Here is a 134,427-nt window from a genome sequence, read left to right on the forward strand (position 1 = left end):
CCACGAATAATATTGACGCCTTTTGCTTGGAAACTCATTGTGGAGGCTTCCCATTTCACCACCAGCCACGCTACATGCTGTGCCTGCCCCAAGCCACTTGGCCTTTTGCACAGTCCCGTGGCCAACTGTGCAGGCAGATGAGGGGCCCTGAATGCTAACGAAGGGAACAGCTGGCATTTCTGAGGCACCCGGCTCTGGTAACCCGCCTTTGTTGCTAAGGAGTGTTGGAACTGTAGCCAAAAGGCTCTAACAACGGCGGGGGGGCGGGGCGGGGAGTGAGGAGAGGGAGAGAAGAAAGGCGAGGGTTTGTTTTCAGAGCTTCACAGTTCTCTGGCCAGCTCCAAATCTGTACAATTTCTGATCCCAATTAGAATATCAAACCCTGTTATTGTTTCTTTTAATGATCTTGAGAAATTCCTCTGAAGAGTCAGGGAGCACATAGCAAACTCTTTGGACAGTGCCTTCTGTACAGTTGTGCTTCTGCTTGTGTGACCGTGCCACACCGAGAGTCCTGAAAACAGCCTTTGTTCCCGTCCCCAGAAGGTGGTGATGAAGCTGGGAGAAGTGGAAGTGGGACAAAAGCTGCTAGGGTTCTAAACGTGCATGTAGGGGCTCCAATCAACAGAAGGTTTCCAGGTGCCCACTGGGCAGTGAATCTGGGCTCTGTGCTGAGGACGAAGATGGGGAAGCCATTGGTCCTGGCTTGGAGTGATGGCCAGACCTGCTTGGGAGACAGATCACACACCCTAAAGAGAATCCTGTGGGGTTTTGCTCTGACTGTGACTGCAGGGCACTCTTGAACTTGAAGCTGAGCACTGGATTCTAATGCTGGCTCAGTCCCTCACTAGCTGTAAGGCCTCAGGCAGTACTTTTGCCAACCTGAGCCTCAGTTTCTCATCTGTGCAATGGCGTAGTAACGTCAACCTAGTTGGGTTACTGTGAGGAGAAGGTGCAGGTGAGAGAATGAAGAACAGGAATGTGGAGGACATGACCTCTGCCCTCCAGGACCGCACCATCAGTGAGCCAGCTGTTGGCTTGGAAGGTGTCTGTACCTGGAAAAGTCCCTTAGTGATTTGGCCCATTGAATGAGGTACACCAAAACCCTGCATAAGAATAAAGTAGTAAGCCAGTTTCCCCTTATGGAGGACGTCTATGTGCCAGGTGTAGTGCTAGGCAATTTGCAAGCATTATCTCCTTTAATATGAATGACTTTATGGGGGAGGTAGTGAATTGCTCAGGGTCACACATCTGGGAAAGTGTCTGCCCAGCTGGTGCGATCCAACCTCTGTCGTGTTTTAAGTGCTCTTTCCTTCTTTAGAGGCTGAGGCTTTAGACATTTGGGGCAGACACAGTGGATCAATTCTCCCCAGGTCATACCGGAGGTTAACCAGTCCCTGCACACAGACACCCCTTTAGAAAGGTTCTAATAGAGAAAGCTGGTCAAGACTTTGGACACCAAACTTTCTCTGCCCAGTGTTTATTAGAATTCCACAATGACACAGCCACAAGGAATATGCAAAACATCACTGATATGAGAAAAAAGAGAGAGAAAGGTAACAGATTTTCCATAAGCAAACCATGGAGAAGTCCTATCCTAGAGAACATAACAATATTTTGAAGCATAATGACCTCATAGCATTTTCCTGTTTGTGTCCAGCGGTTTTCCTCACAGTCAGACATCATTTAATCTCTACTGTCACATTGTCACCTTGATATCTAAGCTTTTCTCTATGACTTAAGTTGAATTCTTGTTCTTTTAATGTTTACTCAGAGAAAAACTGAGTATTTACTTCTACAGTGTGCAAGTATTGCAAACGAACACACATACACACACACACCTTGGGATGAAGAAGTAGAGAATTCCAGACAGGACATGATCCAAGAGCAATAGTCACTTGGCTCCAGAAGGCAGATGTATCTCAAAATTTGTTTTTGCTGAAGCAATAGCCTTGCTTCCCTATGCCACTCCACACAGACCATGTTCAAGCTTCCCAACGCTCAGCAACAAAGGAAGGGACGTAAGAAAGGTGCATCTCTGCGTGCAAGGAAGGAACTGTCCACACAGCATGGCGTTCAGTGTTTGTAACACTCCTCTGAAAAGGTACGATTACTCCTGACTTACAGATGAAGTAAATGAGGCTCAGGGAGATTAAACAACTTGCCAAGGCTACTACCTGCTAAGCACTAGAGCTGGGATATGCTGGTTTCAATGCCTATTCTTTCTCTAGTCTCTGTTGAAGTGTGGGTGTGGTGGGTGTGGGTGGATCTGGCCATGGCTGCCCCACTTGTAGAAGCATTCGCTCTGCCCACAATACAGGAGGAAGGGTGTGCACAGCCTGTAGTCACAGAGCTGTGAGGGCTCCTTTCATGCTGAATTCCATGTCACTGGGGTCCCTCCAGTGTGTGACTAGTGGATGCTGAGGCTATCATCTATCAGGAGCTATCCCAGATGCTGGACATAAAGAATTGGGAAGGTGAAGTCATCGCCCTCAGGACCTTATGATGTAGTCTGATAACCTTAGTTTCATGTTTAGGGTCTCCTTTCACCCCAACTCCCTCCATTCCACCTCCCCACAGAAATGGAGGGTACACTAGGGCATTCTTAGCATCCTGTGATCAGAGCTTCCAGAAGGCCCTACCCCTCTGGCGATTTATCAACAGGCACAACCCAACAGCTTTTTTACCCTTCACTTCTCTGAGCCTCGGTTTCCTCATCTGTGAAATGAAGCTGTGAAACCTGTCTTATTGAATCGTCAGAGTTGGATGAAACAAAACATGTCAAGTTCCCAGCACACAGCAGTTGCCAGTGCATACTGAATTGTTTGATCCAACATTCTAATTTTCCTCATTTGGTGTTGTGACAACGTGAAAAAGCCATGTTTGTTTGCTTACTTCTCTGACTTAAAAGGCAGCTAGCAGGTCTAAGGGTTCTAGAATGTTAGGGAGGTGGTCAGTCTGCCTCAAGAGGCATTTTTCTAGGCAACTCAAGAATTATTAAAACTAAAGCAGGTCAGACTAGAAGGCCCTCAGAGATCAAATTTTAGTGGATCCAAATTACTTTGTTCTTAGCTTTTGTCCATAAGATTTTATGAGATACTCCATTATATAAAACTGATAAGAGGGGGTGTTCAGAGGCCTTTCTGTTTGCTCTTTCCCTTGACCTAACTCCTTTATCCTGTCTCCCACACAGACTCGAAAATCAGGATCCAGGAAGGTCCTGGGAACACACTGGTCTCTGAAGCGCTGGGGCAGTGTTCCTTCAATGAGCTCATGCTCCCTGTGTGGAGTGATGTGCGTGCAAGTGTGCACTGCATGGGAGGGGCAAGGCTGGGGGATGTTCAGGACACAAGAACTATGGGGAGTTGTGGGAAGTTTTCCTGATTTTCCCGCCAGAGGGAGCAAAGAAGACGTGACCTACTTCCAGAATCCTTTGTCCTAGGAGTCCCTCCTCAAAACTTCTATCGAGTCCTCTGGGAAAATATGCCTGAGACAGTGTAACATCCGCTGGTTTTGTACTACAGAAAATATTGGACTTGTTCAGAAAACCTCCCTTGGAATTCTGCTTCTACTGCTTAGTAAAGATAATACATTGTTAATGCTTTTTATTTTTCTTATAATATGGAAATCCTCCCTAGAATAGTGAGTGGAGGAAGGGTGGACTTACTTATTCAAAAACGATGTATTTAGGTCTACTGTATGGCAGGCATTTTTAGGAGCTGACAACATCTAGCATGTTTTTTTTTACCATATGGAATTGCTAGGTTTGCAAAGAACACAGTTTGATCAGCAATATAGAAAAAAACTATGTAATATTAATAACAAGCTTTATTAGAATAGAAGGGGATTTTAAGTAATTGGGTTCTTGCCACCTTAGCAGAGACAACCTAGTTTTCTCTGATCACTTTGAGCTGCGATAGCCAGAAATCAAGTCCAAGTCCACGCATCTACACTAGCTGCCTGGGCCTCCACCCTGACGGTGCCTGCACCATGATACTCAGCTGGGGACAAACACGAGTCTGAGTGAAAAGGGAGAGCAAGGACACATTTGTTCTCACAAATATATTGTTCTCACAATATAGGCCTGTTGTCACAGCTCCTTTAAGTACTGAAGCGCTGGCTCCAGGAGCATAGTTCCTCCAGAACAGAATCTCCGCAAGGCCTGGTCAATCTTCCGAGGGCTCAGGGACAGGTTGTAAATGAGGTTGTAGTTGTGAATGAGGCGTCTGGCTCGGTCCTTCTCCAGGACCCCTGTGATTGGGTAGGGTAGGGGGAGGTTTTTAAAACAGAACAGAGAAAACAAAAAAGAGAAAAAATGTATTAGCTTGAATGACTTTGGAGTAAACATAAAATTCTAACTTTTGAAACTTTAAGTTTTTAAAAATCAAGTGATACCCTAAAGAGATGACTAAAGTCCTGGACATGCAGTGTAGACATCAGGAGGGAGTCGAGAGTGATTTTGGGGAGGGGAGATGAGGTCCAATAAAATCCATGGACAGATTCTAAAGCAATTTAAACACGTTTGTTGTAGCCACAAAGCTTTTAAGGCCAAGTTTGAAAACAGATGGGGTGCCTGCTAAAAACAATTCCTAATTGTTTGGCTTATTTTTATCTTATTAAGTATTTGAACGATGTTCCTAAACATGCAGGATTTAAGAAGCTAATTTTTACGCATTTCTGCTGTGCATCTACTGTGTCTACTGTGACTCCCTCCAGCTTGCTGTGTGATAACTTCTTGTGGCTCAGAGTCTAAGTCTGTGTAGTAGAGATGGCGGTGCTCATTGTCACAGGATGCGCTCTGGTACCCACAAGTCATCTACACCAACACCAGCGCCAATATGCTTTCTACGTTAGGGTTGGGTACGTTTGATAGCTGCAGAGAGGAGTTTAAGTATAGAACACAGCATCAGCAAAGATCAATAATTCATTCATAAGCCCCTAATTGTGAGCTTATGTATGTCAGAACTGTGCTTGGGCACATGGAGGATTTAGAGAAGTGGTCTGTTTTACCTCAGGAAGCTCCCGGACCAGTTGGGGCAATAAGATATCCAGAAAATTAACTAGAGTGCAACAGCAATAACAATAATGATTGATACTTTTATTTAGAATTTACCATGTTTCAGGTACCCATGCAAGCATTTTACCAATATCAGCTCATTTAATCCTCACAACAGAGTTCGAAACTGAGGAACAGAGGTTGTGAGTCAGTTGCCCAAGGCTGCTCAAGCCCATGCATTAAATCACTACACTAAATTATAGAATGAGGGGAAGAGTTTGTTTAAGGCTCATATTATTTTCTAGATATGTTCCTTGAGTTGGAAGAGCTACCCTACAGCTGTCAATGAAAGGCTTTTAAATATCTTTTATGTGAGTGAAAGATACATGCTCTTCTACTCTCTTGTACTTGTGCAGACTGTAATAATGATTCTAAAATTCTTTCTCAAAGAATCCAGAGGCAGTCCCCTGGTCATTTTGTAGAAAGCCACTAAAAGGTCATTAGAGTTAGGGTTTAGTGGGTACTTGTTATGTCTGTTTAAGCTACCAAGTTCTGGTTGTATTTAAATGTGCAAGGACTGTTGAGCATGATGCCTCTCTCTGAAGTACTCTCTAATGGGTTTTCTTAACAGTGGGGTCCTAATATGATTTATTCCCTTCGGTTATGTTCTGCCCCATCCCATCCCATGCTTCCAATCCCATCCCAACTCATCCCTCCTATCCCTTCCATCCCTCCCATCCCATCCTTACCAGCCAATCCCATCCCATCCCTCCCACCTCATCCCTTCCATCCCTCCCACCTCATCCCTTCCATCCCTCCCACCTCATCCCTTCCATCCCTCCCATTCCAGTTTGCTTACTGTCTACTCTATTCAGGTTTGTTCATTGTCTACCTCTCCTATTAGAATGTTGGTCCTTTCCTCCACAGAAATCTTCCTTTGAGTTGGCCAACTGCATCTTTGCAGTTCTCTGAATTGGGTGACTGCTCTTGATCTGGACTAGGTTGGATCCCTCCAGACATTTCCTCATACTCTGCTTCTGAAAATATAAGTCATGGGCTTTGGAGTAAGTGTTTGACTGGGAAAAGTACTTTAACTTTTTAAGCCTCAGTTTCCTCAACTTTAAAATGGGGATAATTAAATTGTATGAAAACCAATAAAATAATAAGTGTTTAGCACAGTGCCCAGAACTGGTAAGCACTCATCCATGCAGGTATTTTTATAGGATAATTATAACAGTTATATTATCAACATTATTTAACATATATAAGACTGTATTTTAATAATAATAAATTACTAAAATAAATATCATTTATTTTAATTAAAAATTAAAAGTAATGTTAAAAAATACATGTAAGAATCACCACTGGTGTATTTGTGTGGGGGTATTTTCTACTGTCTTCTAAGCTTTACCATTGTAGGAGATTCCTAGTGTCAAACTAAAGTCCATTGACTGAAATTTCTATCTGCCTAATTTACTGCCATTAGGGGATGCCCAGGACAGCTGCATAAAATAACCCTTACAATCCATCGTAGTGTTGGAAAGCCTGTCCTTGTCCCACCAGAACCAAAATGAAAGAAACAACAAAAAGAGCCTCTTCAACATCCACTTCATTTTACAGTTTACAAGGAATTTTCAAATCTTATTTGACCCTTTCTCAAATCCGGGAGGTGTTTTAATGGTAACAGTCCTATTTTATAGATGAGGAAACAGGCTCAGAGAATATAAGTGACTGGCTCTCAGGACTTAGCAATTGGTGAAGTCTAGACCTGAAACTACGTCTTCTGGTAAAAATAAACAAGGAAACAAACCAACAAGGAAAACCTCATGCTCTTCCTGGTATGCTGTGGGAGTCTGAGATAGCGGGAAGTGCAATAATTCAATAGGGTTTGAATTATGGCTCAACTTCCCACTGGCTTTTATTTGATCACTTTGAGTATGGCTTTCTCCTCTGTAAACAAGGACACTAATCCCTTCAGCATGTGGTTGATGTGAGGAGTCAGCGATGCATAATATGGAAAGTCCAGACCCATGCAGAGAACGTCTTTGAGGGCTCTCATTGCATTCTGCCTCTTTGAACTCTAAAATATTTTCCATCTAGCCTTTAGTTCACTGGGAAAATTCCAAACCTACCATTCAGCCAAACACGTATCCCAAGCACTCTTTCTTTAGAAAACATGATCAGTTATTTACAGTCATTCCTTATTCCTTCTCCTCAACGATATTTTCTTGACAACCCCCATTAGAGAATGAGCACAGAGTAGGTTCCCAGAAATGCTAATTTGATGATGAATGGTCTGCCTTCAGCCTGGATAAAGAACACGCTGGCCTGAATATTTCCTTGTACAAAATAAAGAACAGTGATTCATCAGTGAGCACAGTAGGTATCATCCGCTCAGTGTCTACAACAGAGTCATGGTGGTCTGCTAAATACTGTGGTTAGTAAACCAACAAAATGACCTCAGTTAATCCTCTTTCCTCATTAAAGATAGTTGTAGATGTTCCCAGATCTCGCTGACACATTCCTTGGCTGTTGAGGAATTAACAAATTTCATAGAAACAGAGAAAACAGGCATAAATAGCGAAAAGGCCATGAGAAAGGCATTTCAAATCTGCTAGAATCTGCCTCCAAAGCTAACAAAACTCCATTTTTGCTTACAACAGTTCAGAAGTATGAGAGAGGTCCCAGTCTCTGGGGAGTCTCTTAGCAACTAAGTTTATGATCCATCATCCATCATCGCAAGTTAGCATTTGTTTCTTTGAAAGTGTCTTTTCTCTCCACTCAGCTTTTTGTTGTGTTTCATTTCATTTTTGTTTGTAACACCATCATCACCCTCATAGCCCTGGTATTAATACCTAGACTCATGATTATTTCAGTAATCCTTTGATCTCCTTTTTTCTGGTATCTTCCCTAAACGATCCATCTCAGCTTTCATTGTGTTCTCCTCTGGCTGAGCCTTTGGCAGACCCTGGGTAGAGAATTAGGGCCCTATCCCTCAGGATTCACAGAGGGTCTCAACTTCACTGTCCAATCCAACATGAACTCCAGTCCTGTCTTGTTCATTCTCTTCTTCATCACACTCATTTCCATCCTCTAACATTTGCAGAAGATGGTTTCAAACTTGGAATTCCCAACCCAACTATCCAAAGTCCACCTCTTCTCATAGCTCAGCTCCAGCTTTCTCTTCCAGGGAGCCCTCTCCTAAGTAGCCAGCTCACACCAGATGATGAGCTTCTTTTCATCTCTTCTCTCTTTCATTTGGACTCTTTAACTCTCATTTGTATCTTCAATTATAATACTTTACTACATGCTGTTTTTTACAAAAATTTTTCACTGGCATTGAATTATTGCCAGGCTCTGTGTCTTACCTAAAATCTCCCTGGGGTCAGAGACCACATTCGTCCTTTCTGGTTTCCATCCTGGTCCAGCCTCTAGCACAGTGCTGGGCTCATAACAAATGTTTAATAAATGGTTTTCTAATTCAGCTAGATGAATTGTTCATTTAAAATTTTTATTTTCCCCTCTCTTTGGTATAATTATTAGAAGACCATGGGTATTGTAAGGTAGTTATACTTCATGTGGTCTAAAATCAAATTGCTTTGGAAATTGAAAGCAAAATGAAACAACAACAAAAACACACAGAGAGAATGAAAAGACAAGCATTGCTATTGTTATATGATTACTTCTAGAGTGTACTAATGTGTACACTAACTCCTTTTTAAATGATACATACTTGACAAACAACACAGTGTAAGTTTAAGGTATACAATGTGATGATTTGATACATGTATATATTGTAAAACTTCTACCATAATAAGGTTAGTTAACACATCCTTTACCTCACATAATTACCATTTTGTTGTTGTTGTTGTTATGGTGAGAACATTAAAGCTCTACTCTCACAATAACTTTCAAGTACACAATACACTGCTGTACATTAGATCCTTGGAACTTATTCATCTGATAACTGAAAGTTTGTACCCTTTAAACAACATCTCCTCATTTCCCCTGGAAACCACCATTCTACTCTCTGTTTCTACAAGTTCCATGTTTTCAGATCCACGTACGATACACTAACCCTTCATGAACCACAGTGTGTATTAAGTACAACAATTTCCGCCCTTGTGCTTTTGTATCTGCTCCTCTTCTCCATTCTGCGGGTCTCTGACCTGGTTCTGGATTTCATCCTCTCTCACTTGGACATTGCAATAACCTCCTTCCTCCTTTTCCTGCTTTCAATTTCTCCTTCATTCTGCACAGAGGCACCAAGGATCTTTCTGAAGTACAACTTGACCATACCACTCTGCTGCTTAGAAATCTTCAGTACTACTCATTGTCTTTGAATGAAATCTTAATCCCCTGGTCTGGCATCTAAGATCTTCCTAGATCTGGTCCCATCTTTCATCCTTTGACATTCTTCTTAATAGTCCTTACATTTTATCCAAACCAAACTCTTTGTATTGAGCTTCACACACAACACTTTGCTTGGCTAACCTGCACCTTTGCCAGAAAGGGCCCTCTATTTCATTCCTTTGTATACAAACTGCCCTTGATTTCTAATGATCAATCCCACATTACCATAGACTTCCTGATCACTTCATGGGAAGGAATCTCCTTTCTCTGAATGCCTATGTAGCACACTCTAACAGCATTTATCACCTCCCAGCTTGGATTTAGTTATTTATGGACATTTATTTATTTATTTATTTATTGCCTCAAAAAAGTGTTGAATAGAATTATGCAAGATATATGGGATAAAAAGGGAATATAGTCTACTGGTGAGATAGTAACAAGCCCCCAAATAAAAAAATACAATATATCAAATATGATACTGGATATTGAAGAACTCTAAGAGGCCAGATAAAGGTTGGCATAGATCTGTCTGGGGAGTCTCAGAAGAGTAGAGGTTGAGTTCCAACATAAAAGATATTTAGGTATTAATTAGCCAGTTGGACAAGATGGGGAGTCGGCAGAGGGTGGGGTAGGTAGAGGAGAGGCAGACAGCTCAGATGGAGGGCGTAGCCACAGGAGAAATCGCATTTGAGCAAGGCACATTGTTCACTATGATGGGGTAGGATATGCAGAGAGAATAGCAACTGAAGGAAAAGAGACTAGTTAGGCGTACAGGGACCAGATTTTGCCTTGCCAAGAAGTTTGGAGTTCAGCCTTTTAGCAGCCATGCTGAAAATGTCAATCAGGGGAATCGCAAGATTGGACTATGGGTTAGACTCAGGTGGTGGAGTGGAGGAAGGATGGGATACACAAAGAAACTGTAAGCAACCTGGTGGGGGAAACACATCTGAGTCATCTTTGTATTTCCTGATTGTGCTTAGCACAGTGCCAGGCACGTGGTTTACATACAAATTGTATTTGTTAAGAAGTGAAAGAAAATGAGGTGTCTACTTTCCAATTAGAACACAAACAGAAAGTCCATTAGCTTTAAGTGTCACACTTCACCTGCATTACTCAGATCACACAGGTAGAGGGCATTTTCTAGCTTCCTGAATCTGTGAATCCATGTCTCCCGTTCTTCAGACTCGTTCTTCATCACTGGACTCACGGAAGGCTGTGAGACTGGCCTGATCTTCAAAGAGCTCAGGGGATCTTTGGGGGCTGAAGTCTCAGCAGGAGGGTTTTCTGGCTGCAGATCCTCTTCTGGAGTTTTCTACCAAAACAACACAAGCATCTTACTGGCAACATGTTCACCACCTAGATCTTCTCCAGTCTCCTGGCCCAAGATGAAGCCACACAAATAGCAAGATTTTTTGCAAGATTTGGCTTTGTAAAGCTGGGAGGATGAGTTTCAAGTCCTCAGTGCCACAGGACTGTATCTGCCAAGTTTTACTGGACATAAACTACTATGTTGAATGGTTTCTATTTTTTTAAGAGAAGGGTGAAATCATGACTTTAATTAGTTTGCATTTCTGATTTTCACAAAGAAAAGGTTTCTGTAACTGGCTGAGACTTTTCATAATGTTCTACTCTATTTGTACTAGTGGGATCCACAGGGGATGGCCTTCAGGAAATGCTTATAACTTCTTGACGGGACAACCTCTGGATCATGAGCATGAGGTTCTTGAAAAAGAGTGATTAAAAGAATAATGATACTGTCTTAGGCTCGTGGGCTCATTATAATGGACCATAAAGCAACACTAGTTCTGTCTGTCCTGTTCATCTAACTATGGAAGCTGAAGCCTGCAGCGTGGAAGTGATTTACTAAGATGATGCAGTGAATGGCAGACACAAAACTGGGAGGAGGTGTAGAGTTTATGTCTAGATCAGCTGGGTATCCCAACCTCATGTCTAATTCAAATTAGAGATATTTTTAGGATAAATAGACAACCGAGTTCTGGCAGCCATGTAAGGCATTCTATCACCTACCATGTAGAGAGTGGGCATCTATTGTTTGATCTGCACAACCTCACTTTCCAGGAATTATCCCTCCTGCCGATCCATAAGGTTGTTGACAGAACAGCCGTGCCTAAGTGTACAGTGCAGGACTGGGCATCTGGTGCAATTGGACCAATACACCTGTTGTCTAGAAATTTGGGACTATTTGTGAGAGATGAAGACAGAGAGACATACACACAGAGATCATTTTGTGTGAGAGGTAGGAACTTAAGCAGGTTTTCCACACTCTGTACTGGAAATGAGAAAAAGCTGGTCTGTCCAGAAAGAGAGAGAGAGAGACAAAGAGAGAGAGAGGACAGGAAGCTGATAGCAGAGAAAAGAGGAAAGATATAGGAAGTCATGGTGAAGTTCAAGTCCCGGATTTTAGTTCACTGTTACAGGTCACATTCCTATCCTTAGGTAGCATAACATGCTACTCCATCCTTCCAATAAATTAAGTCAGTAGAGTTTGTTCTCTTAATTGCAATCCAAATAATCTTAACTAATTCACCATGGAATTATGCCTCTTTTGAATACCATCTGTGCTTCCCCCAACTTTCAAATACCTGAATTTCTTCAGTTTTGTACCTTTGCCTCAAACTTCTCACATATAAACTGTGAAGATCCTATAGCTCTAAAGAATAGTAACTGTAATCAGAAGCCGTTTTCAGTTTGTTAATAAACATGGATTAAGCTGCTACTGGGAAACACGAAGAATTGTTTTATTTGAAATAATAGAATGCTACATTAAATTGTACCCATATGGATGAACAGCAACCAGTAAATTTTAAGAGATTAATATAAAAGAATTCTATTTTGATAAAATTAATTTTGGGAAAAGCTGAAAGTTTTCATAAAGTAAATAGAGTAGTGATTCTCATTCTTTTTAGAGCTTTGGATCAATTTAGAAATCCGATGAAAGCTTTAGATAATCTACCCAGGCAAACACATATTTACATGCAGGATGATTGCCGCGAGTTCAAAGAGGTCCTTGGATCTGAGACACTGATTTTAATAATTTTATATTTCTTCAGATATATCAACACTCTCTTTGACCACTAAAGGCAGGGAAAGGGGGAATTTGTATGAACCTGAATTAGGCTGAACTAAGTAGGTGAGTAAGAAAGCAAGTAACTAACTAACACATCGTGTACTGTTTTGGTCCCATTGTGTCAGGAAGAAGTCCGCATTTCTTGATTGGCACATAACACCATTCAAGTTCTTGTTCTTGCTTATCTGCTTTCAATCCTACGTATACATCTGTTTCTCCAGCCACACAAAACCAGAAAACACGAGGCTGTTTTGTGCCTTGTACATACCACTCCCTCTGTTGTAAAAGCCCTTCTTGCCACTTATCCTTGGATGATTGGGCTCCTAATCATCCTTCAAGACCCAATTCCTATTTCACTTCTTGCAGGAAGCCTTCCCCAACAGCCAAGGTGAGCGGCGATTCTTTGCGGACACTTTATCCATCTCAGCACTTATTATAGAATGTTGTAATTGTTTATTATAATATCTCTCTCCTCTACCAGAAATCTGGAGACTGGCCTGTGAGATAGTCATTTATGTATCCTCAAGGTCTGGTTAGTGGCTAGCACATAGCTGGTTCTCAAGACGCATTTACTGAATGAATAAGTGAATGAATGAATGATTTTCTCTGGGAAAATAGGAAAGTTGCTTTACGAAACCTCTGCTTCAATTCCTTTTTCTAAAAAGTGGGACAATGAATGCTGCTTATATAGGAATGTGAGCAAAATCAGTTATTGCAGAGACGCTGTAAAATCCTCAAAGAGGAGGCAAAATAAAAGAACAAAGTGTACTTTTTATAATCTTATTCACAACAGACAACACTCAAGGAGAAAAGCATTTGCTGTTGTTTCTTGCATGGCAAGAGGCTTGCCAAAATGGATACTATTTTCTAAAATATTTCAAAGTGTGAAGTGCATGAAGAGGCCTCCCGTCATTTTAAGATGAATTATGTTCTAATTCGGGCATTTAAAAAACAACAACAACAGAAAAACTCAGGCTGCTTTTCAACTCTGTCTGCATCTTTTCCTGGCTAAGTGCTAGGAATATTAAAACAGAATTTAACTGCTTGCCAGATTTTTTTTTTAACTCAAAGAGGCCATTACATTTTAAAATGTGATGTCTGGGAAAAAGGTCACCCTCAGTTTCTGGAAGCTGAATTTAAGATATTAAAATAGGTCTCAGAACCACCCTTTATTTTGACGGCAGTGGGAGGATTGGTCACAGGTTTTGGAAAGACACCAGTGCACATGCTACGATTTCTTGGGGCAGGTGCAACCCCCATTACCAGGTGGTGGCAAGAGGTTTCTGCAGGCATACCAGCTAGGACAGGAACCAGACTACAATTCAGGAGTTTTCTGCCTCCCTTCTCCATCAGAGAAGACTCTGGAAGTCAAAGATAGTCTGACATCAAGGCAGTGGGTGGAAATCACAAACCCAGGATAGAGGACCCCACCCAGCATCAGAGAATAGAAGGCAAAGGATGGGTGAAGCTCTTCCCCAAGCTCCATATACCCAGGTGCATACCATGTGCTCAGTTGTGCCTTGAGACCTCTCAGGAATGTCAGGTTGCACTGGAGTGGCAGAGGTTTCCTTTCCTTTCTCTCCTGGAAAAGAAAGAAAAAGTGGAAGGGTTTAGTGTGGTCTCTTCATTGTAACACATACATCCAGGCACAGAAAATGTTGAGGCTCTGCTGTGTAGCTGGCACTGTGTTAGGCAATGGGGATACACTAGTGGATAAGAACGACCTCGCCCCTGCCCTGTTGGACCTCACAAAGGGGAGGTGGATGCTAAACAATTACTCGAAATGATTCTTTAATCACAAACTACCATAAACACAACAAAAGAAGATGTGAAAATATTTAAACTTGTTTTGGGGTGAGGGTGGGAGTGATGGAGGATCAGAGAAGGCTTCTTGGAGGAAGTGACACAAACTGTGGACCTGAAGGACGAATAGGAACTTCCAGGCAAAGGTGATGGTGGGCGTGCACAAGGAGCAGCGAGTTCCAGATAAGCAGAGACAAGAGCCTGTAGAACTGCCCTGAATCAGGAGGGCTTGTACAGTCTGGGGAGTGGGAAGAGGCCTCTTCCCATCGTCCTACCTCTTAACAGAAAAGCAGGCACTTCTGTGCCCTCTCTCCACACAGGTACGTGCCTGAAAGATCAGGCAAAACCTCCCTCTTCTGCCTTCCCTCTCCTTTCAGTGGTCAGAGGTTCTGTACGGGAAAAGGCCTGAACAGTATCCCTAACCCAGGGATTCTGCTGCCCAGGTCCTACTTGATCAGGCTGCTATCTTCACAAATAGAAGAAATTTCCTTAGGATGCAAGAAAAAGACACAAAGACTTTCTGCTGAAATCCTCTAAGGCTTATCGTGGGCATCATCCATTCAGCACTCAGGACCTTCATCAGGCTCGGCGACTTCATTTTACAAATGCGTGTGACAACCACACAGCACAGATTTCTGTGAGCTTCAGCTTCAATATTCAGCGAATAATTCAAATATGCCATTAACAAATACATATTGTTTATGAGTAGGGTCTCACTGTTTTCAATAAAAATGGTTCAATCAATAAATTTTAAACCAAAGATAGAGGCAGCAGTGAGACTGTGGTAGAGAGTCCTGGCTCCTGTCTCTATAAGCTGCACGACCTTGGGCAACTTACCTGTCCTCTTTGTGTCTCAGTCTCCACTTCTGTAAAATGGAGGTGATGCCACCTATAGGTTATTGGGAGGACTAAATGGACTAGCATATGTGAAGCAAATACCCAGACCACAGCAAGTGCTCAATAAATGTTCACTACTACTGTTATCTATGTAACGACGCTTCTGTAAACAAATTTGCATATCAGAGTAAAAAAGCCTTTTGTTAGACTTTTAACATTGCACCTATGAATCATTATGAAGCTTTTCCCTCAGTTTCTTGATGGAGAAAACAATGTGATTTCCTAATCTTCTCTGAAGCCCCAGCCCCAGCATTAGAGTAAGTACTCAATGCATGCTTGTTGACTGAAGGAATGACCACGTGCCCTAATTTGGAGTACGGAAAATAAAGTCACTGACCATATAGTTCTGTTTCTCCAATTTCTTTTCAGGCCCTTGGAGACGAGAGATTTTTCTCCGCAATTCTCTATCTTCCCATACCTAACCCAGATGCTTTATAGATTAAAACTTAATAGATGCTTAATGACGATCATGATGGCAGCCAGTTAGGGCAGCCCCTCTGAGGCAGATTTGATTTAATCTACTGAAAATTTAAGTTGTCATGGGAACCAATCATCACCCAGTAGCATTGGCCCCTGCTTATTTCACTCAGTATGTGAAGGAAAAGCTTTCTGTTTACTGCAGGCGAAAAAGGCTCAAATTACTCTGAGTCATAGAGTTGGAGAGTTAAGCGGATTCTAGAAACAGTATATAGCATAAAGGCAGGAAGATGAACTTTGGTGTCAGACCTGAATGTTAATCCTGAGCCTTCCCTTTCCAGCTGCAAGCTTTCAGATCCTAATTCTGGCAGTTGTGAAAGGGGAGAAAACCAGCGATTTACTGTAATGTTGTAGAGATAAAACAATTACCTACATAAAATACTTAACACAGGGAAGATGCTCAACACAAGGATTCGTTGGTCGTTGTGTTATTACTATTATATGACCTTCAGCAAATCTAGTTTGCTTAACTACGATGGGCCAGGTATTTTTCTGGGTCCTGTTCACATGCATTATCCCTGTTAGTATGAGATCTAGAGCCTAGACCTTGTCCTGGGCCAGTTTCTCTGCACTTTTAAAAGTTTCTTTCAGAGACAATACATGCTACTCTCCCTGGTCTCCTTTAAGCTTCCCTTTCTCCCTCCTAATATCCACAAGCATAGAAAAAGGTAATGGTTTGCACATGTAAAACTCATCTGACAAATCCGAAGCAGAGCTGATTTTTTTTCTGTCTAACACAGCGGGAAGGATAAATAATAACCATCTGTCTAGTCTGCCAGTTGAAGGTTTGTACTGGAGGAAATGAGCCAAGCTGGCTTCTAGAGATTTCCAGGTGTTGGAAGGGCCAGGTTTTACAAGGCTTCCAGTGGGTCTGATGGTTACACAGCCAGTCCTGCCATCCGTCCCACTAATGACTGGAAATTAGTGGTCTTCAGCACTGGCTGCATATTAGACCCACCTGGGGAGCTTTAAAAATTGCCAATGCTTAGGCGTCACACCAGGCCAATTAAATCAGAACCTCTGGGGGTGAGAGCTGAGCTCAGTGCTTCTAAAGAATTCCCTAGGTAATTCTAAAATGAAGCCAGGGTTGATAATAACTGATTTAAATAAAGGCTTCTAGCCTCACTGGACCCACTGAATGAAGCTTTGTGAGAAGGAAAGTAATATATATAAAATATCTATACATTCCAGACATTTCCCACACATTTTCTTACTAAATCTAAAGAATAACCCTGTGAGGCAGAAAGTATCTCCATTTGACAGATGAGAAAACTGAGGCAATAAGGTTTCAGTTCCCCACTTAAGACAGCAGAGGTGGGGTTAGGTCTGGGATTCCAATTCATTCATTCAACGAACATTTGTTAAGTGTTTACTATATGCTAGGCACTGTTTTAGGCACCACGATACAACAATGAGCAAGAGAATCTACTCATGGAGCATGCATTCCAGTGGTGAGGGCAAACAAAGAGAGACATAAAATAATGTGAAGTAGTGATAAATGCTATAAACACAACCGAAGCCAATTACGAGGATAGAAAGAAATGCAGTTGTATTTTCGATAGGCAATTCAGCAAAGGCCTCTCTGAAGTAACATTTAAATAGAGCCATGAGTGGAGAAACAAGGGAGAAAGTCATGCAAACATCTGGGGAAAGAGCATTCCAGGAAAAAGCTATGGCGAGAGCAAAGGCCTTGAGGGAGAGGTGTTTGGTGCATTCAAGCAACAGCTGAGAAGAGAGCCAAGCTGACGCAGGATGAAAAGGGAAGACCACTGGGTCAGGTGTTCCCGGAGCTAAAGGGCCTCATGGGCCATGCCGTGTGATTTGAGCAGAATTTTTTTTTTTGGCTTCCAGCATTCGTTCCTTCTCTGGTGATTACCCACTTCTAGTGACAGCAACTGTATTTTACTGTGTGGGGACCACTCCTCCCCCATCCCAGTGCTGTGGTTTGGCAGGACTGACCTCCATTTTCAGCTTCAAGCTTGGTCTCTGATTAGTTGAAGACCATCATGGTATCTCAATCACAGTCTCGGTTCAAAGATGGACATAAAACTCAATCTGAGCCTCAGAGGTGAGAGGACATATCTGCTATAGTTTCTTAGCCAGTAAAGTTCTCTCCTTCCTGGAAAGACCTTCCAAAAGAGATCTGTGAAGATGTGATGACATAGCCACCATGGCTATTTTGCTATTGCAGAGGAGTGCCCACCTGGAGCAGTTCGGGGACGACCACGTAGAGCCTGAAGTCGATGCCAACACTAGGTAAAGCAAAGAGCCAGCATGAAAGCAGATCCTTGATTTGACACCTGAATGGTTAGATCAAACCGTGCCTACAGCTCTCGCTGCTGCCAGACTTTGCAGTAACATGAACCGAAATCTCTTCATTGTCTCAACCGAGTTGGCTTTTCTGCCCCTTCATATAAGTAGTTCCAAGTAGGAATTACTATGGGTATTTTTTTCCTTAAGAAAAGAGAGGCCAAAGTCAGCCATTTTTCTGTGATATCTTGAGTTACAGGTCTTCAAGAAATGTTTCAGGGGATCAATGAACCTCTGAGGCTACTCCCATTCCCTCCTAATTTTCCTCCATCAGCAGCCATGCTAGAGCCCTGCTCCCTGCTTCCTGCTTCTTCTTCCTCTCCCTCACTCACAAGCCCCACAGTGAAGAGATTCAAAGTTGGGGCCACACTTCATTTTTGTGAAATGCCCCTTTAGACCTTAGACCATACCATGTTTGATGGGCTCTAAGCTCTTTTGTATTTGTCTTCATGGGAATTCATAGCATTTCTTTAATCTGTGGCTTGAAGTCTTTTACCAATTTTGGAAATTTCTTGGCCATAATTGTTTCAGATATTGCTTCAGCTCCATTCTCTTCCTCCTGTCCTTCTGTGACTTTGGTTAGATGTGTGCTAGGTATTGTCAGCATTTCCTACATATCTCTCATATACTTTTTTTGTATGTTCCATCCTCTTTTCTCATTCATGCTTCAATCGGATATTTTCTACCAAACTATATTCCAGTTCACTAATCCTCTCTCCAGCTCTGCCCAATCTTCCATTAAACCTATCTATTGAGTTTTTAAAATTTAGTTTTTGTATTTTTTAGTTCTATATATTCCATTTGATTCCTTTTATAGATTCAAATTATTTTCTGAAACGTCTCCATCTTGTCATCCATTTTCTTGAACATATTAATTACAGTTATTTGAAAATCCATGTCCTGTTTTGCATCATTCATGGCCATTTCTAATTGAATGTTGGACATTTTGTATAAAAAATTCTAGATACTTTGTATGATATCTTATTCTAAAGAGGGTTTTTCCCTCCCTCTTGCCTGATAGTTCAATTTGAATGCCAAATAATAGCCTTCCAAATAATAACCAAAGAAATGTTCTTTTGTATTTTATCTGGTCTTATAGTTGTTCTTGCCAGGAGGTTTGGTCTGCTGCAAACTAGTCCATTCTAGTCACTAGTTTAAGTCACAGATATTAAGTATTTATGTGCATTAACAAACAAGTTCACAGTATTTTCGTGATTCCAAATGAGATAAAATTTAGAATATAAGGCAGTATATATGAAAATTAGTCATTTTAATCAAGTTATCATAGAATCTTTGAGTGAGAAGGGACCCAGGGATGGGAAAATTCACAGCTCTACACACCCATAATGAGTGGTTTTCTTTAGTTTCTCTCTAATGCACCTTCTTCCCTTTTATTACATTTACCTGTGGGGCTTGAGCACAGGCAAATGACATGGCTCACTCAGTGCCTAAGAGCATGCGACCACCACAGCTCCAGCAATAGGACACACTTGTGAGGAGACCAGAAGTAATCGCTTCCTGTTTTTGGAGTGTGTCAGTATCTGTCCAGCATCAGGAAAGAGCTACTACTACAAGGTTTTTCAACATTGTCAGCGCTAACCATGTGTGAAACTCAGAAGTCAGATAAACAGCCACAGTACACTCCTTCAGTGGTGGCAGCCTTGACCACATGGTGCTCTGTCAGAGATCCAAGTACCAGCCACCTTCGTGGTTGAAGGACTAAGCCTCCAACTGTGTAGTGTTCCCAGAACCAGTTGTGTGGCACCACCTCCAAAATCCTATCTCCAGCTGCTTGGCATGTTCTTGGAGATCCTAGAACTAGGTGTGTAGTAGCACTAGCTTCTCGATTCTGCTAATACTATGCCTTTCTCTATGTTCTCTTAGCCCTAAAGACAGTAGCTGCTTCCCACAGTTACTAATCTCTGGGTTACCTCACTGTCATGGGTTAAATTGTGACCCCCTCCCCCACAGGTACCAATAGTACCCATGAAAGTGACCTTATTTGGAAATAAGGTCTTTTTATATGTAATCAAGTTAAGATGACGTCACTCTGGATTAGGGTGGCCTTAAGTCCAATGAAGGGTGGTGTCTTTATAACCAAAAGGAGAGGGAGATTTAGAAACAGAGACACAAAAGAGACACAGAGGAAAGAAGACCATATGAACAGAGGAAGGGTTTGGAGTTACGGGGACACAAGCCAAAGAATACAGGGGCCACCCAAAGCTGGAAGAAGAAGGAAGGACTTTTTCTAGAGCCTTCAGAGGGAGCATGGCCCTGCTGACCTGACTGATTTCAGACTTCCAGTTGCTAGAACTGTTAGAGAATAAATTCCTATTATTTTAAGCCACCAAGTTTGTGGTAATTTGCTACAGCAGTCTTAAGGAAATGAATACCCTCACTATCAGTCTTCTAATCCTGGTATAACCAACCCCCAATCTCCTGTTGTAAATTCCCTCTGTTTGAAATACCTGGTAAGGTTTCTGTTTTTATGCTGGAATATAAACTGATAAACCACCCCTCTCACACCCCAAACTCTCAGTACCTTGTATTTTGATCCCAAGGGGAATCAGTGAACAGTTGATGAGTGTAGTAAATAGAGAAACGACAACAGCATTAATACCAATGCATATTTTTTCACCTGTCATATTTAAAACTTGCTAATTGCTAAATATTTTGCCCAATTCATCCTTATAATTTCACTTAATAATATGGCTTGGAAATCTTCCTGTATCGGTCCAGCCATGTTATTTTACAGCTGCATAGTTTTATCAGTTGAATATATTGTAATTTAATTAAATGGTCCCCGAAGGATCTTTTTACTGTTTTCATTTTTTAAAACATTTACCAAAAAAAAAAAAGCTGGGCCGGCCCCGTAGCTTAGCGGTTAAGTGCGCGCGCTCCACTGCTGGCAGCCCAGGTTCAGATCCCGGGCGTGCACTGATGCACCGCTTGTCCAGCCATGCTGAGGCCGCGTCTCACATACAGCAACTAGAAGGATTTGAAGCTATGACATACAACTATCTACTGGGGCTTTGGGGGAAAAAATAAAATAAATAAAATTATTAAAAAAAAAAAAGTTGCTGCACTAAACCTGTGAGAACTGTTTTGTGAGATATCAGTAGGATAAGTACATAGCTGTGGGATTCCTCGATCTAAGGGACCGTGTGACTGAAATTCTAATAAATAATACCAACTTCTTCCATAAGTGTGATGCATTCAAATAAAGGGCTATCACCAGAGAATTCTTCATGATATAATAATATTTGGAGAATTATGCCTTTTATGATCCAACTGGCCTAATAGAACAGCCATCAAGGCAATCATCACTCTTGTTTTTATTCACTGATGAGGCATTCACATTTCTGAGAGTAATGAGATGAAACCCAACAAGCAAACCACCAGAGCTAAGCAGCACAGTCAACAATAGCTCTGGGAAATGGGAGGTCTCTCAAGGAACAAAATAACTCAACACACCTGTAGGGAAATCAGACGACAAGTCAGAGGAAGCTCTGCTCAACAACTCGACAAAATTCCGCCATCTGTGCAAGAAAAGGAGACATAAGACTGGTGATCAATACCGTTGCACTGAAAGAATGTGCAATAAAGCTTGAGGTTTATATTGATAGTGATATTGAAGGAGCTTTTTGATACCTGTATCATTCAGCATGCAGTGCAGGAAACAGAAACTACTTTAAGTGTCTCCATTAGAAAGTGCTTTACTATAGGAAGTTAGATGCCCTCAAAATTATTTCAAGGGCCGGTAGAATGGAGGTTGGTGTCTGCTGCTAGGCTCAGGGTCAGGCCTCAGCACATGTAGTCCAGAGACGAGGGAACTGCAGGAAATTCTGGCTGATGTCTCAGTTGCCCCGACCATAAGGTTGGTGACCAGGTGGTACAAAGTACATTTTGGCCACTGGAAAAACTGATGCCGGCCAGGGTTGGGAGTTGCTACTACTGCAGGAAAATAAATAAATACAGAAAATATCCCTGTCCCCCCTCACCACCCCTTCTGCCTTTCAAATCTCATGCAACTGCATCTCACTGATGGAACTGAAATCAATTCCAGAACCTTCGTGTCAAGGGAGTTTTGGAAATGTTCTTTTTAGCCTCCAAAGTATGGAAAGTGCTGCAGCGCAGGAAAGAAGGTAGCAGGGGAGAGAAACGGGTGTTGAGTGCAAATAGACGACATTTAGTGAAGTCCTCAAAAATTGCATTGAGCAATTGTGCATGTGACAATCAGGGAGTCATTTAATGCTTACAAGTACTTTAGGAATGCTTTGGTAGTGAAAGTCATTTATACTTGCTTGCCCAGCATCTAGCCTCCATTTATACATAAATATGTTCTTTTCTGGGGTCACAAACTACAATCAATGTCCCATACCCTTCCCTAGACAATGCTGTGACCATTGTCTAATTAACTCGATGTATCACTTTCTCCATCCATCCTTCCCTCCCTTCCTCCCACTCTCTGTCTCTGTCTCTCATTAATTTTTGGTTCTGGTTCTTCCTGAAGTTTTATTTTTCCCAAATTTTATATGTTACTCTATATCCTTTCAAAATATTTCTTTTGCTTATGTTAAAAAAAGGCAGTTTCTGTTTCTAGCAACCAAACTGCCACGGGTGAGCATTTCTATCTCCTTCTTGCTCATCAAAAGTCAAGCAAGTTGTGAGATATATGTCCTGGGTTTTCCAGAGGAGTTCTAATGTCATGTTATCTTATTGTCTTCAAATAAAAATGATTCATTAGATTTGTAACTAGTTTATTCTGCTTATACCTCATAAAAGTTTTCCACTTTCTAGAGTAAATCATTTTCAAAAGTTTGTTGGTATTCAGAGTCTGCAAGATCATGATTCCCTCTCCAAGTTCTGCAGTATTATTAAAAATTAAGCCTCATATGTTGGGGTTTTCTCTCTATTTAGCATCAAATGAGGAACTGTTCCCGCAGAGCACAACAGACGATGTGCACAGATTCCCCGGGCCCTGCTCACTGCTCAGTCAGCCCTGCAGTGGGGTGAGTGACAACGGACGCCGACGTCTGGTGCCCCTTGCTTGGGACCCCTCAGAGGTGGGGTCTTCTCACCACACCTGTTAGAGATCAGACACTGAACTGGCGCGTATGTCGTAATATGCTCCTCAGCATAGACACCTTCCAGGGACCTCCGTCTCTCTGTTCCCACCCACGCGACTCTGCTTTCAGGGATAAGGCTTCAGCAGGTGCGAACACCACAGCCAGGTTTCCCCTTCCCACCTTCCTCACCCCGGCCTTCTGCTCTGTCATTCCTGGGAGTTGTGCTCTCTGCACGGGTACAGGAAGGCAGTGTGTGGATAAGTGTACGTGTGTGTATCCTGGGGTGGGGAGGGAGGGAAGGAGAAAGGGGAACAGTATTCAGGAGGCCACAGAAGGCAGCACCTGTATCATTTTCTGGTTAGTTAAGATGTGGGGCCTCCAAATCAAGGGGAAGGCTGTGGTGAAGGGACAAAATTTCCTGTCTTCTGCACTTCTTATAGGGAGCAGGGCAACGCTTTGGGCAGGCAACTCATTGATTTTCCCAGATTCCATGTATTTATAGTTTGTGGAGATTCCTTCTAGATTCTGACACTAGAGTGACTATTAGTTTTTGCTACTGATGTGTTTTTTGCCGCTTTATTTGTTCATAGGAATGTTAATCAGAGGTTGTTGAGCAGATGACATTTTATACAAAAAGTCTTACGTATAAAAACAAAACAAAAGCCTAAACACATCAAACACAAAATGTGGACAATTTTATACAAATGCCTTTGTAATCTTGATGAAGTTACTTACAGGGGACATGTTTCTCTAAGCTTCACACAGGCTTGAATCAGGGGTGTGCTGGTATTTATTTCCCAAGCCCATCACCTTTCTCCACCTCCTGAAACGCTTGCTCCAGCTATAAAGAATAGACTGTAGTTCTCCAAACTCATTATGCTTTTGCTTGCTCTTCTGCCTTGGCATATACTGCCCCTTCTGTATCCGCAACAGCCCTCCCATCTCTCATCTGGTTAGTTCCTACAAGTCTCCCAGGCTCAGCTGAGATGCAGCACAGAGCAGTGCTGAAGAGCAGGCTCTGTTCAGACTGCTAAAATCCTGTTACGTCCCAAGATTGGAAGAGTTTAATCACTATAGCCATTGCCTTGAGAATCCTGTAGCCTTCTACACCAGCTGAGAGGGTATAAACGTGTTAGAGGGAGGAGGCAGGTAGGAAGGAGACTACAGAGGAGATCACCAGCCTTTAGGGACTGACGTAGTTTGCTTGGGTAGCCATAACAATATACCATAGACTAGGGGCTTAAACATCAGAAATTTATTTTCTCATAGTTCTGGAGGCTGGAAGTCCAAAATCAAGGTGTCACCAGGTTTGGCTTCTTCTGAGGCTTCTGTCCTTGACTGTAGATGACCACCTTCTCACGGTCCTCACCTGGTCTTCCCTCTGTGTGAGCACATCCCTGGCGTTTCTCTGTGATTCCTGATTTCCTCTTCTTATAAGGGCACCAGTCAGATTGGATTAGGGCCCCACCCAAATGGCCTCATTTTAACTTAATCACCTCTTTAAAGTCCTCATCTCCAAATACAGTCACATTCTGAGGTGCTGGGGGTTAGGGCTTCAGCATATGGATCTTGGGGAGGATACAATTCAGCCCATAACAGGAACAAGGATTCAAAGAAGCCCACCTTCGGGACAATTTACTTAAGGTCTCTGAATCTCAGTTTATTCAACTGTGAAGTGGGCATAAAAAAGCATAACTCCTGGGGCTATTGGGAGTATGAAATGGGACTAGCCATGTGGAGCATCTAACCTGTGCCTGGGACACATCAGGTGTGTGTGCATCAGAGCCTTACACCCCTGAGTCAGGGGGTTGTTTGGTGGTTGTTTAACTCAGCTGCTGGGATGCTCATTCAACTGCACCGTCTTCCTCTGCGTTTACCTTTGTGATCATGCAGCCCGAGTTTTATTCTTCTCAGCTTCCAGTTAACTGTGAGAAGCACAGCATAAACTCTCAAATCAAGACAAAAGCATTCTTTCTTCATTTTATAGACGGAAAATTAAGGTTAGGAGAAATTAGTCACTTGCCCAAGTTCCCAAAGCCAGTGCATTTCAGAGCCCGGATTTCCATCCAGGCCCGCGTGATTCCAGGCTCATGCTGCCTCTCCGTGTGGATGGGGGCTGAAGGGTAGTGGAGGGCTAAACCTACAATGAGGTTACCTGCAGGCCCCGGGCTTCTTTGGATCAAACCTGCCCCTGAACTTAAGAGCCTCCCCACTTTTGTATCTGTATCGCACACCTCTCCTGAGTTCCTCCAATCCAGGACTATGTTCAGCACCAAGCCAAGGGTGGAGCCGGCCGTGGAACTCAGGCAGTTTGCCTAAGGCTCCTGTGCCTAGCCACTAAGCTACAAGGTCCTGACTTTCATAGGACTGGTAGGAGCGTTGGTATAGTGTATCAAGAGCCGAGACCCTGAAGCAGGAGAGCCTGCATTTGACTTAGCCTTATTGATGAATTCATTTATCAATTACACATTGGTTTTAGACTCTCTCTGGTGCCTCAGTTTCCTCATTTGAAAAATAATAGTACCTACCTCATGCATTGCAAGGATTAAAAGAGTTAATATTTATAAAGCACTCAGAACATTGCCTGGAATATAGTAAGCACTATATAAATGTTAGCTATTAATAATAAGAATAACTTTATTAGCAATATTATTATTCTCACTCCATATGAATTCTCACCCCATATGAATTATGGGCTTCTGGAGGAGAAGACTGGAATTAATAAACTCTTAAGAGCCAGGTCTGGTTTCCAAGACCTAACCAATGGGCAGATCCATACCATGTCTCTAATAGCTCGCTGCCTAACAATTTTCCTATTCCCATTAAAAAGTAATTGCTGAATCAGACACCTCATGTTTCCTTTATCTCCTAAAGTCCTCTGGTTGTTCCTGGGATTATCAAACCAGTCCTTTTCAATCTAATTGCATTCTCAGTAATGGGCCAGATGTGTCTGAGAAGTCCTACTTGTGGCTGTGTCAATCACTCCACTCTGTTTACGAAGCCTCCCTAGCAGTTTCTTTATTTATCCCCTACCCCACACAACTTGGCTTGTGCCCATGTTTTAAACTGGGTTTGAAGCATTTAATTTTGCCAATACAATTTTAGAGTATTAGTTTGCCTCCTGTTCTCTCTCTGCCCTTCTTAATTACCATTTATTGCAAAGTCACACAGAAACATTAAATGCTAATTCTGACTCACTTATTCCTGGCCAAGAACAGGGATAATAATTTCCATCCAACACAACCTGAACTCATTTTACACGAGAGTGATTCAGAGTAGAGATTTGAAGTCGTAATCAAGTCTTTGTCAAAATCACCTTACCCTGGCAGTCATTCACCAATGTCTCTGCTAATTGGTAGGCAAATGGCAAAAAAAAAATCTCAATGTTAAAAAAAAGCACAAAAACCCACAACTTTGCAACAGCATTCAAGAAATTGTTTCTCTCATCAGCTCTTGCAACGTGACAGTTTAAGAAGGGAACACACTCATTTTATTTGGTTAAATGGGGTTAATCCCATATCCCCATAATCCCTCCTGATGTTTTATTGATTCCAAAGGACATTTAATCAGGAAGCAGCTCAGCACTAGAATCCTGCTAATTAGCAAGCAGCCACATTCCAAATGGGTTCCCAATTGAATGGCAGATTAATGGACAATATGTACTAAAATAATGATTCGTGCATTCAGTTCCTGAAATGTGTGTCTAAATTGCATCTTTAATCTCTTAAGGATATATATTTGCATACAAAGCCCTTAACAAAATGGATTTAAATCAACAGAAGAAACTTTAGCCAATGACTGTTTAAAGATGAAACAGGTTTATCACTTATAAATGCAGTTCTTAATTGGTTCTCATGGTTTTGATGTCTTTGAACATTCAAAGGTCAAAGACAGGTAAATAATCTGTGTGCTTCTCTGATATGCACATAAAACGGTGGGAAATTGAGAATATTGACATAATTATAAGTAGCCTAACCTCATTTGCTCCCCATTCACTCTCATTCTCATATCTCTGATTCCCGGAATTTCGGTTCTGGATCCCAACTTCCTTTAATCAAGTGTATCACAAGCCAGGTACAGTGTGAGCTTTAATACTTGCATTTTCTCCCTTTATTGGTGCCTTCAGGGATTCCCAATTAGCTTACTGGTTTTCCACTCAACTCTCATCCCACTTTCCTGCTTCTGCTGCCCAACCACCTCTCTCACTCTCACCCAACAACCCCCAGGGTTTTAGGGAAGGGACACTCCCATGTCCAAGCTGGTCTACTGGAAATTCATCCTAGGCTCAACCTCCTAACACCATTTATTTATCAGTTGATGTTCCTCACAACCTTTATGCCTCTTTGCTTTTTTTTATTGCCAGGTGATATGTCATATATTCTAGCTTATTTATTGTTTCTCTTCCCCATTGGAACACAAGCTTCATGAAGGAAGGGGCTTTGTTTTATTCACATCTATATTCCCAATGACTAGACTAGTGCTTGGTATACAGTAGGTACTCAATATGTTTGATGAATGAATAAATGAGTTCATCAAATATTTACTGTGTACCTACCATGTGCCAAGTACTAGACCACAAGATGCTGGGAACATAACGTGAGGGAAACAGTCATGTTCCTTACTAGCATGCAGATCACTGTCTAGACATTAAACTAACAAATCACACAAATAAATACATAATTACAAATAGTGGTAAGTACTAGGAAAGAAAATGCCTAAGTGATAAGAGAGAGTATAGCACAGGAAAACTGATTTTGATGAGGTTGTTAGGGAAGGCCTTCTTCAATTTGACCGTGAGCTAGGGACTAGGTAGAATTTATGTGTCTGCATCCCTGAGAGTATTTTGAGACTCTATTCCTCCTCTAGTTCAGTTAAATTCCATAAATATTTATTAAATACCTACTATGTGCCAGGCACTTCTCTAGACAATTGGGATACATCAGTGAATAAAACAAAGATCCTGCCTGTCCCATGGCACTATAGTTTAGTCTATCAGAGACTGACAGACGACAACAATAAACATCATGCATCAGCAAATCACCTAATGCTTTAGAAGTTGGTAAGTGTACAGAAGAAAGCAACAGGAAAGCAGGTGTGAGGGAAGTAGGGGTTGGGGGCTACAACTTTAAATAGGTTGGTTGGTGTGGGCCTCATTGACAAGGTGACATCCAAGCAAAAACTTGAGGAAGGTGAAGGAGCCAGCATGACGATATCTGGAAAGAGCATTCTAGATGGAAGAAGCACGCCAAGGACAGGCGTTCAAGTGTTTGTGCCTGGAGTGTTCGAGGGAGACAAGAGCACAGTGCGCCTAGAGCAGAAGGAGCAAAGGAAGTTGTAGACGAAGCCCGAGGCGTGATGGGCAGAAGATCACAGAGAACCCTTTGTAGGGACTTCCGGTTTTTTTCCTCTGAGTAAAAGAAGGTGCTCTTGCAGCGTTAGGAACAGGGTGATGACAAGGCCTGTTTTAGGTTTTCACAGATCGCTATAGCCGCTGTACTGAAGATAAACTAGGGACAGGGGAGAAGCAGAGTTCAGTTACGAGGCTATTATAATAATCCAGGAGAAAGACTACGATAACTTGGATGGGGTGGGGTTAAGTAACAACAGAGGTGTGGGAAGTGACTGGATTCTGGACATATTCTGAAGACAGAGTTGATTTACTAAAGGATTACTGGTGGATTGGATTTGAAATGTGAGCAAAACAGAAAAGCTAAGGATTATTGGTATGTTGTGTTTTCATTTTAATTTAGTTCAAAATATTTTCTAATTTCCCTGTGATTTCTTCTTTGACCATAGGTTATTTAGAAATGTACTATATAGTTTCATCATGTTTGGAGATTTATAGGATTTTTTTTTTGTTTTTTTAATGTTTAATTTAATTCTGTTGTCATCAGAGAACACATTTTATATGATTTCATCCTTTTAAATTTACTGAGACTTGTTTTATAGCTCAGAATATAGTTTATCTTTTAAATATTTCATGTACACTTGAATTTGTATTCTGCTGTTGTGTGGAGTGTTCTGTAATTGCCACTTATGTCATTAGCTGATAATATAGCCCAATTCTTCTATATTCTTATTGATTATCTGTCTACTTCTTCTACCAATTACTGACAGAAAGGTGTTGAATTCTCCAACTATAATTGTGAATTTGTCTATTTCTCCTTTCAGTTCTGTTTTTACTTCATGTAACTTGAAGCTATGTTATTAAGGGCATGAACATTTAGATTTGTTATGTCCTCTTGAGGAATTGATTTTCTGGCAATATCCCTTGCTTTGGAAAGTACTTTGTCTGACATCAATGTAACCACTCCAGCTTTGTTTTCATTAGAGTTAGTATAATATACCATTTTCCATCCTTTTACTTTTAGTGTGTCTATATCTTTATATCTTAAATGGGTTCATTGCAGACAGCATTTAGTTGGGTTTTTCTTTTTAAATAAAATCTGAAAATTGCTGCCTTTTAATTGGTGTATTTAGATCATTAATACTTACTGTAATTATTGATATGGTTGAGTTTAAATCTACCATCATGGTATTTACTTTCAGTTTGTCCTATCTATTCCTTGTTTCCTTTTCCCTCTTTTTCTGGTCTTTTCTTAGAATTTTAATGTGCTTATGCTTCCATTTTATCTTCTTTACTAGTATTTGTAACTCATTACATTCTTCCTTCAAACAAAATTACACTACTTAACTTATAGTATAAGAAGTTTATCACAGCACACTTTCATTTCCCCCTCTCAGCCTTGCATGGTCTTGTCAAATACTGTGCTTTATTATGTTATAAACCCCACAGGACATTGTTCTTATTTTTGCTTTAAATAGTCAATTATTTTTTAAAGAGTTTTTTAAAAATAAGGAAAATGTATTTTTTACTCATCCACATATTTGCTACTTTTAATACTTTCAATCCTTTGTGTAGATCCAAAATGATCATTTTCCTTCTGCCTAAGGGCTTCTTTTAATATTTCTTGTAGTGCTGCTCTGATGGCTATGAATTCTCTCATCTCTTGTATGGGTGCAAAAAAGTATTTGTTTCACATTAGTTTTTGAAAGATAGTTGTATTGAATGTAGAATTCTAGATTAATAGTTTTCTTCTTTCAATACCTTAAAGCTGTTATATGGCTGACATTGTTTCTAATGAGAAGTCGATTGTAATTCTTCTTTGTTGCTCTGCATGTAATTTGTCTTTTTCTATTGTGTTTTTCAGGTTTTTCTTTACCACTAGTTTAAGCAATTTGATTGTAATGAGCCACGATATGTTTTACTTCAAATTTCTTATATTTGAGGTTCATTAAGCTTCTTGGGTCCATGTCTTTACAGTTTTCTCCAAATTTGGAAAAAATGTAGCCATTATTTTTTAACTATTCTTTTGTTTCCCCCTTTTTCTCTTTTCCCCTTCTAAGACTCCAATTTCCCATGCATTAGGCTGCTGATGTTGTCACAAAGCAAATGTGATGCTCTGTTAATTTTTCTTTCATTTTTATTTTTTGCACTGAATTTTGTTTTGGATAGTGTCTATTTCTGTGTCTTCAAATTCACTTATTTTTCATTCAACAATGTCTAACATGCTGTTACTCTCATCAAGAGTATTTTTCTTTTAGACATTTTATTTTTAAAATAAACTTTAATTTTAGAATAGTTTTCGATTTACAGAAAAAAATTTAGTGATAGTATAGAGAATTCTCATATACCCCACACCCAATTTACCCTTTTATCAACATCTTACATTACCTTAAAGGTACCTTATGGTACCTTTATTACAAGTAATGAACCAATGTTGATACATTATTACTAACTAAAGTCCAATATCCTTATCCTTATTCCAATATCCTTAGTTTTTTATCCTTTTTCTGTTCCAGATTCCATCCAGGCTACCATGTTACGGTTAGTCTTTATGTCTCCTTAGCTTCTTCTTGGCTTTTTCTCAGAGTTTCTCAGAGCTTCCTTATTTTTAGTAGTCTTCACAATTTTGAGCGGTACTGGTCAGGTATTTTGCAGAATGTGTGTCTATTTTGATTTGTCTAAACTTGTCCTCATTATTAGACAGGGGTCATTGGTTTTGGGGGAAGATACTGTATTTTTCATTTCTAGAAATTTTGTGTCTTTTTTTATATCTTCCATATCTCTCATTATGCTCATGCTTTCCTACACCTTCTTGAACATGTGAAGTGATTTATATTTGCTCTTTTAATGTCCTTATCTTCTACTTCTATCATCTGTGTTGTTTATGAATCTACTTCTATTGATTGTTTTTTCTCCTAATAATAGATCATAGTTTTCCTGCTTCTTTTCATGCATGGTAATTTTTGTATGAATGCCAGAAATTGTGGATTTTACATTTTTGATTGTTGAGATTTTTTTTATTCCTTTAGAAATTTTGGGGCTTTGTTTTTGATTTTGTTTTTGTTTTGTGAGGAGGATTAGCCCTGAGCTAACAAACAGTGCCAATCCTCCCCTTTTCCCTTGAGGAAGATTGGTCCTGGACTAACATCCGTGCCCATCTTCCTCTACTTTCTATGGGACACTGCCACAGCATGACTTAAAGAGTGGTGCGTCAGTGCGCGCCCAGGATACGAACCTGTGGACCTCGGGCCGCTGAAGCGGAGTGCGTGCACTTAACCACTGCACCACCAGGCCAGCCCCCAGGGCTTTGTTTTTGGATGTAGTTAAGTAACTTGGAAACAGTTTGCTCATTTTAAAGCTTTATTAGGGCTTTTAAGATTTGTTTAGTTTGTCCAGGGTAATTTGTCCCCACTACAACACAGTACCCTTCTGAGGACTCTACTCAATGCCACATGTGTTCCTTTCTGAATGGTGGAAATACGAACTATTCCCAACCCTGTGTGAGATCTAAGAGTTTTTCCACCTTTCTTTTCATATTTCTTTCTCTGGCCTTGAGTACTTTCCTCAAATGCATACATTAGCCAATACTCACATGAAGACCTGAGGGCAACTCTTTGGAAATCTCCAGAAAGAACTCTCTGGGACTCTCTCCTCTCTGCTACTCTGTACTGTGCATTCTAGCTTCCTTGGCCTTCCTGAACTCCAGACTCCACCTCTTTGGCTCAAGGAGAACGCTGGGCTCAGTCTGGATTCCCTGCTCTTGTTCAGTAAGCTGAGCTTACCTCATTTATTTTCCTCATCTCAAGAATCACTGTTCTGTGCTGCCTGATATCCAATGTCTGAAAACCATAGCTTTATATATTTTGTCCTATTTTCAGTTGTTTAAGGTGGTATGGTAAATCAGATTCTTGATAGTCTACAATGGCTGGAAGTGGAAGTTTACTGCTGCTGTTTTTCTACGGCCAAGAGGACCCTTTAGTCTTAACACAAGCAAACATGCCTTAACTCTGTCTTTGAGTGATGAAATTGATTGTTTCACATGTAAAATTTCTAGTCTAAAGACAGATCTCTGTGTTTGGTATCTTAATAGGGGAATATGTGAATAAAAAAATCAACTTACTTTATTTCATCCTCGTAACCCAGATCTTGATGGTTAACCAATGTTTCCAGGAGGCTCAAAGTCAGATATAATCCATGTTTCCCACATATAGCTCTGACCTGCAAATAAGAAAGGATTTGAAGTTTTACCATAATGAAATTAAGATTTGAACTTCCCTCCCATAATTAGAACCTATATGATTTTGACAAACAATTAATACATAGGAGTGCATTGTACTATTAGGATATCATTCAGGACAAGAATATCCAACTGAATGCTTATCAACAGAAAATTTTTAGTTGGCTGACACAGAGGTGTAGTTCGTTACTCAGAAGCCACTGAACTTTGAAATGCTGATCTTACATTTTTGTCAGCCATGGAATAGACGGTCAGGAACTAGAAATTATACACACTTCATTACACAGGTAAGTTGCAAAATATTTTTATACAACTACTTTGATTTATAAAACAAGCTTGTTGTATTAGCAGGATTAATATTACTATCTACATTTTATATATGAGGAAACCAAGACTTAGAGAGATTAAATGACTTCCTCAATGTCATATAGTTAATAAATGTTGTAACATAGTCTAGAAACCAGATGCTCAATAAATATTTGTTGGAGGAATGAATGAAGTGTCATTGCAGTTTCCCAAGCACTTAATATTTTCTGAGTCCAGCCAACAAACCAGTTCAGTTCTCACATTGGTGGGTGGATGATATGCAGATTCGAACATGTCAAATTTCTAGGGGAGTGACAGTATGCATTGTGTGTTTAGCATAATGGTTAAACATATAGACTTGGAATGAAACAGGACTTATTTTGAACATCAAATCTGCTGCCTGTGATCTGTGTGGCCTCAGGAAGTTACTTAACCTTTCTATGCCCAATTACTTCATCTTCTAAGTAAGACTAGTATTTTCTACCTCCCAGGATTCCATGAAGATTATGTGAGAAAATAAGCAGTTAGAATAGTGCCTGGCTCTTAGTAGGTATTTGATTAATATTTGTGGAAATAAAGAATAGAAGGAAGAGAGGAGGAGAGGAAGAAGAAGGGAGAGAGGGGAGGGAGAGAAGAGAGAAGAGGAGTGGAAAGGAGAGAAGAGAGAGAGAGAAAGGAGTGAGGAAGGAAGGAAGGAGGAAGAAAGGAAAGATGGAAGGAAAAGGAAGGAAAGAGAGGGCAAAGAAAGAAGAAAAGAAATGTCTAATTTCATGTTTGGACTAAGCAGTAGCTACTATTATTATTTTGAGAGGAAGTTCAGTATAGTGACTGTAGTAAGCATGGCTTTTTATTCTGATGCTTTGACATCTTGGAGAGACTGCCCCTCCCAGGGCTATCAGATTCCTAGAGATAATGAAGAACTGGCTTGAAGGTGTGCCTTTCATATGCAAACCAACGATCTCCTTTATTGGGGTTCTCACTCCTGGGCCACTATTTCCCTGCCCTAATCACCCCATGGCCAAGTACCAGGCAACTAGGGACAGTGCCTATTCCCCAGAGCCCACTGAGATCATTCAAACTAGCCATTCCTAAACCTGCTCACCCTGTCTCCGCACCACAATGAAGCCTCTTGCCCACACCTCCCCTAATCCCCTCTGCCCCCTGATTGACCCTGGTGCTTCCCTACGTGGCCTATAGGGTGTGCCATGCCCCCTCCTCTTGGGAACTGTGAGTAACAAACTCTTTTTTCAGTGGAAATCATCTGATCTGTCGGTCTGACCACATCTAAATAATAATAAAATCCACATTTTACTTTTTTTTGTGTGTGTGTGAGGAGATCAGCCCTGTGCTAACATCCGCCAATCCTCCTCTTTTTTTGCCAAGGAAGACGGCCCTGGGCTAACATCCGTGCCCATCCTCCTCCACTTTATACGGGACGTCGCCACAGCATGGCTTGCCAAAGCAGTGCGTCGGTGCGCGCCCAGGATCCGAACCAGCGAACCCCAGGCCACCGCAGCGGAGCGCGCGCACCCAACCACTTGCGCCACCGGGCCGGCCCCAATAAAATCCACATTTTAAAACAGTGATTAAAAAGCCCATCTTCATTTGTGTTTATGGGAAAAAACAATAAATTGCATATGTTACTTACTAGATATAGAGGAGTAACATCAGGGAAGCTTAAAAGCGGAAAAAAAGATTGATTTGTAACACAAAAAAAATGAGTAACAGTTTGCCAGAGAATAAGGGATTGGGTAAAATTCAATGCAGAAGAAAAGCATGTGTAAATAATGGGTGAGAAAGAGCTTGGTGCTTTTTAGAAACTGCATGTTCTTTGACATTATCCATTCTACCAGAGCTTTATACCCCTTTCCAGGCTGGACAGTAATTATCTGCTCCTTAGAGCTTCTCTACAAGACAGTGGCTCACTGAGGGCTAGAACTGTGTTTCACCCATTCTTCTGTCACCATTGCCTAGCTCAGTGTTGAAAATAAAGACTCAATAATTATTGAATAAATGAATACACGAATGAGCAAGGATGTAAACGAATGAGTTGAAGACACTGAAAAGTGGAGTGTGTATGGGCAGAGGTTAGCAAGAAATAAATTTAGAGAGCCAGAAATTAGTCACGTTATACCATTTTACTCCATAGATAAGAATTGAATTATCCTCATGGTTAGAGTATATTGACGTATTTTTAAACATCAATATACAGAGGTTATTCTAAAAACAGTTCATTTCCTTCTGGCAGCATCGAGTTTTGCTCTGGGCTAAAATGAACAGCAGATTAGAAATAGTATATCGGGGTTCCTAGAAGCAGATTGATTGATAGCTGCTGAGAACTGACTGCTAACAGTATAGAGGAGCAATAGAAACATCTACCAGAAAATCCTGGCAATTTAGTGTTATTCAGGATTATTGATAAAATCTTCTAAAACATGAATATTCATAATTGTGACACTTGTTCAATAAGAAAATGTTTAGTATATGTAGTTTCTTTCGTTTAATAAGGAAATCTTTTAAATAAAATGTAAATAAAATATCTGTGTTATTTAGAAAATAACATGTGAAATATTCATTTCCCCAAAATGCTCCTTGAAAGAGTGGTACACAGACGCTGTCTCAACTTCCTCCCTTCCCATTCAAGTCTCCATTTGCATTTCACTCCATCACTCTTCTTGAGCTGTGTTTTCTGAGTAGCTAGTAACCTCCACGGTTTCAAATTTAATGAATACTTTTCACTTCTAATTATGGATGGTCTCTTTGCAGCATGCGACATGATCACGCCATCCTTCTATAAATCTCGTCTCTTGGCTTTCTTGACCACTCTCATGTCTCTTTTGATTATTTTTAGTCTCCTTTGTTGGCTTCTTTTTGTCTCCTTCTCCTTAACAATGAGCACCTTCCTCAACTTTCCCTCTCGCTTTCCATTATGTCCTTGGGTAATCCTAACTACTCCCATGGCTTCAGCTCCATACCAAAGACTCTTAAATCATTATTTAGCTTTAATCTCTCAACTCATATCAACATGTTCAAAACTGAGCTAATCATCCCTTCCTCTAACCTTCCAAACTACTCCATTTCTGTTTCCTATCTCAGCAAACAGTACCACTGTCCACCAAGTTGACAAAGCCAGAACCTTGGAAGTCATTTTTGATTCTTCGTAATTCAAGGCCCACATCCAGTTAGTCACCAAGACCTACTTTTCTAGCTCCTTAATATCTCCATCTCTTCTGTTACTGCCCTAGTTTAAAGCCTCATAATTTCTTGCTTGAATTATTGGAACAGCCTTCTGAAGGGTCTCCCTGCCTCTAATTCTCCACTTCTATTAGAGAGTTCTTTTCAAATTTCAAATTTGATCATATCATTCACATATTTAATATCCTTAAATGATTCCTTTGGGCCTTCAGGATAAAGTTCGTGCTCCTTAGACCTTTCATAAACTGGCCCCTACTTTCCATTCTAACATCAACTTGAGCAGTATCCCTACCATCCCCAGCCTCCATACATCCACTATGCTCTCCCTATATGAATGACTTACAGTTCCTTGAATTAGTCATAATCTCTCTCATTCTGGTGCCATTGCACACTGCTCCTTTTACCTAGAACATCTTTCCCATCCCTTCCTCTGCCCCTCCCCCAATTCTTTGCCGAATTCATCTGTCCTCTAAGATGCAATATTTACATCATCTCCTCCAGAGAGTTTTTGGGCTAGACTACATTGATGTTCCTTCTCTGTGTTCAGTTACTGCCGTCACTGCATTTGTCACAGAATTGTGACAACAGGTGTAAACCGTCGCCTTTTCCCTGAGCTCCTGTAGAACTCAGGAACTGGAATCATAACAATGTGTTGCCCTCAGTGCCTTATCACAGTGCCCAGAACACATTGAGTGGTTAATATGTCGAATGCAGGAATAGATTAAACATGCCATATTGCATTGGAAGAAGGGATTGATTGAAGTTAGTAGAAATCATTTTATAGTTTTAGGGCAGAGTATACTGATATAGAAACAACAAAATACAAAAAAGGAGCCTGTCAAACTGCAGAAAAATGTCTTACAGTCCTGGTAACTAGGTAAACTAGCATCATAGTTGGAGTTTTGACACAAGAACAAACTTCACACACGCAAACCCCAGTTCCCTCAGTAATGAGACTCTCTCTTGGTGATAATGAGGAAGTTACATGAAAATGAAGCTAAGAGTAATTAGAAGTAGAACAACCTGTGTTCTAGCTAGACCATCCCGGGAGGAAGGTCTGGGAGTAGTTTGGACGGGGTTCGTCATGTAGAATGGAAAGAGGATGAGAATACAAGAGGTGAAGAATACAGATTGTGTATAAAAAGTTTAAACTGAGGCTGCACACCTGGGAACTTCTTAGGTTCCACAGACCTGTTGAATCTATGCCTGACTTGGGGAATGGTCAGAGTGGTTAATAAATAAATGTATGTGGATCCACATGGCCTTAGGAGTTCTGCCAGAGGCCATCATTGCATCAAAGATGTGCTAGAGGAACAGGATGAGTGAGTCCACAGAATGAGGGTGATAGATATTTGAAATGTTTTTATACTGTTTTTCGAGAGTGGTCAAAATTCCATTGATTTGAGTGACAAGACTCATAGATTATCCTTCAAAACTGCATTTATTTATCTGAGAACCTACAGATGACCTGTGAACCCTCTGAAATGTTGGCTATGAGGAGGTGGTTTTTTTTTTTTTTGCTGCTGGGCACAGGATTTGTAGATTTCATGAGAAACTTAAGGAAGTCTGTGATTCTCTCCCCTGCACGCCAAGGAAATTAAGAACTACTGATCAAAAAAGAAACACCCTTCCAACTCAGACAGTCTTTCCCAGTCCACTCTGAAGCCCTGTGTCCGCGAGCAAGGATGCTGGAGTACAACTGCTGCTGCTTTCCATATCCAATGTCCCTTGAGCCTTAATTTGTCTCACATTCCAGGGAAACAGAATTCTATTTTACATGCCTCCCAGAACTGCAGTATACTTTGAGTGAGTTCCAGATGTGTTAAGAGATGCCAGATGGCTCACGAGAGGCAGACCAGCTTCAAGGAAAATGTGCCCCATTTCCTTGGATATGAAACACGAATTTAAGCTTTCAGAGCCAGCTGTGAGGGGAAGAATGCTCCATGTGGTTGTCACTCGACCCTGGGAAAGAGCCTCCTTCCTTAGGCTGTTTTGAAGTGATAATTTCACCAAACCCTGGTTCCTTCATAAGACGGAAGGGAAACTTATATTTATGGAGCAACTCATAGACAGTGTGCTGAGTGCCTTCATATAATTATCTTGTTTAATCCTTACAATAGACACTGGAGGCAGATATTTGGAACCCAGTTTTCCCAGACGAAAAATCTGAGACTTAAAGAGTTTAAGCAAATTTATTTTGATTTCCAAGTCATTTATGTTCCATTCTACGAGTATCACCTGACAACATGTAAGTTTCATTGATGGTGTTACCTAGTTTCTAATCTAACAAAGATTTGCTGCTTCTTAGTCTATTTCTACTGATCTTCTCGTGAACGTAGTGAAGGCCCTTTCTGATGTGTGGGATCTCCCGCAGTGTTCTCTCTCTCTTTCTAGTGAAACATGCGTGCACATGTAATACTCACAGATACGTGCGCGCGCACACACACACACACTATCCTGAGCTGTGCCTTTGCATGGTTAGCTGATTGTGTAAATGCAAGTATAGAGAAAGCTGCTTCTGTCCTAGAAGAACCCACTGCCAGCATACTGTGTCCTTGCTTCCTTAGTAAACATCACATGTTCTTTCAAATTCTCTGACTCTCTCAATTCTAACCTTTGTTTACCTAGATAAAAGGCATGTTCCAATCTTTCCTACAGGAATCTTTTTTTTTTTTCCCCTGTAATTTCCAATCCCTTCTACTCCTCTGAAATTCTAACTCTTGTATCCTGGACTCAATGGAAACTTCCAGATATCTTCTGCCTGATGGAGTTCTAATTCTGGCTCTCAATTTCCAGTACTCTTCTGTACTTTGAATCCTGGCTTTGCCATTGCCAGCAGTGGCACTTGGGTGATTCAATTGGCCTCTCTGAGACTCAGCTTTTTTCATTTATTAAATGGTTATTATAACATCTACCTAGATTTTGTTGTTATTTGTAAGTGTTAAAAGAGATAACGTAAGTAAAGCATCTAAGGCAGTGCTTGGCACTTAGTAAGAACTCAGTAAAGCTTGGTGGTGACAAGTTGTTGTTAATGGAATTGTAGTAACAGTGGCAATTATTATTTCACCTATATCCAAGGTAGCGTCATGACTGGGGTGTGTTTAGCTAAAGACAACATGTGAGTTAATATGGTTCTGGATTCTCTTCCATGAAACACATCTGCACTGTTAATTAATGCCCCGAAACAGCATGCTAATCTCTATTAGCAATAAATCACACTAGTCCCTAAAACTTGGTGTTCTAAGGAATAGGTTATCACATGCTGCCTCACTGGAAGCTGGTAGAGGGTGTAAGAAATGAACATCTGGCCTTGGAAAAATATTTCTTTTCCAATGTGAAATATTATTTGGGTATTGTCATATTCTCTGTTGTTAACATAAAACATAGCCTAATCTAAGTAATTCCTGGACCAATTCTGCACATTTCGCGATTCCTCTTCTATTTCATTTTTCTCCTCTCTGGCACAGAAAATAAACAATTGTGTAATGTAATCCACAGGCACAGATCATAACTGTGCCTTCTGACTATAGAACCAATGCCCCGAGGTAGCCTTTTGGAGATGAACAAATCTGAATTCTAATTTTGGTTACCTTGTGGAGGGGCAGGTGGCCAGAGAACGAGTGATCTTCTTTGCGAAAACTCAGATTGAGGTTCTCTATGTTGAGTTTGTCATTGGTTGTCCTTAGCATCATCTTCAAGATCTCCAACAGGCTCTTGTTCACTTCTGACTGCGAAGCGGAGTCTTGAGGGGCAGTATTGCTTGACGGGGCAGGGGAAACGCTGTGAAAAGATGATCCACTCAAAGCCACTGCGTGTTTTTATACCACATCTCTTATCCCTGACATGCACTGTGGAACCAGAGAACCCACCCAGCAAGGTCTTCTTAATCTTGGTAACCCAGTCATGGTACTGCACGTGGAGATTTCATAGATAACCTCAAACCTGTTCCATTCTAGCGAGCACTACAGTATCTCCTCCAGGAGGCATCAACCAATTCAACCAGAACACACACCAAGATTTGTAATCCATTCTTTAATGGATTACATTAACTTTAACTTTTTTCCAGGTTGAGAGAAAAAATTAGAAGTGACCACACTAGTTTACTTTACCTGCTTTATCTTATTTTTCTTGAGCCCAGATAATGATTGATGACAACTCAAATTTCTAAACTATCCATTGCCGTAAGCAAAGCAAAGCAGATCCTGTCAGGTCCCTGTAACCGAGAACCTATATAGAAGGAAATCCTGAACCAGGTGAACTTCCTGCATTACCCTTGACTGTACTCCTTGTATCTGGAAAACCCAGAAAAGGCATGAGTGTAAGTATTCACTTACTGTCTAGCATGCAAATGTATGTAACTATTAAGATGGTTTATCTGACTATTGTTACTTTAAATAATAGGTAAAAAACAACAGGATGATAAGTATTATACTCATTTATCTTACGAACTAGTTTGAGATGTTTTCTCATTTAACACTCGGATGCGTGGGTCCTTCCAGGTCCAGCTGAACTATCGTCTCCTAATCTTCACTGTGTCAACTTAAGGGCCACTTTCCTGGAAGGACTTTCTAGGACAGCCCCCAACCTCCACTCACGCAAATCAGTTTCCTTTCAGTGGTGTGCTGGTAAATTTTTAACGACCAGTGCACCAAGACAAGCCCTGATTTGCAGCATTACTAATTCTCCTGGTGTAAATACTCCCACCACGGCCAGTCTCAAGCTACCAATATGATGTCACTGAATGAGGAGGCACCAGGAACTGAGGCTCACAAATGGCTCGTGGAGTTCCAGAACCTTCCTGCTTGATGAACTCTCACAGCTCCTTGTTTTCCTTAATAAGTCTCCCTCAAGATGCGGCTGTGTCTTTATTCTTCAGTTACTGCTTCACGTCTGACTTCCCTGGGAGACTGCTCCTAAGACATAGATGGAGTCTGTTTTGTTACTTACTACTTCTTGGGGGTCTTGTACAGTACTTGGAACTGATTATTTTTATATGTATTTAACTTTTCTTAAAGGTCATATTGTATGTTCTTTTTGCTCTGTGAGGTTTCGCCCAAAACTGTACCATTCTGAACTACTTAATAATAGCTGATATTTTCCAAAAGCTTGGCACAGGAGAGGAAGAGTGGCTATCTGTCCTTGTTCTGGTCACCTGGCGTCTGCACCATCCTCCCCTTATCCTGGGAGTCCCCAGCTTAGGAAGCTGCCTCTCACTCCAGCAGAGGAAAATGCCAGCTGTGCTTTACCAGCCTCTCTCCGCTGCCCAGGCACCTGGCCCAGGCCTTGCCAAGCAGATATATCTGTCCCAGATTTGAATCAGAAGTTTTCCTTTTCCTTCCTCTTTCCTTTTCTTGCAGGGCCAGTTCCTGGGGGTAGGAATTCATGAGGCTCGGCCCGCGGCTCAGTACACGGAGTGCTGGATGGACAGGCGTTATATGGAACTCATTTCCTGCAGCTGGTGGGATTTCCTGCTGCAGGAGTGGATCTCATCTAGTCCAACTTGGGTGATGAGAGCTGCTGCCACTGGTGATGCTGGAAGCTCTTTGCACATTACAGAGCTGCCCCTTAAAGGTTCTACCTGACAGAACACGGGAGGGCATTTTGCTGAGAGCACATTAATTAACCAAGAGACTGGGTTCCTACAGGCTGTCAGTCCTGCACTTCCACAGACACACTGTGAGAAGCAGCACCTTCTCTGATGAGCGCCAACTGATCTTTTTGTGCACCTTTTTTCTAGAGCAGACACCCAGCTGTCCCTGTAAGCGGAGTGATGCAAGCTCTCTGAAGAACTGGAGGTGCCAGTTACACTCGGTATATATTTACTGAGCATCTTTCCTGTGACAGGAGCTATGCTAGAACCATGCCAGACACCGATTTGGCCAGGACAGACACTGTTCCTAACCTCATGTATCAAGTAAGTAATTACAAGTGCAATGACTGTTATGAAGGGAAAGGACCATGGGACCACAGAGCAAAGAGAGCTAACCGAGTCTAGGGGCAGGGAGGCTTCCTGCCTAGGACTCACAAGACCCACACCTGCCAAGAGAGGCCACGTGTTCCAGCGCAGAGTCTACTACTCTCAGGGCCCAGAGCTCATGACCTGAATTATGCGAAGTATGATTGCTGATTATTAAAATGCCTGGGGCTTTATGGCTGTCAGCAGGACAATTGGTCCCAGAGCAATATCTGACTGGCATACCCACGTGGCAGTGTCACTTTCTTTGGACTGTGAGCCTTTGACGGAGAGACTGGGCCTTGCCAACCTCTGAATTCACTGTGCCCAGCAAAGTGTGCCTGGCAAGCATCCAGTAGTAAACGAACGTTTGTTGAATGAAGCATTTCAGTCAAAAAGGACATCCTACAGAAGGAATCAGGGGCCAGCCCGGTGGCGCAGAGGTTAAGTTTGTGCATTCCACTTTGGTGGCCAGGGGTTTGCTGGTTCGGATCCTGGGCACAGACCCACTTACCGCTCATCAAGCCATGCTGAGGTGGTGTCCCACATAGAAGAACTAGAAGGACCTACAACTAGGATATACAACTATGTACCAGGGGCTTTGGGGAGAAAAAAAAAAAAAAACAAGAGGAAGATTGGCAATGGATATTAGCTCAGGGCCAATCTTCCTCACCAAAAAAATAAATAAATAAAATAAAATAAAATTTGATACAATAAAAAAGAAAAAAAAAAAGAAGGACTCAAGTCTAAGCCTTGGCCCAGGGACATTTTTACAGGAAACCCTACTTGTTTCCTGGAGTGAAGTGCTAAACTCCAATGTCATGCCTCCTAACCACCACGTCACATTATTTGTAACTGAAAAGAGTGTCTTCTGCTAGGGTAGTTTAACATAGTAACGGAAACTTGTACAGCACTTACGATGTTCCAGGCACTGTTTTTAAGAACTTTGCATTAACTAACCCAGTCGCTCTTACAAATCTATGAAGTGAGGTGAATCTATTATTGTTCCCACTTTAGAGTTGGAGAATGGAAGCACAGAGAGGGTGAGTGACTAGCCCAGGCTCACAGAGCCACTAAGTGGCAGAGACAGAGACTGAGCCCAGGCTTCCAGCACAGAGGTTCTGCTCCTAACCACTGCATTTCATTATTTTTCTCAGAGAACACAGAGAGTATCCAGTTTATTGTGCCTCATCTCTAATGACATTCCTCACATCCTATTTGGACTTTGAGTCATTTCTCTCCCTTGAGACTATGTGAAGGGCTTACTGATTCCTGTCCCTCAAACCTTTTTTTTTTTTTGTGAGGAAGTTCTGCCCTGAGCTTCCCATGCTAATCCTCCTCTTTTTGCTGAGGAAGACCGGCTCTGAGCTAACATCTATTGCCAATCTTCCTCCTTTTTTTTTTCCCTAAAGCCCCAGTAGATAGTTGTACGTCATAGCTGCACATCCTTCTAGTTGCTGTACGGGGGACGCGGCCTCAGCATGGCTGGAGAAGCGGTGCGTCGGTGCGCGCCTGGAATCCAAACCCGGGCCGCCAGCAGCAGAGCACAGGTACTTAACCGCTAAGCCACGGGGCCGGCCCCCCCAAACCTGATAGTGCCTGTACCCCAGGGGTTCACTGACGGAACGCATTTCTGGAATCACACTTTATGGATGAGCTCTACATCAGGACACACAATGAGAGTTTGCCTTTTCACAAGGCAAAGTCACAAAAAAGGCCAAAACTTGGTGTTAAGCAGCACGTGCAGTTGCTGCAAAACACTTCCTGTGCCTTGTGCATGAGAGAGAGAGAGAGAGAGAGAGAAAGAGAGAGAGAGAGAGAGAACCATAAGCATAAGCCAGGTGCTGATGAAGAACAAAGCGGTTTTGCCCTGCATGAGCTGTGAGGGCGTGGCCATCAAGACCCCTGACAGCTCCAGAAGTCACAGAAAGGAGAGGGTACCTTTGGCTGTGATGGCAACCACCCTGAGTTTTCCCCGGGTTGCTGTTCACAACCCTCTTGCTTTGCTGTGGGTCATCTGAAGCTGCAAGTTTTAAAAACCAGAGTAGTTTTCCATAATTCACCTGAAAATTAAATACAAAACAGAACATCCTCATTTACGTGTAAGGGAAAGAGGCTGCTGAGATAAAATACATTTGGAAAATTTTTAATATTGAAAGTTTTAAAAATAGCTTTAAACATATAGTATCATAATTATTAGTGCTTTTTGCTAAATATTCCTATTATTTTCCCTGTGGACATATGGTAAAATCATACTTCCTGGTTGCCTTGTGGTTGGGTAGGGCCGTGTGACCAGTTCTGGCCAATGAGCTGTGAGCACACGTGGCATGTGCTGCTTCTGGGCTGAGGATTAAGCGCTCTCTTCCTTCCCCTCTGCCATCACGTCCAAAAATACCCTGGAGCAGCTGCTTCGTCAGCCTGAGTTTGGTGCTGGGATAACGACAGGTCAGGGAAGAGCCTTTGGCTACTCATGACGGAAATGTAAGGTAAATGAAAAACAAACTGTTGTTGTTTTAAGCCACGGAGACCTTGCGGTTATTTGTTACTATAGCATAAATTAGCCTCTGTTCTCTCATTTTCTCTCACACATTGCTTATATATTTATTATATATATATAATAAATGCTTATATTTAGATATATTCAGCAGATATATTCAGATTATTTGAGGACAAGGCCTTACTAAGCCAGGTGAAAAATCTCAATGCCTTTTTCTTACACGGGAAAGGACTGAAGGAATGCCGTCCATTTCCACTGCTGGGCTGGGTGACATCCTAGGGAATCTGGTGGACAGATAACTCCAGGGCAGTGGAGGGGTAGCAGTGGGGGAGGGAAGCTGGATAAGGTCCTGATAGAAACTAGGTCTCAGGCCAGAGAATTCGCTCTAACTGAAGATTCATAGAGGTTGTACTAAGAAGTTGACATTGTATTGCTAAACACTTCTCATAAATATACCACTAATTCTGTTTCCGCAGGTTAGAGACGGGCAGGAGAGAGAACTAACATCTGTCTCAGCACCTACTAAATGCTAGCACAGGACCAGGGAGTCTGCACTCGTCTTATTACTAAATCCTGGGACTACCCTTTGAAGTTGATTTTGCCCTTGTTTCCTGTGGACGCATGCTCACTAAGGATCTGCCCACTGCTATCACGTCTTCTTGTTTGAGGATATTTTCCTCTAGCTCCCCAAATTTGGTTACACTTGCACCACGCTTTACATTCACCCACAAGAGTGAGCTTGGCAAGTGCAGTGCTCAGAGATGCCCAGCCTTGTCATCGGGGAACCTTGTCCCTGCCCTAGGTCTACCATTAATTCTCTGGGTGCCCTGAGCAAGTTCCTGGACCCCTCTGTGTCTCAGTTTCCTAATCCGTAAATGGTGGTGGTGAGCTATACTTCAAACGTACCTCCCACCTCTAACTCTCCAAGAACTGTCGTGACACATGAGAAATCGTAGTCAAGTTCTCAGTTCTTTTCTCCGAGTCTACAGACTGATCAGCCTGTAAAAGGACTCAGGTGGGCCCACTGTCTCATATCTGTAACTATCTCAATAGTGTTGAGAGCAGACAATGGAAGTTGGGACAGGAAAGCCATTTAAAGAAATTAAACAGGGCTAAAAGACCTAAACCTATTTTCTATTCTGGTCTATTCTGACTGGAAATTTCTACATATGAATATTAATAAGGTTTTTCTCTCAGGGGCCAATAGTAAAGGTTACTTTCAAGGAAGAAACTAACCTTTTAATTCTATTACTCTGGTGGATACAAGTAAAATAAACAAAAGGAAGCCACACTTAAAAGAGAAAGATGGCCATACCATTTCAGGAGAGCCCCTCCTGGAACATCTCTGGCAAAGGATCTTGATGGTTGGTAACTGTAGAGGGACTTCATGCCTCAAGAAGAGTCGGCTCAGCTGAGATTGAAGAAGAAATCCTGAAGAGGTAGGATCCAGGATCTTCAGCTCTTTCTGAAGCTTCTCTAATAAGCTGAGACTCAGAGGCCGTGACTTGAGCTCACTTCTGACCAGGGCAAGAAGTGTCTTCTCCTGTTGTTCCACCTGGCCTTTGGTCAATATCTTGACACAGCAATAAAAAAAAATGAACACGGCTCTAAAATAAGATGGCTGATGCTGAGGCAAGGAAGCAGAAGCCTAGCGGGGCTAGAATCAGAGCATCCACTTTCAGGCCTAGGCTGGGACAGGACGGGTTGGTGACACCTGAGGGTAAGTACTCAATCTGGGTGTGTTCATTAGTTTACAACAAATGCCTCAGGACCTTTTTCTTCAGGAGAAGAAAGGAAGCAAAGTATTTCAGAGTACATACTGTGTTAGAAGGCTCCTTATCAGTGTCTTCTACAAAATAACTATTTGATTATATAAGAATTTAGAATAACGAATCTTAGAGACCCATTGGATCTGGAAGTTCAGTGCTGGGTAGTGCAGGTCAAGGACGACGCCCTGATCCTGAGCTAACTGGGTGTGTGGTGGCCCTTCCTGAGCTTAGGGACACTTGAAAAGGAGAAAGGTGGGAGGAAGAAGAGGAGTTCAATGTTTGCCTGTGCACTTCCCAGGGAAGCATCCTGGAAAGCTGACTGGACATATGGAGTCTGATGTCCATCAGTCCATCCTCAGACTGTCTTATCATCTGCTCCACAACAAAATATTGCAGTCAACAAATAACACCCCTTCATCCACAATAGAAAACAACTCTTAATATACACACCTCAGGTTGGTCAGAGCTGCCCTTTGCCACCTGTTTCAAGGACCAGTCTCTAAGGTTTCTCCTGGGGAGGCCATGGATATAGGACAGGGACTGGTCTCCAGTTGGTACAGAGCTGCAATGGACATTTGTCTGGTTGGGAATCTTAAAGAACAAAGACAAACAGTAGTAAGAGGTAGAAGCAGGGAGGGGAAGAGAACAAGGAAAGCAGGGAGAACATGAGTGAGCCCTGCAATTTCTTAAAAAACATTCCCAGTTCCAAATGAACTTCAGCCCACAGAATCACTGAGTCATTGAATCCCCTTCTTGTAGAAGTTAAGTAACTTCATTCCTTCATTTAAGGAATATTTATGGCTTGTCTAGTCTGGGCAGGCGCTGCAACAGGCCCTACAGCGAACAAAACAGATTTGACCCCCTGCTCCCACAGAGCCTGGAGATAGTGAGAGGCACAGGAACAGGATGGGGTGGTAAGGGCCACTGTCAGAGCAGTCCACAGGTCCGTCTAACCTGGACTTGGCAGTGCAGGTCTGAAGCAACGAGATTTAAGCCTAGGCTTGGAAGATGAGTTAGATTTGGATTTCAGTAGTCTAACGAGTGGAGACGGACGAGGAAAAGAGAAGGAAGAGTACAGATATAGATAAACTCAAAGCACATGCACGTGAGAGAGAGAGGGGATGCTTTCAGAGCTCAGTGTAAGGCTTGGGAAAGGCAGAGAAGCCTGGAGAGGAAGGCAGGGGAAAGGCCGTGAGGAGTCTTGTTAGTGTCTGTGCTTCATTCTGAGGGTGAGGGGAGCTCGGAAACATTGCAGTAGAGCTATGACTGGGTAAAACCTGCCCAAAATTTACTCCCTAGTAAATTGTGCAGATAAGATTTGAACCCTGCTTTTCACCACTATCCCTAGGATGAGAGATTCCACATTCAGTCCACAGAGCAGTCTCTTTCTGTAAGGTGTTTGGTTAGGTATTTCAGATACATCGTTCTCAGAACAATGTTTCTATGGAAATTACTTATAATATAAAATATTTCCATTTCCAGCCACATGTACATATTTCTCTGCCTCTGAGAGTAGATGCACTTCGCTGTTGCAGTACCTAGAGAAGCACTTGTCAATACTTCATCATCGCCGGGAGCTGAGGTGTGCCACAGCCCCCTTCACTCCCGTCTTCACACCAGAATTTATGGAGTGCCCTTATCTTCAGCGTGACAGACACAGGTGAAAACGGCAAGTATGATTCCTGCCCTCAGAGATCTTTGGGCACAGATATCACAGACTAAATTTTATGGCCTTACCTATAGAAAGAAGAAAATACATTGTACTCCTAGGAATGCTGTAAAGAATGAGTGTATGTATTTTAAATACTTTGTAAATTCTAAAACTATATTATGTATTTGTTTGTTATTTTTTGTGTATGTCTCTCCAATAGAGTGTGAGCTTTATGTGGGCCAGGACTGTCTTGATCCTGCTGACTCCCAGCATTAAGAACAGTGCCAAATCTGAAGAACAAATAGAGAAACAGTGTCAGAATGGTGACGATGTCTTGTTCAGGCAAGGGAATGCCAGGCTTTAGATTTCTCCTTTCGCTGCTATAAATCATTCTGGGCTGTTGTTTTTCTTTTTTTTGTTTTTATTTTTTGTGTGTGTGAGGAAGATCAGCCCTGAGCTAACATCTGTTGCCAATCCTCCTCTTTTTTTTTCTCCTGAGGAAGATTGGTCCTGGGCTAACATCCGTGCCCATCTTCCTCTACTTTATATGGGATGCTGCCACAGTGTGGCTTGACAAGCGGTGTGTCAGTGTGCTCCTGGGATCCGAACCTGTGAACCCCCGGGGCAAGAAGCAGATCGCGCACACTTAACCGCTGCACCACCGGGCCAGCCCCTGGGCTATTGTTTTTCAAAAGCAAAAGTGTCAAAGAAGATAAAATGGGAAGTTTTGATCAAGAATCATGATGTTTCTGGGGCTGGCCCTGTGGCATAGTGGTTAAATTCATGCACTCTGCTTCAGTGGCCTGGGGATCTTGGGTTCAGATCGCAGGCATGGACCTACACACCACTCATCAAGCCATGCTGTGATGGCATCCCACATACAAAAAATAGAGGAAGATTGGCACAGATGTTAGCTCAGGGCCAATCTTCCCCACCAGAAAAAAAAAAAAATCCCCGTTTTTCTGACTTCAGGAGTTGCCAGAGTACCTATGAAGTCTCTGATACCACGGGTTTCTCTCATTCACTTCATTATGAATCACAAAGTACTGCTTGGGGATGACACATAGCCTGAAATGACCACGAGCAATGCTAGTTTTGTGATATTTACCTAAAAGAATTGGTACAAATAAAGCACAGAAATTTAACTCAGATTGAGTAACTCTTCTTGGGGTGTTGGAACTTACAATATTGGAAGTGTAAGCAAGTCTTTTTTAAAGATGGCTTATAAAAAACTATTTTAACGTTGTTATATTATGGAAGTCATGAACACTCTCCTGCAAGACAAGTGAACCCAACAAACTGTCTTAATATTGTGCAATGCATAGCTGTGGCCTGGGAGAAAATTTGCAGAGACAGCACCAAATGCAGATTTGAAAAGTTCCATTTCTTAACCAACTTAGACCAAGGTCTTGATGTGTTCTAGAAAGCTGTTAAATGGCTCAAAAACAGACACTAGTGATAACGAATACGACCACGAGAACAATGCATGTGAAAAGTTTGATAGGACTTTTTAAGAAATGTAGAATTGAAAAGAAGTCATACTCTCAAATTAATATATATAAAATGTGATTTCAATATATGCTTTAAACAAATACAATAAATATTAGAATTAATCATTTGAATATTTTATTTACATGTGTAAAAATTTATATTTTATTTAAAATTTAACTTTTAGTTATGGAAAACCTCCAACATAGGTGCACGTAGAAGACTAGTATAATGAAACTCCATATACTCCTCACTGAGCTTCTGTTATCGGCCGACATTCCTGTTTTATTTACGCTCACGTCACCCACCACCAGAGTGAAGTGAGCTCCTGACACTGTACTATTTCACCCACATTTTTTCAGCATTTTTCTATAAAGCAGTGGTTTTCAAAGTGTGGTCTTGGGCCAGAAGCTTCACCATCACCTGGAAACTTTTTAAAAACGGGAATTCTCCAGACCCACCCCAGACACACTGAATGAGAATTTCTGGGGTGGGGCCCAGAAATCAGTGTTTTAATAAGCCCTCCAGCACTTCTGATGCACATTGAAGTTTGAGAACCACTGCCCTACGGACAAGGACTCTTTTTAAACATAATCACAATAACTGTCACACGTAAAAAATTCCTTATTATTAACAGTAATTCTTTAATATCATCAAATATCCAGGCAGTGTTCAAAATCTCCCAATTATCTAATAAATCTTATTTTTATAGTTTATTCAAAAAAAGAACCAAATAAGATCCATATATTGCAATTGGTGGATCTTTCTCACATCTTTTAACATTTCCAGTTCTTCCCACCCCCTTTCTTTTTGCAGTTTTTCCCCTCACAATTTATTTGTTGAAGAAGCTGTGTTGTCTGTCCTACAGTTCTCCACAGTCTGGATGTTGTTGCTCGCATCCCTACGCTGTTTAACAAACTTGCCACATATTTCCTGTAAAATAGTAGTTAGATCTAGAATTTTGATCATGTTCAACTTCAATTGATTTTGACAAGATTTTTTTCATCAGTGGTGCCTTTTTCCGTGGAAACAACTGCTATTAGGTTTTCTTTCTTTTTAAGCACTGATACTCGTTGCTTTAGTCCATTTCTTTTTCACTAGGGTTTTGGAAAATGGTGATATTCTTATCTTATCATGACTTCTTACTTATTAACAGGAATACTTCTCTAGAGAGAAACTGGCCCCCATCAACTGTTATCTAAGATACAGCTTGTGTAGAAGGTAGACTGAATAAATGCTGGATCCCTTTATTCACCAGTTTAAAAATAGCTTGTTTCCTAACATTCTTCTGAGATGACCAGTGGGTTTTTGTTTTTTTAAAGAATTACTATAAATTTACAGATTTCAATATATTTAATGCTTTTAAATCTATTACAGTTATTATTTTTATTGATACCCCAAATATCCCACTTGCGACTAGTGGGAGGCTTAATTTTTTTTTTTTTTTTTTAGTAGAAGCCATTTTAAATTAGATCCTGAGTCTTTTTTTGACAAGTCTTAGGAAGTCTTTCATGTCTTCATTGCTTTTGGTGTAAGTAGATGCTCCAGGCTTAAAGCTGGAATCAGCCTTTGGAATTTACTGAACACGATGCAGATGCCAGGGTGCTCATTGCTGTGGGGTTGGTCATTGTTTCTATGTTTTTTAAGTGGACAGAGCTAGGAAATATATATTTTAAAAAAGAATTCATACAGATATTTCCGATTGAAATGTAGGACTATAAGATTTTTATATAATTTCATCAATATTATATTTCATTTCTCCTACACCAGAAATCCCAAATCTAAAAGCCACCAAGATAATGACTCATTTGCTTTATCCCACAATACACATATAGCATAACAATATCAACATATTGGTTACTGAAAATATTTAAAGGTATTTCTTCAAAAAATATTTTCCTTAGAGTATATATCCCACTAGAGACATACAGTGAAGTCATTATGTTTTAAAGTCATTTACAATAGTCCACTCTCTTTGGTTTCACTGCCAGTTAACACATAGGTTCACGTGGTAGCTAGTCTCTAAGGTGGGCCCAGTGAGGGCCCAGTAGGTGGCTCTCCTAGTAGTCATGTTCTTGTGTAGTCCCCTCTCCAGATTTAATTTATTAGGATTTAATACTTTTCTATTCATTAATTATCATCTTTTTTTATTACAGTAACTTTGGTTTATAACATTATATAAATTTCAGGTGTACATCATTATATTTCAATTTCTGTGTGGACCAAATTGTGTTCACCACTCAGAGGCTAATTTACCATCCATCACCACACACAGGTGCCCTTCTACCCCTTTCACCCTCCCCCCTTCCCCTCTGGTAACCACCAATCTAATCTCTGTATCTATGTGTTTGTTGTTGTTGTTGTTGTTTTTAATCTTCCAAATATGAGTGAAATCATACAGTATTTGGCTTTCTCTGTCTGACATATTTTGCTCAGCGTAATACTCTCAAGGTCCATCCGTGTTGTTGTAAATGGCAAGATTTCATCTTTTTTATGGCTGAATAGTATTCCATGGTGTATATATATAACATCTTCTTTATCCATTCCTCCGTCAATGGACATTTAGGTTGTTTCCAAGTCTTGGCTATTGTGAATAATGCTGCAATGAATACAGGGTTGCATATATCTTTTTGAATTAGTGTTTTCATGTTCTTTGGATAAATCCTCAGAAGTAGTATTGCTGGATAATATGGTAGTTCTATTCTTAATTTTTTGAGAAATCTCCATACTGTTTTCCATAGTGGCTGCACAGGTTTGCATTCCCACCAACAGTATATGAGATTCCCTTTTCTCCACATCCTTTCCAAAACTTGTTATTTCTTGTTGTGTTAATAACAGCCATTCTGATGGGCATGAGGTGAGATCTCATTGTAGTTTTGCATTTCTCTAATATTTACTGATGTTGAACATCTTTTCATGTGCCTGTTGGCCATCCATATATCTTCTTCAGAAAAATGTCTATTCAGATCCTCTGCTCATTTTCTAACTGTGTTGTTTTTTTTGCTGTTGAGTTGTATGAGTTCTTTATATATTTTGGATATTAACCCCTTATCAGATATATGATTTGCAAATATTTTCTCCCAATTGTTAGGTTGTCTTTTCATTTTGTTGATGGTTTCCTTTGCTGTGCAGAAACTTTTTAGTCTGATGAAGTCCCATTTATTTATTTTTTCTTTTGTTTCCCTTGCCTGAGGAGACATGATATTCAAAAAGATACTGCTAAGGTGATGTCAAAGAGTGTACTGCCTATGTTTTCTTCTAGGAGTTTTATGGTTTTAGGTCTTAAATTCAAGTCTTTAATCCATTTTGAGTTAATTATTATGTATGGTATACAATTATGGTCTACTTTCATTTTTTTGCATGTGGCTGTCCAGTTTTCCCAACACCATTTATTGAAGAGCGTTTCCTTTCTTCACTGTACGTTCTTGGCTCCTTTGTTGAAAATTAGCTGTCCATAGATGTGTGGGTTTGTTTCTGGGCGCTCAATTATGTTCCATTGATGTGCATGTCTGTTTTTCCGCCAGTACCGTACTGTTTTGATTACTATAGCTTTGTAGTATACTTTGAAATCAGGGAGTGTGATACCTCCAGCTTTGTTCTTTTTTCTCAGAAGTGCTTTGGCTATTTGGGATCTGTTGTTGTTCCATATAAATTTTAGGATTCTTTGTTCTATTTCCATGAAAAAATGTCTTTGGGACTTTGAAAAGGATTGCATTGAATCTATAGACTGCTTTAGGAAGTATGGATATTTTAACTATGTTAATTCTTCCAATCCATGAACATGGAATATCTTTCCATTTCTTTGTGTCTTCTTTAATTTCTTTCAACAATGTTTTATAGTTTTTGGTGTACAGGTCTTTCATATCTTTGGTTAAATTTATTCCTAGGTATTTTAATTTTTGTTGTGATTGTAAATGGGATTGTATTTTTGATTTCTCTTTCTGCTATTTCATTGTTAGTGTATAGAAACTCAACTGATTTTTGTATGTTGATTTTGTACCCTGAAACTTTACTGTATTCACTTACTATTTATAATGGTTTTTTGGTGGATTCTTAAGGTTTTCTATATATAAAATCATATCATCTGCAAACAGCAACAGTTTTACTTCTTCCTTTCCAATTTGGAACCCTTTTATTTCTTTTTCCTGCCTGATTGCTCGGGCTAGGACTTCCAATAATATGTTAAATAAGAGTGGTGAGAGTGAGCATCCTTGTCTTGTTCCTGTTCCTAGAGGGATAGCTTTCAGTTTTTCACCATTGAGAATGATATTAGCCATGGGTTTGTCATATACGGCCTTTATTACATAGAGGTACTTTCTTTCCATACCCATTTAATTCAGAGTTTTTATCATAAATGTATGCTGTATCTTATCAAATGCTTTCTCTGTACTATTGAGATGATCATGTGATTTTTATTCTTCATTTTGCTAATGTGGTATGTCACACTGATTGATTTGTGGATGTTTAACCATCTTTGCATCCTTGGAATAAATCTCACTTGGTCAAACCTTCAGGTGACTGCATTCCTGGACAATATTTGGAATGAAATTTTATGGGAGACCTTGAGTCAGGACCACTCACCTAAGCCACTCCTGGATTCTTGTCCTTCAGAAACAGTGTGAGATAATATATGGTTAAGGATTTAAGTGGTTACATTTTGAGGCAATTTGCTATGCAGCAATAGATAACTAATGCAGACATTTTATTTTGTTTTTGGTTTTTAGGAATTGATTTTTTAACATTTAAATTAGTTTTATATTTATTTAAAATATTTGTGTAATTCCAAAGCTAAATGTACAAAACAAGATTTATTCAGAGATGTGCAGTTTCTATTCTTGATCCCTTCATCATGTTCCCTCTATCCTCAATATGTAACCATTTTTTTAAAGAGTTTTTATTAATTCCTTCATTTTTGAAAACATAAGTGGTAGACAGATGATAGATAGATACCTGGAAGCACAATCTACATACTTTTCTTCACCTGTGTTTATTTAATTAATAATATATCTAATTAGATTACTCTATTTCATGATACATAGTGATATTCATATACATATCTAGTTATATTCTTCATTCCTTTTTATAGTTTTAAAATTTTTATAATACTCCATGTAGAGATGTACCAAAGTTTATTCAACCGGTTCCTTATTGATGGGAATTTAGGTTGTTTATAGTTTTTTGATATAACAAATAATGCTGCAATGAACACCTTCTGCATAAACCTTTAACATTTTTTCCAGTGTACCTTTGGGTAGATTTCTGAAAGTGAGATTTTCACATCAAAAAATAAATGCATATGTAGTTTCCTAATTATTGCTGAATTTCCTCCTATAATGATTGTTTCATTTTAAATTTCCTCTACCTTCCAACAAAGTATGTTGTCAATTTTCTGGACTTTTGCCAATGTAATAAGTGAGAAATTACATCTCAGGATGGTGTTAATTTACATTATTTTTATTAATAGCAAGGCTATATCTTTTGATATGTTTAGAGGCAATTTACATTTATCTTTCTGTGAACTGTCTGTTCATATATTTTGCCCATTTTTATAATAGTTTATTGTCCTTTTTCTTATTTTTAGATAGAAGATTCTATATGTTAGGGATGTATTCCTTTATGATACAAGTTGGAGATTTTTTTCTCCAGTTTATCAGGTATTTATGTTTTTTCTTTATGGTAGTTCTTTCTTATTGTACCTGCATTTTGAGTCACAGTTGAGAAAAATTTTCCCTCACCTCCAGATTATAGGGGAAATCACCCATTTTTCTGGTACTATTGTACAGTCTTACTTTTTTCCATTTACGTCTCTGATCCATTTGGACTGTATCCTGATATACATCACATATATGTATAATACATGAGGAATAGACCCAATTTAAAATTTTCTCTTTGGCTGTCCTATAATCCCAGCGTCACTTATTAAAAAGTCCATATATTCCCTACTAATTTGTGATGTCATCTTTTTCATACACAAAATTGCAGTGTGCCATTATGTCTATTTCTCGATTTTTCTTTTCAATTCCACTAGTTTCTTATCTATTACTGTGCCAGAATCACACTATTTTAGATACAGAGACTCTACGTTTTATATCCGGTGATGTTAGCCCTGCACCCATTGCTCTTCTCTTCAGGGTTGTCCTGACTATTTTTGCTTGTGTGTTGTTTGAAATTAACTTTATAATCAATTTGACTAGTTCCAAAACAAAACAAAACAACAATCTAAACTATTTTTTTTGGAATCATATTAAATTTATAAATTACATCGAGGACTGACATCTTGATGTTGTTAACCTTTTTCCCATTTTTTATTGTAGTAAAATACACACACAACATAAAATTTATTATCTTAACCATTTTTAAGTGCACAGTTCAGTGGTATTAAGTACATTCACATTGTTGTGCAGCCATCACCACCATCCATCCATAGAACTGTTTTCATCTTGTGAAACTGAAACCACATCCCCATTACACAATAACTGTCTATTCCTTACAGGGGAATTCCTCCCCCCAGTTCCTGGCAGCCACCATTCTACTTTGGGTCCCCATGATGGGACTACTCTGAGTATCTTGTATAAGTTGAATCATACGGTATTTGTCTTTTTGTGACTGGCTTATTTCACTTAGCAAATGTCCTCAAGGGTCATTCATGTTGTAGCATGTATCAGAATTTTTTTCCTTTTTAAGGCTGAATAATATTCCATTGTATGTATATACCACATTTTGCTTATTCATTCATCTCACACTGGACATTTGGGTTGCCTCCTCACTTTAGCTACTGTGAATAATGCTGCTATGAACATGAGTGTACAAGTATCTCCTTGAGACCCTCCTTTCAATCCTTTTGAGTATATACCCAGAAGTGGGATAGCTGGATCATATGGCAATTCTATTTTTAATTTTTTAAAAAACTGCCATATGCCATACTGTTTTCCACAGTGATCGTACCATTCTACATTCCCACCAATAGTGCACAAGGGTTCCAATTTCTCCACATCCTCACTAACAATTGTTATTTTCTGAGGTTTTTTTTTTTGATAGTAGCTATCCTAATGGGTATGAGGTGGTATCTCATTGTAGTTTTGATTTCCATTTCCCTAATGATTAGTGATGTTGAATATCATTTCATGTGCTCATTGCCATTTGTATATCTTCTCTGAAGAAATGTCTATTCAAATCCTTTGCCCATTTTTAAATCGAGTTGTTTCTTTTGTTAATGAGCTTTAGGAGTTCTCTATATATTCTGGATATTAATCCCGTATCAGATATATGATTTGCAAATATTTTATCCTATGCTGTGGGTTGCCTTTTTACTCTGTTGATAGTGTCTTTTGACACACAACATTTTTTAATTTTCATGAAATCCAATTTTTCTATTTTTTATTTTGGTGCCTGTGTCCTGGGGTCAGATCCAAGAAATCATTGCCAGATAGAATGTGAAGATTTTGCCCAATTTTTTCTTCTAAGAGTTTTGTAGTTTTAGATTTTATTTTTAAGTCAAGGATCCATTTTCAGTTAATTTTTGTATGTGGTGTTAGGTAAGAGTCCAATTGCATGCTTTTGCATGTGGAGATCCAGTTTCCCAGGACCACTTGTTGAAAAGACTTTTTTTGCCCCATTGAATCATCTTGGCACCGTCATCAAATATCATTTGACCATATATATGAGGGTTTATTTTTGGACTCCCTATTCTATTCCATTGGTCTATGTGTCTGTCTTTATGCCAGTATCGCACTGTTTTGATTATTATACCTTTGTAGTTAGTTTTTAAATCAGAAAGTGTAAGTCCTCCAGCTTCATTCTTCTTTTTCAGGATTATTTTAGATCTTCAGGGTTCCTTGAGATTCCATATGATTTTAGAACAGGTTTTTATATTTCTGCAAAAACGTCACTGGGATTTTGAAAGAGATTGATGATTCAACTTTTTGTGTACAAGAACATAGCATGCCTTTCTATTGTTCAAATCTACTCGTGTCTTTTAGGAGGGTTTTATATTTTTTCTCATAAAGATTTGGACATTTCTTGTTAAGTTTATGTCTAGGCATTTTATTTATTTATTTAGTTAATTTAGTCATTCATTTATTTGCTATTGTAAATGATATCTTCCATTTTATCCAGTTTATATACATATATGAAGGCCATCAATTTGTATTTTGATGTTATAACTCTGTTTTGCCAATTTCTCTTATTGTTTTAGTAGTTTTTTCATTAGCTGCTGTGAGATTTTTTATATGTATAATCTTATCATCTGAAAAAACTGAAAACAGTTTTTCCTCTTCTTTTCTAATTATTGTGCCTATAATTGCTATCTATTGGCTAATACCTCCACCATAATATTAAAAATCAGTGGAAATAAGAGGTACTCTTGACTTCTTCCAGACTCTAATATAAAAGCCTCTAGTGTTCCTCCATTAAATAAGATGTCAGCATTTTGGAAACAAAAATGAACAAGACAAATTCTTATTTTCAGGGAATTCACAGACTCATGAAAGGAGATAGATGAGGAAACAGCCTACTTTAATAGCATAACAACATCCAATGGGATGTGCCCAGACCGACGTAGAAGCACATTAGGAAAGGCACTTACTCAGTCTTGGTGACCAGGCAATGATGCTTCTTGGTAGAGCTAATATCTCATTGAGACCCTAGTGTAGTGAGGAGTTAAATAAAGATGGAGGGAAGAGAATTTCACACAAAAGGAACAGCATGGGCAAAAGATAAGAGACAAAAGGAACAGAGCTATATATGGGAAAGAGAAGTTAGTGGAAGGTGGGGTGGAAGGGAACAGGGAGTGGACAGAGTTGGGTCGGAATGGTAAGTCAAGGAGTTTGAATTTTATGCTGGGGCCGTGGAGAGTAAAGACTGGTGTCAATGTGTCAAGTAGGGGCTACACCAGAAGTTCTTCCTACAAGAGGCAGTGTGTGTATCCCTGCCCACGGTGTTGTGCTTTGTCAGGTGGCTTGATTGGCCGATGGAGTGTTGATGGATATGACACAAGCAAAGACTTAAAATGTACTTGTTTCCATTACCAAGAGAAGAACTTGCCTTGAGGAGCCTGCTGGATTCAGAACAATAAGAAAAACATGGAGCAAACCTGAGCCAAACCTACAGTCTGGAACGAAGCCTAGGAAAGTCCAACTGAAATAATTAAAAGCTGTGTTGGCTGCAGATGTGAGCAAAAATGATTGTTGTTATAAACCCCTGAGTATCGGGGTGATTTGTCACACAGCAGTATTATTACAATAGCAGACCAACACGGAGAGAGAAGCATGGGAAAGGAAAGCCAGTTTGAAGACAATTAAAATCCTCCTGCTGAGGTATAAGGGTTGTCTGACTAATATGATGGCAGAGGAAACAGAAGTAAGAGGACATTTGTGAGAGACACAAAGGAGGCAGAATTTAAAGGTCTCAGGGTTGAGTGGGATATCAAAGTCATGGACAGAGAGAAGGACAGCGTGCCCAGGTTTCTTGCTGGTGCAGCTGAGAGAGCTGTGGGATGGTTCTGCATGACGCAGACCACAGGAGGAGGAACGGGATTGAAAATTCTGCTTGACCAGGTTGGATCTGAGCCACCAATGCGCAGCCCAGAGGAAATGTCCTCGACATCTGCTTTCGTCATCAAATGAGGGTAACATCACGTGCCTTAACCAACCTCACAGGTTATTGTGGAGAACAAGCAAGTTAAAACACACAAAAGGGCTTTAAAAAGAACCACTACTGATGTTTAATAATCACCAGTGATTATTAAAATTAAAGCACTAACATTTTCATTTTCATGCTGCCAGATGTAAAAAGCACGCTCTAATTTTATTTTTGAAACTGTGCTACTGAGTTTGTAACTACTGTGCTAGTCACACATTCTTTTTTAATTTCTGAGAGAAGCCAGAGCTGATGCTTCTAAGAAACAATAAACACATTTTTTCAAAGACACGTAAGGAGCAGAATTTGGAGACAAAGGATCCTAGGGCTGGCAGTACCTGTGAGACTCTGAACTATCATTTAAGCTCTCTGGACCTCTCATTCTTCATTTGTGAAGGTAAGGTTTGTATTTGTTGATTTCTAAGATATTTTACTGTTCTCACATATGTGAAACCATGGCTTCTCTTAACATTTTCAGCTTTACCTACCTCCTACTAACAATACTCTTCAAACTTGATCTGTAATTTAGAAAAGAGTCTCCCACTTGCCTGTCCTCACCATGTTAGCTCAGTCTTGATCAGCAACTTCTCTTTTGGAGCAAATTCAGCTGGTCCAGATTGCCTGTTAAGTCTCATGCAGGAAAGCTTATTTTCATCTATGTGCAAGGGATAAGGATCTAGAAGGAGTTCTGATTTGTTTGCTTCTCTCGCTGTGGCAGGATCCATTTACCACTTAGTCAAGGTGGTAATGAGAGTCTCCGTACCAGGCAACTGTGGCTGCCATCTGGCAGGCCAGCACCTGCATTCGGCAGACAGAACCAATTAGTCAGGCCCCACACCTCCCATGAGGCCTTGCTGTGTTGGTGGCTGGGTGTCAGTCCTACTGAGCCTCCCACAAGAAACCTCATTGAGTTCTGGGAGGGGAGCAGCAAGTCATCTCCCTCTGGCACTACAGAGCTAGCAAAGAATTCAGGTCATGGAGGTCCAAAAACAGCTCACCCAATGAACATTCTGCCCACTATAACGGCTGACACAGAATCTATACCAGGAATGGGAAGCTTGATGTGGTTGGGTAGCTTCAAGAAACAAATTTCCATTTATAAGAGGAAAACTAGAAAAGATTTAAATGCCATCAATAAGGGATTAGTTAAAGAGACATACTATGTGCACAAAAAGGAAAGAATACAGTTTGGTGATTAAGGACCTAGAACCTAGGCTTCAGTTGTGGCTCTGCCTCTCCTCAGCTTTACGATCTGGGCAAAGACTTGACCTGTTTGTTTCTCATTCCTTCATCTATGAACTGAGATGGTAACAATTCCTACTTCATTGGGTGCTTAGGAGTAATGAGTTAATTGATATATGTAAAGAGCTTAGAGTAGTGCCTGGCACATAGTAAATGCCTTCAGGTGTCAGCTCTGCATGTGACAACTCAGACAATAGCTCATAGAGCTATTAAAGATCATGCTTGGGCTGGCCCCGTGGCTTATCGGTTAAGTGCACGTGCTCTGCTACTGGCGGCCCGGGTTTGGATCCCAGGCGCGCACCCACGCACCGCTTCTCCGGCCATGCTGAGGCCGCGTCCCACATACAGCAACTAGAAAGATGTGTAAGTATGACATACAACTATCTACTGGAGCTTTGGGGGAAAAAAAGGAGGATTGGCAATAGATGTTAGCTCAGAGCTGGTCTTCCTCAGCGAAAGAGAGGAGGATTAGCATGGATGTTAGCTCAGGGCTGATCTTCCTCACACACACACAAAAAAATAGTAAAGATCATGCTTATGATGAACTTTTGAAGCAGGGAGAGAATTCTTGATATAAAGTGAATCGAGCAGGATAACAAAGAGAATACACATAATGATTCTCATTCTATATCTATGCATGGAGGAAAGAAGAGAAAAAAATATACCACTATTTTTCTTTCGTTGTGTTTTATTTTCTTTGTATTTATATTCTCCCTCCATTTTCCAAAATTTCTACATGCATATATAATATTTTATAATTAAAAAATCAATAAAAATTTTAGGAAGAAAAGAGAAGTGAAGAAAACCTGGGTAAACATCTGGTCTACACACCTATGAGTCACTTTAACTTTTCTGAGTCTCAGTTTTATTGTCTATACCACAGTGATAGAAATAACACTGGCACCTACCTCATAGGGTTAATTCCAAGGAGCAAATGATAACATTTACCTGGAAGCCATCAGTCAATAATAAAGTGTTTTACACCTATAATATTATTGCCAAGGTCATCCGTGGGGAGTAACAAGAACAGATATGTTAATGACAGAGTTGAAATTAGGTAAAAGCCCAGAGGTCCTTAGAAGTTCATAATAGATTATTTCATCTCTGCAGATGCACTAGTCCTGCTCCAACCAGGCTTAATTCAAGGACTCATTATGGGAAAGCCAAAAGAACACACTAACTGGGGGTTAGGGGGCCCGAGTTTCAGCGTCGGCTGTGCCACAGACATTTGGGGAAGTCACTTTTATTCTGGACCCTAGTGTTCAACTAAACCTTGCAGAGTGGTCTGAGTCCACTGGTGGGCTGCTAACCACTCCCAATTATAATCTTTGCAGAGTTCTTATTAGCAAAAGATTACAAATCCATAGGCTTTTATTTTCTCATATGTCTAAAGACTAGGTAGATGTGAGTGAGTTAGCAGGGCTATTAAAATTATAAACTAAAAATAATCATGTTAGAGTTTCCTGCAGACTCTAATTCAGTATTCTACTAAAATATCTGTCTGTCACTTAATGCTTGGCAGCACTGCAAAATTCCTATGCTATGTATCTGTTTAATTACAATTTCAGCAAATTTTGGAAATGGTACTTTGTCATCAATGAATCATTAGTTTTGTCTTGATTTGGATCCAGTTTCCAATTGCTACTATTCTTGTCTTTTAATTAAAAATTACTAATCACTTAGATTCATCATAGTCAAGTTAGCTTGTTGAGGATTGTTTGGTTGATTCTTAACAGAGTGCAGTGATATATATTTCTATCAAGATAGTTTTGGGCTGATAATTTTTTGATATCTAGACATGGTTGCATTGGATTTTGAAAATAAATGATGTCTTCCTGTAATGTTAAAGCAGACAGACCCTCCCCCACACACACACCCCAAATCCGCATGTACGGTAACATTTATCACCGTATGACCGTTGCTGCGTTAGCTGAAGATATAGTAGATTGACCAACTCAGTTGGTGGTCAACAAAGATGCAACATATAAAATGACCTCAAAATTCATTTTCAGATTGAAAAAAATTAATTCTAATTCTATCTTATGCACAATATACTAATTATCATCAGCACAAGTGTGTGTCAGTGTGAATCTACGTTTCCAATCTAACTCTGAATTTTCCTAGTCAGTTACCAAGAAAAACTTGAGTATTTGTCACTCACTTTGCCATCCAGAAATCTGCTACTGAGTGCTCCTGTTGGGAGTTTCTGGTTGTTCTCTGGGTTCTGGTTTTTCTCCAGATGCTTGCTCTCCTCCACATCATCTGGGTCATGATCAATCGGATGGTCAGTGGGATTAGTAGCAGCTGAGGGGTCTCCGCTCATCTGCCCTGCATTACCAGTCACAGATCCCTGGAGCACTGTTTGGGTTGCTGCCTTCAAGTTCTCATTCTCCTTGCTGTGAAGAAACAGTTTTACACTTTGTTACTCCCAGGGCAGACTCTGCATGCAAGAGGCCAGCATAAGAAACGGAAGGTGTTCATCCGGTGGTATGAACAGCAGTAACTCCGCGTGGTGGATGAAGAAGTAAACGTCGATTATGTGTCTCTGGGTCATTTACAGTAGAGAGAACCTGTTCCTTATACAAAGGCAATCTACCCATCTGCTCCAAACCCTTAGTGTAAGCAATGGCAGGTCAGAAAGGAACTGGAAAGATTATCACACATCTCACCCACAAGTCTAACAGGTATTTTCAGTGTTTGCAACCAGAAAAGGCAGAAGTCAAAGCAGTCCGCCAGCGCCAGCTCTGTTCTCTGTCTCTCCTCAATTGCCTCACCTGGAGGCTTTTTTCTTTCCTCAGTCCTTCATTTAAGTTTAATATTAAATAGGGAAAAGACCATGAAAAAAAAAAACGTAGAAATGATTCAAAGAAATGCAAATAATAAACAAAATTTAAAAAATTATTCAACCTTATTTAATAAGTAAAGACTTACAAGTCAAAACAATTAAAAGGCACCATTTTAAATGTGGAAAACTTTTCTGAAAACAAGAAACAAATGCTAATGGCCACAAAAATAGACATAATTCATATCGTGTGTGACTTGATGAAACCTATTAAGAGTCAGGAAGTTGAAACTCTTTAAGCTAGCAAATCAATTTTTAAGGTGGAGCATTACGGGGAAAAAATGCAGAAAAAGAAAAATTTAAAACTCTAAATATTTAGCAATAGGTGGATAGGTTAAATATTTCATTCTATGTTCGTATGATGGACTGTATAATAGAACCATTAAAATAGTCAAGAGTAATTTCAATGACACAAGAAAATGTCCATGCAACTCTGACATCCAACTATCTACTGGGGCTTTGTGGGAAAAAAAGGAGGAGGATTGGCAATAGATGTTAGCTCAGAGCCGGTCTTCCTGAGCAAAAAGAGGAGGATTAGCACGATGTTAGCTCAGGGCTGATCTTCCTCACAAATAAAAAAAAGAAGAAAATGTCCAATTATACAAATAAGTGAAAATATAATTGCATGTATGTAATACGTGTGTTTATGTGTGAGAGTACATAGTACATCTAGAAGGAAATATGCCAGAAATAAACAGTAAGTATCTGTGGGGAGTAGAACTCATGATATTACATTATACACCATTACATTATATTATATCATGCTATATCTTATAAAAGTATTATTCCAAATATTTAGATGAGAAAATATTATTTTATAATTAGGAAAACTAAATTTCAAAATAGGTATGCTTTGTGCCTAGAAGGCATTCTATAAATTCTAGCTGTTACTATTGATACAGTGGTAAGGATTCATTTTAGAGCATGTCATGTTATCTGAGCATAAATCAACTGCTCCAATAATGACTGATTTGAAGAAGGCTAAACCATAGGCAAAGATTTGAATGTATATGTGTTTTTTACAGTAATCCTCTTGGTTGTGGTAGCATGAGAAGGAAGTCAGGCCTAGGAAAGAACTCTGAGGAACACCTATATTTACAGAGGAAAGAAGAGCCCTAAAAGGAGATTTAGAAGAAATTCTCAGTAAGGTAGAAGGGAGATCAGGAGTGTGGGGTTTTGGCAGCAAAGTGGAGGATGTTTCCAGAGAGAGGGCATAGTCAACAGTGTCAGGGCCTCCTGAGAAAGATAAGCTCTTAGAAGTGTCCACTGAATGAAGCCATAAGGACGGCATCAGGAATCTCGATGAGGGGAGCTTCAGCGAGGTAATGGAGGTAGACGCTAGACTGAAGTGGGCTGAGGAAAGAGAAGGGATGAGAAACTGAAGGCAAGTATAAAGACCTTTGTGAAGAAGTTTGGCTGCAAGAAGGGAGAAAGATGGGGTGGTGACTGGAGTGCAATAGTGCAATGTGGGTTTTGTTATTATCACGTGGAAAGATAGTCTGAACTTGAACACATTTAAATGCCCATAGTGAGGAGCCAACTGAACCAAAGAAGAGGAGAGGATATGGTTGATGACACAAGATGACCCTGACAAAAAGAGATGGGGTGTCATTGAGAGAACAGAGGCAGAAATGAACCTCAGTGTAGTGTAGTAGGGAGATAGGTGAGTACGTAGGCAAATTTATTTTTACGTTTGGTGACAGAGTATTGATCACATTGCTGACAGCTTGAATTTTCTCTGATATATAGGGTGTGGCTACTTGTTGGATCTCAAGGGGGAAGTGATGCGGTAGGAAGTCTGAATTAAGGGCTGGTGGCTTGAAATAGCTGCTATGAAAAGCGGAAGAGAGCTAATCAGAAAAAGAAGGAAGGTTGGCTGAGCACAGCTGCGTGGGCAGTGAAGGTTGGTGACCACGATTCTGTGGCATCATCTGGGAGGCTGCGTGCTCTCCTCTAGGACTGCCCAGTGGCCCTTGTGGAGATGCAAAGAAGCAGCTAGTGGGGCTCATCCAGGGCTGGGGCTTTGCCAGGCGGGTGCAGTCGAATGACAATAGAGCAAGACAGAAATATTAGAAGAAGAGAGTATATTTAACAAATAGTTCTTGCCATGAGAGAAGATGCATAACACATGGTCCCCGACCTCAAGAAATTTAACTTCATTTGGCTGTCCAAAAATAACACAAATAATAAAGTTAACAACTGGTACATATTTGCTTCTAGAAGTCAGACAGCTAGCTCTTAGATAGTGGTTACCTTTGGGGGAAGTGTAGAGCCCAGAAGGGAATGCCAGGGGGACTTCCGGGATATCCATACTATTTTGTCTTTTGATCTCAATGTTTTTTGCACGGGTGTATCATGTTTATGAGAAGTCAGAGAGAGTATACTTAAGACATGTGTACTTTTATGTATATACATATATTTCTATAAAGTGTTCATAGAAATTGGTATAAAATTTACATAACTAATATGAAACATAATTAGCATATAAATAAATGTCAAGTGAATGTTGAAAAGAATAGAGCTATTTGAAGTTCGTAACAAAGAGAAACAACTACAGTCTGCAATGGTTGCAAAAATAACAGTATTACTGAGCGTTTAACTATATGACAGTCACATCACAGCCATTTACAAACACTGGTTTATTTAATATTCAGATCAACCCTACAAGGAGGTACGCATATTATTCTCATTTGGGGATGAAGGAATTAAGGCTCAGGGAATGCATGTGATTTGTCCAACTCTACGTGGCTTTTCAGTAGCGGAGCCAGAATTTAAACCTAAGTCTACCTGGTCGCACAAGTTTCTTGTGCCAGTGGTCAGGAGAAGATGCCCGGAAGTTTGGGATCATGTGAGGAGCGGAAAGTTGAGGAGGCGGCAACCAAAGCAGGAAGTGAAGGATCTGAAGGCGAAAATGGACAGCGAGTTAACTCCTCTGGATGAAGGCAAAGAGACAAACCTCCTTGCGTTAATCACCTTCAAGACTCTTTGTGGGCAGTCTCAGGACAGAATTGCCCGAGAAATGTGAACTGTATCTGCTTGTCTGCTAAAACAGCCACCGTAGATGTAAAACCAAAAATAACCTGTTAAATCTGTTCAAAGTAAAAGCTGTTTTTTAAAAAAACAAACACAGCACCTTAAAATTATCATGAAAATGACTCCCCAGCTGAGAAACGGCAGTTGTTTGTTGTTGGCACAAACAATTTGTTAACACACATTGGTTGTTAGGCTGTTCACAGACTCACGGTCCTTTCTTCTAGGCTTGTGTGCGATCTACCTGCTGTACGGAAAACTGAAACTTGCCATTTCAAAAGAAGGAAAAAAATGCCATCAACACCATGTTGGAAGCAAGACACAGCTAGCTTCCTCATATGTATTTCTGACCTCAGCTGCTGCTCGCAGGGACGCTGTGAAGAGTTCAGTGTTATCCGGGGACTTACTGACTGACAAATAAATGAGGAGAAAACTGTCCAGGGTTCCCTCACCCACACTGGGCTCTTCCTGCAGACCAACCCTTCAGTGCCGCCCTTCACGAGGGTGCAGAGTCCAGGGTTGGAAAGAAACATTGTAAGGGTGTCTAGTAGCATCCTCTGCCCACAGCAATGTAGAGCTCCCCCGTTGGCCCCACCTCCGTGTAACTCCAGCTCCCCAGATCTCACATTTGATTTAGATTACACCCCTGCCGAGAACATCAAAGTCTCAGATGGAGGACCCAGGAGGCTAAGTGAAAAGGTCACCAGATGCCATCTTAAAGGTCTGCCAGCTTTGGCAGTGGCTCAATGCCACTAATTTCCAACTGTGTACCATCTAACAGGCCCCAAACACTCTGGAGAAAACAGCCCAGGGTGTGCCAGTGCCGTGAATGGGGATCTAATTTCAGTAAATGAAAGCATGTTCTTATTTGGAAGTAATAACAGATAATCAACACAACCAGTCTTTTCTTTTTAAAAAAGACAGCAAAAAATAAAATGGGACTGAGGAGGGGAATGCAGCTGATGTCACCACAGCCCACGGGGAGCTGAGATGAAGCCTGTGCTAATGCAGCATGCTACTGTGCTGAAGAGCGAGGGGTTTCTTCTTTTTCTTTTATGCCATGGAGCCATATCAACCAACAATATCACCTATTATTATAATAGAAATTTAGTTTTCAGAAAGATTTGAAAAGTACGTTAACTCCCAGACCTACGCCTGAACAATTTCTGTCACTGTAATTATACAAGCTGACGTTCTAAATGCTTATGTGTCAGCTACCATGTGTAAATTCTTTCATGTTATCCTAATAATCCTGAAAAGTGGTGTTACTGTCACCATTGTTCAGACGAGAAAATGAATAATCAGGGAGGTTGAGTAAATTGCCCAAGGTCGCTTTGCTAGTAAGTAGAAATTGAGGACTCACACCCAGGTGTGTACAGCTCCAAAGCGTATACTCCTTCCTCTGCATTACCCTCAGTTTACACCATAATATACAAACTGTCCATCTTAGCAGAATTTTGATTCTCTTTTAAAATGTTAGTAAAAAATAACATACAAAGACATCTAGTTCGTCTTCCCGCCTAGACCTGAAGCCCCTCTGCTGAACACCTACTGGCCGCCATTCAGCTTTGGTTTATAACCTTCCCAGGGACACAGAGTTCATTACATTCCCAAAGTTACTCCCAAAGTACCCCATTTCTATCTTCATAACGTTGATGAATGTTGACATCAATGAAAATCATCAGTTTATTTTTCAGGGCATTTGCACTACACTATTTCACAGAATAAAAATAATTTCTCAAATTAGGGACATTGTCTGCAAAATCAGCAACTAATTCCATCAGCAACTGTTCTGTGGTATGAGGTGCTTTTAACCTACAGAAATCATATCCCAACAAATCTGCTCTTCTGCAACCTTCTTCTCTGAGACGCAGTTCTCCAGCCTTAGATATGTTCACACCGTGGTGTTTCCTTCTGTCTGAGTGTCTCTTAGCTATGCATCACCACCTTCCTAGTTGAGGTCATAGTGGGCACCAATCTACTCACTGTCTTCAGACTATGCCGTCTCAAATTTATAAAAATAGTGTGATAACTGAAAAAATAGAGTATGTAAAAGAGATGTGAGACCACTGAGGAATTTCAAACCAAATCTGCTTAAGGGGGATGAAAATCGGTCCATGAAGGAAAAGACATATAAAATGGAGTTGAAAGAGAAAATAAGAGGTGGAAAAATATTCCAGATAGGACAAAGGGCTTGTTCTTGGAGAAAATGACAGTGGTTCCTAACCTTTGAACCTCAGACCACCTAAGGTGGATCATAACCATGCAGGATGCAGGATAATAAAACAGATACTAGGATCACTCTGAGCTCATTAAATTGGAATTTCTGAAAAAGGACAAGAAAGTTTGTATTCTTAGTAAACATCTCAGGTGATTCCTGTGTACACTAAAGTTTGAGAAACAATGGCATAGTGAATGAGAAAGGAAGGTTTTTTTCCCATAATTGTGCAGAATTCACCCATAATTTCAGGCAGTAGGTATAGTGGTTAAAGACGTGAACCACCTATCCCTCAGGCCTGATTCTGAACCCTGGCCCCAAATATGACTTGCTATTTGACTTGGGCAATTACTTCACATCTCTGATTTTCAGTTTCTCATCTGCGAGTTTAGGAAAATAACACTTATCAGGATAAGATGTATAAAATATTTGGCACCGAGCCTGCTTGTCAGTCAGCCCTTGACAACTGTTGTTTTGTGTCAGTCATGAGGTAAAGTGCGATCTCCCTCATCACCAAGTTCGGGAGGGATGCTCTTTCCTCTGGACCCCAAATCTTTCTTTAATGACAGGCAAAACTAAAGTTCAAAAGATCAACGTTTTGTAGCACATAGGAACTGAAGAAAACCTATTTAAATAGATAAAAAGAGAGATAGTTAATGTAACCTATCCGGCCACCTTGTTATTTACTAACAGTAAATACAAGTTCTAAAAATCACCCACTTTAAAAAACAAAGCATGGGGCCGGCCCTGTGGCCTGGTGGTTGAGTTTGGTGCGTTCCACTTCGGCAGCCCGGGTTCGTGGGTTCAGATCCTCGACGCGGACCTACATCACTCGTCAACCATGCTGTGGTGGTGACCTACATATAAAATAGAGGAAGATCGGCACAGATGTTAGCTCAGGGCTAATCTTCTTCAAGTGAAAGAAAAAAAAGAGGCGGATTGGTAACAGATGTTAGCACAGGTCGAAACTTCCTCAGCAAAAAAAAAAAAAAAAAAGCAGATTAATTAATATTAAAAAGCTGCTCTGATAAAGCACAATTCTTTGGAATCATTTTCCTTAATTTTACAGAAAAAAACATAACATTGTTGCATCACAATGTCCTCAGGTGTGTCATACCCAGGAGCTTTGCAGACTGTGCCATTTTTAAATCTTTGGGCCAGCCTTCTTTGGCTGGAATTTAATGTCATTTGCACTTGTATTCTCTCCTGTGTTGCTTTTGCAAGTCAAAGCAAAATGATTGTTTGCTTTTGCAAGTTGAAGCAAAATGATTGTTTTGCAAAAGTGCCTGGCCTCTTCACCAATTATCTCAGTGCTTTAGGGCACAGTCTCAGAGCCAGAGGATGCAGCACACACAGTCCTCTTCTCTCTGTGCCACCCCCTGGATTCACCCACATGGTCTCTGGGAGTGGGGAGCAATAATTATTGCTGTGTTATTTTGTTTAATTAGGGTTGAACTAAATCAGGAGTATATAAGCAAATCACAGATTTTAAAAGTGTGCTATAGGCAAAGGGGGAGGGATGAACCGGCAGAGCACAGAAGAAGTTTAGGGCTGTGAAACTACTCTGTAGGATGCTGTAATGATTGATACATGTCATTATACATGTGTCCAAAGTCAGAAAGTACAACAGCAAGAGTGAATCCTAAGGTAAACTATGGACTCTGGGTGATAATGATGTGCACGTAGGTTCATCAATTGTAACAGACGCACCGCTGTGGTGGGGATGTTGATAATGGGGGAGACTATGCATGTGTGGGGGCAGGAGGTATACGGGAAATCTCTATACCTTCCTCTCAAGTTTGCTGTGAATCTAAAACTGCTTTAAAAAAATAAAGTCCTGAAAGCAAGTGTACTATACAAACACAAATCTGTGCTTTCTCAAAATTAAAAGTGGTTAAACTAAATGTGGCAAGGTACTATATTATCTCTTTATAGAAATTTTGCATATATATGCACAAGAACTTATATTTTCTTTTGCTTTAAAACCGAACTAGGATTATACAGTTTTGTAATCTTTTAAAAAATTTTCCAGTTGACAATATAACGTGGATATCTTTACACATCAATACTTAGGTATCTGCAAGACATTTTAAATGTCTAAACAGTATTTCACTGTATAAATATACAAGAGCTTATTTAACTAGTCCTATATTGTTGGACATTTACTGTTCCCAAATTTGACTAATTTAGTATTGCTCTTCTGCTGGGCATGTTTCTTTGCTCCTTGTTCCTTGCCTCCTTCTCCACCCCAGCAGGCTGACCTGTGTGGACTGATCAGCTCTCGTTTCCTCTGATTCTGGCTGGCTCTGGCCAATGGGTAGCCCTCACCGTTGCTGACTCTCCCTACAAGGTTACCTAAGCTATTTGTGTCTCTTGCCCAAAGATCACCACTTTTCTCAAGGTGGCCTGAGCTACAGAAAGCTTCCTCCTCAAGGACATTCCCCTCCTCTCATCTCTGCAGACAGAGGGCTGGTGACAGCCTTGCAGCCGCCCGCCCAGATTCTTGCACTACACCTCACAGTTCTGCTGCTCCCGTAGCCAAACCCTCCCCGAATTTGAGTTATATATAATATAATTATAGTATAATATAATTATACCTATAACAGATTATAATCTGTTTCCTACTGGACCCAGACTTGTACCTGCTTGTGTAAATTTTTGAAACCAATCCGTTATATCCATCCATAATTATTTCCGCAGACTTGATTGAGAAGGAGATTTTATGCCCAAGCACATGCACTTTTAAGGCTTTTGCTAAGTATACTTAAAAGTGCTCATTGCATGTGAGTCCTCTTTTTTCTAAATCCTGTCAACCCTGGTATTCCCATTATAAAAACATTTCCAGTTTGGTTGGTAAAAAACATCTCACTGCAGTTTAAATTTCTTTCATCCACTCAGGCTGAGTGCCCCTCCCACACATAGCTGGTGGTCATTTCTAGTTCTTTCGTGAATTGCCTGTCTAGATCGTTTGTCAATTTCTGAAACTGGACTTCTCATCTTTTTCCTATTGATTTGTAAGAGCTCTTTATACATTAAGAGGATTAATTTTTTCTCTGTCACATATGTTGTAAATAGTCTTTTAATACTACTTTTTATTATATTTTTTGAAGTATAGAATTTCAAGTGGTAAAGTAACAACTTTTACCTCATGTCTCAACATTTAGGACCACGGGCACCTATTTGTTATAGCATCAATCTGGCATCACTCATATAATGCCACACACTCTTCCTTAAAGATTCATGCCCGTGTCTTGTGTTATAGGCACATGTCCAGAACAGTGCCTCACACTTCGTTACACTCTTCACAGTGCCTACAATAATAATGACAATGATGGTAAACCCATCCTACAAGATTAATAAAGAACCAATTTAATGCGGTGGAAAGCACATGAGAGAAGCATGATTCTAGCATATGACTTCTTCACTTTGAACTTGTGAAAACAGAGATACAGTGTGTGCTATGACATCACTCCACTTTAAGGAGAGACTGAGTTCATAGGTATTAGGGTATTATGTAGATTATATAGCAAGAAAGGCAATAAACAAAGATAAGGTATTATGATTAGTTATTTCTTTTAAAAAGATGGATAAGTAGGGTACTTGAATTTTTAAGTCACGGTTTATCCAGGTTTTAAATAGGTACTATCACTGGTCATTGCTACCGCCTGCTGCCTGGATTACGATTATGACACCCTAAATGGTCTCTCTCTTTCCACTCATGTCTTTCCCAGTTTATCCTCCACACAGTGGCCAGAATCATCCTTTAGAAAGCATGAATTTGATTACATCCTCCGCTGCTCTCAATTTTCCAATGGCTTCCATTCCATGTAGAACAAATCCCAAGTTCGCACCGTGGCCAACACGGCCTGCGATCAGAGCCTGCTGGCCTCTCTGACCTCTTTTTCTCCCCTTTGTTCACGCTGCTCCACCAACACTAGCCTCCTTGCTCGTCCTTAAACACACCAAGAGGCTTTATGTTGGCTGCTCCCTCTGCCTAGAAGGCTTTCTTCAGATATTCGCACAGTTTACTCTCTGTGGAGGCACAAGGATGGTGCACACCTGTGGTGTCACTTGGTGTAGGCTGGACCTCGTGGGCAGGAAGCAGCAGCTTCACAGGTGCCCTGCTCTCTGGGCACTGTGCTCCCAGAACGGGATGCTGGCCCACTTGTGTGCAGCAAGCATAAGGTGGCCTTGTCAAAACACCTGCTTGGGCTCCAGGTGGTTGGCTCAGCCGCTAGGAAGTCAGAGGTCCAATATCTAGAGAACTTGGGGCCTGTTGGAAGTTGCAGCCTCTTCTTCTGGGGAAGGAGAAGGAAAAGAAACTACTAGTTTTATGGAAAGTTGGAAGCCGGTGACCACGTCCACTGGGATGAAGTCTGGGCCAGTCTGAGCCAGCTCACTGCTAGCTAGCCATGGATAATTCTGGCTGCTTGTCTCCACACAGTCTCACTGCAAATGCTCAGAGAGGCCTTCTGGGAACACCCCTGGTGACTCAATACACCCTTGTCATCCTCCTCTATGTTTCCTCTTTGCATTATCCTTACTTAACGTCCTTGTTTATCTGTTTGTCGTGTGTCTCCTATCACTGGAACATTAGGTACATTGCTGTATCCCCAAGGCTTGGCACTCAGTAGGTGCTCAATTAATGCTTGTGGAAAGGATGTTGATGGAATTCCATATATGCATTAATTTCTAAAACTGTTGACATTAACACTTTAAAAAAGTTCAAGACAAGTCAAAAAGAATGTATTACTGTGAAGGGCTTTGAGGGATTAATAAATGACAGAATATGGGCTCCAAGAGAGTCACATGGGAAAACACCAGAACTTTATATTTCTTGGCTATAAATATCAATGTACATTATTACAAATATTTGCTACCCTTTCCCATAAAAACTTGCAGTCAGCTTCCCTTGTGCTTAAAAACGCTACACCAACAGCGATGTAACTGTGGAATGAGTGCTTTGGGTCACTGATTCTTGGCATTGAAAGGAACTATAGAAGCCAACTTTATTCAGTGGAAGCGTCTCTACTCACAGGAGTTTTTTGAAATGGACCCCATTCCTCTTCTATTTAACAACTCAATCCCCAGATTCTATAAATGTCTGCCTAGGCCACATTTCATACCCTGAATCTTCCTTAATGCCATACCTTTAGTGCCCACACTTTTACTGTGCCAGGGTCCCTCCTAAAATGTGGCATCCAGAGTGAAGCTCAGTACTGCACAGGTGACACGTCCAGTTCTGAGTACAGTGGGCCCCTGTGTCCCTTTATCTGCTGGACTCCCTGGGGTCATGTGGAGCTCAGACACAAGCGTAAGGGGAAACACTCCTCTTTATCCTGTTCTCTGCTCTTCACTACCACCACACACTTCTGACCACCAAATGCTGGGGGGTTTCTCCACACCCAGCAACTCTCCAACACACCTGGGTGTCCTACAATTCAGCTCAGTTCTGATATTATCTACCTGGAGGTAGCACAGACCCCACAGGTTAAGGGCTCAGTCCCACATGACTGCCCCGCTCCCTTCAGATGTGAATAGAAAATTCAGCTTCTGGACCAATTGGCCACAAATTGGGGTTCCCATGTCCCTCTCCTTGGGTTTGATTAATTTGTTGGCACAGCTCACAGAACTCAGGAAAACTGTTTACTTAATAGATTATCCATTTACTATAAAAGGTTATAGCTCAGGAACAGCCAGATGGAGGGCGCATAGGCAAGGCATGTGGGAAGGGCACAGAACTTGCACGCTCTCTCGGCACACCATCCTCCCAGCACACGGATGTGTTCAGCAACCTGGAAGCTCTCTGAACCCCATACTCTGGGGATTTTTATGGAGGCTTCATCACATAGGCATTTTCAATCACTAACTCAATCTTCAGCCCATATTCCCTTCCCTGAGGATGGGGGTGGGGCTGAAAGTTCTAAGCTTTTAATCATGGCTTGGTCTTTCCAGTGACCAGACCCCCTCCTGAAGCTATCCAGGAGCCCACTGAGAGTATCTTCATTAGAACAGATGACACCCCATCACCCAGGAAATGCCAAGGGAGGCAGAAGCTCTGTGTCAGGATCCGGGGTCAAAGACCAAATATTACAACAAAAGATGCTCCTAGTACTCTTATCTCTCAGCAAATTGCAAGGGTTTTAGGAGCTCCAGGCAGGAACTGGGAGCAGACACCAATATATATATTTTTTTCAATTATTTCGTAACAAGTAAAACCCAAACATTTATTCCATATAATCACTTACGTGTAGTCTTCTCTAAAGAAAGTCTTTGCATATACCTCTGCTGATTTCATCTTGTTGGTTTTAGCTCATTTTCCTGCCAAGGCTCCCCAGCATTCTACTACCTACATGTTTACTGGAGGGATTTGTCTGTCTTCCTTCAGTTGTGGGCTAAAAACTGTTGACTAGGAACAGAGTCACACCCAAATCCTCTCAACCTCCCCTTCTTTTATTTCCTGGATTCTGAAGTTTAAAAGTAAAGAGGGAAAAAAAGGCATCTTCTTATAAGAGAAAGGGAATTTTCCCCTATTTAAAAGGCAAACACTCTTTTAGGAACCCATTAATCTCTGATTTCCCTGGAAAAGGAAGGGGTTGGGGATAGAAGGGACTTAGCAAACACCCTTAGAGAGGAATGGAATTGGTGGGAGAGTCATGTCATCTTCCCGGGAGGAGGAGAACTCAGCAGGTGTCTGAACTGATCTTAGTGACTTCTCTTGACAGTGACCAGGACCTGACCGGGGATCTGGGAATAGCCACTCATCACAGTGTCTTAGTTCCTCATCTACAAAACAGACATAACCTGCCTCTGTGGCATAGAACGTAAAAGGATTGACAAGTATTTCATAGAAAGAGAGTTGATTTTCCTATAAATGTCTTCTATTCTTGGAAAGATGTGCTTCAATAGCAACAGTAGAATCACTTATGAAGCATGTTGAATATACTACTAGACACCGGAAAGGTGTTTTGCATAATTTTTCTCATTTGATCCTCACAACAACCCTACCAGATGCATGTGTTTTATCCCCACTTGATAGATGTAGAATCTGAGGCCAGAGATGTTAATAAACTTGCTCAACGTCAAGAGGCCAGAAAGGCACAGAGCCGGGATTCAAACTCTCATCTCTCAGCTGTACAGGGATCCCAAATGCAGGACTCAGGGCCTGCGAAGCTCACCTCCCACACCATGGCAGACACTACTTTGGAACCTCTCGGGGCTGACAATACTGATGGTGGGGAGGTCAAACGAATTTGCCCTTAGAAGCCTATACTCCAGAACAGTGGTCCTGATGGCCTCACCTTCAGAGATTCTGATTCAATAGGTCTTGGGTTAGACCCCAAATCTTTATTTTTAAGGATCCTCCAGGTGATTCTGATGATAACCAAGTTCAATATCCACTGTTTTCTGCAGCTATATTCAATGAGGCCAGATCTCTTTTGTTTGTTTGTCTGGTCTGTGGGTTTCTGAAACAGAGGACAGAGCTAAGGACATAATTTTAGGAGGGGAAGGCAAATATTGACTAGTTGCTATTTATGGAAGGTTTACTAGATGAAAGGCAGGTCTAGTACTTTCTTTCTCTCTTGTGAACCACCAGAACTCTGGAAGGAAGAGCTAGTCATACCCTTCTGTGCCAAATACCCAGTGAGTTTTAGAGACACACGAGTGTCCTCCCTCAGATGTGACTGTGATGGGCGTGGGAGGGAAGAAAGTTCTCTTAGTCATGCTCCAAGAAGCCTCTGCTTGGAGTATTGAATACGAACAAGAGTAAGTAAAAAATCTTACAATTTATGATCCAGTGTTAATCCTACTCCTTTAATTCATAACAAATTGTCTAACAAGCTTCCTCCCTCCCCCACGGGAAAATTACTACATGTGGTAGATCACAAACCTGATGAGGAGAAGCAGCAATATCCCATTAATATTTATAATGTCTCAATGCTTATATATCCCACCTATTTGGAAAATCAGCCCAAGTAATTAAGGAGTATGGGGAACCATAAAGATGAACAATATCGGGAAAACAGTGCACATATGCAAGTTATCAACACTATTTTGCTTCTACTGTTACGTCTTAATGACTTAATTTTCCATGGATGGTATTTTTTACATGTAAATTTCTAGATTAAAAAAAAAACTAAAAACTTCATTATTATCCAAGCAAAATAGATATGTTTCAAACAGCAAACTTACATCTTTGGCTTCTCCACAAGGTATCGAAAGTGTTTACTTCCGATGATTTTCACCACCACCTCGGGCATTGCCTCTGATCCACGGGGAGTCTTCCAAACTGATGACATGATTCTTCCAGAAGCTCCTTCAAATCCTTGGGAGTGGAAAAGAAGTAAATCTCTCCCTCTTGACTCTCTACTAGGCAACTGTAGCATTCTTGTCAATAGTAACAAGAATGATACCAGCAAGACTAAGTACTTTACCTGTAGTGTATCTCATGAACAATCCAATAAGGGCGTGAGTGAGAGACCTTCATTACTGTTATCATCTTTGTCTTACAGTTGAGGGAACAGGCATAATGCAGTTATGTAACTTATTCAATATCACATAACCAGTAACTGGCAGGTCTGGAATCCCACCTAAGAAGTCTGCAAACTGGTCTACTGAGCCATTTGGTGACTCTCCCTTCCTGATATCAGATGGCATTCTTGTGAAGTCAGAAAGGAAACCAGGACTTTAGTGGGGCATAGGAAGGTCTTCTATTCAGCTCTGATGCTCAATTTCCCCTGCTATGAAACCAGGATAATTCTAGTTCTGCTCTTGGGGACTTAGAGTGAATCCAATGAGATAATGCATCTGAGGAAGCATTATACATAGGAAAGAGGAATTCTTGTTGTTGTCACTGCTCTGTTTTGGCAACAGGCCAATAAATCAGAAACTGAGATCCCGCACTAGATAAGCAGGTCTGGTGCCAAGGGGAACTCAGAAGTTCTGTAAACCTGGCCCCAGGCTGACCACTCCCTGTCAGAGCCTCTCAGAGATGGAAAGGCCTTTAGAAACCATTCTAATCCAAATGCTAGCTTTACAGATTGGGACACTGAGGCCCAGAGAGGGTGTTATTTGAGGAAGGCCACACAGCGAGTAAGAGCAGACCTGTTTCAGTACTGTCTGAGAGCTAGAGCAGGATTCTTCCAGACCCCAGCTTCACTCGGTGTGTGGTCAGCCTGAGCGCCTGCCCCGCGAGGGTGGCCCCATCCAGCCGGACCTGAAACCTCTTTGAAACCCTCTGGAAACTTCAATGACCAGAATCTGTGTTTGTGGGGTCCCCTCTCTGCCCAGCAGCTGCGCGCCAGCCCTTCCCGGAGAGAACAGGGGGCGGTCTTACCGCAGAGGCGCTGTTTCCCCACCGGGCAGCACCGCGCGCGTCCTGCTCTCCCCAGGAATGACCCGGAGGCCTGCGGGGACCTGGGACCAGGGGTGGGGATGGAGCCGGGCGTCGGGCCAATCACGGGCCAGGCCGGCGGGGAGGCTCTCCAGGTCGCCAAGGACGCAGAGGGGGTTGCCGGGCGGGGCCCAGGTTTCCTCCACCTGCGGAGGCTTCCCGGCTGTTTGCTGGATTCTGTGCTCCGGCGCTTCCTGAGTCCCGGGAGCGCCTTTCTGAAGCCCATCTCGCCCCTCTGGGTGGTCACGCTTGTCTTGCTTTTTCTCCTAAACTTCATTTCTCTTTATGAAATTGCACATGGTTGGAATCTTACACTTGGTTCAAATCCAGCCTCCTCCACTGTGTGGCTTTGGACAAATCCTTTCTTTTCCCCGAGATTCAGTTTCCACATCCGTAAAATGTGAAAAAATAATAACATGGATCTGAAGGTAAGTTGGTGACAAAATTAAATAAGAATATAAAAAAATAATAATTTTGAGAGCCATCCATATGCCAGATCTCTTATTTGAGCCGGATCACTATTACCTTATAAGTTAACAATAACCAATAAAATAATTTTATTTCTATTTTAAAGATTAAGAAAAACAAGGCTTGGGGTGATGAGAAGTTGTCCAAGAGCCTACAGAGGCAATTGACAGAGCCAAGCTCTGAAAATAGCTAACCCAAATATCCAGGCAATTTCTACTATGCTGAAAGACTTCAGCAAATGTGGGTAAAGGCACTTCAAACTGACCCAAAATGGTGTTGCTATTTCCATCAGCAGCAGCAGCCCAGCCGTCCATAGGCTCTGCCTCCTCCTGGGGGGCGGGAGGTGGAGCCCGGCTCCTCGCCAATCACAGGGTCAGGCGGCCGCCAAGGACGCAGAGAGCGGGTGCTGGGCGAGGACCAGGGGCCCTGTGGTCCGACTGAATGGGCTCCAGCACCCGCAGCCCCAGATGGAAGATGCACTCAGCTCCCTCCAGGCTCACTCTCTAGTGGGCAAGACACACCTGCACTTTCTATGGTACACAGAGTGCCCTGGGCGTAGAGGACCAGGGGCAGCTTCCTTCTCACGCTCCAGTCCAGCCTTTACGTTGTTGCCAGATCAGTCTTCCCAAGGCACAACTCTGAGAAGCCCCCTCCTGCAGTCAAATGTCTCCAAGGGCTCCCATCAGCCGTGAGGGTGGAGAAGCCATAGTCTTCTAGGATGTCTAACTTGCTCTCCCACCACTTCTTCCAGGCTTGCTGTACTCCATCCAGCCCAGTCTGCTCTTTGGCCTGAACCTGCCTTCCATTCTTCTGCCTTTGTGCCTTTGTTCATTCTGTTCCCTTGGTCTTCGATACCCTTCCATTTCCTTATTGTGTCAGTCTGCTGTCCATTCTTTAAGTTCTATGTTAAATGGTGGAGAGTATGCACCTTAGAATCAGATACCTTGGGTTCAAATCCCAGTTCTGCTAGTTTAATGTGGTATTGTGCAAGTCACTTAACATCTTTGTGTCTTAGTTTTCTCTTCTGTGAAATGAGGACTTTTTGTGAAGATTGAGTGAGTTATGTAAGTAAGGCACTTAGAACAATGCTTGACACACAAGGAGCAACACAAATGTTTACTATCATCATTATTATAATTATCTGTCAAGAAGCCAAACCAGATCCTCCATGGTTTCTCTGCCCTCTGTATAATTTGTGGTTTCTCCTTTATAAAATGTGTCTTTCTTTGCCTGATAGTGTGACTCTTTGTTTACATTGGTTGTCATATATTCCTGAACCATGCTTGTGGTAGCTGAATAATGGCCCCTGAGATGGCCACCTCCTAACCCCTGGAACCTGTGAATGTTACCTTCTATAGCAAAAGAGACTTTGCAGATGTGATTAAGTTAAAGATCTTGAGATAGGGAGATTATCCTGGATTATCTAGGTAGGCCCTAAATGTAACCACAAGTGTCCTTAAAAGAGGGAGGCAGAGGGAGATTTGACTACAAAAGAGGAAGTAGGAGATATAACTGGGAGCAAGAGGTTAGAGTGATTCGAAGAGGGGGTCATGAGCCTAGGAATGCAGGTGGCCTCCAGAGCTAGAAGAGGCAAGGAAGCAGATTCTTCTCTAGAGCCTCCAGAAGGAACCAGCCCCTGCCGACCCCTTGACTTTAGCCCACAGAGACTGATTTTGGGCATCTGGCCTCTAAAACTGTAAGAATAAATTTGTGTTGCTATAAACCACCAAGTTTCTGATAATTTATTAGAGCAGCCATAGTAAATTAATGCAATGCTATTGAAGGACTCATTTCTTCATAGAACTGATCACACTCTATGGCTTCAGTAGACCAAGCAGAGTTCTTATAAACGACCCGTGTACAGATTTGGAGGCAGAGAGGTCTTCTATCTGTTGAGGTTACTAAACTGTGAGGATAAGGTGTTGAGGATGTTGGTAGATATCTATATCAACACTTACTGCCTTATTTCAGTAGAAGAGGAGGAAGCCAGATCAGAGCTGAAAGGCGATAAAATCAAAGAGCCTGGATCCAGCTATGCCTGAAGCTTAGATTCTAGAATTTGCAAGCACAGGAGTGATAAATTTCCCTTTTGCTTAAGGTGTTTGGAGATGGGCTTTATTAATCTTTACCCAAATAGTCCTGACTAATATAGAGACTCTTAAACTTCAAATTGCTAAGGTTTATATATGGTGTGCACTTAACTGATCGAATGGCATTTTAAGTTTCACTGTAAATTCTGTTATAAAGCTTGAAGGAGTAAATTGATTTTGATCAAATCAGATATTCTACTTAACATTATCCTTTGAGCTTATCTTGACTTAAAAGTTTTATAAATGCCGACTTGAAACATAATGGTATTGGAGGGAAACTTTGCACTGTACAGCTCTTCTATCAGTTTAAAGATATTCAGATGAAATTTGATATATTTTTTCAGACCCAAAGGAAACTCTGCTTTGCCATTTCCCAGCCAAATGACCTTGAACAAGCAGTTTAACTCTTTTATCTTTAAGGTAGAGACAAACAATAATTACCATAAAGATTGCTGTTAGGATTAGAGATAACATTCTCAGAGCCCCTGATATGTAATAAACTTCCAGTAAGTTGTATTTTGTTTATAACAATAGCAGTTAGCATTTAGTGAATATTTATTCTGTGCCAGACACTGTGCTAAGAGCTTTCCATTCACTATCCTGTTTAATCTTCACAACAATCTTATGAAATGAAGACTATGAATATCTCCATTGTGGAGGGTCTGGCCCAGTGGCATAGCAGTTAAGTGTGTACACTTCGCTTCAGCAGCTCGGGGTTCGCCAGTTCAGATCCCGGTGCAGACCAGGTCTGGGTGCAGACCTACGCACCGCTCATTAAGCCACACTGAGGCGGCGTCCCACATAGAGCAACTGGAAGGATGTACAACTATGACATACAACTATCTCCTGGGGCTTTGGGGAGAAAAAAGGTAAAAAGCAGGAAGATTGGCAAAAGATGTTAGTTCAGGGCCAATCTTCCTCAAAAAAAATGAACGAAAATCTCCATTGTGGAGATAACTAACCTGAGGCTTAGAGAAGACTACCTGCTCCAGGAAGCATCAGACCTGCACTGGAAATCAGGTTGTCCGACTCTAGAAGCAGCCTTTATGACCACTGCCCCACACTGCTCTGTGGACGTCAGTTAGCCGTTGTTGTTGTTATTACTATTATTAATGTTAATGTGCTCATCGTCTTTGATTTAAGGCTCTAGGTCCCTTAGAGAGTACAGATTCTATGACAGAATTCTTAAGGAGGAGTAGCCCTTTCTTATCTGGGATTTCTACTTCACACTCTGCTTTATGAACTGACATAACCAGGAAGCATCTCTCCAGTGGTTTATATTAAAGGAGGCAAAACAAAAAGCTATGCAATGAACAACGTCTCTGTGAGATTAAATACTGTGGTTAAAACTGCCTTCCTTGAATTCAACAGCTTTAGATTACGAGTCACCAGAGAAAGATTCCAGAGAAACATCTGCATCTGAGAGAATCAGCTCTCTCTTTTTTTCCCCAAAGAAAGATTAATAGCTGTAATAAGAGGACCAAAGAATGCCCTCTCCTAAAACTTCCTGATTTTACATTTACCACCAGACAGACTAAGGAAGAGGGGAAAAAATTGTCTCCAGTGTTTAGCTTTTTCCCATATAAGTCAAAGTAGAATGAGTTTATACACAGGAAGCAGTAAAGCCCTGTGCTTTTGAACAGTTTAATCATAGATTTATAAAAGTGAAGCATTTTGCAGTAAAGTCCCTGTCCAAAAAGAGAAGAGACAAACACTGACATTAAACTGAGCTGTATTGCAAGGAATATGGGGCATTACATTTTTTCCCCCAAGAAACACACAGGACCCAAGCCAATGATCTTTATGACTAATGGGGGACTCCAGGTAAAAGGTTGAGCAAGACCAGGCTGATTTCAGAACAGAATGCAAATATGACCAACTTCTCTTCCTTTTTAAAATGCTCCCATGGCTCTGGGAAAACAAGAGTATGAGCATAGCAAGTCGATGGGCCAACTTTGGGTCCTACATTAGTTTACCAGGGTTACCACAGCAAAGTACTACAAATGGGTGGATGAAATGGTGGGAATTCACTGTTGCACAGTTCTAGAGGCGGGAAGTCCCAGCAGTTGTCACAGGATTGATGCCTTCTGAAGGGGTACAGGAGTCTGTTCCACGCCTGCGTCCTCTTCTCTGATGGTTTACTGACAGTGTGTTGCATTCCTTGGCTTGTAGATCTCTGCTTTCATGTCCATATGACATTCTCTCTGTGTGCACATCTGTATCCAAATTTCTCCTTCTTATAAGAACATAAATTACATTGGATTAGGGGCCCACTCTACTCCAGTATGACCTCATCTTAACTAATTACCTCTGCAATCACTGTATTTCCAAATAAGGTCACATTCTTAGATCTGGGGGTTAGGATTTCAACCTATGAATTTGGGGGAGATACAATTTGCTGTCGACTGCATGTTTGTCTCCCCAAATTTATAAGTTGAAGCCCTAATCTGCAGTGTGGTGGTATGTGGAGGTGGGGCCTTTGGGGGGTGATTAGGTTTAAATGAGGTCATGAGAGTGAAGCCCCCATGATGGGTTATGTGCCCTATAAGGAAACGAAGGGAACAGAGCCCTCTCTCTCTCTACCCTGTGAGAATATAGCAAGAAGGCATCCCTCTGCAAACAGGGGAGAGGGATCTCTCCAGGAACTGAATTGGCTGGCACCTTGGTCTTGAACCATCTAGCTTTCAGAACTGCGAGGAATAAATATTTGTGGTTTAAGCCACCCAGTCTGTGGTATCTTTGTATAAGTAGCCCAAACTGACTAAGGCACAATTCCCATAACAGCCCTGATGGCTTGGGACAAAAACCTGGCTCTGCACTTGGTCTGGTATTACTTCAGACAAGCTCTTTGCCTTTCTGTAACTTCATTTCTTCAAGGATGATAGCAATACCTACCATCATGTGAAGTTTAAAGGAGTGAACAAATGTTTAGAACAGTGTGCAGTATGTGGTGTTTGTTGCTGTCAGCCTTACCTCCCTAGGATAATACACGCATTCTGTACTACAGCCTCCTTGGTTCAGCTCTTGGTCACGTCTCCAGTCTCGTCTCTCCCACCTAATCAACTGAAGCTGCACCAAGTTTCCTGCAGTTCCTTGACCTCCCATGGAGTTTTATCCCTTGTTCCTCTGCAGAGGTTGTTGTTTTTGCTTGAAATGTCTTCCTCGTGGCCCTATTTCTAAGCTTCAAGATAAGGTCAAGTGTTACTAACTCTGTGAAGCCATTCGTTCTCAGTGTCCCCAGAAGACAGATCTGCTCTCTTCAGTCACCAGCAGTGTTAACACCCCACTCTCAGTTGTAACTACTGGTTTGATATCTTCCTCCCCGGCTCAGCTGCTCCCGTCGGTGGTAAATACATGTCTTATTCATCACATAGCAGTTCTAACCACAGTGCTGGCACATGTATGTGATCATGAATGTATGTTAAATACATGAAAGAAAACACACATACATTGGATAATATGTAATGCTATAATAATAGTAATTATGGTGAGTAAATACAATTTGACAAAGGATAGCATCTACTATTTATCTAGTGTCTGCTGTGCATCAGTCACCTGGCGAGGCCCTCATGTGTGATAACTTAGATAAGGATTCTATAAGGGACATATTATTTTCTTTCTTGCACTGATGAGGAGTCTGATTTCAGAGAGTGGGATTAGACAGGACTCTTGCTGGTAAATAGCAAAAACTCCTCTAAAGCCAACTCTAGCAAAAGCGGCGTTTCTCATAAAACCCAAGTGCAGAAATGAACTCAGGCCTCTGGAACAGTCAGGGTCATGGAGGAGAATTTTCTTTTTCTGACTCTTGCCTCTGCTCCTTTCTGTGCATAAGCCTCTTTTGTTCTTTTCTCTCCTACACATTGGTCTTTTCTGAGCCCCCAGACCACAGGAAAGAAAGTCACTATCACAATTTATGAGTTTATATCATTTCCATTTAAGAGACCAGTAAACCTGGATTTTCTTAGTCACATTTACTAGGGAAAAAATATAGTCAGCCTAGTTTGGGTTAGGAGACATCCAAACCAGTGAATTGTTGCACTGGGGGAAGGGAGATGAGAGCAGAATCATGTACAAAATTGCTGGTAGGAGTCCTCTGCTGTGAAGAAGAGACAGTATTCAGAAAGCTCTAAGGTGCAGGACACTGCCAGGGGTTAATCTGATAGGAGGTCGGATAACCTGCCCAAAGTCGTACAGGAATAAGAGCAGGGCAAGGATTCAAACCCACATCTGCCTGATTAAAGCATCGCATTTTCTCCTGGGAGAGGATGATTTCACCTCCTTCATACAAAAAAAGAGGCCTGGAAAAATGTGGCTGTAATAAAAGGTCCTGGAGAGTGACTGCAGAGCAGAAGTTCTAAACCACGGAAAGACCAGCTGGTCACCTCTGCCACCAGCTCACGCTACCCCAAATGGTGGGACCCTCACCTGCTTTTACATTTTAGCATCTATAAACCACAGAATCTCAAAGTTGTAAGGAACCTCACAAGTTATCTCATCTGACCATTCCTCCACCCCACCAGGCAAAGCATGGATATCCTCTGTAATGTTCTTGCCCCATGGTTGGGAAGGCCTCAAAGAGGCTGTGTGGTAGGAGGACTGATCCTTGACTCTGAGCAGGAAGGCTTGGTTCAGATCTCAACTCTGCCCCTGATCACTCGCTTGTCCTTGGGCAAAGACCTTAGCATGTATGCCTGAGTATCCTAATCTGTAGGGGAGTCTAGTAACAATAACTATACGTTCTTTTTTTGAAAACAATATTTATTGTGCACTTATCATGAACAGACCTTCTTCTAAGTGTTTTATGTTTATTTATCATAGTAATTCTGTGAGGCAGGGAGTATTATTCTCAGCTAAGGAAACTGAGGCAGAGGGAAGTTGAGTACCTTGTCCTAGGTCACGCAGTTAGTGGTGGGCTGGGATTTGAACATGCAGTCTGGCTGCAGAGCCTGTGCACCATCCACCACGTCATACCCTCTCCCTGCTGTTCTTGGGAAGAACAAGTGAGAAAACATCTGTGAAGCACATAGCACGGGTCCTGGCACCTGATGTTCTCGACGAATATCAATGCCACTGCTGCTACCCTCCTTCCAGCTCCAACCTTCCTACGACCAGCCACCAAGGCCAAGGGCCACCAACTCCTCAGTTCTTGCAGGCTGGTGGGAAGAGAGGGAAGCCTGCTCCATTTCCTAATACTGCTCCGTGGCCTGGGGGGGGACCTCGAGCAGACGCAGGACTGTTTGATGCCCAATATCCCCCCACCACTAAACCTGGCCTGATTAGGATAATGCTCTGTCTTTTGGGGGGAAGTGAGAAAGTGGTTGAAAGAAGGAACACTTTTTGATAACATCCCCAAATGGCCTAAATTGATTTCATGATAAAACTTACTATATTAGTATCACTGATATAGCTATATCTATTAAGTATTTATTGAGCATGATTTTAAGGCACTGGGCTGAGTTGTTGAGGATACAACGATGAATCAGATTTGAATGCCCCTCTCAAGATTACCAATAGGAGAGAGAAAATATGCTCATAAATAATCATAATGCAGGATATAAAGTAAGAAGGAGGAACAAGAAATAAATACGAAACGGTAAAGGAAAGAGAAATTACTTGGGAATAGTGAGAAGGGAAGATTTCATGGACGAGTCAGCAGGTGAGTTGGCCCTTGCAAAGACGGGTAGTAATTCGACTTGTGAAAAGGGAAGAGCCAATATGCTAAACAGAGGGAAAAACCTAAGTAGAGATTTTTTTAAAAAGCAACAATTGTGAGATGGGGTCAAGGAATGGTGTCCAGTTTCATTTGGAGAATGGTGGAAGACAGCCTTGGAAAGGTAGGGTTGGGCTGACTGGAGAAGACCTTGGGCATCAGATTAAAATGCATACGTTACTTCTGATGAGGACAGAGATGTGTGTGCTGTTTGTAGTAGTAATGAAGTCACCTCACCCACAGTGTCAGTCCCTAGTCCAAGTTATGCCATGGTAACAGACAGCACCTCAATCTCAGTGGTGTAAGAAAATAAAAGTTTGTTTTAATTCATGCAAATTCTGCTGTAGATTTGGGCAATTCTCCAGGACAGTTATCCTCCATGTGTTGGCTCAGCAATCTGGTCTCTGTGGACCCTAAGGCAACTCTTTCAACACAGGCTTCCATGATGGCTGTGACAAGAGAAGAAAGTTCTGGGAGCTTACCCACCTGGAACTTAGTACTTTGTTTTAGAAGCCACACATACACTGCTTCTGTGTACAGCCGGACTAGTAACATGGCCTGACCTAATGAAGGAGGGGATGAGAAGCATGGTCTCTGTGTGCCTGGAAAGAGAGAAGCCCCAGTTGTGTCTACCACACCCACACTGCAGAAAAGTCACTACACTTCAGAACAAGATAGTATTTACAAACAAAATAGAGATATGTAAGCTTTCTAATATACTATTAATGGAAATGTTCCCATCTGTTGCATTTACCACTTTCACATGAAAGAAATGTTGTTCATGGCTTATCCACCCACAGCACATAATGAAAGAAAGCTATCTACTTATTTCTGTAATCCACCTGTTATCTCTAGAGTAGCATAAATTGGTGTACACTGTGTGATGCAGGCTCTGCCAACACACAGCTGACACCTCGTCTGGCTGCAGTTTAACCATTATAGACCACAGCTTCCAAAGGAACACCTCACAGTCAGAATGTGATGAGAGACACCCATACTTAAGGAATGAAGAGCATCCGCATAGTGTGGATACACACAGTCTCCTATACGTGATACTAACACATTATGTGGTCTCAAATACACTTGACATAGAGTGGAATGTAGAGCTAGTGCAGTTTAATCAGAAGTGCCTAAGCTTTGGAGTCAGAGAGATACAAGTTAGAATCCTAGCTCCGCGAAGTAACTGGTCTGTGACCTTGGGGTTCAGTTTCTTCATTTTTAAACGGAATTGGTAAACAACAGAGTTGTCGAAAAATGTATTACTGATAATAGCTAAAATTAATTGAGAGCTTGGTGTGTGTCAAGCAGTTTACATGTGATATTCTATCGTATCTGTCTGTCTATCCATCTATATCTATTTATCTATTGTCTGTCTATCTATCTATCTCTCTATCATCTATCATCTATCCATCATCGACGTAAGTAATGATATTGATTCAGTTCATATGTAGTGGGAGAGGGTGTTCCAGCTCGAGTCTATACTGGGATTTTGATGTATCTGATGAACTAAACTGGTGAGTAAAGCCTTAGCTAGTAGGTTTGCAGGAGCAATTTTTCCAGAGGTGGAGAGGAATAGCTGAAGGAGAGTAATAGCGTGGTTTTACGTGGGTATCTAGGACTGAGCCTGAAATAGGATGGGCCTTACAGTGTTTGTCTAAATTTTGGTATCACACCCACGTACCGAGTCGGTACATAGCTAAAAGCAGATGACAAGGGAGATGGTGTGGGGAGACTCTGAGACACAGAGGCATAGCAGCACTTGTTGGTGAGCAGGTGACAAAGTGTAACTCAAAAGAGAAAAGAGAGGGTATGTCCCTCCATTTAGTGTGAGCCCTGAGACCAGAGTGCAGCTACCAGAGTCTCTTTAGGGTGTGGTTCTTCGAGTCCTCTGGCCCACAGCGCCCTTGGCCGGTGGTCATCATCCTCCTAGAGGGCACCCTCATCTGTGAGTGTATCCTCAAGTGGCTTCCTGGCCAGTTACCATCTCCTCAAAGGAAAAAGGCAAATCCACAAAGTACAGTGTTGGCGCATTGGTGAGAATACCTGGACTACCCACTGGGATCTTTTGAAATTTATGGGAGGCTGTGTCTTTTATATCAGATCCATAGACTCTAACCCAAGTTCTGACATGAAGCAGCTCAGAAAATCCTTTATCAAAGAACGAAAGAAGGAATGAAGAATTGTCCCAACCCTCAAGCGAGTGCTGTGTTTCTCGGTGGGGAGAATGTTGGCATTCTGGATGGAATGTTCTGGAGTGTGCGGACTGTCCAGAACCTTGCAGGACATTTAGTAGCCTAACTCTGAGCACTGGGTTTCAGGAATACACTCCGTTTATTGTGGCGATCAAAATATATGATCCCCCTTTTCAAATACTCATTGTGGGGATGCTACCCCTTTGGATTAAAATTACCTGGTCTAACGGGACTCAACATTACCGTGTAGCCTTAGCACCAGTGCTTCTCTGGGAACCCAGAGAGCCCCTGGGGAAGGGAACCTTCCATCTTCTCTGTGTGCTCAGCACATCGTGGCTGGGATTTTCCCTTGCTTCCTTTGCTCAGCGCTCCAGAAGTCTCCTGGAAAGGAGCTGCCCTTACGTCCCAGTGTGCTTGTCCAGGGCCATGAGCCGGCCGAGACAGCCTACTTTCTCCTGAGGAACCAATCCAGGCTCTTCAACACCGCCAACTTCTTGGTCTCTGTTGTCAGAAGACTAGAAGCTTCTCTCTATTGCATTTGAACTAGCAGAGATTTTGGGAAGAGGAGCCAATGGGCGTCAAAATACCAGCTTTGTTAATGGTCTGGTAGATTGGGGCTCTTTGGCAAAAATAGATTTGAGATCTTTTCTACCTCATAGGCCATAATCTATGCTAGAGCCTTACAGATTCTGGCTGGAATGGTGTGTGTGCATGTGTGTGTGTGTAGGGGGCAGGAGAGAAAGATGCCTATCAGGATCATTTGCTGTGTCATATTCTTAAAAACATCATTCTGCCTCCTGAAACTCCAGCAGCAAAACTGCCAGTTCTAATAAACCCCACTAGGTGGCAGTAAAACAGAAATGTCTTCAAGGAAAGTAGAAATCCCTTCAGAATTATAATAATTTTATAGACCACGACAACTGCAGCTGTAAAACATTATGGTGTATCAATTGGCATATTTGCTGATCAAATCTTTACAAGGTTCGAATAGGCTCATAAATACTGGGTTCTCTAGTTTGGCCTATTCGTGCTTCTTGCTTCTGTTTAAGACATTTTGAAGGGCTGGAAATCCAGCAAATGGTTGAAATATCAAAGCAATATGCCACTGACAATTTGTTTTCCTGTGATTGAGGGAAAATATATGGGCCTCGATTAGAAGCACTACCCAAACAAGCAGAGTCTGCTGCATTCAAAGATGAGCTCATTTCTCATGCAAAGCACAGCACAGGCTGGAGGAACCAACAGCTAAATCGTTTTGCTGCTTGATTTTTGTAAGTGAGTTCCAGTTCCCTTACCACTGCCACAGGAGTCTCATTATGCAGGGATGTTTCTACTTTTTTTAAGTGGTTACTGGCTGATGACAAAACCAGGCTTTATGATAAATGCATGAAATCATAGGGCAGGAGGTTGCACCAAAACACCCCTTTCATTAGCGTTGGCCTTATGTGGGTCGTTGAAAAGAACAGTGAACTGGTTTACGACTGCCAACGTGTAACAACGGGGAAACTGAGGCCTAGGAGTTAGTGACTTGCCCGAAGACACATGACTGGTGAGTGACTTGGCCAGACTGTGAAACCAGATTTCCCACAGGGCACCAGCTGGGCTGTGAAGCCGGTTACCTGCAGAGACCTGCTCAAGGATTTTTGGTTACCAAAGCAAGATGAGCAGCTAAGCCTTTCTCTGCTTTGTTTTTGAAGATGTGCACACTGATCGTTTTAGAAAAAAGGGTAAAATTCCCTGGAAAGATGGACCTTCATCATAAGGTGGTGGCTTATCTTATGTTCTTAGATAAGGGTCTTGTTTCTGGCCAATCAATTCCCACCAATTCTGCCTTAGGGAATATCTTCCAGCTTCTTCCTCAAAACTAATGCACACATGCTCTTTGATCTGTCTAGAATCCTTGGCTCTGTTTTCACCTGCTAATCTCTGTTGGGCTGAATTTCGTTACTCTTTGATGTGTTCCCCAGATGCCCTCCCTAGCTCCTTTGCCCAGGGAGGACAACGCTCTGTTATAATTGCCTGAACTTCCATTCAGTGCAAGGCAGAGACCACATCTCTTTTGCTAGTAGTTGTATGCATGGAATGCTTGGCACACAAGAGGTCCTTCAACAATTACTATACAAAAGAACAGAGTGATCCTACCCCTGGCTTTTGCACAATGACCCTCTTTTTGAAGAAGGAATATTATTCAAGAATTTTTAATAATGCAAAGTATAAAATATTTAATGTATATTGCATATTGCATATATTTATAATCATTTTAAATAACTGTTATAATTTTATCACTGTAATTATATGTACATATATTATAATTATATATATAATATCATCTGTGTACCTATGTGTATATCTATCTATCTATCAAGTAGGGATAGGGAAATTAGGGAAAGAGAAATTAACAACTATTGATCCCTGCTATGTGCCAGGCACTGCATTAGGTCTTTGGACATACTGATGCTATTTAATCTTCAAAAATAAGCAGTTCAAGTGATGAAATTAGAGCTCAGAAAATTAGATAACTTGTCATGCACTAGGCATGCAGGAAACCTGGATTCACACCAGACCTTACTCTGAAGTTCATGGTTTTCCCACTCGCAGACGTGAAAGGGGCTTGGAAGGTAGGTGTGACTTTCCTGGCGTCAGGCAGCCAGTCATTGGCAGAGCTGAGTCGTGGGATCTGGGAATTCTGGCCTTTACCCAGTTGAGAACTCTTCTTTCTGCGTCAGACTTTCTGCTCCATATAATGAGAAAAGAAGGTAAGAACTCATTGTCATGCAGCTGGAGCAATTTGGCAGATTTCAGGATTTCATGAGGCCCAGACATTCCACTGGTTCTGTTTACATTGAGAAATACATTCATTTGGCAGCTGCCTGGGACCCACGTGAACAGCTGCTAACTTGTAGTGTTAGCTAGTTCACAGATTCCTTGGTTCTCTTGCATGGAGGTTCTCAAGTTCAGGATTGGGAAACAGATTGTGTAATCTGTTTGCACGTAAAAATAAATTTTCCAGCTCTCCCACTCCTTAGCAATTCTCTTCCTAAGCCATCTTGCTGTACGTTTGTCAAGGAAATTTGCCATTTTCAATTTGGAGACAACAATTCAAGTCAGAGAAAGCTAAAGACAAGAATTCATTGAAAAAAAATATATTAGAAGCAGTTTAAAAATGGGAAGGGCTGTATTTACTCTATAACAAGCAGAACATTAAAAAAAGTCAATAATAAGAACAACAGCGAATGGTGATAACATCTTCCCTGACTCATGGGGATATTTAAGAGTAAAATGATGTAATTGATGGGAAGTACTTTGAAAAATAAAGCACCACGCAACACGAGACATTATGATTCTTATACGATTGTCCTTAAGCACAGCTGAAAGTGAGCCTTGTCTCCCTCAGGACCAGATGTCATCAATGATGAATCATTTGTGTAATTCCCTGAGTGCAAAGGGTGTCCGCAGGGCTCCAGGCTCCCGTGCTTGTTCTTGTGGTCTCTCCATTGGGTGTTCAATGGATGTGACCAAGGGCAAGTCAGAACCTCTCTGGTCCTTTCTTCCCTTTCTTCTGGGTCTTGGAGAAAGGGATTAATATTATTACTAATGGCTACCATCTGCAGGGCAATTCTGTGTCCAAAGTACAAAGCAAATGGGGTTTACTATTTCATTTAATGCTTACAATGGCCCTATGAAGTACTTTATTTTATAGCTGAGAAAAATGAAGCACAGAGCAGAAATAGCTAGGCCTGGATCACACAGCTAGAGTATTGTGAGGTGTCTGTGGAATGCACAGACTTCAGTACTCTGTGGAGTGGACTGTGTATGTCTGACTCTCCACATGCTTCCTCTAGCCCCTCCTCTTCTTTGGAGAATCGCCCCTCCCCCAGGACACATTCCATGGTATTGTGATAGGACTACTGATCCTGTGAACCCTTCCATGTCACCACAGGGTAAAAGTGTGACCAGGCCTAGCCCGTCACAATAATTCCCTGACTATAGTCCCATTAATTTACTCAAGGGATGGGTCCAGGATGAAAGCCTGGCCAATCTGAATAACTGGGAGTTATATACACAAAAGTGGAGATGTTACTGCCCAAGGGGGGTCATCTGCCTGCCACAAGACATGCCAACAGTCAAGAGGCAAGGTGGTAGGAGAGAAAGGGTTCTTTATTACAGCTTGCTAGCAAGGGGGAAGATGGCTGATTCATGTCCAAAAGAACCATCTAACAGAACAAAGACTACAGGCCAGTTATACAGGGGGCTGGTCTCCAGGTTGCGGAGGCAGCTGGTCTTAGTTCCTGATAGTCTTTTGTTTTACTGAATCTGCATCAGAGACAGGAGCAATGCCCTCTACCCTGACCTTTCAGTTGTCCTTGATGATGGCTGTCAGCATAGACTCTCTGCCTAGGGGTCATCACATTCCTAAGGAACTCAAAAGAACAAACTTATCAACTTACAGCAGCTGGGAGGGGCCATAAAGTCCACAGAGCATTTCAGTAAATCAGAGGTCATTCAAAGTTACAATATGGTTTCTTTTCCACAATATGGCTTCCCTTATGTCAATCCTGTGCTGAGCCGGTGTCAGAGATTTACCCTCTCTCCTGTAGGATTGCCAGTCAGGATGAAGTAAGACTCAAAAAGTCTATTTATAGTGGGAAAAAATGGAGTCAAGAGAATGCCAAAGGCAAGAGGAGGAGAGCATTCAGATTGCATCCTTCAAGCCCCTAGGCCCAGCAATCATTAGGTGAGATCCACCCACGCTTTCCAATCATCAGTAAATACCATTTTTTTTGAAAGACATTATTTTTTTAGAGTAGTTTTAGTTTCACAACAAAATTGAGAGGAAGGTACAGAGGTTTCCCATATGTTCCTGATCCCACACATGTGTAGTCTCCCCCATTCTCCCCCACCAGAGTGGCCGTTTGTTACAATTGATGAACCAACACTGACACATCATCATCAACCAAAGTCCATAGTTCACACAGTTACCAAGCAATGGACTCACTCTGCTCACCGTGATCTGAGCCAATTAATCAAAACAAGTTAGGAATCGAGAAAGGAAGTTTTAATTCAATTAGCCAGTATAACCAGGAAGATGGCAGACTAATGTCTCTAAAAACCACCTTCAAGATTACAGAATCTTGAGGCAGTTATATAGGTAAAATGAGCAGTAAGGAGGGGGTCCAGGGGTTGGTATCCAGGCATGACCAGCTCCAGGCATCACATTGTTCCATTCTTCTGTCAGCTGTGATGGATACCTTGTAGGTGTGTTCCTGCCTGTGTTCAGCCTGTTCTTGGACAGAAACTCATAGAACAAAGTTTTAATTCATCAAGCTATTGAGGAATACATATGTAAGCAGAGGCCACAAATCAGGAGAGCATGTGAATTTTTTAGAGTATTTGCAGAGCAGAGAGTAGTCACACAGAGGAGAGGCTGCGGCCATTTAGCATAACAAGATGGCCTCACTTATGCTCACTTACAATTCCCTCCCACCATCAGTAGTAACCCATAATCTTATGGTCAAGGGGGAGACAGGGCGTCATACTTTCTCTAGGTAATTCCTGCTGAATGAGGACGTCATAGGGGGACTATACTGTGGAAAAGAGTTACTTTCCTTTTGAATCTATTGGAGGCGTCACTTAAGAGGAGCTGTCGTGTAGTTGACTTAATAAATTTGGAGCTTATGTCGGATAGGCGTTTGACACTCAACTTAAGAAGGAGAAAGATTAATACCCCAATAAACAGAACTGTGAGAAGAAGGGTTAGATATAAGAGATGGAAATTTTCTTTTAATGACATGTTTTAGCTCTCCAAGGGGTTCTGCCACCCACTTTCCCCTCGATACAGGTGGGATACTTTCCTGTGATTATGGGGCTGCCTTGATCTGGGAGTGATGCATCCAGGGTTTTACACCTGTAAGTTTTACGGATGAGTGAGTGTTGCTTAAAGAGGCCCATCCATTTGGGTGACAACTAGTTTTGGGGTCCTTAGTCTTTTTAGGTTTTCAGCAAAACATGATCACCAGGTTGGAATGTGCATAGAGGGATGTCAGACGGATGTGTAGACCTATGAGAAGCAAACTCATGGACAGAAGGTAATACAGAGCTTAATGATTTAACATAATTAGCAATTATAACATTTCTTAAAACATCCAGAGATTCAGCCCCAGGGGAAGACACTTGAAAGAGTTTCCCATATAGAATTTCTAAAGGACTCAATTTAAGTTCTCTTTGGGGAGCTACTCTAACCCATAGCAGAGCAAGGGGCAGTGCCTTATCCCAAGTTAGCTGAGTTTCCTGACATATTTTGGCAATGGTCTTCTTTATGCTGTGATTCGTGTTTTCCATCTTTCCAGTTGATTGGGGTGTCCAAGCTGAATGTACTATCCATTGGATGTCTAAGGTTCTGGACACTTGTTGGATTATTTGGGAGACAAAAGCTGGTCCATTATCACTCTGCAAGGTATTAGGCAGACCAAACCCAGGGATGATTTTTTTTTAGCAACGTGTGGGTGACTTCTGATGCTTTCTCAGTCGGAGTGGGACAGGTGAAGGTGTCTTCACCCAACCGGTGAAGGTGTCCACAAACACTAACAAAAACCTAAAATTCCAAGTTTCCCAGAGCATCTGGATAAAATCTATTTTTCAATCTTCAGTAGGCCAATTTTCTTTATGTTGGGTGCCCAGATGAGGGGGACCTGAAGTGGTCTTGGTGTTGTGCTTTGCACAGGGTATGCAATTCTTAGTCACCTGTTGTGTAGTCCTTTGTAAGTGAGGACCTATGATGTACTTCTGGGCCCATTAGATTCTCCCTCTGGTGGCCGGGGCAATGCATGAAGGCTACCTGGGCAGGCTCATTAATAGCACCAAGCAGTTTTAAGATTTTAGGGCCATGCCTGATTTTTTTCCTGCTGTTAAGAGTCCCCTTTCATTCTACATTATCCCATGAGCATGAACTATAGCAAAAGCATAACGAGAATCTGTGTATATATTTACTTTTTTCCCTTGAGCTAGATGTAGACCCCAAGTGAGGGCGATGATTTCCGCTTTTTGAGCCAATGTCCCTGTGGGTAGGGCTTTAGCCTCTAAAGTCTCTTGTAAAGTTATGACTGCATATCCCATACGTCTCTTACCTTGATCCATGAAGCTGTTGCCATGTGTGAAGAGTTCCAAGTCCAGTTCTTCCAATGAATAGTCTAACAAATCAGGTTGGCTAGAGTACACTGTCTCCATAACTTGTGAACAGCCATGTTCCAAGGCTTCTGATGTCTCCTTAGGGAGCAAGGTGGTTGGGTTTAGGGAGGATGATACTTACATTCATACATTTGGATTGTCCAAAAGGATGGCCTGGTATTTGCCCATCCATCCTGAAGTGAGCCAGTATCCTCTTTAATTGTTCTAATAATGTGAGTACTTGATGTGGCACATATACCGTGGCGGATTGGCCCAGGGTGAATTTTTCAGCTTCCTGCAGGATGTTTCAGGTAGCAGCCATTGCCTTGAGGCAGGAGAGCCCAGCCCTTGACAGTCCCATCTAATTGCTTGGAAAAATAAGACATTTGCGGGGTTGGGGGTAGGGGGTGTCACGCCCAGTTTTTGAGTTAAAATACCCAAGCTTATTCTCTGCCTTTCATGTACATATAGGCTGAAGGGCTTGTCCAAGTTAGGAAGCCCCAAGCCTGGGGCTGAAATTAACTTTGTCTTAATGGTATCAAAGGTGACAACGCTCCTTTGTCCACTCTGGTGGCTCCCTGTCTAGCCCTTTTAAAGCCTCATAGAGGGATTTTACTATGAGACCACGGTTAGGAATCCAGATCCGACAGAAACCAGCCATGCCCAAGAATCCTCATAGCTGTCGCTGGGATGGTGGGAGCCCTTTTTTTTTGGTCTGGTAGTAGTTCACTCTGGCCTTTTGATAATGTAAACCCTAAGTATGTAACTTTTTGTTTGCAGATCTGTGCTTTCTTTTGTGGAGATCTTGTACCCATATTCAGCCAAATGATTTAAAGTCTTTATTGTGTTGGCTAGACAGTGCTCATAAGTGGGGCTCACTATCAGCAAGTTATCAATGTACTGTAACAGCAATCCTTCTTGTAATTATAAGTGGCTTAGGTCTTTAGTTAGGACCTCCCCAAATAGTGTAGGGGAGTTTTTGAAGCCCTGGGGGAGCACTGTCCAGCAATATTGTTGAGTGGCCTGAGTGTCTGGGTCACGCTATTCAAAGGCAAAGAGTTGTTGTGATTCTTCTGTGAGCGGTATGCAGAAGAATGCATCCTTTAAGTGCATAACTGAAAACCAGCTGTATTCACCCGGAATGTTGGTTAGCAAGGTGTAAGGGCTGGGCACCGCAGGGTGCAGATCCTGAACCATCTCGTTTATAGCATGAAGGTCCTGAACAAACTGATATTTTCTGCACAGTTTTTTTTATTATTATTATTTTGATTGGGAGAATAGGGGATTATATGGTGACTGGCAAGGTCTGATTAATCCTGCCACCAGGAATTTTGCAGAACTGGCTGAAAGCCCTTCTGAGCCTCCTGTTTTAACAGATACTGTTTAGGGCTAGGCCTTATATTTTGGGTTTTCAAGGGTATATGTATTGGCTGGACATTCTTTGCTCTCCTAGGCTTCCCATCTGCCTACAGATCCAGTCTTACCTCTTTGAGAATCTCCGGTGGCAGTGGGTCCAGCGGTGATGTTTGACCTGGCAGGGCCATTTGGAACCGTGAGGATGATTGTTCCGGTGGCACTTGCACCTCTAGCTGGCCTGGAGCAAAAGTCACTTGAGCATTCAGTTTACATAGAAGATCTCGTCCCAGGAGAGGAACAAGGCTGAGGCACAGAAAGGAGAGTGCATCCAAATGAAGCCAGCAGTTGCCCTTGTCCATTTATGCCGGTGAGATATTGTCTCAGAGGAAATTGCCCCACTCCGGGAAGGGCTCCCTGACTGAATTGTATTCCTCACCTGGTTTGAGAAGGAGAGAGTCCCTCTCTTAGACTGGCAGTCCCTCAGGCATTTTCCCCTTGGGCAAGTGGTGGGCCTGGGAAAAGGGAGAGGAGGAACAGGAGCCGGAGGACTCCTCGGTCCATTGTCCTCGCATCTCTTATCTAGATAGAGCAGCATGAAGGCTTGAACATGGGAGATTTCATCTTCCTTCCCTTCCTTCTTGTAGAACAATTCTAGCTGCAAGATGGTATCATAATTGAGTGACCTGTTTGGGGGCCACTTTTCTCCTGAGCCCAGTGTATACTGGGTCCAGGCAACATTACAGTACAAGATCATCCTTTTCTTTGTCATGGCCTCATAACTTATATCAACCCAATTCACCAGCATGCACCCTAGCAGGCTTTTGCTTAGAATGTATGGAGTGGCACCCATGGCAATAAAGTTTGTGACTGACAATTAATGGACCTGGAGAAGGGTACAGGGCTTGACTCCAGGTGTCCAGGTAACTATAGGACTTATCCAAATCCCACTCTGCCAGAGCATGCAGTTTTCACACCAGTGTTAAACAAGCCAAAGAGGCAAGAGGTAATGGTTTAAGACAGGGTAAAGATCTAATTTCCCAATGCTGGTGTAGGACGTCAGATGCCTGGCAGAAAGTTTTTAAATCTTCTATTTTGCAAGAAGTCCAAGTCCAGCTTACTTTAAGCCCAAACCTAACTTCCACACAATGACAGCAAAGAAGGCGCCAGACAAGACAGACAGAGAGGGAGAAAGATGGTCAAGCCATGCTCTCACAGCTTTCTCCCAAGGGTTAACACAAAGAGCAGTGCTCGCATTGAGGCGTACAATTGCAGCTTGATACTTGACAGAAAAGGTCACAGACTTCACGTCCCCACAGATGATGTCACAAGCACTGGAAGTATGCTGTGGTATTCTGACACAGAGAAAAACTAGCACACAGAGTAGTGGAACAACACACACTCAGGAGAATAGAACATACAGCTGTGTGCACCACAGAAAAACCAGAGGCGAGTCCTCCAGATAATACACTAGGCAGTCTGTACTTTCCTTTACCCCTAAACAACAGTGCCTGAACCAGATGGACCTTGGCCTGACTAAGGGCCCTGGACAAGGAAAAAGGAATATAGTTAGTACCTGAGAGGGCACATTGGACGACTCACCCAGCTGCAGACACAAGCTAGTCTGCTCATGATCCAGTCCATTTCCCGATCACTGAAGTGTTAGACGCAGTTGGCAAGTGAGGAAGCCGCAAGGGGAATTCCCTGGGCAGAAAAAAAAGAAATAGCCGCCCAGCAGCTGCAGGGAAAAATCCCAAAACACTTTCCCCCAAGTTGACTAGGCATGAGGAGAGGCTATTCCACCTAGGGTGCCAGAATATGTTACCAAGCAATGGGCTCACTCTGCTCACTTCGGTCTGAAACAATTAATCACAACAAGTTAGGGATTGAGAAAGGAAATTTTAATTCAATTAGCCAGCACACCCAGGAAGATGGCAGACTAATGTCTCAAAAAGCCATCTTCAAGGATTACAGAATCTTGAGGCAGTTATATAGGGAAAATGGGCAGTAAGGAGGGGGTCCAGGGATGTTAGTCTCCAGACACGACAGGGTCCAGGCATCACATTATTCCATTATTCTGTCAGCTGTGATGGATACCTTGTAGGTGTGTTTTCCACCTGTGTTCAGCCTGTTCCTGGAGAGAAACTCACAGAACAAAGTTTTAATTTATAAGTTATTGGGGAATACATATGTAAGTGGAGGCCATAAATCAGGAGAGCATGTGAATTTTTTTAGAGTACATGCAGAGTAGTGAGTAGTCACACAGAGGAGGGACTGGGGTATTTAGCATTAACAAGATGGCCTCATTTATGCTCACTTACATTACGGTTCACTCTTGATGTTGCATATTCTATGGGTTTGGGCAAATGTGTAAATGACATATTTCCATCATTATAGTATTGTACAGAGTATTTTCACTGCCCTAAAAGTCCTCTGTGTTCCACTTATTCACCTTGCCTTTCCAAACCTTGGCAACTACCGCTCTTTTTACTTTCTTTGCAATTTTGCCTTTTTCCAGAATGTCATATAGTTGGAATCATACGGTATGTAACCTTTTCAGATTCGTTCCTTTCACTTAGTAATATGCATTTAAGTTTCCTCCATGTCTTTTCACAGGTTGATAGCTCATTTCTTTTTCATGGTGAATAATATTCCATTGTCTGGATGTACCAGTTCATTTAGCCGTTCACCTACTGAAGGACTTGTTGGCTGCTTCTGGGTTTGGAAATTATGTGTAAAGCTGCTATAAACATCCATGTGCAGGTGTTTGTGTGGACATAAGTTTTCAGTAAATACTGATTTTAAGGCTAACGAGTTAGGTTTTTGAGACTTGCAACCAAAATGTTCTGATTAATATAATATCTAACAAAGTATTTTTATACTGGTTGTTTTCCTTGGTTCTCACATCCCTGTGCCCAGTATTCTTATAATTGACTTTTCCTAATAGTAATAAAATAAAAAACTAGAAAATCTGCTGACATGCTTGGTATTTATACTCAGCATTTGTGCCTCTGATGACCTTGCTCTTTCCACAGGACTCTGTAGGTACAGAAGGTGGAACCAGACCTGAAAGCTCATGCTAATGAGCTTCAATTTTACTGTAAGACAAAGGCAGATGATGAAGTATATTAGGATAATCTCTCATTTACTCTGTATCATCCAAAAAAAGTATTCTTAAATATTTTTCTATTTATTAAGGCACATACATATAAGATCCCCAAACTTATTTTAATAACATCTTGATTTAAATCTAAAATATATTTTACAGTTTTGTGCCTTCTTGAAAACAGCTCTGATCATGATTGTACTGATGATCAGGGTCATAACAGACAACACACTTTATTGTGTTGCTAATTTGATTGTTTATCTTTCCAATTAGATGATAATGCCTTGAGGGAGGTATGCTGTCATCATCTCATAAGAGTAATCGCATCTGAATTTCCAGTTCTTAGGTCAACATCTGGCATCTAATGTTAACTAAGCTCTGACTAATGAATGCATGCATAAGTGGATCTGAATAATTGTAAAATGAATCTGAATAATTGTAATACAATTCAATTACTAATGTTTTGGAGGCTACTGAAATACACAAGATAGGCCCTTCCCTTAGTCTCAGATTGCTAAGGTTTTTGTGTTTCTGTCTGCTTTTTAGAGTGTCTCATGTTCCCACTCTTTTTCAAGATTTCAACTGTTCATACCAACCTGTGACTCTGGGCCTTATTAGGCAGCATGTAGAGAGGAAAGACAGGTCTCTAGTGTCTGATTAGTCCCGCCTCTGCCCCTTTACATTTGTGTGACCCACCCCTTAATATCTCTGACCTTCACTCTCCTCCTCTGCAAGATGGGAATCCAACAAGCTACCCCAAAGATGTGTGATGAGGATTAATTGAGATAAGGCCATAACAATCACCAGTAGATGGACAGCAAACATGTTTTTAATGAAATTTCCAGAAGAGAAGGAAACAATGCCAAAGTGTTAAATGAGGTGAGGGAAAGCCTGAGCATGGCCTCCATGGAAGCAGGGCACACAGAAGGGTGCCCAGTGTGGCCTTGACACTACAGGTGTCAGATCAGCCTGGGGCCAAGGCCAGGTTGAGAATAAGGAGGTCTTTCTGAATGATGGAGGGAAAACAATTTGTTTCGAGAGCAAAGGAATATTTTTTAGTGAGTAATGAAATTAGCGCACAGAGTAAACACTCCTTCAGAGCCCACTGTCCTCACCTGCAAGTGCAGAGTCTGCAGACACTTCTAGTGACCCAACTCCAGACAGCTTTGTAGGAAGTCGAGTTGTTGCTATGTCTTACTGCTTCTCCTTTCCTGAGTAACTTCTTTACTACTCATCAAAGATAAATAAAGAAAGATAGATATTAGAAAAACAGTTGGGAAGTGGGAGATCCTCAGGCCTTGTTACTTGCTTAGCCTTTCAGAACATGTACCTAAACAGATAACTACTGACCGTGGTGTTAGGGAAGAGGGTGGCAGTTAAGAATATGGTCTGTACTAGATCTGTGACTTTGCACAATTGTTAACCTCTCTAAGCCCCGTTATGCTCACCTATGTAATGTGAAGACACATACCTGCTTGGCACTATTGAACCCAGAGCTTGGCACTTAGAGTTATGCAACTCTTGTGGTTGTGAGTATTTTGTGCAAGTTCAGGTTGTGTCAGTGAATGAGATGGCTTGGAGGACAGAGGTCGCTCATAGTGTGACCGACTTGGTGCATTGCAGTGCTGGCATCTCCCTCTCTCTCCTTTCCTTTCCAACAGTTTTCATCCTGCCTTCTATATTACTTTCTCACTTTCTATCTGTTTTTACCAAACATCTTTTGAGCATCTACCATGTTCCTACAACTGGGTCATCAAAACTTGTTTACAAGGGCTGGCCTGGTAGCGTAGTGGTTAAGTTCACACACTCCACTTCAGTGGCCCATAGTTCACAGGTTCAGATCTCAGGTGAGGACCTACGTACCACTTATCAAGCCATGCTGAGGCAGGCGTCCCACATTGTAAAGTAGAGGAAGATGGGCACAGACGTTAGCCCAAAGCCAATCTTCCTTAGCAAAAAGAGGAGGATTGGCAATAGATGTTAGCTCAGGGCTAATCTTCTTCACCAAAAAAGTAAAATAAAAACCTTGTTTACTAAATACTTTCATGTACATTCGTTTTACTTTTACATTTTTTCATTTTACAAAATACATTAATATACATGTATTTTATTTCAATGCCTTTTATTTTGCTATAACATATAGTTAGAAAAATGCAAAAATCAAAAGTAATCAATGAATTTTTACAAAGTACATGCCCCTGTGTAACCATCACTGAGACCAAGGAAAAGAAAATTTCCTGTGCCCGAGAAATCCCCCTAATGCCTCTTTCTAGTCAAAGGTAACTGCTGTTGTGTCTTGCAACATCTTAGATTAGTTTTGCTTGGTTTTGAACTTTATTAAATGGAATCATATGTTATATACCCTCTTATGAATGGTTTATTTCTCCCAAATATGTTTGTGATATTCATCTATGTTCTTGCATGTGGCAATAGTTTACTCTTTCTTCTTGCTGTACAGTATTTTTTGTTTTTAATCCATTTGCTATTAATGAGCATTTGAGTTGTTTCCAGTTTGAGGGAGTTTGGGGAACTTCTGAAACCTGGGGAAGGAGCTAGAAATACAAGTGAACAAAGCCAATAGATCGCCTAACTATATCAACCTAAAAAGATCCTCTCCAAGGCATATAGTAGTAAAGCTGGCAAAAGTCAATGACAAAGAAAAAATAGTAAGGGCAGCAAGGCAGAAGAAAATAATGTATAAAGGAATTCCTATCAGGCTTTCAGTGGATTTCTCAGCAGAAGCCTTATAGGCTAGGAAAGAGTGGAATGATATATTCAAAATTCTGAAGGACAAAACTTTCAGCCAAGGATACTCTATCCAATGAAAATATCCTTCAGATATTATGGAGAAATAAAAACTTTCCCAAATAAAACAAACTAAGGGAGTCCATCACCACAAGACCCCCACTACAAGAAATGCTCAAGAAGGCCCTCATACCTGGAAAAAAAAAAAGAGAGAGAGAGAGAGAGAGAGAAAGGGGATACAAAGCCTTGAGCAAGGAGAAAAATAGGTAGACAAAATCAGCAAAAATTGCAGCTCTCTATCAGAACAGGTTAGCAAACACTTAATTATAACATCAAAGATAAAGGGAAGGAAAACACCAAAAATATAATTTCGTCATTTTAACCACAAACCCACAACACAACATAGAATAAGTAGCGACAATATTAACTTAGTAGGGGAAGAGGAAAGGGATGGAATTGACTTAGTCTAAGGAAATAAGAGGCTGTCAGAAAATGGACTATCTCATCTACGAGATTTATTATACAAACCTCATGGTAACCACTAAACAAATAGTCAGAGGAGAGACACATATGATAAATAAAGAGAAAACTAACAAAGCCATCATAGAGAACTATAAACTGAATTGGTAGTCCAAAACACACAGGACGAGAAACAAAGGAAATGCAGAAGAATAGGAAAATGAGCAATAAAATAGCAGCACTAGTCCCTCATATATCAATAATCACTCTAAATGTAAATAGACTGAATTCTCCAGTCAAAAGACACAGAGTGTTGGGATGGATTAAAAAACAAGACCCAGCAGTATGCTGCCTCCAGGAAACACATCTCAGCTCTAAAGACAAGCACAAGCTCAGAGTGAAGGGATGGAAGATGATCCTCCAAGCAGATGGCAAGCAAAGAAAGCAAGTGTTGCCATACTTATATCAGACAAAGTAGACTTCAAGATAAAATAAGCAAGGACAGACAAAGAAGGGCAATATGTAATAATAAAAGAGACACTCCACCAAGAAGACATATCACTTATAAATATATATGCACCCAACACAGGAGTACCAAAGTACATAAAGCAACTATTAACAAACCTAAAAGGAGATATTAACAACAGCACAATAATAGTAGGGGACATTAACACTCCACTTACATTGATGGATAGATCATCCAGACAGAAAGTCAATAAAGAAATAGTGGACTTAAATGAAAAACTAGACAAGATGGACTTAATAGATATATATAGAGCACTCCATCCAAACACAGCAGAATACACATTCTTCTCAACCATACATGGAACATTCTCAAGGATAGACCATATGTTGGGAAACAAGGCAAGCCTCTATGAATTTAAGAAGATTTAAATCATAACAAGCATCTTTTCTGACCATAAGGCTATGAAACTAGAAATCAACTACAAGAAAAAAACTGCAAAAGTGACAAAGATATGGAGACTAAACAAGATGCTACTGAACAACCAATAGAACATTGAAGAAATTAAAGGAGAAATCAAAAAATATCTGGAGACAAATGAAAATGAAAATACACCATACCAATTCATATGGGATGCAGCAAAAGCGGTCTTGAGAGGGAAATTCATAGCAATACAGGCCCACCTTAACAAACAAGAAAAATCTCAAATAAGCAATCTTAAACTACACTTAACAGAATTAGAGAAAGAAGAACAAACAAAGCCCAAAGTCAGAACAAGGAGGAAAATAATAAAAAGTAGAGCAGAAATAAATGAAATTGAAATAAAAAACAAAAAAAAAAACAGTACAAAGGATCAATGAAACAAATAGCTGGTTCTTTGAGAAGGTAAACAAAATCTTCTTAGCCAAACTCACTAACAAAAAAAAGAGAGAAGGCTCAAATAAATAAAATTAGAAATGAAAGAGGAGAAATTATAATGGATACCACAGTACAAATGGATACCACAAATACAAAAGATTATAAGAGAATACTATGAAAAACTATATGCAAACAAATGGGACAGTCTACAAGAAATGGGTAAATTCTTAGACTAATTACACCTCCCAAAACTGATTCAAGAAGAAATAGAGAATCCAAATAGACCAATCACAAGTTAAGAGATTGAAACAGTAATCAAAAACCTCCCAAAAAATAAAAGTCCAGGACAAGGTGGCTTCTCTGGAGAATTCCACCAAACATTCAAAGACTTAATACTTATCCTTCTCAAACTATTCCAAAAAATAGAGGAAGATAGAACACTTCCCAACACATTCTACAAGGCCAACATCATCCTGATACCAAAGCCAGACAAGGAAATACAAAGAAGGAAAACTACAGGCAGTATCCCTGATGAACATAGATGCGAAAAGCCTCAACACAATATTGGCAAACCAAATACAGCAATACATTAAAAAGATCATACACCATGATCAAGTGGGATTTATGCCAGGGAAACAGGGATGTTTCAACATCTGCAAATCAATCAATGTGATACACCACATTAACAAAATGAGGAATAAAAACCACATGATCATCTCAATAGATGCAGAGAAAGCATTTGACAAGATCTAACACCTATTTATGATAAAAAAATTCTTAATAAAACGGGTATAGAAGGAAAGTACCTCAACATAATAAAGGCCATATATGACAAACCCACAGCCGACTTCATACTCAATGGGGAAAAACTGAAAGCCATCCCTCTGAGAACAGGAACAATACAAGAGTGCCCACTCTTATCACTCTTATTTAACATAGTACTAGAGGTTTTGGCCAGAGAAATTAGGCAAAAAAAGGAATAAAAGGAATATGAATAGGCAATGAAGAAGTGAAACTCTCACTGTTTGCAGAAGACATGATTTTATATATAGAAAACCCTAAAGAATCCATCAGAAAACTATTAGAAATAATCAACTACAGCAAAGTTACAAGGTACAAAATCAATTTACAAAAATCAGTTGCACTTCTACACTCTAATAACCAACTAACAGAAAGAGAACTCAATAATACAATCCCATTTACAATCACAACAAAAAGAATAAAATACCTAGGAATAAATTTAACCAAGGAGGAGAAAGACCTGTACAATGAAAACTGTAAGACATTATTGCAAGAACTATATGCTGACATAAGGAAATGGAAAGATATCCCATGCACGTGGATTGGAAGACTAAACATAGTTAAAATGTCCATATTACCTATGGCAATCTACAAATTCAATGCAATCCCAATCAGAATCCCAAGGACATTCTTCACAGAAATAGGACAAAGAATCCTAAAATTAATATGGGGCAACAAAAGACCCCAAATAGCTAAAGCAATCCTGAGAAAAAAAGAACAAAGCTGGAGGCATCACAATCCCTGACTTCAAAATATGTTACAAAACTATAATAATTAAAACAGCATGGTACTGGTACAAAAACGGACACACAGATCAATGGAACAGAAGTGAAAGCCCAGAAACACACCCACACGTCTATGGACAGAGGAGCTAAGAACATACAAGGGAGAAAGGAAAATCTCTTCAATAATTGGTGCTGGGAAAACTGGACAGCCACATGCAAAAGAATGAAAGTAGACCATTATCTTTCACCATTCACAAAAATTAACTCAAAATGGATCAAAGACTTGAAGGTAAAACCTGAAACCATAAAACTCATGGAAGAAAATATAGGTAGTACACTCTGACATCGGTCTTAGAGAGACCTTTTCAAATTCCATCTCGACTCAGACAAGGGAAACAAAAAAAAAAATAAACGAGTTGGACTTCATCAGACTAAAGAGCTTCTACAAGACAAAGGAAACCAAGATCAAAATGAAAAGACAACCCACCAGCTGGGAGAAAATATTTGCAAATCATATATCCAACAAGGGGTTAATCTCCATAATATATAAAGAATTCACCCAACTGAACAACAAACAAACAAGCAACCTGCTCAAAAAATGGGCAGAGGATATGAACAGACATTTTTTCAAGGAAGATATACAGATGGCCAATAGGCACATCAAAAGATGTTCAACATCACTAATTATCAGAGAAATGAAAGTCAAAACTACACTAAGAAATCACCTTACACTCGTTAGAATGACTACAATCACCAAGACAAAAAATAAGAAATGTTGGAGAGGTTGTGGAGAAAAGAGAACCTTCATATACTGCTAGTGGGAACGCAAACTGGTGCAGACTCTATGGAAAACAGTATAGAGATTCCTCAAAAAATTAAAAATGGAAATATCATCTGACCCAGCTATACCACTACTGGGTATTTATCCAAAGAACCTGAAATCAACAATCCAAAGAGGCTTATGCATCCCTATGTTCATTGCAGCATTATTCACTATAGCCAAGAAGTGGAAGCAACCCAAGCGTCCCTCGACTGATGATTGAATAAAGAAGATGTGGTATATTTATACAATGGAATACTACTCAGCCATAAAAAAAAAGACAAAATAGTCCCATTTGCAACAACATGGATGGGCCTGGAGGGTATTATGTTAAGAAAAATAAGCCAGACAGAGAAAGACAAACACTGTATGATTTCACTCATCTGTAGAAGATGAACTAACACACAGACAGAGAGAACAGTTTGATGGTTACCAGGGTGAAGCGGTTTGGGGCATGAGCGCAAGGGGTAAAGGGGCACATTTATATGGTGACTGACAAATAATAATATACAACTGAAATTTCACAATGTTATAAATTATTATGACCTCAATAAAAATAAATAAATTAAAAAAAGGAAGAAAGAAAGTTCACTTAGTGTCGGCCTTGTGGCCTAGTTGTTGGGTTTGGCGTACTCCACTTCGCAGCCCGGGTTTGCAGGTTCGGATCCCAGGCGTAGACCTACACCACTCATCAGCTATGCTATGGTAGTGACCCACATACAAAATAGAGGAAGATTGGCAACAGTTGTTAGCTCAGGGCCAATCTTCCTCACCAAAAAAGAAAAAATAAAGAAAATTCACACTATTCCAAATTTGTTAGGAAGTTTTAGAATGAAGGATATTGGATTCTATCAAAGCTTCCATCTATTGAGATTATCACATGATTTTATTCTTCATCTGTGAACATGCTGAATCACATAGATTGAATGTGGAGCATTAACCCAACTAGGAATTCCTATTTCTGGAACAAATCCTAATTGGCCTTGCGTGCTATCATTTTTACACAATGCTGGATGGGACTTGTTAATATTTCATATGGGATTTTTACATGTTCTTGAGAGAGATTTCTCTGACACTTTTCTTTTCTGTAACATCCTTGCCTGGTTATCGAATCAAGGGTATATTGGTGAGCTCCCCTTTTTTATTATCTGGAAAAATTTGTGCAAGATTGATGATATTTCCTCCTTAAATATATGGAAGAACTAACCAGTGAGGCCATCTGAGCCTAGACTTCTACATTTGGAATGTTTTTAATTGGAGATTTAACTTTTTAAATAGGTATAGATCATTCAGGTTTTCTGTTTATTCTTGAGTCAGTTTAGGCAAGTTTTGTGTTTTTAGAAATTTGGCAGTTTCATTTACTTTTTTAATTTATTGGCATAAAGTTATTCATAATATCCTCTCATTATCTTTCTTTTTTTGACTATCTGTAGGATGTGTGGTGAGGTGCTCTTCTTCGTACCTGGTTGTCATCTCTCTTTTTGCTCAATCTTGCTGACATTTACTCATTTTGTTATTCTAAAAATCACTTTTGCCTCGTTCATTTCCTCCATTGTATTTATATAAATGGAAATTTCATTATTTTTCTGCTCCTTTTTTGCTTCTTTCCTTCTACTTTTTGAATTAATTACTTAAAACATTGGTTTTGGCCTTTTAAAACTTATTTCCTAATATACACATTTAAGTCTACACGTTGTCCTCTAAGCCTATACTTCAGCAGCATCCTGCAAGTTTTTATATGTTATGATTTTAGCATAATTTAGTGCAAAATATTTTCTAATTTCTATTATGATTTGTTCTTTGACTCAAAAGCTGTTTAGAAATATTTTGCATAATCTTTAGTTTTAGGGATTTTCTATTTAGCTTTTTGTTATTGATTTTTAGCTGGAAACCACTGTGTTCAGAGGGCATACTCTGTACGACTTCAATTATTTGCACATTGTTGAGACTTGCTTTATGGTCTAGCATATGATCGATTTTGATAAATGGTCTGTGTGTGGTTGGAAATGTGTGTTCTTTACTATTGCATTCACTTGCAGTGTTCTATATCTGTCAATTAGTTCCAGAGTGTTTTCGTGTTATTCAGATTTTTTGTCTTACTGATATTTTTGTCAGTGTATATATCAGTTACTGAAAGAGGCATGCTAATACTTCTGACTATGAATGTAGATTTGTTTTTCCTTTTACTTATATCAATTAATATTTTATATTTTGTGAAGCTATGCAATTGAGTTAATATTAAGTGCTAAGTCTTCCTATTGTCCTATGAAATATTCTTTTTTACTTCTACTAATATGTCTTGCATTAAAGCCTACATTGTCTGACACTAGTGAGACTGCCCTAGCTTTTTCTGAATTAGTGTTTGCATGGTATATATTTTTTCACTTGTGGCAGAAGTTATTGATGCCCTGCTCACACAGGACATGCCAAAGCATCAGACTGAGTCCTTCTGAAGGCACCTTTGACTCTCCTGACAGCTTTATCTTAGCTGACTCATGGGACAGGCTGGAAGTGTGGAGAGTGAGTAGTCCCTGATTATCTTCTCACTCCCCTAAACACCCTCTTGGCATCACCTAATACAAACTATTTGCACTCAAATTCCTGTGTCAGGGTCTGCTTCTGTGGAAATCCAGACTTAAAAATCTACTCTTTTACTTACAGTTTGACTATGTCTTTATATATAAAGAGGGTCTCTTAGAAGGAGCATATTGTTGTATTTTGTTTTATTCAGTCTGATAACCTTTGTCTTTAACTGAAATATTTAGTCCTCTTATAGTTAATGTATTTACTGGTATATTTGTGGGTTCTATTTTTTTCTACCATGACTATTATTTTATTTTTTCCCTTCTGTTAACTTGTTAGTTATATATTCTTTTACCATACTTTTAGTGGGTATCCTAGAAATTACAATAAGCATCCTTAACTAATTACAGTCTAATATAAATTGATCTTTCACCTCTTCTCAGACACTGCTATGATTTAGAACATTTATACTCCATTTGTCCTCTTGCTGATTTTTGTTTTTAATGTCGAGCAAAGTAATACACTCATCTTAGAGTTCACAAGACATTATTATGATTGTTTTGTACAGGCATTTTTCATTTGGGTTTATATACTTATGTACCTTTACCAACTACCCTTAATCCTTTCCTGATTTTATTGTCTAGGATCATTTCCCTACAGTCTGAAGAACTACTTTCGGCATTTCTTTTAGTGTGATTCTGTTGACAACAAATTTTCTCAGGTTTTTTGTTTGCTCATATGGAAATATTTTTATTTACCATTTGCTTTTTTCTTCTTTATATAAGTTACATTGCTTTTATTGAGGGATAACTTACCTACATTCAAAAGTACAAATCTTAAAAATGTTCAGCTTGATGAATTTTTGCATTTACCACCCAAGTCAAGGTTTTGAATGTATAAAGCATTCCAGAACACTCTCACATCCTCCCCCCAGACAATACTCTTCCTACAGAAGTAACTACAATTCTGTGTTCTCCAACCACGAGTTAGTTTTGTCTGTTCTTGAACTTCATATAAATGGAATCATGCAACATATACTTTTGTTTCTGGCTCCTTTAATTCAATGTTAGGTCTGTGGAATGATCTATCCCCTATGTGTAATTCTCCGATGTCGTTTTCCTCCAGGGTCCACCATATCCTCAAGATGGTAAAGGAGGACACGTCATGCTGATACAATCAGAGACTGAGGTGACTTGGAGCTGGGTTGTAACTTTAGTAAGTTTCTGTTTGCCTGTGGTTCATCCTACAGCTAGAGTGTAGCCCTCCAGAGGCGTTATTTATTTGATTCTTATATTCCTTTGGCTGCTGCAAGTAAAAAAAGTAGCTTAAACACAATAAGTTCCTCATCTTACATAATGAGAAGTCCAGAGGTAGGGTAGTTCTTTGGCTATTAATTCACTGACTCGTCCTGTTGTTGATCTGGTGTGGCTTTTCTGAAATTCTCTTGGCTTTGTTTTCATGGTCCTTATGGCTGCTGCAGTTGCAAGAGTCACACGTAGCTGACACTCTCCTCAGGTAGGAAAGTGAGTCTGTCTTTATGGAGCTCTATGTAGGAATGAATAACCCATTTTCTAGAGGCATCCTTCCCCCAAAGCCTTCCCCTCATTTGTGTCTTCGGCCAGAATTGTGTCCAATGCCTATGCCTAAACCAGATTTTGTCAGGGGCAATGGAATGAACACGTTTGACTTAGACTGGTCAAGATTAACCACTTAGCCCTGGGGAGAGGTCCTCTTTCTGAGCATATAGCCAGGGGAATATGAATACCTAAGCAAAATTGGGAGTAACAAAGAAGAAGAGAATCATCGGTGTCTGTCATGTGAGAGGTAGCTGTGTCTCACATGCAGCAATCCAATCAGAGGCGTATTATTGTCATGCAGTTTTAATTATGAGAATTCCGTGATTCCAAGTTTAAATATACAGCACAAGGCCAAATATTTAGTGACAGAGTCTCTATTCAAACAAATATCCTTTGATTCCAAAATTCTGTGCTCTTTTTAATGCCTTTCTGACTGGGATGTAAGTTTCCTTTTTTATAACCATTCCTACAAGATGTTCACATATAGAAATTGAGGTAGATAGCACCTTATTTGCCCCCGCCTTTCCAGACTTTAACAGAGCATCACAAGTGGTCAGTCAGGATGAGAACGCTGTGTGGACATTGTTAATCATCTACAGATCTAAGATAGCCAAAAGCTTTAATTCATATATGTATGTGGCCATTCCTCAATAAGTAATGGACAGAAACCACCTAGGCCTAAGCATTGTAAGGTGGTGCTATTCAAGCTGAAACCACAAGGGACAAATTAGATTTTTCACTTCCATTAGCAAATATGATTTGTGTCCACTCCCCACTGCCATTCATAATTTTGAATTCCACTCTACTTAAAATGTTCCCTCTCAGCTTCAGCTGAATGATTTTCACAAGAATCTGTCTCTTTGAGAAGTACCCTTAGAGTGATGGATTAGCAGCCCTGACAGCATTTGCTAAGTTGGGAGCACATTAGCTATTTCCATTTCTCTCCCCCAGAGTGGAGGTGGGGAGCCAAGAAGCTCGGCTTTCAGAAGAGCTGGGGAATAGACCGCCTCATGACAAAGCAGCTGGAACAACCACAATTGCAGCCCTTGAGAGCAGCTCACGCCACGGGGTCAGAGGAGCAGCATTTTATGTTCCTTTGTAGAATAAACTGAATATTTTTATAAGAAACAAATCTTCCATCTATGATCCTGTTCCCATTAGTGGGTCAAGGCAAGAGCAAACCAGAGAGGCTTAATTTACTTAGGAGACATTCAGTATAAATACTATATTCCCCTGTGTGGTGTTCTTGTCCTGTTAGCCTTAATACGTGCAAACAAAGATGACTTACTCAAAGTTTCGATATGCCCAAAGACTATCCTTCTTAAAATCTGGTGTTCCTTTTCGGCTGGGTGACAAGAAGACCCAGAAAGTCTGCATCAACACAACATGTATTTTCCCTCCACTAAACTACTATACAATCTGTACTTGCTAACCCCACAAGTTTGAAAGTTTACCTTAACATTTGTGGGAAGCAGATGGTTTCCATACACTGTCAACCTGTTGTTACCAAAGCATTTTCCAAGAATTGTTTTCCAACCACAGTCACTAGCATAATTAACCTTTCTGTGGATTGAATAAACAAGAAAGTGATCACCAATCTGCATGAAAGCCAAATGTACCATTCGAGACTTGCCTCAGAACAAGCTCCGGGACACGTAAAACCACACGCAGTGTGATGAATGGTCCACTTTTGGTATGTTTTCTGGCGGCCACTGCTCTTCCCCGTCTTCTCCTCCATTCCATAGCGCACCCTCTCTTCCTCGTCATCGTTTACCTATGCCTATCTGCAGCCATTCGTCTGGCTGCGTCCTGAGATGCTTTTCTTAATGGAGTAGTAACCATGCAAGAAATTTTTACGCTGTAAGAGAAAATGGCCTCGGATTGGAGGCCTTAGGACTTGTGCTCACAGCTGTTGGCTTCCCTGCTGGCTTTGTCCAGCCTTTTTCAGTATCTATGAGTCTCCTGCCCTCTTCCTGGTCTGTCTTATTTTCTGCTATTAATGTCTTGCTCATTTCTCTCTCTCTATTTGGTTTCTATTCCACTGTTGTCCCTGACTTTTTTTAACTTTTTATTTGGAAACAATTACAGATTCACAGGAATTTGCAAAAAAAAAAAAACATAAAGAGAGGTCCAGTGTGTCTTTTCCATCTAGTTTTCCCCAGTGGTTACATTCTGCATAACTAGTACAACATGCAAGCCAGGAAATTGACATTGAGCTGTTCAGACTTCACCAGCTTTAGACGCACCCATTTGTGTGTGTGTGTGTGTGTTTTCTGAGCTTTAAAGAGGAAATCTCTTCAGTCTTCTGCCTGACTTCGGAAAGGCTCCGAGTCAGAGTCAATAAGCATTCATTAATGGTATCTATGAGACATTGTCAAACAGTTCACGTGAGCTAGTTCAGTAGATCTTCGCATCAACCCTTTTAAGGGGAGATTATATTATTCATTTTATTCATGGGGAATTCAAGCAAACATCAAAGAAATTAAATGACACTCCCAAGGTCATCCAAATAACGGCCTGACTCCAAGTCGAGAGCTCACCATGCTGTTTTTGGCTGATGCTTCAACCTCTGTATAGTCCATGACCTCTCTTTTCACGTCTTCTATTCGATTCTCACCCTGAAACGGACCTCCGCTTTGTAGAGCTCCTCTGCTGGCCGCCCGATTGCTGGGGCTCACTCCTGACCCCTGTGGTCTTTGCTCTTCTGCTCTGGTTGGAGGTCAGAGTGTCCAGTGACCGGGGTGGTTTCTGTACTTGTGCCTCAGACCCTGAGAGCAGTTTATGAAGCTCTCCCACATGCAGTTTGTTGACTGCCAGCACTGAGGTAGGTATTACTACTCCAATTTTATAGATGAGGTCATTGAGACTCAAATAATCAAGTAGAAAATCAAAAGTCAAAAAGCCAGAAGTGGAATCCCAAGTAAAACTCAGGTCCTTTGAGTCCTAGTGAGAGTTCGCCCTGTTTCCTGTCAGCGTGAGAGGATGTTTTTTGTCTGTGATGAGGACAGTGGACTGAGCACCTACTGTGCGTCCTGCACTGCACTGGGCTTCCTACTTTGCCTTGTTTTGTTTTCACAGCAGTCCTGTGAGGTAACTTATTATTATGCTCACATACAGATGAGGACACAGGTCAGAGAGCAGAAGTGATGGAGCATCAGGCACAGAACTAGCAAGTGGCAAAACCGGGGCTGGACCTCGGGCTGTCTGACCCTAATCCGAACTTGTAACAGACTTCTTGCCTTGAAGGAAACAGGTAATTACTTCATTATCCTCCAGACACAAAGACAAAACAGGAAAGTTCAAATTGTGTGATATATAGGGTAGAGATGGCAAACTCTGCATTAAAATTTTGAATTACTTATTAATAATTAAAAATTGGGAGATTTCACATAAAAAATCTGGATTTCTAGCTTTTTGTGATATATTCACACAACTGGCAATGGAGTCCTGGCCTTGAGTCTGTACTTTGCCCTGCTTTGCCCCAGTTCCCTGCCAGCCCCTTTCCTCTGCACCTGCCGGGCCCTACAGGCTGTGAGTGGGTAGTGGCTCCTCAGACAGAACATCAAAGGAATGAAATTTGGAATCAATGTCGCGGGTTTATAATGGTAGTTCCAATATTTCCTGTGAGCCTATGGCAGTCTTGCACCATAATCACAGGACCTTTGACATTTCCTCTCCTCTGGAGATGGAGTTTATGCTCTGCCCTCTTGAGTTTATGTGAGCTTATGACTGCTTTGGCCAACAGAATCTGGGAGAAGTGACTATGGGACTTTCAAGATTAGGTTATAAATGTCTCGTAGTTTCTACCTTGTTCCCTGGAACTCTCTCTTTGGGAACTGACCTGAGACCCTCACGCTGGAGAGACCAGTGCAGGCTCTCTGGTCAGAAGTCTCCCTGATCTTGGTAATCATCCTGCAGTGTTTACGTATATTAAATCATCACCTTGTACACTTTAAATATGTACAATTTTATTTGTCAAATTATTCCTCAAGAAAGTTAAAAAAGTCCCAGGTGAGTCTAGCCTTCCAGCTGTCCCTGTCAAGTCACCAAACATGAGAGTGAAGCCATCCTCAATCCTCCAAACTAGCCCATCTGCCAGGTGAACACCAGGGAGAGACATCCACGCAACATGGAAGAGAAGAATCACACGGCTGAGCCCTGCTCAGATACAGAACTGCAGAATCACGAGATTCCATAAAATAGTTTTCATTTTAAGCTTTGGGTTAGTGTTTTTTTTTTTCCCAACAATAAATTAGACAGAGTACTTACAGCTCTGTGCCCACTTTGATCAGGTATAAGATAAAATTCGGAATAGTGTATGTCCCACCCTCCTCACACAGATGAAAGTGGGAGGGGCAAATGGGAGAATGGATTTATCAACGTGTCATAAACTACCAAGTGTTTTTCAACCGTGGGCCTTATGGTGATTGTAAAAGGGTGATGGTTCTTGACAATCGTCAAGCCGTCTTTCAAGGGGGATACAAAGACTGCAACCCAGCAAGGAAGAGCGACGCTTGTGCTGGGTTTCAGTCAGTCACATGTCTTAGTGATCCTCTCCTGCTGTGCCACGGCCTTTTCCCTAGCGGCATCCACCAAAGGCCTTTTCGTTGGCAGTAATGGAGGACAGAGGGACAGGACTCGAACAAAACTTTGCAACTTTCAGCTACATAGGGAAATTAAAATAACCAGAATGAGGGTTTGATGGAAAGTCAGCCAAGCAGACTTTACTGGACAATAAGCCAGTGTTGGGAAGAGAAATCAGGTCACTCTGCAGGACTGAGTGCAGAGATAAGTGGCAACACGCTTTTAACCAATTGGCCGACCGAAAGTCCAGAGGCAATTCTATTTTCTTTTTATTTTTATGCAACAGACTTCTCTGGAGCACTTTTGGCCGTGACAGGTGGCTATAATGTGGTGACAGGTCTTCTTCAGGCCTTTCCCTCTGCCTCCTCCTCGCTGTGGCTTTCCCATAGGTTGTTATTTTTCTTGGGGTACCCCCAAACTCCTCTGCCTGATTAACTGTTACTCTTTCTTCTGATTTCAGCTCAAACATCCTCAGCCGTACATGATCCCACAAATTAGCTGAGAGTTCTCTGTCATCGATGGCATGGCTCCCCGTGTGTTGACTTCGCTATATTTATTACAGTGGCATTCATATTTAGTGAGGGAAAAAATATCCTCACACTATGTTCAGATAGCTACTACATTTTCCATAATGGATATGACCCTTCCGAGTAGTGGCGACCCTGCTGGCTTAGCAGGAAAACTCAACTTTGACTAATCAAGTATATCAGTTGCTGCCAGCGTGGAGTCTCGGGCATTACATAGACACTTCTCGTTTAAATGCCCAGTTGTTCCAAATATCTCCTCCACTCCACTTGTAAGACAGTATCTGAGTCATTGGAGGAGCAGGTTAGAGTGACTCTGTGGCTTTGGGGAGAGGAGGAGTCTCTGGTGAGAAGCTCCTTTTTAGCTGGTCTCTGCATATTGTGTAGTGCGCACTGTATGCTCTGTGAAGTAGAATATATAAACAATTTGGTTCCATGCTTTTTTTTTTCCAAAATAGAAAAGTAGTTAAGAGCATTTGCTTTAGGAAAAAAATCCTGTTTACAACTGCATCAAAAAGAATAAAATACCTAGGAATAAATTTAAACAAGGAGGTGAAAGAGATGTACACTGAAAACTATAAGGCACCAATGAAAGAAATTGAAGAAGACACAAATAAATGGAAAGATATTCTGTACTCATGGATTGGAAAAATTAGTATTGCTAAAATGTCCATACTAACCAAAGCAATCTGCAGATTCAGTGCAATCCATATCAAAATTCCAATGATGTTTTTCACAGAACTGGAACAAATAAATCTAAAATTTGTATGGAACCACAAAAGACCTTGAATAGCCAAAGAAATCTTGACAAAGAAAAACAAAGCTGGAGGCATCACACTCCCTGATTTCGAACTATACTACTTAGCTATAGTGGTCAAAATAGTATGATGCTGGCATAAAAACAGATACACCGATCAATGGAACAGAATTGAGAGCCCAGAAATAAACCCACACACATACGGGCAATTAATTTATGACAAAGGAGCCAAGAATATACGATGAATAAAGGGTAGTCTCTTCAATAAATGGTGTTGGGGAAACTGGACAGCCACATGCAAAAGAATGAAAGTAGACCATAGTCTTACACCATACTCAAAAATTAACTCAAAGTAGATTAAAGACTTGAATGTAAGACGTGAAACTATAAAATTCCTAGAAGAAAACATAGGCAATAAGCTCCTTGACATCAGTCTAATGATGTTTTTGTGGCTCTGACTCCAAAGGCAAGGGAAACAAAAGCAAAAATAAACAAATGGGACTACATCAAACTAAAAAGCTTCTGCACAGCAAAGGAAACCATCACCAAAATGAAAAGGTAACCTACTGAATGGGAGAAAATATTTGGAAATTATATTTCTGACAAGGGGTTAATATCCAAAATATATAAAGAACTCATACAACTCAACAACAACAAAAATAAACAATCTGATTAAAAAATTGGCAGTGGATCTGAATGGACATTTTTCCAAAGAAGGCCTACAGATGGCCAATAGGCACATGAAAAGGTGTTCAATATCACCAGTTATTAGGGAAATGCAAATCAAAAACACAATGAGATATCACCTCATACCTGTGAGAATGGCTATTATTAAAAAGATGATAAATAATAAGTATTGGCAAGGATGTGGATAAAAGGGAATCCTTACGCACTATTGGTAGGAATATGAATTGGTGCAGCCACTATGGAAAATAGTATGGAGATTCCTCAAAAAATTTAAATTAGAAGTACTATATAATGCAGCAATTCCACTTCTGGGTATATATCTGAAGAAAACAAATACACTAACTCAAAAAGATACATGCACCCCCAGGTTCATTGAAGCATTATTCACGATAGCCAAGATGTGGAAGCAACCGAAGTGCCCACCAATGGGTGAATGTATAAAGAGGATGTGATATATATATATATATAAATACACACACACACACACACACACACACACACGCACACACACACACAATGGACTATTACTCAACCATAAAAAGAATGAAATCTTGCCATTTGTGACAATGTGGATGGACCTCAAGGGCATTATGTTGAGTGAAATAAGTCAGACAGAGAAAGACAAGTATCATATGGTTTCACTCATATGTGGAATCTAAGAAAACAAAACAAATGAACAAAGAAAACAAAATAAAAACAAACTCATAGTTACAGAGACCAGGTTGGTGGTTACTAGACAGGAAGGCATTGGGGTGGTGAAATGGGTGAAGGGGTGAACCGTATGGTGAGGGATGGAAACCAGACTTTTGGTGGTGGGCATGCTGTAGTATATACAGATGTTGAACTACAATATTGTACACCTGAAACTTATATAATACTATATACCTATTTTCCCTCAATAAAAAAACATATATAAGCCAAAGGAAAAAGAAAAAGAAAATTAAGTGTAAATATATAGGGAATTTATGAGTCTTTACACTAGTAGAGACCTACGAACCAACAATTTTACCAGATTCTAATAATGAAGAAGTTAAAAAGAGTCATGCCTACAGATAGGCCTGAGTAAACTATTTAGAAAATCTGTTTATAGTCCATCCTTTGTGTTAGTCTAGTTTTGTTCAATTAATCCCTTCGTGTCTATGGTCCCAAATTAAAACTAAAGGATCCTATTCATCTGTGAGAGTAGAAACATTAAAAGAAAATCCAATTGCATATATATGAGCCTGATTGTGTGCCTTGGCAGCAATAAACGAGATAACGTCTTTCCTAGCAATAACAACAAGAAAAAGAGCATTTGCTTTGGAGTCAGATTGATTTTAGTTTTTTCAATCTCTTCTCTGCCCCGTATTAACAGTATTCTTTGACCAGACACTTCACTAGCCTAAGCCTCAGTTTCATCTTCATAATGAGATAACAGTAGCCATCACTGGTTTTACTTAAGTACTTAGCACATAATTAGCTCCCTTCCCTTTACTTATTTTCAGCCTCTTCTAGTTATTAAGTTTCTTCTTCATAGGGCATTCCATCTTTGAATATCCTTGGATTAGGAACATGAGTTCCTAATCTCCAATCTCTCCACTTTTCCCACCAGAATTTAGCAATCCTGGGTTCTGTTTACTCCAGGTCCTTCTAAAAGTTATGGTGGGGTTGGGCATACTCCCTCCTTCAGAAGCAGCACATTGCAGTGAAATGAGCACAAGTCTGGAAATCAAGAATTTGGTACTTGCAGAATTTCATGAGTGCTTTCCACATCCAGGCAGCTTCATATCGGGCCAGCATATTAGAGCACTCTTCCTGAAAGGAAATGCAATGGGATGGTAATGGAAATGAAACAGCTTTCTCTCTGTGACTCTAAATCAAATTAACTTGTCTAGCTCAGGAGAAGCATGCTCTTTTGACCTAGTCAATATATGGCTTCTGATGTGTATTCCAAAATACCTCATTCCAGATGTTTCTGCTTTCCTGGTTGTGGTATGATTATTTGGTACCTTTCTCTAAGTTGGTCAGTAATTTTCTTAGAGGCTGATAATTTGTTCCATTGACTCTGAAAATAGTTTGGAAAAAATAACATTCAGTATTTATCTCCATATCTGATGTGACCAAGGGGCTTGTGTTTCTCTGCTTCCTGTAGCCAAAGAAGGGAGAAGCCTGTACACGGCTCTAACGTGATGAACACAAACTCGCTACAGGACTTGTCCTTAGAGCAGACAACCACTTTTTTGAAGATTAGATTGCTGAGGGCCTGGGCCTCTTCTATTTACTTTCCCGGAGCCTGAGCAAGATCAAGGACATGAAGGCCAGATAGAAGACCAGGTCCTGTTGAATGAGCCATGGGCATTCTGAGCAGATTGCCCTGCAGTTCAGCACGTGCTGTGGGCAACCCCACAGGGGAAGGAGTTGACCTCAGTGTGTGAGAATTAAGAATTGCACCATGAAGCGTGAGCCACAAAGAGCATTTTATAAGTAATGCCTGTGGGTGTAATGCATGGCTGTTGTTTTTTCAGTTTGAAATGTTTTCCCCATGTCCAAATCCACATAGACCTCGTTAACTCTCACCCATTTTTTCAAGACCTGCTTTTTGCTCTTGAAAAACTTGAGCTGTCAAAGCAAAATTTGTCACTGTGCTTGTTGTGGCTCTGCTTTCTATGGTGACTTGATTGTAGGACGGCCATGGTAGCATTTGTCTACGTACTGGTCTCCCCGACTCCACTGTGGCTCTTTCTAGATAAACGCCATGTCTGATTCTTTTGTGATGCCCACTGCCTGACACTGGGGTTGATGTAGAGAAAGCACTTAATAAATTGCTGGATAAATAATTATTTGTAAGGCTTTTGGAAAATAATAAAAACAGAAAAGACTTAAATGACTTTGAAGAAGAGAAGGGGAACAAATCCAGTACTTATTGAACGCTTAATATATATGTCACTTAACATCGAATAATTTATTTGTTCCTTACAGCTCCCTTTAGAAAAAAAGTATTATGGTTCTTATTTGGCAGAGCAGGAACTGAAGCTCAGAAAGTATGATAAATATATTGAACTCACACAACCAAGAATTGGTGAATTCAGAATTTGATTGGAAATCTGTGTGACTCTAAAACCTTATTTTTTTATACTGTTCTTTCCTACTTCTCAGTGAGACTGGAACTCGTAGTTTGTCCATGCTCCCAGTGAACAGGCCTTCTGGAAGTCTGACTTGTTTCACTCTATTTTTTCAGAAGAAAATGTTCAGCCACCTCTCAAATATCATGCCTGTCTCTACCAGTGATTTCTTGGCTACTTGTAAGATAAAAAAATTGGCAGACCGACTGTGGAAAGCCAAGACTTGATCAGGCTTTGTTTACTAGTGAGTGAAGGGACTGGGCCTAAGCGGCATAATTTTTTTAAGCTTTATTGAGGTACAATAAACCACACACATTTGAAATGTTTAATTCAATAAATTTACAGATATTTCATGAAAAAAATCAACACAGTCTAGATAATGAAATATCTGTCACTCTTAACTCCCTAAAGTTTCCGCATGCCACTGGGAAGAACGTCCAGTAAAAATTTGAATAGAAGTGGCCCGAAGTGGTCCCTTGACCTGTTCTTCATCTTAGGGGGAAGATTCAATCTTTTACTGTTAAGTATGAGTTAGCTTTAGGTTTTTTGTAGATGCCACCCATCGGGTTGAGGACATTGCCTTCTACGCCTTATAGGCTGAGACAGATTTTTTTTTAGTCAGGGTTGGATGTTGGATATCATCAGATGATTTTTCTGAATCTGTAGAGATGTTATGTTTCTTCTTGTTAATCTGTTAATATAATGATGAATTATCCTCAAGATTCATTTTAACCTTTAGATTGTATGTATCTATGATTATGTGTTATTTAAAAACTTGGATCCACCTTAGCAAAATTCTAGTATTGCTTTGGACATCATAAATCTAAAGGCTAATAACCAAAGAAGGTATAAATACACATATCTTACGTAGTGTACCAAATCCACAGCTATTAGATACCTAGCTGGAGTTCTTCTCATCACGTCATGCAAACAAATCACATGGACGTCAATGCTTATTTATTTTTTTATTTTACATAGAATACAATTCATTCCCGGCTGTGTACAGTTCTGCGGGTTTGAGAAATACACACAGTCATGCAAGCACTCCTAAAATCAGGATGGAGCCTCATCTCCCTCTCCGCCAAAATCCCCTCTTGTAGCTTCTTTCCATGCAAGTCCAGCAACCCTTTCGACATTGGCAGCTGTTGCTTTGTTCCCCATCCCTATAGATTTGCCTTTTTCTGAATATGGTATGCATGGATTCACACAGTATGTGGTCTTTGGAGATGGGCTTCTTTTATCTAGTAAAAGAGAGATTTAAGATTTGTTGATGTTGTTTCATGTATTGATAGCTCAGGAGGACATTTTCCCACTAACTTCCTTTAAGAAAATGAGAATAAGCTGTTGGGAATGTGGTGTATTTATCAAAAGAAAATGGAACGAGATACGTAAGTGGTAAAGTGGGGAAGCTACTATTTGCTGTCCTTAGTACAAAAGACACATTTTTTTTAATATGTAGAAAACAAAACAAAAACTGTGAGCTCATTGGCCGGACAGGTGGCGACATCCTTTGGTCACAGTCCAGGGAGCCCTGGCTCCAGGCCCAAGTCCTCGTCCTCGATTCTCTCCATGTTCTGTGGTCACTGTCCCCCATTGTGCTCACCCAGTGGTAACCCATTAAGTTCTTGCCTGCTGAATTAGGCCAAATTAGATAGCACTGCTGTATCTGTGGCCTCTAGCGTCTTGAAAGTAACAGTTAAACAGGGATGGGTAGGTGGGGTCAGATTTAGTGAATGGTTTTCTGTTTTTCTCCCCAAGGAGGAATATATTTTCAGCTAGGGCCCCACTGGTCGGACACTCTGACGAGAGACAGTGAGGACAAGCACAGCGTGAGGCCCAGCAGAGTCTAAGGGATGACGGGGAAAGGACAGATATAGGAGATCTCATTCGCCTAACCATTTCACTCCAAGGCTTTCTCTAATCCTCTCAGGAAGTTGAATAGGACATAAACATCAGGCTCCCATTGTATGGTATGTGCTGCTGAGTGTAAATTATGTTTTTGCTAACGTATTACAAACTGTTTATTCTTAGTTCGTGACGTAGGTTCAGCTCTCAGCTGATGCTTTGGTTGTCTTTATAAGGTCTTGCATAAAAAAAAGGTCTCTTGGGCCAGCCCCGGTGGCCTAGTGGTTAAGTTCAGCATGCTCTGCTTTGGCAGCCTGGGTTGGGTTCCTGGGCATGGACATACACTGCTCTTTTGGTGGCCCACATACTAAAAAATAAAGGAAGATTGGTACGGATATTAGCTCAAGGCAAAACTTCCTCAGCCAAAAAAAAAGCTCTCTAGATATTTCTGAAGTCTGGCAGGTGCATCTCAGGAGAGTCCTGCACAATCTCAGTGCAAGTCATTTCTGACCCACAGCTAAGAAGCCTTCAGGTCAGGGTAGCTGGTATTGGTAGGGAGCAATGAGCTCTGGGTGGGTTGGGAGATTGACGTTGATGCTCTGTAGGGCATCTTGGGAAGTAAATTTCCCTCCTCCTTGACAGCAGGGAGCAAATTACTAGGCAAAAGTAGTCCAAACTTACAACAAAAGCTGTCAAGCACTCATTCACAGCAAACGTCAGACTCCAGACACCAACTGCTAATGTGTTAGGAAACGCTGATTAGGGATCACAGAAGCTGCCTATATACTTTCTATTACCGTTATTTAAGGAAGTCTGAAATTAATTGATTGTAATACCACCAGCATTTCATGTTTTTTCTTATAGATTTCAAATCTGTGAATGTCAGCATTTACAAAATCTAGGTGAGAGATATATTTATAATAAGTACATTATAAAAGAAGGAACCAGGTATTTAACAAATACAAGCATCAACTTCAGATCGTATGTAGTGCATTCATTTTGGAATTGATTTGTATGATTTACACAAAAATTATATCCCTCTAGGGGCCGGCTCCGTGGCTTAGCGGTTAAGTGTGTGCGCTCTGATGCTGGCGGCCCGGGTTCGGATCCCGGGCACGCCCTAAGGCATCACTTCTCCGTCCAACGCGAGGCCGAGTCCCACGTACATCAACTAGAAGGATGTGAACCTATGACATACAACTATATACTGGGGCTTTGGGGGGAAAAAATGAATAAATAAAATCTTAAAAAAAAAAAATTATATCCCTCTATATTGGGTGATTTCCAAGAGGGTAGAATTTTAATTCTGTTTTGTCAGATGATATACACTGAGCCCCTGGAATAGTTTGGTGCATACAATAATCTCTCAATAAATGTTCTTAAATTGAAGTAGAGACCAGAAAGTAAAGTAAAAATATAGATTTGCAAACCAGAGAGTTTATATAGCTGCTATAGTTGGACAAGAAATTTGGCTCTAAAGTTCCTTGAAACTAAAGTGAAAATGAAACGATACTTGGTTATATAGCTTATATTGTCAAGAGGAGAAAGAATTCCAATTCATCAAGGAGAAATTAAGCTTCCTGATGGGTAATGTCTACAAGAACTCCCCAGTGTAGAAATTCGTACGAAGCAGAGTTTAGGGTGATTTTTTATAACAATTGTCAGGAAAGTTGAGAGCATTTGTTAAACTTTAACATATCAAAGATAATCATGAATGGTTTTAGGAAATGTCCCTTCTATTATGAGATGGGTGGAGGTGGAGTGACACGTAAAATTGTACAGGCAGGTAAAATCGTACTGTGGCTGAAAAAACTTAGCTTCTCAGAAATAGAAATTGTTTCCCATTTGTCTTCTTAGCCATTTCCTAATCAATCTTGTTTTAATCATTTACTCACTCAAAATAATTTACTAATCGCTTTTTATGTCTCAGTTGCTGTGATAGATGCTGAGGATACAAGATAAATTCAACATAGTCTTGTCTTTAGGGAGTTTTGAACCTGGTGAAGAAGAAAAGCAAGTCAACTGGCCATTATGGAGAATTGCTGTGAGTAAGGTCCCCATGGTGTATGGGGACAAAGAGGAGAGACATCCAAATTAAGCTGGAGTCAATGTAGGCTTCCGAGAAGAGGAGACCATGGAGTCGATTTTCAAAGATACATTTGAGTTAACTGGATAAAGGAAGAGGAGAAGGCACCCTACTCGGAGGAATGGCATGTGTACTGGGAAATTGCAATTACTGGCTGGGTGGAGGGTGGTCCTGTAGAGTAAAATGTGCTTCTGGGGATTAAGGAGAGAGGAAGGCAAAGGAGTAGGAAGAAAGGTGATGAAGGGCCCTGTGGGTTAAAGTAAGAACTTGGAACTTTATCCTGAAATCTATGGGCAGCCATAAAATGGGATCTTAGCAATTGCAAGGCACTTTTAATTCAGTGATTAGTGGTTTTAATCTTGGTCAAAGAGGGGTTTTAATGCTGATCCTTTGGTTCTGAGAGGCCGTCAGTAACAATTCTTTTCAAGCCAGATAGGAGAGCATTCTTCCTCTTTGGTGCATCATGAGTCTAGAACAGCATTCTGGTCCATCGTCAATATTTCATAGAAAAGAAAATGCTCGGAGTAAGTGGTGGCTTGGCGACGGACACGCAGCTCCCAAGAAGCAGAACCAAGATTCCAACCTCATTAAGGAAACACTGCAATATGATAAAAAGAACAGAAAAAGTCAGGAGATATGAGTTCAAACTCCAACTTTGAAACAAGTTTGTGACCTTAAGAAAGTTATGTAACTTCTCTGCGCTTCAGTGCCCTTATTATAAAATAGAGTTAATAATGACTGCCTTGACATGGAGATTTTATGTTGAAATAATGTGAAACAGCCCAGCTTACAGTGGGTGCTTACTCAGTATCCGTTGATTCTGAAACTCACGCACTCTGATTTTTACTTGGGAGTTGGTTTCCTGCAGCCTTTTTGTAGGGTGGTGTCTATATTATGACCCTCTCTCTCCACTCTTCCATTTCATCCACGGTATTCCTGTGCCTCTGGACTCACACTCCTGTGTATCCAAACGGATCCTTTGAGTTGGGGCAACAACTACAATTGTCTGTAGGCAGTTCCTGAGTCTGTGTAGCATGCCCTGCGAGTTACTGGTATTAGAGCAAGTGGCAGAAACACGAGATTCTCACCGAAACCTCTGGAGCAGAACCTTTGGAAGCTAAACACAGCAGGATGTGCTGGTGCACCTGCGGACGGGGACCTGAAATCACCCGGAGCCCAAACACTGCTCGCTAAATGATGCAAGTGCTATAAGAAAGGCCGTGTGGGTGGAGGGAGGGTGGCTATGAGACTATACAGACATGGAGGCAGAGGCAAAACCTGGAAATCAATTTTTCTTAAAATCCACCTATCCAAACTAAATCATTATAAAGCTAACCAAGGATCATAGCTCTATCAATCAAATCTTTTGCCTTCACAGTTGAGTGAAAGCTTCTTCCCTTTATAACCAAAACTGAGAGGGCAGTTTAATTTCCCAGTTAGAGGCAAGAGTCTTCTCTTGATCTCTTGCTCTTCATCTCCACTGAATAGTTCACTCCATTTTAATGTTATGCTTTATCATTCATAGTATTATTTTTGAAAATTATTCCCCAAGGGGAAGAATATAAAGAGAAGGTATCAGGCTTTTTATTTGAAGAACTAATCAGATTTTAGGAAGACACCCCACTGCTCTGTAGGGTTTCTGGGCAGGAAGCTAAAGTGATCTGTTCCCCCCAACGGAACCACACGTTTAGCAGAGAATGAGATCTCCAGGCTCTAGAGGAAGGGCTCATGGAAGGAGGTGGAGGGCCCTATTGTACGGCAGTAGGAGGGATACCAGACTCACGTTAAGAACATTCCCTTTCCAAAAATTGAACTATTATCCTAATAGCTGCAGTGTATTAATTCTTCAGTCTCATTCCAGGAAGAAATGAAGTTATTGTGGAAGCGATCTGCCTCAGAGAGGATACTTGCATCTCAGCCAAGACAGGTTGATTACAGCTAATGAAGTACACGTGGCTTATTGCATTTCACAAAGTGCACAGTAATATACTCACGAGACCAAATCAGATTCAGCCGCATGCTAGGATCCCACCCGTGATGGTCGGAAAAACCAACAAGGAAATGCAGGGTTTCCTGTCTAATATTTGCCCGAATATTTAAGGAGTTCCAAAATGTAGGTGAACTAAGCTTTCTGAATAAATACCCTATCTTCAGGACTTGAAAGAATCCAAGGAAGTGGTTAATCTAGGGTCTTCACGCTATAACTGAAGAACCGGAGGCTGAAGATGGTGTATGATTTGCTGAAAGTCACAGCGGTCGTTAGGGCTAGTGACAGACTGAAAGACCAGGGCCTCAAGTTGAAGGACCAGCCTCTTTCTTACATTGCATTCTTGAGGAATTCCTTAACTATTCTACTTTTATTAGGGACACAAATTTGAGGGGTAGGGTAGAGAAGAAATCTAATATTTGTTGAACAGTTTGTAGATACTTAGAGTGGTACTGGAGGGCTCTTAATTTAATCCACAATAATCCTGTGAAGTCAGTATTATGCTCACTCTACAGATGTGGAAACTGAGGCTCAGAGAAGTTGAGCTGGTCAACATACCAAAGCCAGTCCATTGGCACTGGAATCATCTCCAAGCCAACTAGGTTCCCAAATTGCCACAAACCACTACTTAACACTTAGGTGGTATGAATTTATGAAATCATATATTCTTAGAGTTGGAATTGAAATTAGAAATAACCAACTTCTATTTTCAATTCAATGCAAGATTTTTCCCTACAGACTTCCTGACAGATGGTCACCAGTTTCTACTTTAGTACTTCCAGTCATGAAGAACTCACTCCCACACAAAATATTTAACCCCTGTAGATAAATGGTAAAAAATATTGCCTATATTTGATTTATCAGTTTATCCTCATAACTCATATCCCCTGGATCATCCTCTGATATTTCATTCTGCATAATATACTCAATCATTCATTTATTAATTCAAAATATTTATTGAGTATCTATTACATGCCAGGCATTATGCCCTATTCTGAGAGTACTATGATGAGTAAAGGAAATGTCATGCCTGTCTTCATGGATTTTGCATTGTTTAAGCAAAGATTTGGGTATAATTCATATTTGAGTAACTAGAAGAGGAGGTCATCAATAACAGAGCACGTAGAATTTAAAACAAGACAACCCAGACTCTAAAATGTGGCTGCTCAACCCTATAATAAAATGTTTATGTAGAAGGCAGCTGACATGCCTTTGAGGATCACTTACAAAATGAAATATGGGGAGAATTTCTCTGAGAAAGCAATGAAAAACACTGCTTAGAGCATCTAAACGGGTCCACAGAGATCTGGCTGAGTTATGGCTGGTGCCATAAAAGAATCCCCAGCAAACAAGGCTGGATGTTTGGCTGCAGGCAAACTGTGCTACACGCTGGACTTTCCGTTGTGCAAATTTTGACTCCAGAACTTGGTGTGAACAGGGCCATGTTCTGATCCTGAAGTAGCAGCTGCTTAGACTGACTTTCAGAGGACTCAGGAGGAAAGTTCGATTTATCCTAACAGATAAGAAGCAGGCCTGGGGAAGGCTTGAAGGGGATCTGTGGTGGAACACCTTCACATGGCAAGACTGTCAATCACTAAACACCTACTCTGTGCCAGGACCTTACATAGTTATCTCAGGAAATCCTCCAACAGTTATCTGAGGGAAGAATTATCATCCCTCTATTGTAGATGAAGTAGACCAAGTCTCCTGTCCAAGTTTATAACTCATAAGCAGAGGAGTTGGGACCCCCACGTGTATCTGACTCCCAATTCTATGCATTTCACATTACATCAGGCCGCTCTCTTCACAAATCTGTGAAGGAAACTGGCAGACTCCTTGAAACTCTGAGTTGAGATTCAAGAAGAGGCAGGTTGAAGCTAGAGAGGCTTAAGTTTCAGGGCCCTTCATTTGCATGAGACCCGTTCAAGGTCTTGGGGGTGCTGTGGCAATAAGGTCATCAATTTTTGTAAACTTTGCAACACCGAGATGCTTGTATATTCTTTTTCTTAAAGACAACCTTCAAAATTGCAAAATCCTTTGGCTCCAAAAAACCTGTACTAAAGTCCTATTTAGAGAAGTCGTTAATTCAACAAATATTTCTTGAGTGCCTGATGTATGCCAGGCACTGTGCTAGGTGCTGGGGATACAGCAATGAACAATCCAAAGCAGAGATCCCTGTCCTCATGGAACTAATGACCTAGAGGCCACATGCATTGGCACGATCCTGGCAGGAAGGGCATGCCACATTTAAATTGGATAATTTGAAGAAAGTTTAGTAAAGGGACTATTTGCCAAGGTGTGGTTGGGTGCAGGTAAACCACAAAGAATAGTGCAGTGTTCTCTGTTTAGTATCAGAAAGGCACTGATAGCTAGTATCAGAAAGGAGACAGTGTTACTATCCTGGAGACAGAGACAGCTGGGTGAAGAGCACTACCAGGTAGGGGATGAGACCTTTGGTTGATGGCAACTAACCAGTCATAATGGAAGGGAGCAGGGCAGCAAACACTCAGCCTCACTTTGCTCTTGCCCTCTGACTTTCTGCTGATATCCCCCATTGACCAAACCCAATTGGAAGTAGAGAGCAGATTAGCCCATTAATAATTTACCAGGTGAACCTCCTGGATCACATGGTGCAGAAAGGGGAGAGTGGACCTGGAGGAGAAACACGATATTCAACACACCATATGTGTTCAGTTCAACCCTTAGAACTCCAGTGAGGATGTGGTCTGGGGAAAAGGGTTGCATCAAGTAGAATGCCAGTTCTCTAGTATTGATATTGCTCCTCAGAATAATAAAATAATAATAATAATATCAAGAGAAAACATTTATTGAAAGCATACTCTATTTTAGACACGAGCTAAGAGTTTATAGCATCTGATATCACATAAGTTCTCTCCTTCAAAAATATTCTAAAGGGCTCTAGAAATTGGTCTTTCACCAACTTTGAAGCATTTTTCACCCATATAGGAAGTCAAACTTCCTGAGGGACTCCTTCACATCTCTTTATGTTTTATATATTAGAGTCTGTGGGAAAAATAGAAAAACCATTGGGTAACGGTATATATGAAGAATTCACATTCAATCAGCCATAGTGAGGGTAATAAAAGATTGAGAAGCACTAATTACTGAATTCAAATGGATACTCTTTTGCAAATACTTTAGTAATCCCCTGATTCTCTCTCAGATGGGCACTTGCTAAAGGTCCATTGGACCTAGGAGGCAGAGTGTGAAAGACACAAGGTATTGAATAGTTCCCATTTCCTTCTTAAAACATTCTTAAGCAGAAAGGCTATTCCCAAAGAGGACCAACAGAGACTGACCCATTTATGAGAATGAATTGTTATGTCCACCTGAGACAGTTGTTTCAAATCGTTCGGGCCACTGAGATGGGATATGCAAATGAGTTCCTTCACAGTTCCTCAAAGATACCCAAAGTAAACTTGGAAAAGTGCAGAGATTTCAACAAAGTCAACAATTACTTTCTCCACACCCATAAGTTCAGACATACATTAACCGTACTTAATATCCAGAAGGTCTAATCTTTGTTGGTGTTACTGTGGTGCCTGAAATTATCAGAGAAACCCAGATCTCAAATTGGGCTTTGAATTAAAGAGGCTTTAAGCTGTGAATTGAGCTTACACATTATTCACTGAATGCCTTCATTTGACAGATGAGAAAATTGTGACCTAGAAAAGGAAAATAACTTTTCAAGGTCACAACACGAGCTGGTGGCAGAGCTATGATCAGTAGTAGCCTTTGTGTCCTATCTCTAGGCTGACGATCCTTATAGCCCCATCATGCTGGCTTTGGGAGACATGGACAGAGAGACCAGTAGTCTAAGGGTCCCCGAAGGTTACTCAGATCACAGGAGAAAGGATATGATCCCTTCTCTGATAATACAGAGGGAAAAAATCCAGTGTTAAAGTATTCAGTTGGAGAAAAAGTACAAGAGAAAGGAAAGCTCCTAAAATATTCTCATCTGTCTACACTAAAAGAGGAAAGTTTAACGTGCAATCTTCTTTGACATCACTGGGTTGTTAGCTTTATGGAATGTGGGCAGGAACAATATTCACTTCTGAGCCTATCTATCACATGGGCAAGTGACCTTATCTCAAAGATACGTTAAGAAGTTTAATCAGCAGATCATACTTCACAACACTAGATTAAATGAGAGATGAATAAATGGAATCTAGGCTCTGATAACTGCTGACAACTTCATTCTTCAAGAGCCATTCAACTACACCATTGTACACCATTCAGCTGCACAATTGATGCTTTACTCCTTTTCCTGAGCAGACATGGAAAACTTGAGAAACTTCTGTGTTCAGACTCCAGCTTTACCAAGACTCCACCCTGTGAATTTAGCTTTGGATAAAGTAAGAAAATTCAGCTATGCCCACTTTTAACCACTGTCTTTCCATTTAACTGGCTCTGGACCCACTGAGTTTGCCAGAGCTGTGATCCACTCACATCTTGCTTTCCAAAGAGCACTGACCTCACCAGCTGTGATCTGCCTATCCTTAATCGCCACCTGAGGCACAAATCTTATGGACTTTTTGTCTGATGTCACCAGGGGTGAGAAGCACTTAATTCCTTTCGTTGATAGCTAATATCTTGTCTCTCTTCGTATCTTTGTTGTTTTTATTGGCCAAGGAGTCAGTTTCTATTCCAACGGAGTTTTCTAAGAACTTCCCTGACCACTTATTCTTCCAGCAATCAATGCTCCCAATGTATTTTCAATTGGTTGGTGCTGACAAAATCAGCTTACATTAATGTTGAATCTTGAAACAGATTAAATGGGACAGGAATACTTCTGCGGCAATGGAGAATTGGTGAGTTGCCTTCTACTGCATGTTGTTATTCCTGGACAATAATAATGTATGGAAATACCGCGGGGTAACTAGGAAGTTCCTGAAGTATCCTGCAGAATGGCATTTCCACATTTTGAGGGAGAAAATTAGTGCCCTTTTTAGTACATTTTTATTATTTTGAGTTCATGCCAGTTATCTGTTCATTTCCAGTTCTGTTCCATGACATAGCGAATCATTTATGGATCCAGGCTCTGGACTGCAGGCCATGATGAGTATCAAAGTTTAGGCTTATTTTTCTATGGCTATTAATAATGAATTGAAGCATATTAAATAAGACAAAGACATGAAAAAAGTTTCTATCAACAGGGAAATTTGGCCCATAGTAGGTAAATAATGAAGACAGTGTGACTTGTCAAATAAGCCTACGAAAAGGTAATCTGGTGTTTGTCTTTTCATGTATTTAGAATGAAAACAAATATCCTCTGGAAATCTATGAATATTTATATGATACACCATCATGGGTCTTTTGAAGGTACCTGAGGTACCCCAGATAACAAAAATTCAGCTATGCCCAACCCAGGTATTAAACTCATAGCATTCTGAAGGCTCATCTTTTAGCTACAGATTTATACAGTTTTCAATATTTGTATTCACTGCAGTGAGGAAGCGCTGTGAGAAAGATTGGGGAGGCCTGCTCAAATATCATTTAATAAATGTAATTTGTACTTGACGTAGAATCAAGACTTCAAATGGAGTGAACCAAGAGCAGTGAGAAATGACAGATGGAAAAGTATATCAGGTCTTTTTGGATTAACTGACTAACTGACCTAATGTATCATTCAATAAGTACTAATTGAACGCTTTCCTAGTTTGATGTACTATATCCAGTGGTGAGTAAAGCATATGGTTCATTCTCTTACAGGATATACAATCCAGTGGCCTTTAGATAGCATTTGTAGCAACAGTATGAAGTACATTCCATGAGGGAACCACAAGCTTTGTTGATCTTACTTTTAGGTAAAAATAAAATAATCTTAGTATGGGTCAGAAGTCACTCAATGTTGGGTTCTCCCTACATTATCCCTTTGCCTCTGCTTCATATCAAGTGCTTGCTCTTTTTTGTTTGTTTGTTTTTCTTGCTTTGCTTTAAAGGTAAAAAAATACACACCAACTATCTAAATAATAATATTTTAATTTTGTATATTGATTTTGATGTTATTGTCTTTTCGTTGTAGTAGAAGACGAAATTTATTTTTAGGGTGGAATTATATAAAACATATTGTGATTTTTGTTTCTTGATTTTTAAAATAATCATGGATATCTAAACATATTTTCGTCTCAATCAGAAGAAAATTCCCAAGAATTCTTTCTGAGTTTCTGGTCCTATTGGATCTTTCTTCCTCAATCCTCTCCATATAATATTAATTACCTACAATACCTTATTTAAGAGTCAACTTGGTATGTCTGTTTTATTTCATGGACTTCCACTGTTTCATGTGGCTTCCAGACATTTGGTCACCTTCAAGGTGAGATGTTTTGCCAGCAGGATGCTGTGGCTTGTGTTTGCTGTAAAAGCTGGTCTAGTGTGATGGGCAAACCAAGAGTTGTGACAAATGAGAGACAGAAGGGAGTGAGTCAGATGATTCCACCTCATTTATCTTTTGGGGGATTTCTCTGAGGTAAACGTTCCAAAACAGTCCTGCAAGTCAAGCAAACACATCTGACAACAAGCTGCTGTAATCTTCCGGACTTATTGAGAGAAAGCGGCCAGTGTGATAAAATACATTGCATTGCCTCTCATATTTCCTTACCTCATTTCTCCTTTTCTTTTTCACCTTCATATCTCTAGGCTGGCTTCTTCTAAATAAAGTATCATCACTTCAATCCTTGCCTCAGGCTCTGTGTCATAGAGACTTGGCTAAAACCAGAAGTGCTTCCAGAAAACAAGATTTTGAAATTGTATTGCCCATTTGGGCAAGGAGCAGTAAGATCCATTACTGGTAGTAAGAGGCTATGCATTGCAGTCACTTAAGTTTTTACCTGTGGATATTAGCGTAGAGCAGATGGAGGGCAAGGCATTGGGAGACCAGGAAGTTGCAGCCCTTAATTGGTATGGGAACAAGGCTTTTTTCACAAAAGTTGTAAAGTGGGCTGGCTGCTTTAGACAGCACTAGAGATCTAGTTAAAAAAAATGAAAGACAGAGGAGAGTCCATTTCCATTTAAGGAAGAATATAAAAGCCAGAAGGTTTCTGGTTTAAAGATCAACCTTCCCTCCTGTAGTCTCAGGCCACAGCTGTGATAAAAATCAGGCCAAGCAACTGATTCCAAGGGTGGGTGAGCTGCAAAGGCAACTCATTCACCGTCTCAGCAGGTCTCCTAGGTTGCAGTCAGGGCCTTGATAGAGAAAGAGTAGAACCGTGAGACCTGAGGTGGTAACATTTGAGTTATCAAACTTGAAGATCTTGAATTCCCAAATTCTCTTGGACTTTTCTGGCCAGTAAAAGCAGCACCTTCACCTTTTCCAGAGGAGAATAGCCTCCCCTTCCCTGGGGACCATATAATTCTTTCATCTGGAGCAGGTGCCACAGAAAGTGACTCTGTATCTCAGGACTCCCTCCCACCACCCCTCATTGCCTCTTGGCTGATAATAAGAGCTAGGTCTCAGTACAGCCCTGATAAAAAAGTACCAGCCTAGCTCTGAAAAGAAAAATCCTCTAGCCAAAGCAATTCCAAGATCTATCTAACATGTATCAGGAAGAACAGGGGGAATAGTGGTTGGAACGTACAGATCTCTGAGTTTCACAGTTAATGCCACCAGAGAGTGTCCAATGCAGGAGGACAGAATGACCTATGCTCAGGACGTCAGCCACATTCTTTCCTCAGTCTCCCAGAGCTCGTGCAATTAGTAGGTAGGCCGTGGTGACAGATATGTGAGTCATGCACGGGCTCAACAACATAAGCTCCTTCACCAAGGCTGATCTAACCATTGTTACTGCTAAATGCAAATCTGCTAGCAGCAAAGACCAAGGAACAATTCCTTAGGGATACCAGGCAGCCATCTGGTAGAAAATCACAACATCAAAATCCTTCAACCTTGGAGGAAGAGGTAGTTTATTTTTACTGGAATTGACATATACTCCAGATATTGGTTTGACCTCCCTTCCTATAGAGCCTTTCCCATCAGCACCATCCAAA

General features: G+C 40.8%; 1 protein-coding gene across 2 annotated transcripts; it reads right to left on the minus strand.

Annotated features, from left to right (window-relative positions):
• Positions 1–3,827: 3,827 nt before the first annotated feature.
• Positions 3,828–77,794, minus strand: C4H1orf87 (chromosome 4 C1orf87 homolog). Of its 2 annotated transcripts, XM_058538167.1 has the most exons (12): positions 77,739–77,794; positions 76,595–76,727; positions 62,473–62,707; positions 46,745–46,885; positions 45,841–46,098; positions 43,970–44,091; positions 39,666–39,855; positions 32,458–32,555; positions 21,396–21,460; positions 13,937–14,016; positions 10,451–10,658; positions 3,828–4,248 (listed from the first exon to the last, which is right to left on the minus strand). In XM_058538167.1, the coding sequence occupies exons 2-12, from the start codon at positions 76,699–76,701 to the stop codon at positions 4,088–4,090; spliced, it is 1,665 nt and encodes a 554-aa protein (XP_058394150.1). In that variant the 5' UTR covers positions 76,702–76,727; positions 77,739–77,794; the 3' UTR covers positions 3,828–4,087. The 2 variants fall into 2 exon arrangements, with proteins under 2 accessions (XP_058394150.1, XP_058394149.1); XM_058538166.1 differs by lacking the exon at positions 77,739–77,794 and having other exon boundaries at positions 76,595–76,918.
• Between the last annotated feature and the right edge of the window lie 56,633 nt (positions 77,795–134,427).

This window comes from Diceros bicornis, chromosome 4 (genome assembly GCF_020826845.1).
Source record: "Diceros bicornis minor isolate mBicDic1 chromosome 4, mDicBic1.mat.cur, whole genome shotgun sequence".
NCBI classification, from domain to species: domain Eukaryota; kingdom Metazoa; phylum Chordata; class Mammalia; order Perissodactyla; family Rhinocerotidae; genus Diceros; species Diceros bicornis.

Bases quoted from the DNA above. Each gene is read 5' to 3' on its own strand.
- C4H1orf87 (XM_058538166.1), bottom strand. From the start codon at position 76,788: ATGCTACAGTTGCCTAGTAGAGAGTCAAGAGGGAGAGATTTACTTCTT. The intron at 46,886-62,472 runs GTGAGTGACAAA...TTGTTCTTTAAG, and splicing joins GCAGATTTCTGGATGGCAAA to ATTCCCAACCAGACAAATGT. The intron at 21,461-32,457 runs GTAAGTTGATTT...TTTCTTGCACAG, and splicing joins GGTTACGAGGATGAAATAAA to ATGGCGGAATTTTGTCGAGT.